Source organism: Aulostomus chinensis, chromosome 18 (assembly GCF_037954235.1).
Source record: "Aulostomus chinensis isolate RoL2024-O1b breed Wild chromosome 18, RoL_Achi_v1.0, whole genome shotgun sequence".
Classification (NCBI taxonomy): Eukaryota; Metazoa; Chordata; class Actinopteri; order Syngnathiformes; family Aulostomidae; genus Aulostomus; species Aulostomus chinensis.
In genome coordinates, this window is record NC_141337.1 from 23,110,301 (window position 1) to 23,227,484 (window position 117,184).

Here is a 117,184-nt window from a genome sequence, read left to right on the forward strand (position 1 = left end):
TCAAATAAAAACACCATTTTGGCTGCAATACTTTTTTTTCCGGGGGGGGGGGGGGGGGGGGTTCTCTAGTGGCAAAGCAAACAAGCTCCTGCCAAGAGCATCATTGAATTATTTTGTTCTGATCTCAAACTTATACAACGCATCACTGCTTTTTTTAATGAGATGATTTCAGGTGATGAAAAATGGACGATTTGAGATTTGATGGAGCAGGGAAGCAAAGTAAAACAACCAGTCTTTGACAGACCTTGATAATGAGTGTATAGCTTCGTAACATACTCATTGTTATGTATGGAAGTATATTTTTCTGAGGGTGGCACAGTCGCCTCACAGCAAGAAGGTTCTGGGTTCGAGTCCTGGCTCAGACATGGGGTCCTTCTGTGTGAGTCTCCATGTTCTCCCTGTTCCTGCCGGGTTCTCTCTGGTACTCCAGCTTCCTCCACAGTCCAAAGACATCAAGAGGGACCAGGTTAATCCAGACTCTAAATTGACCGTAGGCGTGGCTGGGAGAGCCAATGGTTGTCTGTCTCTATGTGTTGGTCCTGCCGTGGACTGGTGACCTGTCCAGGGTGAACCCTGATTCTCTCCTGAAGGCTGCTGGGATAGACTGCGACCCTTAACAGGATAAGTGGTAGACAACGGATGGATGGATGGAAGTAGGTTTTCTGTGACACTCTATGTACTCTGCATTCAGAACTGTACTAAAATAACTGCAGTTAAGCTTGCACAAGCTGGCCAACCCCCAGTTATTTGTCACTCATGCAGCAAATTTCCCTGTGAAGAAGTCCATCCATCCATCCATTTTCTTCCGCTTATTCCTGTTAAGGGGCGCGGGGGAGGGCTGGATTGTATCCCAGCTGCTACGGGTGAGAGGCAGGGTCAGCACATATAGACAGACAACCATTGGCTCTCCCAGCCACGCCTACTGTCAATTTAGAGTCTGGATTAACCTGGTCCCCTCTTGATGTCTTTGGACTGTGGAGGAAGCTGGAGTACCAGAGAGAACCCAGCAGGAACAGGGAGAACATGGAGACTCACACAGAAGGACCCCATGTCTGAGCCAGGACTCGAACCCAGAACCTTCTTGGTGTGAGGCCACAGTGCTGACCACTGCTCCACCGTGCTGCCTCCCTGTGAAGAAGTGATAGATTTAGTTGTTCTGTTCTCTACAGTGGATGTGGCTTATTTAATGTTCTGTCTGCTCATCAGGGTAGGGCCCGGCCCCTGGCATAAACATGCAGTGGTTTAACGCCACAAGCTGTAAAATTGCAACAGGAACTTTTAGCTGTCTGAAGTCTCAAACAAGTCATGCAGGGGAGAACTAACATCGTCGTGAGTTGAAGACACCTATTTGTGGGTACTTTGAAAGGCAAAATACACTTTTTGGGTGAAGTATCCCTTTAAGGACAAAATTGAAATGACCACGGCTGAAGGAAGGAGGTTACCTCTCGCTTGTTTATCATGCTGACTCACTTTCTTGATCCCACACAGTGGACAAAAATATGGAAACCAGGCTTGTTCTCTCATGACTGATAAACTGTGTTTCATGTCATCTACACACTGTCATGCTCCTGTGTTCCAGTAAAGTTTGGGCAAAGCAAACAAATAAATGTTGCAAACAACTGATAGCTGGTAATAAACCTGCCATCAAGCAAACAGGAAAAAAGGAGAAAAAAGTCCAGAGAGAAAAGTTGGAAGCATGACACTAAATGGAACAGACACCAGAGGATGAAACTGACAACTGCAGCACTCCAGTATTGGGGTCCCGTTACTGCCACCTAGTGTATGTATGTATGTATCTTCATGAGGAGAATCAGACGGCCAGGATCCGGTTGTGGAGCTTTATTGTGTAAGAGATATCTATAAGGTGAGGAGTGATACTAGTTGTATTTACAGAAGCTTAATTCACAGCTCTAAATAAACTCTGCCCTTTTGTATATTCTGTGCCCTTGGGTTGGAAATTTACATATTAATCCTCTCAGGATTTCCTAGAATTACACACAGAAATACAACAAATTAAGGATTTTCTGTAATTTGGACAGCCAAGCTGATGCATGTGTTTCCATGTAGATTACGGTGCCAAGATGTGGCCCACTGATGCTTAACGTCCTCAGTATGGCACTACTTGTTCTACTTTGTTGGGCAATGTTACATTTAGGCTTGTCACATATTAACAATTATTTATGTTTGTTAAGGGTGGAGAGCATGCCCTCATTTACAAAGATGTCAGCAGTATATTAAAAAAAAAAGACTACATACACAACAATATTAAAGATCAACAAGAAGTACAGGTTAAAAAAGATAACTTCCAAGAGCAGAGCAATTTGTAATCATGATTTCAAACTTGTCAGTAGGTGCCTGAACTTGTGCCAGGTGTACACAGCACAGAAACCAGGAGGATTTGCCTGAGGGACTCAAGCACAGTTGAAAGAGTTAAATAATAGCAATGGCCCCTGTTTAATAAAGACGACATCTATGATGGCATGTTGCTTTAAGAGCTTTAAAAATAAAACAAACCTAAGCCTCTCACATTCTACTGGTAAAGACGGTCAACCAACTTATCAACATAGTAGTGTAGGATAACCTCACTTTTAATGTTTCCGACAGCCCCCGAATGCAACACAGCTCCGCGCCATGACCCGGATGTTAATGTTTCGGACTTTATATGCCGGAAGTCCTTTCTCCATCTTCCTTTTCCACACCGCAGCCATGTCTAAGAGAGGTATGTGAATCACTTTATAAAATCTGCATTCATCTGCGCTGTAAACGTCGGCCCTCGCCTTGAAATTGTATTTGTTGGCGTAAAGAGAGACAGGCGTTATCTCGACGTTAATAGTTCGGATTAATTTTCAACGGCAGACTCAGTCTGATCGATAGCATTTACGGCGCTACTGAGTGTGAGCGTTAGCGGTCCCCGCCATGTACGGCCGAAGCTAAAACGGTGGGAAAACTTCATGTACAAGTTGCCGGTGACTTCACTGTTATCACGTAAAATGACAACATAATCGGACTGTCCATTGAACAATCAACCTAAAATGTTGTGCGCCGTATCAATCAATGTGACCACGAATGTGTCTGGAGCTAGCAAGGGCTAATGGAAGGAAGACGAGACCGAGGCTTCAGGTGTGACTTGAACTCACTGGTGTAAAGTACCAGATTATGCTCAAACCTGGAAAAACAAGATTGTTGTAATGCATAAAATGTAAGAAGTAATGGCAGCACCCATTTGATCTAGCTAGCTGTTCTACTGTCATAGTCACTGTAGCTTGCAATTGCTTACTGGGTTGAGAATTGTACATAGTTTTTGTCCCTTGCCAATGAAATGTCAAACTGAGTTCCAATTCTAAACATTTAAGTTTTGAGCATTTGGAAAATAGCTGATATAAACGTTAGAACAGGAAGTTCCAGTGACAAAATAAGAACAAAATTTTGCTTCAAGCATTTTTGGTATGGTCCATTTTAAGGTTGAAACCTCCAGTTTCAAAAGTAGTTGACTTGTCAAGACAGAAGGAAGACGGTGTGTTTTGCTACTTAGGGTTTAGGTGGATTTGGGGGGCAGAAACAGAACTGAAGATTCCCAGTTTGACATCAGAAGGACTGCTGTGAATGGCGTGATGGTCAACTCCAGAGTCAACGTACACCAGGCCCCTCTAGTTCTGTGCAGAGAAAAGTTCTTGACACTTATTGCAATGATTGTTTTCTACAGTTTCCACATACTTTTACCCAAAGTAGTGAAGCAGATGTTAAATGCACTGACCGAAGTCTGGGTTGTACTCAGATCTTCATCTTTGTGGTGAAGGGATTCATTGTATTTTAAAGTGAGTGATATAAGTCTGGTTATAAAATTGGTTCTTGAATGTGCGCTGCCGTCTTTTGCAGGACGTGGAGGTTCATCTGGAGCTAAGTTCCGCATCTCCCTGGGTCTCCCAGTGGGTGCAGTCATCAACTGCGCTGACAACACAGGTATATCTGAGCTAATCTGTCTCAAACACACGACCCTCATTCGTGCAGGTGATTGAACATGTGGTCCAGTTCTTTCTCTTCACTGGCCTAAATTTGAGTGTGTTAAGTTTACAGTGAAGTTTGTGCTCGCAACCTTTTTATATGGAAAGTGTTTTCACAAGGGCTGCATACATTTTTACAAATAAAAGTGCATGACTGACTTCAGTTTTGTATTTTCAGCATGATAAAATCTTCCGCTCTCGACATCTTTGGGTTGTATCGTGCTGAATAAAAGCACACCACTTGCACTTGAGTTTTTGGTGTATAAATCTCAGTTCTGTCTCAGATACCAAATCCTATGGCAGCATCATTCAATCACAAGGTTGTTTCCAGATCATTTGGTCCTAAAACACGATAAATTCAGCCATGATCTAACGATGAAACCAAACAAGGGGTGGTAGGAACGTTCCCCTTCCAAAAGCACTTGCTTTGTCTGCTCAGTGGCTGGGTGAGTTGTCGTAGAAGGGAACATTGAGCTTCATCACTGTGGGTGAGACGGCAGCGCCACACTGTGGCTGACTGAGCTCAATCAGTGATGAGACAAGCTGTCAATTCTGAGTAGAACGAATACCACGAAGCTGTCCTCATGTCCAGCCAACTACTGACCTACTCATCTCTTACACACTGGCTTTGTCCTCAGGTGCCAAGAACCTGTACATCATCTCTGTGAAGGGCATCAAGGGTCGCCTGAACCGTCTGCCCTCTGCAGGTGTGGGTGACATGGTGATGGCCACGGTCAAGAAAGGCAAACCCGAGCTCAGGAAGAAGGGTGAGTGGTGACCTTTTCATCATGTTGTTGCTGATGAGTCACATGGGTTCCATCTGTCGAAGTAGTCCTCAGTCGTTGTTCATCTTGAGTGGAGTCAAATTTGAGAGTGTCTTCTTCCTGTATCGTTTACCGCTAAATTACAGGTTCCAGCTGCAACTGAGGCGATCATAGGGACGTCCATTCTGACCAGCAACAAAAAGGCACATCAGCCTCTTACATTAGTAATTGGTTAAGTGACACTATGTGCATAAGACTGGATAAGTGATTGTGACCCAGTTAAAAATGTCATCAATCCCCCCCACTAGAGGGGGCCAATCCTGATGTGCTCATGTCTTTTTTGGAACAAAGAGAAGGGACGGTGTGAAGAGAACACGCCACTGCATGTGTAGTCACATCCTCTCGTCAGACACCTGCTGTGCTGATTGAAGCAGAGGAACCTCAGGACACTGACTGTGCTGTTAAGTTCTGTCTATTCATCCACATCAGGCAGCACTTGTCCCCTGGTCCCAATGTCCCAGGAACGCCACTGCTCGCTAACTTGGCTTTGTGCTTTCCACCAGTGGAACGCTTTAGCATCAGATGACGTGAGTTTGTGTCATACCAGCGCGTCCATCTTCCCCTCTGTTGTCAGCTCTTTGAGGGGCTCCACATCTCTTGCACAGGAGCATTCCTGGCATTGTCCTGTCTTCAGAATAGAAGGTTTATATAATAGAAGGTTTATTTCTCTCAAAGCAGTCTTGGGTCTACGACATACATTCCAATTATTATCATACCCCATATTTTGCTCTGACTCAGTGGCATACTACCAGGTTGCAAAGCGTGTGTGTGTGTGTGTGTATATATCTATATATATCTATATAGATATATATCTATATAGATATATATAGATATATATCTATATAGAGATATATAGATATATATCTATATAGAGATATATAGATATATATCTATATAGAGATATATAGATATATATCTATATAGAGATATATCTCAAACCTGAGTTTATTGATAATTCACATGGTTACTTTGTCAAGAGGAACATCAACATAGTGGATGACAACAAGCTGTGCATTTGCTTTTCAACTTGGTTTTTGTGCATGGAATGAACGCAGGGTAATGCATTTTAGAAGTGCAGACACTTTTTTTTTTAAGGCCCAGAACAAGTTTACTTGAATCAACTCGTTTGTTTCCTAAGAGAGGAAAGACACAAATGGCACTGAACTTCTACTAAAGCACAATTGAGGCAGCACAGCACTGAATCGAGCATTTCCCCTCTGTCAACAGTACATCCTGCGGTGGTGATACGGCAGCGGAAATCGTATCGGCGAAAAGATGGCGTGTTTCTCTACTTTGAAGACAACGCAGGAGTCATAGTGAACAATAAAGGAGAGATGAAAGGTGGGTTTGGTTCGAGGTTGCATTCTCTCACTACCACTGAGAGCAGTCGGATGCTTTTGAGATGGCTTTTGGTTCAAGCTGTATCAGCTTGGCTGAAACGTCATGCAGACCATGACTGAAGTCTCTTGGGTTCTATTGTCAGGCAGGGACCATTCGTGTGGCACTTGGCATCCGATCGGCTAAGCAGGATGATTGAGTGGCTAATAAACAATTAGCAGTTGTCTCGTAAGGAAGGGTGGTAGGAACGTTCCCCTTCCAAAAGCACTTGCTTTGTCTGCTCAGTGGCTGGGTGAGTTGTCGTAGAAGGGAACATTGAGCTTCATCACTGTGGGTGAGACGGCAGCGCCACACTGTGGCTGACTGAGCTCAATCAGTGATGAGACAAGCTCCATACCAGGGTTGAGGTCCGTTCTGTTCCAGCTCCCTGGTTTTCCTCATTCTGATGGGAGTCCAGTGAATAACACTGCTTCTTTCTGTGTGTGTGTGTGTGTGTGTGTGTGTGTGTGTGCGCGCGCGTGCGCAGGTTCAGCCATCACAGGACCAGTGGCCAAAGAATGCGCTGACCTTTGGCCCAGGATCGCCTCCAATGCTGGCAGCATCGCCTGAGCTGGACCCTGCACCATTTTGTTTTCAATAAAAAACTCTTCATCCAGCCGCTGGCTTAGCATCCTCACTTTATCTAGTGGTGTTCAAATAACTGCTTGTTTGTATTGACAGGTTCCCTCTGAACACTTGTGGACCTTAATTCCATTTAGTAGTTTACTGAAAGACAAGTATGTTGCCTGGTGCTCTTTAAAGAGCTGACTAGTGACGGAATCCAGACCTTCACCAAGAGCTCTGCTCTGGTGCTCCTTAGTGAGCACAGGCCTTCTCCGTTGGGCTGGTTGGAACCGCCAGAAAGCACGAGCACAGCTGACTTTTACTAAGAACTAAATTTATCATTTCAAATCCAAACCGACACCACAGCTGACAAAGAACGCTCATGCCGTACATGTCTGGAAATTAGTAGAATGTATGAGATTAAGTACATGGTCGCCCATCCATTAACCTCACCTCCGAAATGTTCAAGTGCAGGATTCAGTCTCTGTAGAGGACTGCACTTTTTGTTGTTGTTGTTGTTGTTTTGTTTTTACAAATCCCAGTTTGTGTTGAAATTGGTGTGAGCTGCCTCCTGTGCACAGGTTTGTAATTGAGGCCCCAGAGTCGAACGGGATGAATTCATGTGCACCTCAGGGGGCTGAGACCCTCGGGGACCTGCTGACTGCTGGTCTGCAGCACCTCCATCTTACTCTGTGCTTCCTGTGTATTTGTGGTTCACATGGATGACGCTCAGGATCAAAGTAACCCAGCTCCCCCTCTCCAAAGAGGACTATAAAATAGCTGCACCAGATGCTTTTCCAAGTCGTAAACATTTTGTCTTAAGTTGAGAAGCATGGTGTCAAGTCCCAGCCCAGTCAGGAAAGCAGTTGATTCCAAAACAACTTGTATTTTGAATTATTTCATAACCACCCTCTGAGATTGGCCACTTGTTCGTCAAAGCTTCATTTTCCTATATCGTGTGATTCCAGTGAAAAGCTCTTGGACGCTGACTGCTGAGACCTTCTCAGTCCAGTCCAGGGCAAATGTGTCCCTTTACACTCAGCCTTGGAGTTCAAGTGTTCACTTCCTCCGTAGAAATATTCCAGACCGATATTTATTTTGTCTTTTGTGAGTTTTAATCGGTGTCTGTGCTCAAATTGACTTCCTGGATCACGTGATGCTGTACACCAATCAGAGCTGTTACAGGAAGTTCCTAGCTTGAGTAAAGAATCCTAGGTAATGTAGTTTGGGCCCTAATTTGGAGGTTTTCACAAGGATGAGTACTAAACCAGGCCCATTCAAGTCATCACCTCAAGTACAAAGCCATGGACATCCAAATGGAACATATGTGCACACACGGGGAAGGGAGAGCACTGGAAGGTGCCTAAAGGTAAACTGCATGATTGTCCACGATGTAAAGACCGACATGCTCTGGGCAGCGGTTGTGAAGCGCTGTTACAGGAAGTATAAAATAGTTAATAGATCGTGTGTGCTCTCATTGGTGGATTATAGCAGAGAAACTTCAAGTAGCAAACCAAAATTTGTTTTTCTGAATTCACAGGAGCTCAATCCTGTCACATCCCTGACAATAAAAGATAATTCAATTCAAACATAAGTTATAATGTATAACTTCCATTGTTAAAACACTAGTTATATTGGTTGGTTACAGTGGACTTCTACTGGAGCCACGCACCACCAGGTGATGGTTTCAAATCATGGCATCAGCACATTGGTTTGTTTGGAGCCATTTTCCATTTTCTACCTCTTCTCCTGTAAAGGGTGGTGGTGGGGGTGGAGCCTATCCCAGCAGGGTTCCCCCTGGACAGGTCACCAGTCCATCACAGGGCCAACACATAGAGACAGACAACCATTGGCTCTCCCAGCCACACCTACGGTCAATTTAGAGTCTGGATTAACCTGGTCCCTCTTGATGTCTTTGGACTGTGGAGGAAGCTGGAGTACCAGGGAGAACCCAGCAGGAACAGGGAGAACATGGAGACTCACCCAGAAAGACCCCGTGCTCCAGCTGAGGCTCCACCCACAACCTTCTTGCTGGGGGGCCACAGTGCTGACCACTGCACCACCGTGCCTCCCTGATGTCACATCATTTTTATTGTAAAAACAATAAACTCGTCAAGTCATGTGATGACACTTGTTTTCGGAGGTGGCCCCTCCTCTCCATAACACACCCAGTTAAGATGGTGCAGCTCATCTCCATGAAGCCTGTGACCCTCCAGTTGATCCAGGAGTCACGAGGCTGGCTCTGAAAGGGTCGGACTCATTCTTCCCTCTGGACATCCAATCGTATCAACCAACCTGTTTAATGACAGCAGAATCCAACCATGTCTCTACTCAAGGACAAAACCCAACACTACAAATCCCAACAATCCCTTCTCCACACAGTTCAAACATGACTTGTAGTGACAGATTATATTGTTGTCACATGATGAGTTTCAGGGTTTTTACAATATAAATAAATATATAGTTTGAATATCAAAAGTTCATTCATCCATCCATCCATCCATCCATCCATTTTCTGTACCACTTATCTGTTTTGGGGGGGGGGGGGGGGGCTGGAGCCTATTCCAGCTGACACTGGGCAAGAGGCGGGGTTCACCCTGGATGAGTCTACCACTGAGCTGTGCAGCCCCAATATTAAAAGTTTTGTGTCATAAAATGATAAATTCATATGAAAGAGAAACGTGATCCTGTCATTGTGGAGGTTCTGTCAAACATTTTTGCGCAAGGAGACCAGGCGAATCAAAAACTCGAAAAAGTGGCCTCGACTCCCGAGGGTGAACACATGCAGCGACTGATTTGGAGGAACGTGTATTTGAGGACTTTTGATAGATAAGCCAACACCTCCCATTCACTGTGCCAAGCTTACGAGCAGGCAGGAAGACTCTGAGGGTCTCGGCTGCCTGCGCTCCCGGCACACTGGCAGTAGTCTTGCTTTCATACCGAAGCAGCTGCGGCTGTCTGCACGTCTGGCTCAGTCCCAGTCCGCCCGCCCTCCATGTTTTATTCCTGCTGATTGATGAGGCTGTCTGAACACACCAAATAGTTTTAGGGTTGACGTACAACGTGAGAGAAGGTAGTATTTATTTTATAAATAAAATTCATATTGCTTGTGAAACCATGGTACAAGTGTCACTTCATGTGAAGAAAGAACTTGTGTTTGTCATCTGATGTTTTCCAGGTTATTCACCCTGAGGTCAGGAGGGAGATGAGGTTTAGGAGACGCAGGGCTTCCCCTGCTAACAAATGCACCTCCATCATCTGGTTCTGAGGTGGCTGCAGGCGGTGAAGGAAGACATGCTTGTGGCTTGTGTTCGCAGGGTCAGCCCTGGCTCCCCCAAACCCCTTCTTCCTCATGTTCTGAGGGGTTTGGGGGTCATCGTCTGATTCTTTCAAAGCAAACATTTGTGTTAAGCACATAAGAAACATTTCCAACGAGAAAAAAAACGATGTGCAACTTCCTTCTTACAGCTCCTATGTTCTTAATCTCTCACCCTCCCCACGTCTCCCCCGACCTCCCATTCATGTAAAGCCAAGTCAATCAGCAAGACACCACAGGGAATCGAACCCCGTCCCAGTAAACCAGGAGTACCGTTACCAGTGTCTTTTACTTTTTGATGGAACATGAAAGGAAAAGCAAAACCTGCATTCCACCAGCATGTGAGTGCCAGGATCTCATCTTCTGGCATCATTATCCTACACTTGGGTCACCAAAGGTGACTGGAGCTCTCCTCACACAGGCCCAGTGGCAGCAGCAGACCTCATGTGCTTTACAAACGCCAGTGTTTATGGCGCATTAACAAGAAAACAACTCCAGTTGACCATCGCAACTGGTTTTCTATGAAAAATTAGAACAATGTTGTAAAAATTGAGAGTTCCTTTTATTTGTCCCAAAATAATTGCAAATAGCTTTCGTCAAAATCGTGCAGCCCCAGTTTAGGGACGTCACTATTTTCCAGATCATACACGACCTCCACAATGATTCCCCAGAGTTAAGGTAATACCACAGGTATTACTGCAAATACCAGCAGTACTGCTGTTGACACTGCCAGTGGTGGTCCTGTGGAGTAGAGCTGGATTCTGCAAAAACTGCAGGTCTGATTATTGGAGCCAATTGATCTTCTACCTCTAAATGCTGTTGGAATGCAGGAAACGAAACCTCTTATAAACCCCCACCCTACTGTGTCCCCACCGTTCCTACTTCCTCCCTCACCCCCTACTGTCTTGTCCCCCATCCCTCTTACTGTCCCTCACCTAGAGCCTGACTGTCTCTCACCCCTCCCACCTCCTGTCTCACTCCTCCACCACTTCACTTACGTGGGAGGACAGTTTTAAAGCGTTTCACTCTAACTGCCTTATTTCTGTTGGAGGCTTGGGCGATGGACTGGAGGCGTTTGTCTTTACGAAACGCCCAATAAATAGTCAGCCTCCATTCCCTCTCCTCCCTTGCAGTGAAAGCCCTGTCTGTCACTTTCAGTCTCTTCTCCCTGCGACCCTCCCAGATATTTTTCTGCCTCCATTCCCTCTCCTCCCTCTGTCTCCTTCTCTCTTCTTCCTGCAGCCTCTCCTTCCTCTTTGTTTCCTCTTGGTTGAGGATCACCTGTCTCAGTCTTGCCTGTTTTATTAAGGCACTTTTCCCCATGTCACCCCTCTGTCTAACCGATTCCTCCCTCATCTTCCTCCCTTTGTCTACGTCTTGGTCTAACCTCTCCCTCTCTAACCAGGCATCCCTCCTTTTTCTGTACCTTTCCTTTTCTCCTAGCCTCTGGTCTTCCTCCTCTGCCTTTCTTACCTTTTCTTCTTGTTCCCTCTCCAGCCTCTCAGTCTCCAACAGCTTAGCTCTGTCCCTTCTGGATCTTTCCAGCTTCCTCTGCCTCTCCTCCTCCTCCTCCACTATTCTCCACCACTCCTTCCCCATCGTCTCTACTTACTATCCTGTCAAATTCAAACAACTTCACATGAATCAAAATACATGATGTGACTCCACCGACACATTAAAACAGACAAACAGCTAATGAATCCACAACCAGGAGTCAATATTAACTGTCACATCAGCAACAATGAATTCACAATCCCTAACAAGTCAGCTGAACTCTCTCCTGTCCGTCTCTCTTCTCTGACCTTACGTTTGCTGCCTCCTTCTGCTGCTCAGTCCTCCTCTACTTGTCAACTCTGGAAAGATGATAATAGAATCCAACATCAAATTGACTCAGCAGTTTATAGTTTTTACCATTGCATTTATATTGAAATTCTCCATTTTATGATCCCTGTCATTTGGAGAAAGCTCTACTCAAACATGTGGTGTGTCAAACTTGGTGTGAATATTAAATGAGGCTCAGTAGAAACTATGCTATTTTCTGGTTTTTGGTGAGTCCAAGAAGCTTAAATTCACACTGTACCATCATTTATCAGCTCTGATAATAGACGGAGCCTTTAATACAGTGCCAGACCCAGGAACAGATCCATTAGAATGACAAATACCAACCTGGAGCTGCACCAGCCTGATAAAACAGTACATGGATGAACTTGACCTCATTCACAAGTGAAATGAGACCAGCAAGTCAGTCCTCTTAATGTTGGAAAAAGACATTTTGGACAAAATAATGCCTTTGTCTGCATCACCAAGCAAAAAAAGCCTTTTTCAAACTAAAGTCACAATACTTATGCTAAGCTAATTAGCTTAGCCTAATAATTTACACGGTTTACAGTGACGAACTGTAAAACTAACAGATTCCTGTAGATTTCTGTCAATTATCAATCTCACTTCATTGTGGACTGCAGTCCGGGGCAGGAAGGCGAACTGAGCCCAGCCTCGCACGGTGGACCATGAGTGGATAAGAAGCGGGTGAATCGGGTCTTACCGCGCTGAAGCTCCCCGAGGGTCGCTGAAGGCCGCCGAAACTCCCAAAAAGCTGGGAGAAGCTCGTTCAAAGATGTCCCTGCAAGTTTTAGTGGCTCCTCAGAAAGTACGAGACTCTCCGAGCAGCTGGAGGTGAAATAACCGTTGATGATCTGCTTCCGTCTCCATATATCAGCTATATCGTGATGGGCGGGGCTACGTGATGACGTCTGCTGAAGCGCCTGGTTGCTAGGTGTCACTGTTGTTTTTTAATTCTCCTCATCCTCTCAGGACTGACTGCGCGCGCGCGCACACATACAAGACATTCAAAAATAAATGTCAGCGTGTATCAATAAATTAATAAACAGTCTGATTAAAAAGGATAATTTTATCACTCTTATATAAGAAAAATATTGAGTTAACATGCGCTGTTGCAATGAGTGTTTCTATGGATGGAAAATTGCGTGTGTGCGTCAGTGTGCGTGTGTTTGCGTCAGTGTGTGTGTGTGTGTGCGTCAGTGTATGTGTGTGTGCGTCAGTGTGTGTGTGCGTGCATGCGCGATATGGCCTCTTCAATTATATCTCAGTATTTCAGGTACATTTTGATCACGATTGTCTTGACAAGATTTAAAAACAAATTGTCTTGGGGGCGGCACGGAGGTGCAGTGGTCAGCACTGTCCCCTCACAGAAAGAAGGTTTCAGGTTCCAGCCCCGGCTGCAGCTCGGGGTCTGTCTGAGTGAGTCTCCATGTTCTCCCTGCACCTGCGTGGGTTCTCTACGGTACTCCAGCTTCCTGCCACAGTCCAAAGATCTTCATCAAGTGGAGACGAGGTTCATCCAGACAAGAGGATTAGAAGTAGAAAATGGATGGATAGATGGATGGATGGATGGATAGATAGATAGATGGATGAATGGATGGATGCATGGATAGATGGATGGATGGATGGATAGATAGATAGATAGATAGATGGATGAATGGATGGATGCATGGATAGATGGATGGATGGATAGATGGATGGATAGATGGATAGATGGATGGATAGATGGATGGATGGATGGATAGATGGATGGATGGATGGATGGATAGATGGATGGATGAATGGATAGATAGATGGATGGTTGGATAGATGGATAGATAGATGGATGGATGGATAGATAGATGGATGGATGGATAGATGGATGGATGGATAGATAGATGGATGGATGGATAGATGGATGGATGGTTGGATAGATGGATGGATAGATGGAAGGATGGATAGATAGATGGATGGATGGATGGATGGATGGATGGATAGATGGATGGATGGTTGGATAGATGGATGGTTGGATAGATGGATGGATGGATGGATAGATAGATAGATGGATGGATAGATAGATGGATGGTTGGATAGATGGATAGATGGATGGATGGATGGATAGATGGATGGTTGGATAGATGGATAGATAGATGGATGATAGATAGATGGATGGTTGGATAGATGGATAGATAGATGGATAAATAGATGGATGGTTGGATAGATGGATAGATAGATGGATGGTTGGATAGATGGATGGATGAATGGATGGTGCTGGTGGATGGAAGCTTTCCCTCTTTGATCAATAACCACCCCAAAACTCATCAGTGCCCTTGTCCAGCTCTTTTCCCATGTTGGCATTCCGGAGGAAATCCTGACTGATCAAGGAACCAACTTTACTTCCCACCTGATGACACAGCTACATAAGGAGTTGGACATAACTCCTATCAGAACCTCTCCTTACCATCCAAAGACAGATGGCCTCGTGGAGAGGAAACCCAGAAGTAGTGGTATGACCAGGAAGCACGTCAACGTGAGTTCAAACCAGGTCAAAAGGTCTTGCTGCTTCTGCCCTCATCAACCAGTAAGCTACTGGCGAAGTGGCAGGGACCTTTTGTGGTTACGAGGAAAATGGGGCCTACAACATATGAGATTCTTCATCCAGAGAAGGGGAAACAGAAGCAAACGTACCATGTGAACCTCTTGAAAGCCTGGGAGGAGAGAGGTAGCCCTCCTTCCATCACTTCACTGCTGGCCCGTCAGGTGGTTGGGGAGGATGACTCTGAAGGTGTAGTGGAAGCCTGGAAGCAGTCTGCCAAGGTGGATCTCTCTCACCTGGATGGTAAGAAGCCAGTTGAACTGCAAGCCATATTTGACACTTATCCCCAGTTGTTTACCCAGAAACCAGGCCGTACAGATGTGTTGCAGCATGGCATCCGACTCAAACCGGGGCAGGTTCCAGTACGACAGGCGTGCTACAGAGTACCTGAACGGTTGGTGGAGGCGTTGAAGGAAGAGATTCGTTTAATGTTGGAGCTGGGGGTCATTGAGCCATCTGGAAGTGAGTGGAGTAGCCCTATTGTCATTGTGCCGAAGAAGGATGGGTCCCTTCGCATTTGCATTGACTTTCGAAAATAGAATGCCATCTCATTCTTCGATGCCTACCCGATGCGATGCAAACTACATCACCACTTTGGACCTCTGCAAGGGGTATTGGCAGGTCCCCCTTGAGAGCCAGTCCCGGCCCCTCACTGCATTCAGGACCCCCCTCGGCCTCTTTCAGTTCACGGTAATGCCCTTTGGCCTACATGGGGCTCCAGCCACCTTCCAGAGGCTTATGGACCGAGGACTGCAGTGCCACCTATCTGAATGATGTGGTGGTTTTCAGCCTGACCTGGGAGGAACGTCTGGAGCACCTCCGCCGAGTCCTGGGTGCCATCAATGCGGCAGGCCTGACACTCAATCTGCAGAAATGTGAGTGGGCCAAACAGGAAACGCGTTACCTGGGTTATCAGTTGGGAAGAGCTGGAGTCCGGCCGCAGGTGGACAAAGTTGAGGCGATTCTGAACAGCCCCAGGCCCCGTACCAAGTCTCAGGTGCGGTCATTCCTTGGCCTAGTTGGTTGGTACCGACGATTCATCCCTCACTTCTCCACCCTGGCAGCCCCATTGACCAATCTCACCTGCAAGTCAGCCCGTAACCCTGTGGAATGGAGTGGGGAGTGTGAAAGTGCTTTCCAGGGCCTGAAGGGGAGATTGTGCTCTTCCCCGGTGCCGCAGAGCCCTGACTTCACGAGCCGCTTCCTGGTGCAGGTGGATGCCTCCAGCTTGGGATTAGGTGCGGTGCTGGCACAGGGTGAGCCAGGTGAAGAACACCCAGTGCTGTACCTCAGCAGGAAACTTCTGCCCCGTGAAACCCGATACTCCACAATCGAGAAGGAGTGTCTAGTGATTAAGTGGGCGTTGGACAGCCTCAGATACTACCTTCTCGGGAGGGAGTTTGACCTCCAGACAGACCACAGAGCTCTGACTTGGATCCAGTCAATGAAAGACCGGAATGCCAGGGTGACAAGGTGGTACCTGGAGCTTCAACCCTTCAAGTTCTGTGTGCGACATGAAGCAGGTAAGGAGAATGTGACAGCAGACTTCCTATCAAGATTGCCAAACGTCGCCGCTGCAGGAGAGGAGGGTGGTAATGTGACGACTGCCATGTGCTGCTGTCTCCTCAGTGACGGGCCCTCAGTTACAAACCAGGTCACTTTCCATTTTCCCCTCTGCCATTGTGGTGAGTGCACGCACCACAATACAATCACAATCGACCATTTCCACCTTCCCTTACAGTCCTAGAGTCAAGAAAACACACCACTACTGTTGAGGCAAAGTCAGGTTATTTATTCACTCACAATCCCTTAATTGTTTGCTGAGATTAACTGCTGTCTCTCTCCTCCACAGTCACTGGGTCTGAACCAGAGCTGCTCAAAGGGGCGGGGTTATATAGGCAACAGGAAGTAGCCGTCTGCACTTCCTCTGCACACGTGTGCAAATGGTGGGGCATACCATGTGAGAGGCCAAGTAATTAGGCAATTAGTTGTTTTTTGTTATGATTTTGGAGTTTATTTCTTTTGTGCGACGGGTAGTGTTTTGTATGAGTTTGTTCTTGTTCATAAGGTCTTTTGTAGATGGCCTTTTATGTGTCGTTTCCCCTTTATTATGTACTTTTGTTATCTGCCAGGTCATTATGGTTTGGTCCAGAGGGAGGGACTTGGCGCTTAAAAGCCACTGGCCACAAAGGCTCAGGTAGTCAGTCTGGGGTAGCTGCAGGCCCGAGAAGGCATATGCCCAGCTATATTTCTTATATCTAGTTTTTTTCCCCTGCTTCTTTATTTTTGGCTATCCTAGTTTTTTTCACACTTTTTGGTAAAATAAAACACCTCAATCTGCTTTAGTGACTCCAGCCATTTTTTTTCTGCATTGAAGAACCCACAATTCTTGTAACAGATGGATGGATGGATGGATGGATAGATGGATGGTTGGATGGCTGGATGCATGGATGGATGCATGGATGATGGATGGATGCATGGATGGATGGATGCATGGATGGATGGATGCATGGATGGATAGATGGATGGATGCATGGATGGATGCATGGATGGATGGACTGTCTTGGTGGTGAGTGCAGGCAGCAGCATTTCTTCGTGCCAACAACATTCAGTAATTAACAGTTTCCATCCTCCTCTGACGAGCCGCTGCCATCCTGACAGCTGCCTGATTCATGTGCTTCTCCAGGACTGCAGGAGGCCATCAATTTGATGTCCATCAGTAGAATTTTACCATTGAATCCTTCCATGAAGTCCTTGCTGCTCAGGGAAACAGGAACACTGGGCTCAGCAGAGCTGCAGCTCTCTGTCAGTCTGGCCACTGTGCTGAAGAGGAACCTGGGCTTGTTCTGATTGTCCTCTCTTCATGCTGAGTCGTAGGCTGCTCCAGGTTTACGTGGGGCTTTCCTGTCATTTTTGAAGCTCTCTTGCCAGATCACGTCACTCTTCCAGTTTTGAGGCCAGCCATATCCTCTCCAGCTTTGTGTTGTTTGTTTCAGCTGTTGAATTGCAGAATTGTTCCATGGTGCTTGTTTCCATTGTTTTGTTCAGAAAACCTGGCAGGAGGAAGTTTAAATTTGAAAACGTAGCCAAAGGAACGAGTCAACTTTTTCAAACATGTCACCTTCACACACTTTAATTCTGGTGCCTCCACATCTGGGCCTAACACTCACCCTGAACTTCAGATTTGAACACTTAAACAGCACTCGGGTCTTTGTACGTACACAAGAGTGACTAAGCTAACAAAGAGGTCTTTTACTGGCCACTTGAACTCGTCCTACCTGATACAGACCAAGGCTGAGAACAGTGGAGGGCAGTTTCCACTGTCACTCATCCATTTACAGCTCAGACTGACACTCAACACAGAGAAGAAGTTTATAGTTCTATGTTCCAATGTTCCATTGTTATTCAAAGGGCACCAAACTTCTGCTTAGAAAGCTTTTGTTTTTGTCCTTGATCTTGATCCTGACTTGCTTTCTTTCAATAGTTTTGCTCAATTTGGAAAAGATGTCTCTGTTGTTGGTCAGGCAGGAGAGCAGCTGCCCCGACCAGCAGCAGCTCACCCTCCTACCTACAGAGATCTCTGATAGTCGTTCACAACCGTGCAGACCAATTCCAGCTCTTGAGATCTCATCAAGCTTTGATACGGTGAGGCAAAAGCCAAGAAGGACTTTGAGATCAACTGACTGTTTCTCAGCTGCATGTGAGATCCTGTTTGTGACGCCAGTTTGGAGAGGAAGTTTCCTGGGTGTGAGCTTGTGAAAGGAGAGCTAAAGAGACAGCAGGTGTGTGATGCAGAAGAGTTTATTTCATATTCAATCTACATACAAGCGTCTGAACCAGCTGATAAAACCTGAAGCTTGGAGCTGCCTGGGGAACTGAGCCTCGGTGAATCAACCTCCACCTGAACAGGCTCTGAAGCTTCCCGGTGCACCTCAACACTCCTTTTCTGGGTTAGAGTCCAGCAAGGACCCACTCCAGTACGTCGTCTTTCAACTGATGACCTCGACCCCCTAAGCCACGTTCCAGCATCTCCTGGTGACGGCTGAACTCTGGAGGGAAGAATTCACAAAGATGTCACTGACATTCATGCTGGCCTGTTGAATTTATATGTTCTTGAAATTAACCTTAAAAAAAGAAGAAAAATAATCAGTATTTTGTGATGTCATCAATATGGCTGTTATTGCTTTTGGGCCATATCACCCCGTGAAGTGTGATCAACTTTGAGAGAGAGAAGGAAATATGACTGAAACAGTTCTGAGCACGTTCTCTCATAACCTGCAGTGCTGTGCTGAAGCTCAGGTTCTATGTTCCTACCTGAGAGTCTTCAGTCTCCAGCCAGGATCCTTCAGTCCAGCAGACAGCAGCTTCACTCCTGGGCCTCCTGGATGATTGAAGCTCAGCTCCAGCTCTCTCAGGGGGGAGGGGCTGAACCTCAGAGCTGAGGCCAAAGAAGTAAAGCCTTCCTCTCTGACCTGAGATCCTTCCAGACTGCAGTTAAGAAAACATAGTTCCCTTTACAAAATCATATCAAAAGAATCACACAGACACCGACAGTCTTCACTAAGATGAAGTGGGATGTTCATTGTTGATGTAAGAGTCTGAAGCTAAAGGGGTGTCGTACAGCTGGGCTGTCCTACTGGCAGTTTCCTCAGTCACAAAGCTGACAGGCCAGAGTAATCGATCACAAGCAGGTATGCTAGGTTGATTACTCCTGTCTGTGCTGCTGACCAAGGTTCTGGCAGGAGGTCTGGGGTTGGTCCCTGAGCACTTCATGCTGCCCCTCACTGCTCCACAGAGGACGGTTTAAATTCAGAGGCAACATTTCACCGTCCAATGTCCATGGAACAATGAAGGACTTCTTCTTCTTCTCCTTCTTCTGATGTTCAAGATGAACTGTTGGACAAACAACTGTATTCTGTCCATCTGGTCTCACTCCCTCAGACACACCAGCAGCTGATTTGTCAAGTTCATACTGTCGAACAGCAACAATGGAGCCTCCCACCCGGCCTCTGTTTAGACTTCCCTCTTGTAAACTGATTTGCTCAGTCAGATTCCTGTCATTTCATTGTCACGTCCGTGTGCAGGCTGGTCTTGCTGAGTCATGCCAGACACAACAGGAGAGCAACTTCTCACGTGCCTCTGATCAAACGCTTCCATCCATCCGTCCATTTTCTACACCGCTTATAAGGGCTGTTCCTTAAGGGTCGGGGGGGGGGGGGCCTGGATCAAACACTTCTTATTCTCTGTTATTCTTGAATCTGCCAGACATTCATACTTGAGGATGAACCAATACAACAGGAAAAAGCCTCTCCTCCACTGCGTGGGTTACCAAGGTGACAGGTCCCCACCCACATCAGAGAGAGGCGGTGATGACACCAGCACCAGAGATATTCAAGTAGAAGTGCTTGGAGCCGCTGCACTAAACAGGAGGACAACTCTGAAGAAGAGGATGGCTACACTGCAGCATTTTTAATGGAGGCGGCAGCAAACGCCTGCTCCTCACTGGAAAAAGAAGCTCGCCCAGAAAAAACCAACTCAGTGGACTCAGGCACTCCTGGAAAAGTTGTCTGTCACTCCTGGCGTTCAACTCATGCTGGTACGTGGTGACCACTGAGGGAGATCTGGTCATCAAGTCCACTTTACTGATGAAGCACACAATCACAACAACAGTTCTCTCATGAGCCTTTGCAAACTTAGCAGGTCCAGAACTTCTCTTCCAATTCATTGTGTTTCAAGAGACCCACAATTCCCCATGAGAGTAGAAAGGTGATTTTGCATGACTTTATGTCACATTGAAGTTGACCTTTGACCTGTCAGAAACAAAATGTCATCTCTTCATGCTATTAGACATTTATGTGAAAAAGACTTTGCCAGAGGAGTATAAATGTTTGAGTTGTGGGAAAAACCTCCCAAACAGATCTGTGCTGCCTCCTGGTGGACATTTCTGATAACTGCTAGTGCACGTGATTAACTTGAGGTTTCTGAATCATTCTTCATTGATCACACCACATGAAGCTGAGCACACGTTGTCTAAAATCACGTTCTTTTATACGTGCTGGGAAAGTTGTAGGTGATACCTCATTTGCACATTCAAACATATTTGAGAACATTTTCAAGAACTTCAGTGAAACATTTCAACATTCATTTTGGTGAAGTGGAAGTCACCGTTGATCCCTCAAAGCCTTCCAGAGATACGATGTTGAGGAGAATGGGACGGACGGACGGGTGGAAGGAAGGCCTGAAAACACATAACAACCATGACTGTCATCGGCGTGGGGGCGTGGTCAGATAAGAGCTGTATTCTGACCTGAGAGCTTCCAGGCGACAGTGTGGATCCTGCAGTCCAGCAGACAGCAGCTTCACCCCTGAATCCTGCATCTGGTTGTTACTGAGGTTCAGTTCTCCCAGACGAGAGGACTGAGAGCTGAAAACTGAAGACAGAACTGAACAGCTTCTCTCTGAGAGGTTGCACTTCACCAGCCTGAAGAAGAAATGGAAACATTTGAAAACACATCTGTCAGCGATGAAAAATGTTCTAATTTTAAGGTCAAGAATCACGGTGACATTATTTATATATGCGTCATTTTCTTAGTGCAGATCATTTAAGACTTTGACAGAACACTTCAATTGTCATTTTGATGAAATGGAAATCACCGTTGATCCCTCAAGGTGGTACTGAGATGGACTTGATGAATGGATAATGATGTCACATGGAAGTTGACCTTTGACCCTGGGCTATAAAATGTGATCATTTCATGCTATGAGACAATTGAGTGAATATTTGCCACCAGTGTGAATCATTGAGTCACACCAAAAACTGTGCTCTCACAGTGACCTTTGACCTCCACACACACACACACACACACACACACACACACACACACACTGTATCCTGAGATCTGAGCACTGAAACCGTACTCAGAGCTGGTCTGTCCACAAATGTGGGGAGAAAAAGGTGTCCTGGGTCACACTGAAGCCTCATCAGCTGATACTCTTTGTTTAAGTGGAAATACCCCCTGCTGAGAGAGAGAGAGGGGCAGCGTCTGATCAAAACATTCTCATGTGGAAGCTCATTGAGAGAGATTATTGTTACTGCAGCTGCAATCAACATCTTGGGGAATTTGATGAGTTAGGAACATGCTGAGAAACACAACTGGTCTGGATCATGATCATTTCTCCCTCTTCTGCTTTTCAATTTCTGAATGACAAACATGATAAAAGTCCACCAACGGCACCGCTGCCTCAGCACAGCCAGCCACTTGTGATGGAACACATCAGGGTGGATGATCAAACCAGGTGCACACAGGGCCTGAGATATGATGTTGAGGAGAACGGGACAGATGGACGACAGGAAGGCTGCTTTGAAAACATTACACCTCCAACGACGACTGTCACCGGCGTGAAGGTGTGACAAAGTGAGAGGTGTTGTCTGACCTGAGAGTTTCCAGGTGACAGTGTGGATCCTCCAGTCTAGAGGACAGCAGCTTCACTCATGAATCCTGCAGCTGGTTGTTCCTCAGGTTCAGTTCTCCCAGACTAGAGGACAGACTACAACTCAGCTGGTGTTCCTCAGGTTCAGTTCTCCCAGAATAGAGGACAGACTACAACTCAGCTGGTTGTTCCTCAGGTTCAGTTCTCCCAGACTAGAGGACAGACTACAACTCAGCTGGTTGTTCCTCAGGTTCAGTTCTCCCAGACTAGAGGACAGACTACAACTCAGCTGGTGTTCCTCAGGTTCAGTTCTCCCAGAATAGAGGACAGACTACAACTCAGCTGGTTGTTCCTCAGGTTCAGTTCTCCCAGACTAGAGGACAGACTACAACTCAGCTGGTTGTTCCTCAGGTTCAGTTCTCCCAGACTAGAGGACAGACTACAACTCAGCTGGTTGTTCCTCAGGTTCAGTTCTCCCAGACTAGAGGACAGACTACAACTCAGCTGGTTGTTCCTCAGGTTCAGTTCTCCCAGACTAGAGGACAGACTACAACTCAGCTGGTTGTTCCTCAAGTTCAGTTCTCCCAGACTAGAGGACAGACTACAACTCAGCTGGTTGTTCCTCAGGTTCAGTTCTCCCAGACTAGAGGACAGACTACAACTCAGCTGGTTGTTCCTCAGGTTCAGTTCTCCCAGACTAGAGGACAGACTACAACTCAGCTGGTGTTCCTCGGCGGGTGATGAAGAGGTGTGGCCAGGATCCAACACCATAGGATGCACTGTCTGTTCCAGGTCTTCAGCATGACGGAGTCTGCCGCCAACACGAATGAGCTCCTCCTCCTTATCCACCTCAGGTGACAAGGTGAGCAATCTGCTGCTGGATGAGACAGGTTTGCCTGCTTTCAGGAGCCACAGTTCTTCTGGGAAGCTCTCGCTGGGATCACTTGAGGATGAGGGTCTCTGCATTGCGGTGACCTTCAGCAGTGCAGTCCCTGTTCTGATCTGCCCCCCCATGCAGCTCCTGCGCTGTAGCTTCTAGCAGCTCCCTCCAGGTGTCACACTGCTTCGTGTTCACATCTGACGCACTGACTGTGGTTGCAGTGACACCACAGGAGATAGACTTCCGTAGCTCAGAGGCGTCGCCCACATCTTCAACACCAGGTTTGACAGGCCACTCTTGGAGGCTGGAGGAGGAACGGAGGCCCTTGGCAGGGGGGCTGGAGCCTATCCCAGCTGCCTTTGGGCGAGTCGCCAGTCCATCGCAGGGCCGACGCATACAGATGGACAACCATTCCCTTCCACAGCCACACCTACGGTCAATTTCAACGTTTTTGGATGTGGGAGGAGGCCAGAGTGCCTGGATAAACCCACCCAAGCACAGGAGGAACATGCCAACTCCACACAGAGAGATCCCACGCTCAGCTCGAACCTGGAACCTTCTTGCTGTGAGGCCCACTGTGCTGCCCATCCCTCTCCCACTCTCAGCCAATCTTCACCCCAATCAGCCTCTACCACTCACACCTGTTCACCCCACAGGTTATGAAGCTTCCCCTGCCCTCCTCATTGTCAGATTGTTTCTCTGCTTTGTGAGAGTCTCCAGCACTTTTCTCCTGCTTGCTTTGCCTGTTGCCGACCCTGCCTGCTCCTGTTTCTGCCTCCTGTCTGCCCCTTTGGTAACATCCATGCTGACTTTTCCTTTGTTGTGTTTTGTAGAAGACCTTTTTTTTTTGGACCTTTTTCCTTTCTTGCTCTGATTTTTGTTTGCTGCCCCTTCCCCTCTCACCCGCTCCCGTTCCCTGGTGGACGTGCTTCTGCATCAGCCAAGCTTTCCCAAGTTGCTCAGAAAGTTCTTTTGCATTTTCCTTCACCAATGTCTCGTGTGTTGCATTTGGGTCCATTTTAGTCCTCGTTTCACATTAATTGTCAATCAAAGGGGATTAGTGTCAGATTCACTCGTGCCTCAATGATGCAACGATGAGATTAATATCCACAATCAATCATCTGTTCATTAAAACCTGATTTTTCTTGTGTCAACACATTTCTTTTAAAATCAACAGGAGTTGTCATGGAATCTGGTTCTGTCTTTCAATGGTATGATAGCAGTTGACAGCGTAGGAGCTCGTAGCTTTGAGTTTGGTGCTCACATAACACAGCAGCTTCAAACAGAAGCTTTTCTTGTTTTGGTCAAGTGAAGGGTTTGTTGTCCCAGAAAAACATTCACTGTAGTTGGTGAAACTCAAATGTTTACCATTTGAGTAAAACTCTGTAATTGTACTGATCAGTACAAGGAGCAACCCAGTCTTTGTAGGGATTAGGGTTGGGATTCATTAGGATTTGAATGATTCCGAATCCTTACCGAATCCTTCAAAATCGTCCGACTCCTTACCGAATCCTTCAAAATGGTCCGAGTCCTTACCGAATCCTTCAAAATGGTCTGAGTCCTTACCCAATCCTTCAAAATGGTCCGAGTCCTTACCGAATCCTCTGACTGAATCCTACATTGTATCCATGATACCTGCTACCAGACTATTAAATATCAAATCTCTGATGCTGAAAACTGAATTGGTTAATGAACTGATATCTGACAATTGTACTGACCTGCTCTGTCTCACTGAAACCTGGCTGCGTGTTGATGAGTATGTTAGTCAAAAAGAATCCACTCCTCCCAGTCACATTAATACTTATATTCCTCCAGGCTCTGGCCCAGGAGGTGGAGTTGCTGCCATTTTTGACAAAAGTTTAGTTATAAATCCCAAACCCAAAATAAGTTTCAATTCATTTGAAAGCCTGATTCTCAGTTTGTCTCATCCAGCCTGGAAAACTCTACAGCCTCTCTTATCTACTATTGTGTACCGCCCTCCTGGTCCTGACTCTGAATTCTGATCTGAATTCTCAGAGTTTCTATCAGTTTAGTTCTGAAATCAGATCAAGTCATGATTGTAGGTGACTTCAATGTTCATGTGGATGTTGATAACCACAGTCTGGTGCTGCATTTCTCTCTCTTCTAGACTCACTTGGTTTCCATCAGTCTGTTCATGAACCGACTCACCATCACAACAACACCCTTGACCTCGTCCTAACATGTGGAACTGAAGCTGAACATCCAGTTGTATTTCCACAGAACGCTTTTATCAGACCATCAATTAATCGCTTTTGAATTTGCACTCATCAACGACACTCCACTCAGGAAAACGGTGTTTCCAGATGTTTGTCTGATCAGGCCACAGCTGGATTTAAGGAAGGGATTCCATTGGCGCTAAATTCAGTGTCTTGTCCCACTGTTACAGAGGACACTGTTGTCAACCTTAGTCCCTCCCAAACTGATCATTTTATCAAGAGTGCAACAGGCAACTTAAGAACAACTTTGGACTCAATTGCCCCATTAAAAAGAAATCTATAAATCCAAGGAAACAAGCACCTTGGTACAATTCAGAAACCAGACAGCTTAAACAAAAAACCCAGAAGTTAGAGAGAATATGGCGCTCCTCCAAACTGGGGGAGTCTCATACAATCCGGCAAGACAGCCTTAAAAGTTACAAGAAAGCCCTTCGTATAGCGAGAGCAGCCTACCACTCGGCACTCATCGAGGAGCAGAAGAACAACCCCAGGTTCCTCTTCAGTCCTGTAGCCAGACTGACAGAGAGCCACAGCTCTACTGAACCAAGCATTCCTGTTTCCCTGGGCAGCAAAGATTCTACGGACTTCTTTAATGACAAAATTGTCCTTATTAGAGAGAAAATTCACCTCCTCCTGCCATCAGCTGACAACATGGCACCTATAGCCTCAGAAGCCTTCGAGGCTGCTGGAGGACCAGACATGCACTTGACAGTTTTTCTACCGTTAGCCTTGATGAGCTCAGTTCAATCATTTCCTCCTCTAAACCATCCACCTGTCTTCTAGACCCCATCCCAACCAAGCTACTTAAGGACTCTCTACCCCTCGTTAGCACCTCTCTCTTGGACATGATCAATGTGTTGCTGGTATCTGGTTACGTCCCACAGTCCTTTAAAGTAGCAGTAATTACACCCCTTCTCAAAAAAGCAGCTCAGCTCGAACCTGGAACCTTCTTGCTGTGAGGCCCACTGTGCTGCCCATCCCTCTCCCACTCTCAGCCAATCTTCACCCCAATCAGCCTCTACCACTCACACCTGTTCACCCCACAGGTTATGAAGCTTCCCCTGCCCTCCTCATTGTCAGATTGTTTCTCTGCTTTGTGAGAGTCTCCAGCACTTTTCTCCTGCTTGCTTTGCCTTTTGCCGACCCTGCCTGCTCCTGTTTCTGCCTCCTGTCTGCCCCTTTGGTAACATCCATGCTGACTTTTCCTTTGTTGTGTTTTGTAGAAGACCTTTTTTTTTTGGACCTTTTTCCTTTCTTGCTCTGATTTTTGTTTGCAGCCCCTTCCCCTCTCACCTGCTCCCGTTCCCTGGTGGACGTGCTTCTGCATCAGCCAAGCTTTCCCAAGTTGCTCAGAAAGTTCTTTTGCATTTTCCTTCACCAATGTCTCGTGTGTTGCATTTGGGTCCATTTTACTCGTTTCACATGAATTGTCAATCAAAGGGGATTAGTGTCAGATTCACTCGTGCCTCAATGATGCAACGATGAGATTAATATCCACAATCAATCATCTGTTCATTAAAACCTGATTTTTCTTGTGTCAACACATTTCTTTTAAAATCAACAGGAGTTGTCATGGAATCTGGTTCTGTCTTTCAATGGTATGATAGCAGTTGACAGCGTAGGAGCTCGTAGCTTTGAGTTTGGTGCTCACATAACACAGCAGCTTCAAACAGAAGCTTTTCTTGTTTTGGTCAAGTGAAGGGTTTGTTGTCCCAGAAAAACATTCACTGTAGTTGGTGAAACTCAAATGTTTACCATTTGAGTAAAACTCTGTAATTGTACTGATCAGTACAAGGAGCAACCCAGTCTTTGTAGGGATTAGGGTGGGATTCATTAGGATTTGAATGATTCCGAATCCTTACCGAATCCTTCAAAATGGTCCGAATCCTTACCGAATCCTTCAAAATGGTCCGAATCCTTACCCAATCCTTCAAAATGGTCCGAGTCCTTACCCAATCCTTCAAAATGGTCCGAGTCCTTACCCAATCCTTCAAAATGGTCCGAGTCCTTACCGAATCCTTCAAAATGGTCCGAGTCCTTACCGAATCCTTCAAAATGGTCCGAGTCCTTACCCAATCCTTCAAAATGGTCCGAGTCCTTACCCAATCCTCTGACTGAATCCTACATTGTATCCATGATACCTGCTACCAGACTATTAAATATCAGATCTCTGATGCTGAAAACTGAATTGGTTAATGAACTGATATCTGACAATTGTACTGACCTGCTCTGTCTCACTGAAACCTGGCTGCTTGTTGATGAGTATGTTAGTCAAAAAGAATCCACTCCTCCCAGTCACATTAATACTCATATTCCTCCAGGCTCTGGCCCAGGAGGTGGAGTGGCAGCCATTTTTGACAAAAGTTTAGTTATAAATCCCAAACCCAAAATAAGTTTCAATTCATTTGAAAGCCTGATTCTCAGTTTGTCTCATCCAGCCTGGAAAACTCTACAGCCACTCTTATCTACTATTGTGTACCGCCCTCCTGGTCTTGACTCTGAATTCTGATCTGAATTCTCAGAGTTTCTATCAGTTTAGTTCTCAAATCAGATCAAGTCATGATTGTAGGTGACTTCAATGTTCATGTGGATGTTGATAACCACAGTCTGGTGCTGCATTTCTCTCTCTTCTAGACTCACTTGGTTTCCATCAGTCTGTTCATGAACCGACTCACCATCACAAAAACACCCTCGACCTCGTCCTAACATGTGGAACTGAAGATGAACATCCAGTTGTATTTCCACAGAACGCTTTTATCAGACCATCAATTAATCGCTTTTGAATTTGCACTCATCAACGACACTCCACTCAGGAAAACGGTGGTTTCCAGATGTTTGTCTGATCAGGCCACAGCTGGATTTAAGGAAGCGATTCCATTGGCGCTAAATTCAGTGTCTTGTCCCATTGTTACAGAGGACACTGTTGTCAACCTTAGTCCCTCCCAAACTGATCATTTTATCAAGAGTGCAACAGGCACCTTAAGAACAACTTTGGACTCAATTGCCCCATTAAAAAGAAATCTATAAATCCAAGGAAACAAGCACCTTGGTACAATTCAGAAACCAGACAGCTTAAACAAAAAACCCAGAAGTTAGAGAGAATATGGCGCTCCTCCAAACTGGAGGAGTCTCATACAATCCGGCAAGACAGCCTTAAAAGTTACAAGAAAGCCCTTCGTATAGCGAGAGCAGCCTACCACTCGGCACTCATCGAGGAGCAGAAGAACAACCCCAGGTTCCTCTTCAGTCCTGTAGCCAGACTGACAGAGAGCCACAGCTCTACTGAACCAAGCATTCCTTTTTCCCTGGGCAGCAAAGATTCTACGGACTTCTTTAATGACAAAATTGTCCTTATTAGAGAGAAAATTCACCTCCTCCTGCCATCAGCTGACAACATGGCACCTATAGCCTCAGAAGCCTTCGAGGCTGCTGGAGGACCAGACATGCACTTGACAGTTTTTCTACCGTTAGCCTTGATGAGCTCAGTTCAATCATTTCCTCCTCTAAACCATCCACCTGTCTTCTCGACCCCATCCCAACCAAGCTACTTAAGGACTCTCTACCCCTCGTTTGCCCCTCTCTCTCTTGGACATGATCAATGTGTTGCTGGTATCTGGTTACGTCCCACAGTCCTTTAAAGTAGCAATAATTACACCACTTCTCAAAAAAGCAACCCTGGATCCAGGAGTTTTGGCCAACTACAGACCAATATCAAGTCTTCCATTTCTCTCCAAACTTCTGGAGAAAGCAGTTGCTCAACAGCTCTGTGACTTTCTCCACAGCAACAGCTCATGAGAGGATTTCCAGTCAGGGTTCAGGATTCATCCTAGCACAGAAACAGCACTTGTCAAAGTTACCAATGACCTCCTACTAGCATCAGATGAGGGACTGGTCTCTGTGCTGGTCTTATTAGATCTTAGTGGACCAATCCTCGTCACCCTTTATCTGCTTCCTCTCGGTCACATTATTAGGAAACACTCCATTAGTTTTCACTGCTAAGCAGACGACACACAGCTGTACGTATCAATGCATCCTCATGAAATAAATCAGCTGACTAAACTGGAGGCCGTCTAAAGGAGATAAAAACTTGGTTGACCCATAATTTCCCTCTATTATACTCAGATAAAACTGAAGTCATTGTCCTGGGCCCAAAACACCTTAGAGACACCCTATCTCATGAGACAGGTACCCTGGATGGCATTACCTTGGCCCCCAGCACGACCGTAAGGAACCTAGGAGTTCTCTTTGATCAGGATCTGTCCTTTAATGCCCACATTAAGCAAATTTCTAGGACTGCTTTCTTTCATTGACAAAACATCGCTAAGATCAGACACATCCTGTCTCAAAAGGATGCAGAAACACTAGTCCATGCCTTTGTGACTTCCAGGCTGGATTACTGCAATTCCCTCCTATCAGGCTGCACCAAAAAGTCCCTAAAGACTCTCCAGCTGGTCCAGAATGCTGCTGCCGCGTGCTGACAAGAACTAGTACAAGAGACCATGTCTCTCCTGGACTGGCTTCTCTGCATGGCTCCCTGTCAAATTTAGAATAGAATTCAAAATTCTCCTTCTAACATACAAAGTTCTCAACAGTCAGTCTGCTTCATCCCTGACAGAGCTCCTAGTCTCCTATTATCCAGCCAGAACCCTCCACTCCCAGGATGCAGGGTTTCTTATGGTTCCGAGAGTTTCTAAAAGTAGAACGGGAGCCAGAGCCTTCAGCTATCAGGCTCCCCTCCTGTGGAACCGTCTCCCAGTTTCGGTCCGGGATGCAGACACCCTCTTGACCTTTAAGAGGAGACTTAAGACCTTCCTTTTTGATCAGGCTTATAGTTGGACTACTTAGGCTGGCCCTTAGATATGCTGCTATAGGCTCAGACTGCCGGGGATCTCCCATGGAGCACTGGGCTTCTCTCTACTCATCTCTGTCCTCCTATATGTGTCATGCATAAATCATACTCATACATATCACTAACTCGTCTTCTTCTCCGAAGCCTTCGGGCTCCCCTCATCCCAGATCCCAGGTGCTGCTGGAGGAGGCTGCAGACCTGAAGAGGCTCAAGCTGCCACCCGTAGCTCCACCTGCTCACGTCCCCATCTGTCCATCAGTCTCTTCCCTTTATCACTCTCTTTATCTCTGTCCCACTCTTTCCTTCTGCATATCTGTCTTCCTCCATTGTCTGTCTTTGTCTCTGCCCTGCTCTCCTGCTCTCTTTCCCCCCAACCAGTCAAAGCAGGAGGCTGTCCCCACTGATCCTGGGTCTGCTCGACGTTCCTGCCTGTTAAAAGGAAGGTTTTCGTCACCGCTGTTCCAGGATGTGCTGCTGATGGAGAATTGTTGGGTGGAGGTTCATTGAAGGAGTGAGGTACTGGACCTGCTCTACTTGGAAAGAGTCAGGAGAGAACTTTTGTTGTGATTTGGTGCTAAATAAATACAATTGACTTGACTTGACTTCCGATACTTAAAAAAGTACTTAATTAACACAAATGTAATCATACCAATACAAAAACTTGATTCTAACTTGCACAGTACAATTAGAAGATTTGTGTAAAGAAATGGATCAGACATTTAGGTTGTTGGGAGCATGAATAAACTTAACAGTTCTTTTGCAACTTTACTTACCATATCTGCTTTTTCTGGACGAATCCTAGACTGTTCTTGGCTACTGAGAACACTCTGATGGTGTTGATGAAAGAGGTAGGACATTCGGTTCTTTTAATGGATTCGAGTCCTTCTGGGTCACTCGCTTAACAGATCCGGGTTAACGGGTCTTTTGAGTCACTTGAGTCAGTATCACCAAGACCACAATCCTAGATGACACACAGCCCAAATGCCCGCTGACGTCATCTGCCCCGAGGAGCAAGGGGACTGGTTGACGAAAGCGCTGCAGGACAGAGACAAAAATTTAGGCAGAACCAAAAGGATTTACTTTGATGTTTTCTTTTTGCACTGAATCAAAGAAGAAGTCTGTCATGTTGAGAAACACGCTCACACACATCCATTTTACAGGCGTGATCGTTTCATTTCATGACATTGCAAACTAACATGAACACACAGTTTTCTTGTGTTAATTTGGAGGTGAAAAAGCTGCTTAATTTGTAGCGATAGTCGGAATTCTAGAATGTCACACCAGGTCTTACCCACTCTCCCATTACCAACGAAACTGAGCGATGTTTTGTGCTACTGAAAGTTCCGGAGCTCAGTTGAATCTGCTGTTTCTTACAATTGAGGAAATTCCACTGATCCATTCAGGTTTGGGTATCTGAGTCTGCTATTTAGGAAGTTCCTCTAACACATTTGGGTTAGTGAGTCAGAGTCTGCCACCGCAGAAGTGCAACGGATCCACTCGGATCAGTGGGTCTGGGTCTATAGAGGAAGAAGCACTGACCCACTTGGGGTTGTTGGTCCAAGTCTGCTATTATGGAACTGCTACAGGCAGGATGAGTCTGGATCTGTGAGTGGACCCCACTGACCTTGGCAACTATCGACCAATCTCCAACCTCCCTTCCATCAGGAAGACACTCGAGAGAGCAGTTGCCACCAAGCTCCACCATCCATCCTCAACCATCCACTCCTGGATGACCACCAACCTGCTCCAACTCAACAGCCAGAAAACGGAAGTCATTGCCATCGCTCCTAACGCTCTGCTTAATAACGTTTTGGATCTTGTCCTCTCAGTGGATGGTGTCTCCACCTCTCTGTCCACGTAGGTCTGCAACCTTGGTGTCATCCAGGACTCAACCCTTTCATTTGACTCACACATTAAATCTGTCACCAAATCTGCCTTCTTCCACCTCAGAAACGTCTCCAAACTCCGGCCATCACTCTGACTCTGTTGCTGAAACCCTCATACACGCCTTCATCACCTCACGTCTGGACGATTGGAATGCCATCCTCCATGGGATCACCAATAAAACTATGGACAGGCTTCAACATGTGCAAAACTTGGCTGCCAGGGTTCTCACCCACAACAAACCCTGGCAGCACATCCCCCACCCCCACTGGCTCCCCACCAAATACCGGATGACCCTCAAACTCCTCATCCTCACCTACAAATCTCTGCATGCACTGGCCCCTCAGTATCTATCCCACCTCCTTCACGTTCACCATCCCTCATGGAACCTGCAGTCTGCCAACCTGGGTCTCCTGACCGTCCCCTGCACAAGCAGACGCACCTTTGGGAGCAGGGCCTTCAGTGTGGATGCTCCCACTCTGTGGAATTTGCTCCCAATACATCTGGGCGAGGCCCAAACCCTGGAATCCTTTAAATCTTTGTTGAAGAGGCACTTGTTCTCCCAGGCCTTCACCTGTTAAATTTGTCGTCTTGTTGTTTTCGGTGTTATTGTTAAGCGTCCTTGGGTGTCGTGAAAGGCGCTATATAAATCAAAATTATTATTATTATTATCATGATTATTATTTCCCCTGGAGAGGAGCACCGGGCCCAGGTGCTCCCAGTCAGCGGTCATGCCAATAATAACGTGGGAGGAGAGGAAGACAGAGAGGCTTACCACACCAGACAATATGCCTCACATTGGCCGGGCTGTCACACAGCTGTGTTTCTGACCTTGCCAATACTGGCAGCTAGGCTACTTGCTCAAAGCTAGATAGATGGTAGATCTACTACACGAGAATATACAGGTTAAGAGGAAAGTTACTGACACAGTTTGTTCACGTAGCCTCGTGGCAGCAGGAAGTGCAGGACCAAAGGGTGAACAGAGACAACAGACTCACCAATCCTGGGTTACTTAAAGGACCTGAGTGAAAGATCTGAGTTGGTCTGAGTTAACCCAATTCTAGTTGACGATGCTTGCCCTGGCTGCGGGCCTTCCTGGAGCAGCTTCATCCTGCACAGCCTGCGGGTGGGACAGTGAGGACAGTGGCGCTGGTTACGAAGGTTTTCTCAGGTAAAATTAGCTCCAAACTAAATCTGACATATTTTGATGACATCATGATGTCAATTGTTCATAAATATGCACTGACCTTGTCAAATAAAGATACAAACCAATGTTACATTCCTGAAGGGGTTTACTCAAAACTAAGTCAGACAATAAGACGGTAGATACATTATAAAAGTCCAAGTACTTTTATTGACATTACACTGCCAAAAGCAGTACAACTAAATTAAAAGTGCTGCTCTTTGTCCAGGTGCCACAGAAAACCCAGCCACACAGCACTACAGTCCCCATACCCATTCAATAATAAATAGCTAAACTCAATAGGAAATAGCAAAAAATCAATAAATGTAGTTCGAGGAAAAAAAACAAAAAAGAAAACGGACTCAATCAATGAATGTGTGTGTGTGTGTGTGTGTGTGTGTGTGTGTGTGTGTAATTTGAGCCCATTCAGTGTGTGTATGGTCATCAGGAAAAGCTGAGACTGATTCTGGAAATCGGGGGTTTAATAGATGGGTATCGCCTCCCAGAGGCAGGAGGTGGAACAGATGGTGACCAGGATGAGCTTCGTCCTTGATGATGGCTGAGGCTCTGCTGAAGTAGCGAGTGTTGGCCATCTATTCCAGGAAGGAAGAGAAGAGCCCATGATTTTGCGGGCTGCTGTTTTTACCGTCTGCAGACGGTTGTTATTCCTCTTCAGCAGCCAAAGAAAGCATCTCTGAACCTTTTTCGCAGCATCCTTTGTGTTGGCAGACCAGGTGAGGTTGTCAGGGATACGAGTCCCGATAAATCCAAAGTTTTGGACTCTTCCCACACACTCACCCTCGATGAAAAGTGGTGGAGGATCAGTGCCTCCTTTTCTGAGGTGATGTGATATTCTTTCATGCTTTTTTTCTATTTTGTGTTCATCCTTGTATGCCACCTCATCCTCTCCAAATATGAACCCCACTACTTTTGTGTCATCTGCAGATTTTATGATGGACTTTTTTGGAAGGAGCTGCTATGCAGTCATAGATGTCTAATGAATGTAGGTTGGACCTCCACATCATCCAGCCTTGGGGTGTTGATTCTAATGGTGGAGGAGAGACGGGGTAGCTTTACAGTCTGCGTGTGGTTTGTTCAGAAGTCTTTCGTCTAGTTGCAGGTGTGGCAGACCGAGGTCAGACAGTTTGCTGATCCATACGTTGGGGTGATTTTATTGAATGCTCAGCTGTTATCAACAAATGGCCCTGATAGCCTGTGCTAATGAACATTGTGGGCACTTGTTTGGTAAAGGCTTGAATCTATGGAACGTTCATTCACATAAAACAATACAATGCACGAGAACTTGAACGCTGTTAAAATCATCTTACTGCTCTGCAGACAGTCAGCCAGCTTCTCCTGATTCATCCTCTTGAGGAAGCACAGTGTGATCTTCAGAAACGCCTCTCTGCTGCTCCTCTGCTCGTCCTCCTCACCAAACACCTCTTCTGGGTCATCAGGACTCAGAACCCTCAGAACCCTCTTCAGCTCTTTCTTCACAAAATGGACAATGTTCTCCTCAAGCAGCTGGAACAGGGTAAAATGTCAGTGCAGAGTGATCGAACCTTTAGGGTCCAATGTCATTGGACCCACCCACTTTTACCATAATTTGGGTACATTTTCTGGTCAGAATTCAAAACATCCATGTATGGACTAGATTGTTGAGATGCTTGATCTTTGAGAACCGATTATCGGCCTGTACCATTTATTCTGTAATATAATTTCATCTGGACAATCCCCCTCTCTCTCCTGAGAGAGACTGAGCAAGGTTTCGTTGCTGAAGGGCAGCAACAGTGTATCGCTGCAGTGGACCAGAGCAGAGACAGTCAGTGGACAGGTGTGCGAGCGCTGGAAAGCCAAAATATTTTCTATGCGCTCACCCCCCCCCCCCCCCCATAAAGGTGACGTTAAGGACTGTCCATACGCATCTTTTGAGCCCGAGTGACCCCAACCAGGGGGACAGAGTGAGGTGCTGCACTCCAGACGATCTTTGAACACGCTAGTAGGCTCCAATCCTGACATGTAGCATACCAACATGATGGAGAGAAACTCAGCTAAAAGCACATCCTAAGAACTGCCAACCAAAGGAAACACAGCTCACAACCCAAGCAAGTATGTGGGCATGGAACAAAAACACCAAAACGGCGTTTCTGCTTCTGCACATTTCACCACCTCATGCTACCAGATGCTAACCAAACACATGACATCATATGAAAGCATGATCCAACTACAGGGGGAGAATCAGGTGGAGACCAGAGAGATAGGAGAGAGAATGGGAAAGAGAAATGGAGAGAGGGAACGAGAGGGAGAGAGAAGGAGTTTGTCACCCAGCCTGCAGATACATTGATTTCTGAGAAATGTCAGTATTATGAGCAATGAAGTCATTTTATATTTGTTCTAGTTTGATCCTCATCTATATTTGTAAATGTTGATTGAATATGTTTATTAAATTCATTTAAGGACCGTAAGCAATTGAGTTGTCATGCCTTGTGTCCCATTCCCATTCGGAGGGGAAAATATCCGGAAAATACCTCAAGACTGACTAAGTTTAAAGTCCAAAGTCTTAGGTTTTCTGGTGGTGTAGTCACACGCATGTGTGTGTGTGTGTGTGTGTGTGTGTGTGTGTGTGTGTGTGTGTGTGTGTGTGTATGCTACAGTTTGTCTTGGCTGATGCAGGTAGCTGATTGTAGCTGATGTGGGGGACCAGAACAATACGCCCCCAGTCTAGGATAGCAGGCAGGTCAGGACCAGGCCACCAGGGCACCCAGAAACCCCCCGAACACAGGGAGCCACAAGGAGCCACAGGGAGCCAAAGGGAGACACAAGGAGCCAAAGGGAGCCAAAGGGAGACACAAGGAGCCACAGGGAGCCAAAGGGAGACACAAGGAGCCAAAGGGAGCCAAAGGGAGACACAAGGAGCCAAAGGGAGCCACAAGGAGCCACAGGGAGCCACAAGGAGCCACAGGGAGCCAAAGGGAGACACAAGAAGCCACAGGGAGAAAAAGGGAGACACAGGGAGCCACAAGGAGCCACAGGGAGCCAAAGGGAGACACAAGGAGCCAAAGGGAGCCAAAGGGAGACACAAGGAGCCACAGGGAGCCAAAGGGAGACACAAGGAGCCAAAGGGAGCCAAAGGGAGACACAAGGAGCCAAAGGGAGCCACAGGGAGCCACAAGGAGCCACAGGGAGCCAAAGGGAGACACAAGAAGCCACAGGGAGAAAAAGGGAGACACAGGGAGCCACAAGGAGCCACAGGGAGCCAAAGGCCACAGCAGTGTTGTTTTTGGCAGGCATTTTAGATTTACTTTTAGTCTTTTGGACCAAATGCTTCTTAGTTTTAGTCACATTTTAGTCATTTCTATCCTTGATAGTTTTAGTCGACGAAAACTCAAAGGTTTTAGTCAAATATCAAAGATACCTATAAAGATATATGTGTATGTACTTCATAGGCCAATACAGGTGTTAGAATGAAGCACTGGAACTGATCCAACTTTCAAAGGTGAGTTTTTTCCCTCTTTTTCTTTCTCTACCTTTTACTTTTAGTGTTTTGTTGCAGAAGTCGACAACACACAGGCACACAATATGAGTATTGTATCACAATAAAACAGGATGAAACAAAAATAAAAGCATACTTGACTTCCGTTCGTCTTAGTCTCATTTTCCTCATGGAAAAAAGGGTCTGACGTCGTCGTTTTCATCCAGCGTGAAGAAAACAACACTGCAGAGGAAAAGGAGAAGAGGGAAAAAACAAACAAAAACCTAATAGGGCCTGAGCCTGAAGGTACTTAAAAAAAACTGATTAACATGGATTATGAGTTCACAACAAAAGACTCTTCTAATCAGTTGTTGTAGAAACACCCTGGACAGGTCACCAGTCCATGGCAGGACAACACATAGAGACAGACAACCATTGGCTCTCCCAGCCACGCCTACGGTCAATTTAGAGTCTGGATTAACACACACACACACACACACACACACACAGAGCGCTGCCCTTGGGAGCGAGCCTTCGTGCAGCAGCCCCTCACCTCCTGCCTCGCTCACACAAACACCGCTGGCTGTATTTTTTTGTCGTGTCGTCGTTCTACGTGTGGAAGCTGCCGTGAGATGGCGTCTGCAGGACCTTCACAACCAGTTTTAAGAAATAAACAAATCAGCAGAAGTGCTGTTCGGAGGTTCTTTGGATTTGAGTCGGATGAACAAGGAAAGGACAGCAGCAAACCGATACGCAAGAGATGCAACAGAACTGAGTCGACAAAAGGAGGGAACACGACGAAGGTAGCAAAGCTCCTCCATGACAGACACCGGACCTGAGTAGATTTAGAGGTCCAGAGGCTGCTAACAGTAGAACTTGAAGTACGTGTTGCCTGGAGTTACCACATCTATCGGGCTTGACCTTGACGTGTTGTCTTGTTAGCGAGCGGTAGCTCAAGCTAATGCTCAGTAGGCTACATATATTAAAACTTGTTTGCATACTGCTAATGTGTACAGAAAAACTTGCAAAACTTCTCGACCTCAAGAATAAAGTTCTTTATTTTTCTTTCAATAAGAAACATTTTTGCACTCAATTCTGAGTGGCTGCTTGGCATCAAAAATCAAATCGAATGTCAACATTTTTCAAAATATCGAATCAAAGTCTGAAATCCAGTGTGGTGACAACACTTCTTCTTGCTGGTGGCCACAGTGATGACCACTGCTCCACGGCACCACCCATTAATGATATTTACATCAATCAAAGTTTTTATTGTACACAAACTTCTAATGACATTATTCTTAAAAATTGTAATCACAAGTTACTTGAGAGCAAAACTGTCCCTTTTGGAATATTTTCCTTTAACTGCAAGTAAATCTATTTTTAGGATTTAAGTGGGTTTATTAATGCATTTAGTTTTGCAAATGAAAAGTTTTGTTTACAAAATAAAAACCTTTGCTTGCAGCTGAAGATTTTGTTTGAGAGTCAAAAAGATTTGCTGCCACATAAATCAGGGTTTTTGTGTGACTTTTTTATGCTATAAAACAAAACAGGTTTGGGAGCAAATCTTTCCACATTTAATTTTTTTTAAAATGCAATTCAAAAGAATTTGAGATCATCTCACAATTTTGTTTGCAGATCAAACATCTTGGTTTCGGGGTCAAAAACCTTTTCTTTGTTCAGGCCAAGTTGAAGGGCGACCTGGATGCATCCTGAAGGAAAGGGACTCCCACCTTCCCACTTCCAAGCCGCTCTCTCCATGACTGCACTGGAGGATTGATTCCAGCTTTTTGACGCAGGAAACACAAAATAATTTAAGCCCATCGAAGTCTCAATATGAAATAAAATACAATATAATAAGATAAGGGAGGGGGACACAGACGTTCAACTAGAGAACACCAAGCAAACCCACACCGAAAAAGGAGAGAATTTCCTTGTTGCTCTAAATTATATTTCTTAACTAAATGACATCTACGCACACACACACACAACTACATGAACCTTTTATGTCTTTTGGCTTTGATACAGAACAAATATTAACACCTCAGAGCATTTCCGTGTTCCGGTGTTATCTAGCAACAGGTCTGCTAGCTTAGCATGCAGCAAACTTCTCTATTTAAAAGATTACGACAAAGTCTTCAACTTCAAACATTAAAGATAGTCACAACTTATTCGCAATACTATCATCCCTTAATCGGGAACACGTATTTATGTATTTCATAGGAATTGTAGCCCACCTGGGTTGACAAATCAAGAGGGGCAGCGTTTAGCGCGGGCGTAGCTCGGCTGGAGGATTTCTTCTCCACTTCACCTCAATTTGGCATGAAGCTCCTCCGAGCTCTGCGCGCCCTCTGCTGGCCGACTTTAGTACTGCTCTAAAGCCGGAACAAAGTACCGCGACATCTGAATTTCAATCACTTGTTAAAACGCAGCGAGCAAAAAGCCTGATTCTCATAAAAGACGCAGTTCAAAATGAAACACCTCAATAACAAGGATGTGCAGCCACAAATCAAAGTCACATCCAAGGTGACTGAACTCGGACCACCGGACGGGTGGAGGCCCCACCAGCCGCAGCACGCAAGAACTTAGAAAACGAGGACTCTCCACGATACCAAATCACTAGAGGCTAAATAATGAAAAGTAGAATAAACAAGTCTCACTGATGCTAAAACAAAAAGAGTCAAATAAATGACAATCGGTGCAAAGAATTGTTCATGAATGACAGAAGGTTCCATTTTTCCTTTAAATTCTTGCTTCATGTCCTCTTCCACCAGGAGGACACTAGGAAGCACTCGGGGACATGTGGCGAGGGGAGCGTGTGGTCCGAAGAGCCGCGGCGGTCAAGAAGGGCCGGGTCTTCAGGGGCGACGTGCTGCTGCTGGACACCGGAGACCAGGTCGAGGACAGGGACCCTGAGGCTGGATTGAGCCAGCTCAGTTCTCCTGGTTGGGGGAGCTCCATGAAAGAATCTGCTTCATCTTCTCAGACATCAGCTGTTGCTCCTCACTTCCTTCGGTCACGCGCACCTTCACCTCTCCAGCACCACCACCATGCTTTTAGAGCTTCCCTCAGACTCAGGGACCAGCGGGGGTTGGTTGGGGGCAGGAGGGTCTGGACCCATTCGGATAGTCACAGAGAATCAGCACCTGGATGGAAGTCTTTTTAATGGGTGAACTCACACTTGTGACTGTGAAACTGAGCCAAAAGAACGACGAGGTTGATAATAAATGGTTCCTTTGTCTTTGTCAATTTGACGCCGAACCCGGAAACGCCGTTGCGCTGCGCTTCCTTTTCCGTAAACAGCACCACTACCTCCCTCTGCTGGAAAACAATGGTAACTGCACACGCGCAAAAGACTGCAAATAAGTTTACCCTTCACTCAAGTCATTTTTTTGTGGGGTACAAAATACAAAACATAAAATTCAATATTTTTGATGTATCTTTGTATGAAATGCTTCTTTTATGTGGGTTCCAAACAAATCCTGAGCTGTTTGAATACGTGGGGTTCTAGAATTCCATGTTTTTATTAAGAGTTAAAAGACAGTAAAGCTAAAAGCAAAAGAAACCAGAGTTCCAGGTTTCAGTTCAGCTGTCAGGGACAGAGTAGCAGCGTTCACATGGAGCCACGACCAAGAGGGGCAACTGAGGCTGGACCAGCAGACGCTGGAATCTCTGTTCCTGAAGGAAACTGAGGAGAAAATCAGGAGGAAGCCCCCTCGGTTTGCTGGGCGCCACCTCGACGGCCTGCGCTTGAACGATGACGTCCGGCTAAACATGTCGTCGCTGGTCGGAGTGGGCAGGGGTCCAGAGACACCACAGAGTCCAACATGGTCTTGACAAATGTACTCACCAACTCAGTGTTTATTTAGTGAACTCAACTTGTGTCAGAACAACTTTGAGCAAAAGAACATTTAATGAATCAAGCATGAAAACAACATGAAATGATGAGTCAGCTGTGAGTCCTCTGAAGGTCTGCCAGGAGAGGAGGATCTGGATCCAGGTAGTAGACCCGCCCTGCCAGGCCCCAGCAGCATCAGCCCCTGACCAGCTTGTTCCACACGTCTGCTGAATTTCATGTTCATAAACAAGCAGCTAGTGGGAACAATTTGAAAGTATCTAGGGGGCGCAGTCGAGCTACTTTTACACACCCCTGAATTCCTTATATTTCAAGATCAGCCGGTGATTGAGCCCTCATCATTTATGCCATCCTTGCTGGGGAGCCTCCTCAGACCCTGGACCCTCAGAACTACTGCTTTATAATACAGGACTCATCAGAGAACCAGAACTCTTGATCCACCAGTACAGCCCCCACCCCGGCTGGGTCATCAGCGCCTGACAATAAGGGCCGCTACGGCCACAGGGATCAGGGTCAGCCCCAGACAGATCCCAGCTGTTTTCCAGAAGGACCTTTTCTTCACTTCTGGCACAACAGCGTCCTCCAGAGGTTCAGGGGCTGTTGGAACCGGTTCTGCCCCCTCTCTGGAGGTCCTCCCGTGGTCCAACGACTGCTGCATTCTCTCAAGGTCCAGGTTTTCCTCCCTGACTTCATCTTGCTGAAACCCCACCTCTGTGTGACGCTCCACCTGGTGGGTCTCTGCCACCTCAAGAGCAGTCTCTCTTCTCTTCCTGACCTCCTCACGGAGGCGGACCTCTTGCAGCTCCTTTTCCAGGAGAGCGTTTTTCCGCCTCTCCGCCTGGAGGTCAGCGGCCAGTTTCCCCACACAGGCCTCGAGTGTCACCTTCAGGTTCTCCGTCTCCCTCCGAAGAGAACGCTCTCTCTGAGCTGCGTCTTCTCGCATTGCCTCGATCTCTTTATTCATCTTGAGATGGAGGATTTGCATGTCTGTCTTCAAGGAGAGGGCCTGGAGCCTGTCCTCCCTGGTTCTGTCCGTGGTGGACCTCAGACCCAGCTTTTTACGGATCCATCGGAGGTTCTTAAGCTTCATCCTCCTGTCTCCGTTTCCCTCATCGTGCTCTCCAACCAGGTTCTCTAGCTGTAGATGCTCAGAGTCTTCATCACTCTCCTCATCGCTGGTGTCCTCGCTGTCTTCATCGCTGGTGTCCCCGCTGTCCTCATCCTCGGTGTCCTCACTGTCCTCATCCTCGTCTTCTTCACTGTCCTCATCCTCGTCTTCTTCACTGTCCTCATCCTCGTCTTCTTCACTGTCCTCATCCTCGTCTTCTTCACTGATCTCATCATCATCTTCATCACTTTCTTCGTCACTGGTCTCATCACTGTCACTCGTCTCATTGCTGTCCTCTGACTCAGGTCTCTCCTCATCTTCATCTTCGTCACCGTCCTCATCCAAGTGATGAACACCGCCAGCAACAAAAGGATGAGTCAGGATCAGAGGCCATGACAGCCTCTCCTCAGGGTCTCTGGTCAACAGACCTCTCAGGAAACTCTGTAAAGGAGACGTCACATGGTCACGGTGAGCAGGACGCTACACTTTTCTTTGTCTTAATAAGCAGCAGTAAGCATCTTTTGGCTGTTAATGTTAGCTTGTGTTTGAGCATGCTAACACAGTGGCTAGCTAGCTAGTTAGCAGCTGAGGACGCAGTATTAGGATGGAGCTGTTGTACCTTGCAGCTGGGGCTCATGTTGTTGGGCCACTCAACCGAGCTTTCCAGGATGAGCTGCATCATTTGGCGTCTGGACTTTGAGTAGAAGGGAAGCTCCCCAGTGTGGAGCTCAAACAGGGTGCAGCCCAGAGCCCAGAGATCAGCAGTGTGGTTGTAGGGCTCCCCCCTTATCCGCTCAGGGGACATGAAGGCTACGGTTCCCATCTGGTACGTCAGCTTGGACGTGGGCTTCCTCAAGGCCCTGGCAAACCTGAGACAGAACGGCATCAAATATAAACACACTTGTAGATGATGACGCTCACAGCCACCTTTTCCTTCAACGTCTAAATCTTCTTACCCAAAGTCGCACAGTTTGACCACGCCGTCGTCCCCCAGCACAGCGTTGGCCGTCTTCACGTCCCGATGAATAATGTGACGTGAGTGCAAGTAGTGGAATGCTGAGAGCAGCTGGCAGGCAAAATTCTGGACCTTGGAAGAGGGAGAGAAGTGCAAATGTTGATGGGGTGAAGTCTCAGTGAGTGTCATGTCCGGCGTGACTGTGTGTAATGAAGGAGTACCTGGTGCTCTGGGAAGGTCCCACCATTGTGAAGGGCCTGGAGCAGGTTGGAGCCTCCAGCGTACTCCATCACAAAAACAAGCTGTTGACACAGTGGAGAGATTTGGTCACACAATGAGACGATGGTGCAGCGGATCAAGGATCCACCTGAGAGCAGGAGGCATTCAGAGGGAAGATTCATCGCTGTCTTACATATTTTTCCATTTGGAAGCTGCTCAGCAGCGCTACAATGTTGGGATGGCGGATTTTGCTCATAACGGCCATTTCCCTCTTGAGGAGTCGGATCTCCTGATATGAGCGACCATCTTTTTCGATGAACTTCAGAGCCACGATCTGAGGGACACATGAGAGCAGATGCTGACACATGGAAACTAAGTCAATGACAACAGTCCGTCTAATCCCGTCCCAGCTCAAGCTACTCACTCTGCCAGTTTCCGTTTCCTTGGCCCTGAAAACTTGGCCGAATGCGCCCTGTCCCAACTTCACCAGTTCCTGATAGGGAACCATTCTGAGTTGTTGGTCGACTGGTAGACTGGTTTGTGTTTGCAGAGAGTAGGAAACGTGTTCCTTTACACTCCGGTGTCCTTGAATCTGTCATCCTAGGATCACTGGCTGCTGTCAGCGATGGTGTCTCTGATGTTGTCATCTTGACTGGACGCTGTGATCTGCGTCTGTCATCTCCACTGACATCAGAACTCTGGCCCTACGCCAGCGTGCGCCCTCCCTCCACGTTCTCCTTCACGTGGATCGAGAAGGGAGTGAGTGTGAGAACATGTAGTCCTCCGTGTTCAGGCCCTCAGAAACATTTCCTCCAGAAACTGCAAGGTGACAGTGAAGCTGCAAAGAGCTGAAAAAAGTGAAAGGTGGAGGAAAAAAGAATGAATCCTTGAACGGGTAGAACAGACAGGAGAGGGCGGAGTGGAACCTGACAGCCAATGAGGCTCTGAGATCAGATCTGAGAACTCCCCTGATTCTGATTTCATGAGTCAATAACAGCAGGACACAAGTGACCTATAAGGCTCATGGAGTTCCTGCAGCTGAGGGGGTTCGACCTGATGATGGTGGTGATGATGGTGGTGATGATGGTGATGATGACGATGCACTCCACCAGCCTTCGTCATCATCATCATCACCTGGTACGCTGTGGCCTCCCACAAAGACAAGGGGAGGGTAGAGGGGGGTCGGCTCCACTCTACCCTCCTGATTCCATTCCTAGATTCTGATGTTCTGGAAATGAACAACTAAATCTTTGTACTTGTACACTGTAAACTCTTTGTAATCTTCTGCAGTCTTGGGGCTTTCTTGTTCGGCGAATGTTTAAGGGCTTCTTGAAGTTCCTCCATTGAAATCGGTGACTCCAGAGCCGTTATTTGGTCTTGATTTAATTTTGGCAAGTCACTTGTGCTCAGAAAGGTTTCAATGCCAGATTTGGAGGGGTTCATCTCAGGTGAGTAAAGTTTTTATACAATTCCCTAAAAATGTCATTGATTTCTTCTGGGTCACAGGTTGTTTCCCCATTGGAGTCCTTAATGGAGGACATTGTTGCTCTTTCTTTGTTCTGTTTTAGTTGGTTTGCTAAAAATCTGCTGGATTTATTGTTCTGTTCAAAGTTCTCCAAGCGTCGTCTCTGCAGCTGAAATTGTGTTTTGATGTCGAGTAAATCGTTTGGTTTTAATTCCCTCAATTCTCTCAGTAGGTGTTCCTCTTGGGAGGCAGCATAAGATGTCTCCAAGGCTTGAATTTTTTCATCCAATTCTGTTTCGAGAGCTTTCTCCTGTTTTTCCTGATGTGAAGAGGAAGATATTATTTTGCCTCACATGACTGCTTTTGCCGCCTGCCCCAGCACCCAAGCTGAGACATCAGGCTGGTCATTTATCTCACAGAATATCGTCCATTCCTCCTGCGTGCGGGACTGGGAGCTGAACACACGATTACCTGTTTTAGGTAGATGGGTTTCCTGTAACAGGACAATGTCTGCTTGTGTCGGTGTGTTAAGATTTTTAGCCGTTCTTCACGTGAGCCGATTCCACGTACATTCCAAGTGACAAACCCTAGTTTGTTAGTGTCTAAACTGATCTACTGAGTGTAAGTTGTAATCAGTCGGTGAGTGAGCAAGAGAACCTGTACCTGTGTCTTTGTGCGCGTGTGTGGTGGCGCCAGAGAGGATGAGAGTGCATGTGTGTGGCAAATGTAACAATATTATATCCCTGCACTACAAACCATGTAAACATCACATTTCAAAATGACATGGAACACAGAACAACGACAGGAAGGACAAAGGGGGGACATGAACACTCACATAAATACACACTCGAGAGTGAACTCGGCATGTAGCAGTCGACCACGTGCGTTTTTATGTTTTTAGGTTCAACACAGTGTTGAAAGAGACAGAAGAAAAAACTACGAATGAGAGAAACTGGTGTTACCTTCATCCATGACCTTCACCATGCTCACACCATCCTCGGCTGAATCCGGTGAGTTCCGGTGGAGAGAGGAGACGCGCTTTAGCAGAGCCAAGGGGTGATCTCCGGATCACGGAACAGCTGGCCGTTAACGTACAGTTTGTCCACGCGATGACAGCGCGGGATCCTCCGTCGATGAACGTCTTCCTGACAGGGAACAGGCGTTTGCGGCGCTCCAGCATCTCCTTAGGGAAGTGATCGTTCACGCTGAAGTCCGTTCCTCTCAGCTCCCTGCCCCGGCTCTTCACCAGCTCCTTCTGCTTGAAGTGCTCCAACTTCGCAACGATGGGTCTGGGCCGCCGGTTCTCTGGCCTCTTCCCTCCAAGGCGATGCACCCGGTGGAAGGTGATGTTCTTCACGGTCTCCATCGGAAGTTTCAGTTGTTTGTGGAGGAAGTCTTTGAGGGACAGCTCGGGGTCTTCCTCCGTCTGCTCAGGTATGCCGGAGAATACCAGGCTGTCCCGCATGCTCCTAGCTTGGATGTCGAGGATGGCCTCTTTCATCCGTTTGTTCTCATCTCCGTCGCCCCTCGGTGAGTGTTTTCATGGAGGCTTTAAGGGCTTGATTTTCAGCGGCCAGTGAAGCCACCTGTTGCTGGCTGAATTCCAGCGACTCTCGGAGAGCCTGGAACTCTCGGTGGAGGATTTCCACCAGAGAGAGTCTTGCGTCGAAACTTGTCAGTTTCTTGTCCATTGATTCCAGGATGTCCCCGAAGTCCTTATCGGGTGATGAGGGTGCGCTGGACTGTCGGCTTCTTTTAGGAAGTGGAGTCGCCGCGTTGTCGGTCTTCCCCATGACGACTTGGTGGGAGCACTCGTCGACGTACCCCTGCAAACTTTCCAGGGTCTCTTCTTCCAGATTTATCGATGAGGCTTGTTTGTGGATGAGAGAGTTGAAAATCTCTGACCGTAGTTTGAGTTTTTGATGAATCAAACTGTGTAAATTGGCGTGAAGGAGTTGGCTTGTTTTAGAATCTTCAGATATGTGCCGCCATGTTGAAGTACGCACCAGTGTGACGTTCACTCTGACCTGCTCAGTTCCTCCACAGTTGGACCCGTTGTTCTGTCTCACAGGTTTTTCTCTCTCTGACCTCCTTTTTGGTCTTTGTCCCCACATCTTCTCAAGCTGTAGGAGTTTCTCTTCCTTGTCTGTCTCCTCTCTCTGCGGATCTGTCCTCTCCCATGTCCTCTCTGGCTCTGGGAATCTGTCCTCTCCCATGTCCTCTCTGGCTCTGGGAATCTGTCCTCTCCCAGGTCTCCTCTGTCTCCAACAAGGATGTATGTTCATGAACTAGTTGCCCACTTCTGACGTCTTTTTAAGCTGGGAATGAGGACATCCACTGAGCTGGGTCACTGCCACGGCAGCTCTCCTCTAAATGAGCTTGGCTCTTTGGTTCAATGCTAGAAAAAGGTTCAATGGCCAGGAGCCCAAGAGGCCCGAGGGACTTGTTTAACTCCACTTGAGTTGTACAAATTACATTGTAATTGTTAGATTTTGTGTAACAAAAGTCAATGTCCAAACCTCTTTAAATGCAAAAAGAAGAAATTCTGAAACAAATCTGCAGGGGCGAGGATCACCAAGACAAAATCTGTAAAAACATGAATCTGATACAGTTGCTAAAACCAGATGCTTGGCTGGAATGGGGACGGGGAGAGAGAGAAACACTGCTAAACTCGTGGGAGCCCTCCTGTGCAGCGTGGTGGAAGAAACTGGCATGAATATAAGACAGGGTTCCTATACAGGCCATAATTGGTGATGATAAATAGAGAAAACCCTTCAGGAGCAGGTTCATCCAGAGCTGGGCGTATCTTTCAAGATCTGGTTCACAACAGTCACAAAGTAGAACTTGGTAGCACAGAGGAGATTCCTAAAACGGATGTGTAGGACACAGAGATCAAACCAAATAGAACATACAGAGATAAAGAAGTTGGAAGTTGGACCAAGATGCATTGAAGGAGGAATGAAGAACTCAAAAGCTCCCAAAAAATAAAGGATCAAGAAAGTTAAACTGACAAAGATTTGTACAGATATTTGCAGTTGAAGCATCACGTGAGGGCCTGACCGATAAGGATATGTTTGGGGCCGATTTCTATATTAGAGAATAAAACATTCCAATAACCAATACATTATAACCAATATATTGACCGATTATTTGTTTATTTTTTTACGTTTCATATAAAAGGGACAAAATACCTGCTTTTGTTGTCTTAAATATCATTCCAAACACTTGTTACCAAGTTTCACCTTGAAGGGCAACCCACTATCATCTCAGTAAACATTTACAAGTCTCTCTGACAGTGTCAGCATTTACAAAGTAACAGATTTATTGAAGCAGAACTCGTGGCAGGGCTGTTATTGCTGTGCATTACATTGCTCAGTGTATAATCAAGATGTCGGTCAGTGTGTCTCTGTAGGTGAGAGGCAGGCGGATGAACAGCGTCGTATGGATTCGCATGCCCTCTCAACGGTGTTCATTTTCTTTCCTCCATGAAGTTCTAACTTCGGTCAGTGTAGGAGACACACAGGCTAAGAAGGAGGGGCGTGGTGTGCTTGAGTGTGTGTGTGTTGCATAGGGGTTGGTTCACGGGGGAGTAGGCGTGTGTGCGTGCAGAGGTGCATGTGCGTAAAGGTGGGCACTCGCCGGGAACACAGAGGAGAGAGAGTCAGGGTCGGGTAGTCGCCGTAGTTTTTGTTGATCGCGACCCACTCATTCATTCATCACCCTTTTCCTGATTAATCACTGGTTTCATTTTTTCATGAATCCATCCTTGATGCGCTGTGATAGCTCTGGGCTGGTTGTTTTATAATAAATGCACCAAAACGCCTTTGGATCTCAGCGTTTCTGTCAGCTTGGCCTCTGGGAGCGCGTCATGAATCCACTAAGATGAGGACCCAACCTCCCATTCTCAGCGGCTAAAAGGATCGTGCAGGAAGCCGCAATAGTCAGAAACGCTTTTTCCTCCTCAGAAGTTAAAAACACACAGTCCGCGCTGCTGAAAATAAAAGCAGCCACAACCTTTGTTTTTTGTTTTGTTTTTTTGATGAAGCGTCATGCTAATTTGCTCTGGTCTTATCTCGTCTGGTAGCATGCAGCTGCCTGAGTGAGCGGAATATTACCTTGAAATACTGGAACGTTACTGTTACATCCTTCAGGACGCCGTGACTCACTCGCTGAAATAGTTTAGCAAGGTAGCTAACATTTAAACTAGGTTATCCTAACTTTCTTTAGCTTGCTAACATATCATGTCACGCTGGACTGATAATCTCAGTGAAACGTGACAGACGCAACAAGGGACGTCATTGGAAACTTTTTTGTATTCCACAAACTAATTATTATAAACTCACCACTGAGGCAAGCTGCTTGATTTCAGTCTGGTATGCGATGCTGTCTTTCCAGCACCGTACACTCCTTCACGCTCACACTGTGGGGTTGCTGTGGAGCGTGACATGTCAGAGTCGGAGCGCCCTCTACTGGATACACAAGGACATCATTTCTAGACCTGACATTAGAAGCTAACGAGCAACTGAGAGCCAACCTGGCTGGCTAGCTAAATAGCCGTCAGAAAAATGAGCGCTGCACTTTGCTATTTTCATATTGTCAAACAAAAAAATGAAGTTCCAGTTCGAAACATTACCTCATCACTACAACAATGTCACAAATGAACTGAAAGACGATGCTTTCTCAAGGCACAAATGTAGAAATGAGCAATAAACATAGGAGCTGGGCAACACATGAACTCTGTGAGAAATGTTAGCTGTTCCCATGACTACCAGGTCGCTCGTGACAATGAAAGCAGTGCTAAACCAAACTCAGCCACTAGAGGGCGAAAATAGCATCAAAATAAAGTGCTTCCTCTGCCTCTTTTAGTGTTAATGGTACGTGTAATAAGTGTAGTTTGTTTGTAGTCCTGGAGGCGAGGCTTAGTAAGTTAGAGACTCGGCTCCGCACCATGGAAGCTAGCGTCCTAGTCCTTTACCTTCAGGAGCTTCTCAGTCCACCTTAGCGGGTGCGGAGCCACCTAGCCTAGCCACCGCTAGCAGCCGGGAACTAGCCAGTCCCGCTGGGTGACATCACGAGGGAAACCTAGACGCAGTAAGCCCGTGTTTGCCCACCAACCCCTTCATGTTTCCAACCGCTTTTCCCCGCTCAGCGACACACCCGCTGAGAGTAAAACTCTACATGTCGGCTCGGTAGCTCGCAGCCCCGCTGTGAAGCCGATATCAGTCATTGGCAGTTCTGTTCTCCGCAACGTGAAGGTGGAGACTCCAGCGAGCATAAAGTGCATCCCAGGGGCCAGAGCGGGCGACGTTGAGGCAAATCTAAAGCTACTGGCAAAACGTAAGGTTAAATACAGTAAGATTGTAATACATGTCGGCGCTAATGAAACCCGGCTTCGCCAGTCGGAATTAATTAAAGTTAACATGGCTTCGGTGTGCAGCTACGCAAAAACAATGTCGAACTCCGTAGTTTTCTCTGGCCCGCTGCCCAATTTAGCGAGTGACGACATGTTTAGCCGCATGCGTTCATTCCATCGCCGGATGTCCAGGTGGTGCTTAGATAACAACGTGGCTTACATAGACAGTTGGAGCTCCTTCTGGGGAAAGCCTGGTCTGATTCGGAGAGATGGCGTCCATCCTACTTTGGATGGTGCATCTCTCTTATCTAGGAACAGAGGCCAATTTATTAGCCATACTAATCCCTGACAAGCACCCAGAGTTCAGACCAGCAGGCAGAGCTGCAGTTTAACACGCCCCTCTGCTGGTTCCTTGGTGTTGTCACCCACCCAGCCTATAGAAACTGTGTCTGCCCCGAGGCTGTTGTAGGGCAGTGTTGCAGTGTACAGCGCCCTCTGGCGACACAGATGTTTACTTACCTCCTTCAGGTAACATGCTTCAGTTCTGTCATGTGCGCAGCCTATGAATACACGTCAATGAGACACAGCTCGACTCTGTCTGTTATTCACCCACTTACACTTGCAACATTGTGTCAGAAGCTGCACTGGAACCCAGAGTGAGTGTGACTTTGACCGTCGCTGGTACAGCGTACGTTTATTTGTTTTGATAGGCTCAGTTATAAGTTTAAGCTAGCCCGCTAGCATTAGCGTCGCGCAGAGAGATGGCTTCCAGCATCCCGCCGCCAGAGCCCATGAGGATGACCGGGGATCTTCACAGCAACTGGATTAACTTCCGCTTGGAGTTTGAGGATTACTTACTTGCCATCGGGATCGACAAGGCAGAGAAACCGATGCAGGCAGCAACGCTCAGGAGGCTGATGGGGAAGGACTGCCATCACGTTTACAAGCACAACCTGGGACTCACAGCGGACGAGCAGAAAGATGCGGAAGAGACACTCAACAAACTGGGACAATACTTCACACCCACCAGAAATGTAATTTTTGAGAGGTATGTTTTTGGCAACCTCAAACAAGAGGAAGGCGAACCAGTAGATGCTTTTGTCACAAGACTGAGGGAGAGAGCTGCCACATGAGAATATGGAGCTATAAGAGACGAGCTCATTAGGGACCGGCTTGTGCTTGGAATAACGGATGAGGACGCTAGACGACGCATGCTAAGAGAGAAGGACCTCAAGCTGGAGGGGGCTATTGATATTGCGCGAGCAGTGGAGGTGCTGGACAATAAGCTCAAATCCATGTCACTCAGCAGCTCCCTGCCTGGGGAGAGCATCAATCTGACATATGGACAGCGAACAGGACGGAAACCTACCAGCAGGCCATTCGGGTCTACCAACACATCTGCACAGCAACAAAGTGACTGCAAGTACTGTGGCACACTGCACAGACGAGGGCGAGACCTGTGCCCCGCGTTTGGAAAGTCATGTCGCCTGTGTGGGACCGCTAATCACTTTGCTAAGGTATGCATGAAAAAAGGCCAGCTGGCCCGTCAGTTGAACGCGGTTGATGACCCACTGCTAGTGGACCCGGGGGACAGCGACCGCGATGAGAAAGACGTTTACACAGCTGAAAGCGTGGGGGCTGTGAACACTGAAAGGAAAAAGTGGTTTGTAAACCTACCACTGCACGGAGGGGTTCAGCGGTGCCAGCTTGACTCTGGAGCCACTTGCAATGTAATGAGCATTAAAGACAAAATTAGACTGGCACCAAATGCACCTCTTCAGAAAAGTCTCACCAGACTGCGCCTCTACAACAGTGAATGGATGAGTTCAATGGGCGTGTACAGCACACAGTGTGTACTCAGAGGCAGAGCACACAAACTAGACTTTAAGATTGTGCACACCAGCCAGAAGCCCTTGCTTTCAGGGGAAACATGCGAAAGACTTGGCCTGATACGTTTCACCATCCCCGATGAGCTGAACAAGGTGGAACACTGCAAGACAGGTGTGCTAACCAAAGACAGTCTCACTAAAACTTATAGTGATGTGTTCACCAACCCAGTTGAGTCGTCGGCTGGCGATGTTCACTTTGAACTGGATAGCACAGTTGCACCTGTCCAGTGCGCCCCAAGGAATGTTCCTGTGGCCCTCAAGGCGGCTGTTAAGGCGCAGCTGGACCAATATGAAAAGGATGGACACTTAACCACAGTCTCTCAGCCTACAGACTGGATTAGCAATTTGGTCATAGTGAAGAAACCGGACAAGTTAAGGCTTTGCATCGACCCTAAGCCCCTTAACCGCGCCCTGAAAAGGTCCCATTACCTTATGCCTACTCTGGATGATCTGCTATATAAACTGCCAAAGGCACGTATCTTCACCCTGGTGGATGCACGTGACGCATTCCTGCAGTGCCGCCTGGATGAGGAGAGCAGCCTGATGACGACATTCTGGACGCCATGGGGAAGAAAGAGATGGCTGAAGCTCCCTTTTGGCGTGTCAGTTGCACCTGAGCTGTATCAGAGAGAACAACATGAGCTGCTGGCTGGCTTGAAAGGTATCGAGCCCATCGCCGATGACATCCTCATAGTCGGCTGTGGGGACGAGGAGGAGGAGGCTGTTCGTGACCATGATGCGAACCTTGTGGCTTTGATGGACAGATGCAGAGAAGTGAAGCTGAGGCTGAGCATAAAAAAGCTACAGTTTCGTGAGGGAGGTCCGCTTCCATGGCCACGTGCTGTCAGCTGACAGCCACAAGGCTGACCCTGAGAAGGTCAGGGCAGTCCTGGACGTGCCAAACCCCACGGATGCAAAAGGTGTTCAGCGGTGTGTCGGCTTTGTCAACTACTTGTCAAGATTCATGCCCCACCTGTCGGAAGTGTGTGAACCGCTGAGGAGGTTGCTGGACAAAGAGGTGCCATGGCACTGGTTGCCCAAACATGATGCTGCTATGAAGGAAATCAAGGCGCTGGTCACGGCAGTACCAGTTCTGCGCTACTATGATGTCAGTAGGCCAGTCACCATACAGAGCGACTCCAGCCAGACGGGGTTGGGCTGCTGTCTGCTACAAGCCAGTTGCATTCGCATCCCGCGCGCTGAACCAGACAGAGCAGAACTACGCGCAGATTGAGAAGGAGTGCGTGAGCATCGTATTCGCTTGTCAACGCTTCTACTACTACTTATACGGGAGGGGTGATGTGACTGCAGAGACCGACCACCGCCCACTCGTGTCAATCTTCACCAAGCCCCTTCTCAGTGCACCGAAGCGCCTTCAGAGCATGCTCCTTACACTACAGAACTACTGCCTCACGGTGGTGTACAAGCCGGGCCCTGAAATGTATATAAGTGACACACTCAGCAGGGCCACCACCCCGCCGCAAAGAACGGACTCTCAGTTCAGACGTGACATGGTCTGCAGCATGCAGCAGGAGCAGGATGACGCAAAAACCATTCGGCAAGCAGACTATCTAAATGTCACCAGCCAGCTCCTCGCACAGATCAGACGACACACAGAAGAGGATGCGTGTCTTCAAATACTCATGTCGGTGGTGCTGGGAGGATGGCCAAGACACAAAGAGGAGAGCCCCAGGGCCATCAGAGAATACTGGGCCATCAGGGATGAGATCAGCGCACAGGACGGTGTGCTTTTTAGAAGCCAGCGCGTCATCATTCCAAAAGCTATGCGTCCTGAGATGCTGAGACGGATCCACTACAACCACGTGGGGGGTGAGGCATGCTACCGACAGGCCTGCGACACTCTCTACGGGCCTAATATGCAAGGGCAAATTAAAGACTATGTGCAGCAGCGCTCGGTGTGCAACGAGTATGCACATCAGCAACAGAAAGAGACTATGATGTCACACAAGCTCCCCACACGTCCCTGGCAGCTGGTGAGCATTGACCTGTTCAGCTATGCAAGGCAGGACTTCCTGCTCATGGTGGATCACTATTCTGACTTCTGGGAGATTGATCTGCTCCCAGACCTGACAGCGGAAACGACGATCCGGCTATGCAAGGCGCAGTTCGCGCGATACGGCATTCCTGACCGGGTCATTTCCGACTGTGGGGGTCAGTTTGACTGCCGAGAGTTTCGGTTGTTTGCGAGGGAGTGGGGCTTCGAACATGTTATGTCCTCCCCAAGGCACCCGAAGGCAAATGGCAAAGCGGAGTCTGCAGTGAAGATTGTGAAGGGCCTATGCAGAAAAGCAGACCGGGGTGACGAGGACCCCTGGAAAGCTTTTCTTCACTGGAGGAACACGCCCACTGAGGGCATGCGCTGCAGTCCAGCACAGCGGCTGATGGCGCGGAGGCTGAGAACTCTTCTCCCTGTGGCCGACCAGCTGCTGCAGCCCCAGGTCGTCACAGGGGTCACCGACAAGCTGAGAACGGAGCATCAGGCCGCAAAGCTGGTGTATGACAGATCTGCGAGGGATCTCCCGGAACCGGACATAGGCCAGCCCATCAGGATGAAACCCCTTCCAGGTGACAGGACGGGCCGATGGAGGAGAGGTGTATTCAGATTCAGATTCAGATGACTTTATTTATCCCCGAGGAGCAATTAAAGTACGGTACAACTGAGCAACATGACATTAAAAAACAATAGAAAAAAAACAGGGACATGACAGTGGAAATAAATAAATAGAATAAAAATAAGATTAAAGATAAAATACAATAAATATACTACATACAGTATGTACACAATATAAAATGAAGAGTAAGGTGACTGGAGTGAGTGAATAAAGTGCAGACAATGTAAACAGGATAAACAGTGTAACAGTGAAGACAGGATATTGAGTAGTCCGGGGAGAGTATGTAGGTGTGTGTGTGTAGGGTGTTGGTGTGGGGAAGGTGTTAGCACTGGAGTTAAAGAAAAGAATGGCTTTGGGGACAAAGGTGGCTTTCCTCCTCTCAGTTCTGCAGGCCACACAGCGGCGGCGTCACCTAGAGGGGAGCCATTCAAATGCAGAGTGGAGTATGTGTGAGGGGTCTTTGGTGATCTTGGCTGCCTGTCTCAGGGCCTGTTGGCTGTAAACGTGTGAAAGAGTTCTGACAGGCAGGCCGATGATTTTGGAGCACACTGATGCAGTGCGCTGCAGTCTGTTCCGGTTCTGGAGGCTGAGGGAGTGGAACCAGCAGGTTATGGAGGATGTGATGATGCTTTCCACAAAGGCGTAGTAGAAAGTCATCATTATGGGCGCGCTGACTCCAAAGGAATTGAGTTTCCTGAGGAGGAACAGTCGTTGGTGACACCTCCTGAGAATCTCCTCTGTGTTGGCAGAAAAGTTCAGGAGGTTGTCAAAGACTGTGCCCAGGTATTTGTACTCCTCGACCACCTCCACTGGCTTCCCGTGGATGGTGGTGATGACAGCAGAAGCCAGATCCCTCTGCTTGCTGGAGAAGGTCACCACCATCTCTTTGGTCTTGCTGACGTTCAGTTCTAGTTTGGAGCTGTCACACCACTCTACAAACTCCTGAAGAGCGGGTCCATGATGTTGTGCTGGGCCTAACAGCAGTGACAGGAGAACTGTGTCGTCAGCATATTTCACCAGGTGGCAGTTGGGCTGTGTGGATCGGCAGTCATCTGTGTAGAGGATGCCTACAGCAGGTGGGGCCACGATCCTATCTCGTCGATGTGGAGGGCACCGCCTATCGCCGCAACAGGGTTGATCTCCGACCAGCAGAGATTGCACCTCCACAGCCGTCAGTCCACACTGAACAGCCACCTAAGCGGCCTGGGGACATAGGTGCAGCTGTGGGGGGCCAGGCAGGTGGGGCTGGCACAGCAGAAGTCGTCAGCAGCCCTGTGATGTCCTCAAGGTTGTCAGCCTTGGGGTCGCCGCCGTGTTCCCCACAGGCTGTGGCCACACCGTGCCGTGAGTTACAGGCCCAGGCCTTCTCCCGGAGTGGGAGGCATATTAAACCTCCAGACAGACTTGACCTCTAGGTCATATGTATGCACACAAACCAACACATGTACATTCAGGACAGTGGACGTTAAAAAAAAAAAAAAAAAAGAGCGAGAGAAAGTAAACTAGAAACTGAATACAGAAGTTGTGATGTTCACTTCAAATGTTCTGATGCAATTATTGTTTTATTATTCTGCAAAAGTTCTGGTTGCTATTGAATTTCTATCTCTTTCTGATAGACTGTTTCCAGTGCACTATTTTGATGTTGTTGTCCAGTGTAACATTCTGCTAAAGGAAGGGAGATGTTGTAGGGCAGTGTTGCAGTGTACAGCGCCCTCTGGCGACACAGATGTTTACTTACCTCCTTCAGGTAACATGCTTCAGTTCTGTCATGTGCGCAGCCTATGAATACACGTCAATGAGACACAGCTCGACTCTGTCTGTTATTCACCCACTTACACTTGCAACAGAGGCTGTATAAGCCTGCACCCAAATCTGGAGGAGTAACTTATAGCAACTTAGTTCAAATTAAAACCACTGCTCCAGCAAATCAACACAATACAACTATTAAATGTGGTTTACTAAATATTCGATCTCTCCCATCCAAGTCTCTCCTAGTGAACGATTTAATTACTAATTATCAGATTGGTGTATTAGCACTCACTGAAACCTGGGTGCAGCAAGATGAGTATGTTAGTTTAAATGAATCTTCCCCTCCTGGCTACATTAACTACCATGTACCTCGCACCACTGGCAGAGGAGGAGGAGCTGCAATCTATCAGTCAAATTTGGTGCTTAACCCTCGACCTAACAGTTCATTAACTCATTTGAGAGCCTGACTGTCAGCTTTTCCCTCCCAGACTGGAAAGCAGAGAAACCACTCTTTCTTGCTGGGGTGTACCGTCCTCCTGCACCTTATTCTGAGTTCTTTGAAGAACTCCCTGACTTTCTGTCTAACTTGGCATTGAACTCAGACAAAGTCATTCTAGTGGGTGACTTTAACATCCATGTGGACGTCAATGATGATTCTCTGGCCACTGCGTTTAAGTCACTTCTTGATTCTGTTTATGTTTATGTTATTCCAGCAGAGCTTGCTGCCACATCTTGTAGTGATATAATGGGCAGTTATGCTGATTCCACCCCCTCGCAGGTAGACTATCTTGTGGACAGCACTGCAGCAGCACTCCTTGGGACACTTGATGCCGTAGCTCCCCTGAAGAAGAAGGTTATCAACCAGAAAAGAATAGTTCCCTGGTACAGCCCAGAGCTGCGTGCCTTAAAACAGAAGACCAGACAACTGGAAAGGAAGACACATTCCAGCCAGCACGAGGAAGTCCGCCAAGCCTGGAAGGAGAGTTTATTAATATATAAAAAAGAACTCCGTAATGCCAGAAGCGCTTACTACTCGTCCCTGATAGAAAAGAATAAGAACAACCCCAGGTTCCTCTTCAGCACTGTGGGCAGGCTCACCAAGAACCATCGTGCTGTTGAGCCATGCATCCCCCCAACTCTCAGCAGTAACGACTTCCTGTCTTTCTTTACTGAAAAGATTGTGAATATTAGAACAAAGATTGCCAGTAATGGAGGACAGACTACAGTCCCCATAGAAGCACCTCCCAGACTTGGTGCTCACTTGGACAGCTTCTCCCCCATCGACCTGTCAGAATTAACTTCTGCAGTCACTTCCTCCAAGTCAGCCACTTGTCTGCTGGATCCCATCCCAACAAGCCTCCTTAAGGATGCCTTCCCTCTAGTCAACACGTCCATATTAAATCAAATTAATCTTTTCTTAGTCACAGGTTATGAGCCACAGGCCTTTAAGGTGGCTGTCATCAACCCTTTACTTCAAAAACCTTCTCTTGACCCAGATGTGTTAGCCAACTATCCAACCTCCCCTGCATCTCCAAGATCCTTGAGAAGGTTGTCCTGGAGCAGCTACATGAACATCTGCACAGCAACGAGCTCTTTGAAGCCTTCCAGTCTGGATTCAGGGAACACCATAGCACTGAAACAGCGCTGGTCAGAGTCTCGAATGATCTTCTTCTAGCTCCAGACAGAGGTCTTGTCTCTGTGCTTGTCCTTTTGGACCTCAGTGCTGCGTTTGACACCATCGACCACAGCATCCTGCTACAGAGACTAGACCATGAAACTGGGATTAAAGGAACTGCCCTAAAATGGTTTAAGTCCTACTTATCTGACAGGTTTCAGTTTGTTAATGTTAACAATGACTATTCAGAGTACAGTAGAGTCACATATGGTGGACCACAGGGTTCAGTTTTAGGACCGATGCTCTTCACTCTTTACATGCTCCCATTAGGTGACATAATCCGGAAGCACTCGATCAACTTCCACTGTTATGAGGACGACACACAACTCTACTGGTCGATGGAGCCAGACGACACAAGCCAGCTTACTCATCTGCAAGACTGCCTAAAAGACATTAAATGCTGGATGTCTTCTAACTTCTTACTGCTAAATTCAGATCAAACTGAGGTCATCGTGTTTGGACCTAAACACCTCAGGGACACCTCTCTAATCAGATCTCTACTCTAGATGGCATCACCTTGACCCCGAGTACAACTGCAAGGAACCTTGGAGTCATTTTTGACCAGGACCTTTCCTTCAGCTCCCACATAAATCATGTGACCAGGACCGCCTTCTTCCATCTGCGAAGTATCACTAAGATTAGGAATATCCTTTCCCAGAGTGATGCTGACAAACTGGTGCATGCATTTATCACTTCTAGGCTGGACCACTGCAACTCTCTCCTGTCAGGATGTCCTAAATTCTCTCTAAAGAGTCTCCAGCTGGTCCAGAACGCTGCAGCGAGGGTTTTGACGGGAGTTAAGAAGAGAGAACACATTTCTCTACTTTAGCTTCTCTCCTTCCTGTAGGATCTAGAATCCACTTCAAAATCCTTCTGCTGACTTATAAGGCTCTCAATGATAAAGCCCCATCCTCTCTGAAAGAACTCATTAGTCCCTGCTGTCCACCAGAGCACTCCACTCCCAGAATGCAGGTCTTTTAGTGACTCCCAGTATCTCTAAAACAGACTGGGAGGTAGAGCCTTTAGTTACTGGGTTCCTCTACTGTGGAACCAGCATCTCTCCATGGGTCAGAGAGGCAGACACTTTAACTACGTTTAAGTCCAGGCTTAAGACCTTCCTCTATGACAGAGCCTTCAGTTAGGACTGGTTCAGGTAGCTCTGAACCATTGATAGCTATGCTGCTACAGGCTGAGACTGCTGGGGGACACATCAGGTTACATGGAGCCCTTCCCTCCTCTCCTCTCTTCTCTCCCCCTCTCTCCTCCTCTCCTCCCTGCACATTTTTGGAACTGTCATTACCATTACTTGTTACAACCGCCGCCTGAATCGCCCCCCCCCCCCCCTTATTCCCCACTTTTACACCGGCCTGCGCTTTTGCACCGGCAGGCTTAGACTGCTGGGGGACACATCAGGTTACATGGAGCCCTTCCCTCCTCTCCTCTCCTCTCCCCCTCTCTCCTCCTCTCCTCTCCTCATTACCATTACTTGTTGCACTTTGTAGTTTGGCCTTGGTGTCTCTCAGTCTCTCTGTGTTTCCACAGATCCACCAGAGCCCCAATCGCCGCCTGCATCGCCCCCCCCCCCCTTATTCCCCACTGTTACACCGGCCTGCGCTCCCCTTCCATGAACCAGTCTACCATCCAGTCCCCCATCAAGCTGGCTTGCTCTCCCTGCCTCCCCTTCCATGAACCAGTCTACCATCCAGTCCCCCATCAAGCTGGCTTGCTCTCCCTGCCTCCCCTTCCATGAACCAGTCTACCATCCAGTCCCCCATCAAGCTGGCTTGCTCTCCCTGCCTCCCCTTCCATGAACCAGTCTACCATCCAGTCCCTCATCAAGCTGGCTTGCTCTCCCTGCCTCCCCTTCCATGAACCAGTCTACCATCCAGTCCTCCATCAAGCTGGCTTGCTCTCCCTGCCTCCCCTCCCATGAACCAGTCTACCATTCAGTCCCCCATCAAGCTGGCTTGCTCTCCCTGCCTCCCCTTCCATGAACCAGTCTACCATCCAGTCCCTCATCAAGCTGGCTTGCTCTCCCTGCCTCCCCTTCCATGAACCAGTCTACCATCCAGTCCCCCATCAAGCTGGCTTGCTCTCCCTGCCTCCCCTTCCAGAAGCTTCCTTCTTCAACTGTTATTAACATTTCCATGTTTCCCACATTCTGCATTGTAAACTGTTTTCTTGTCTGTAACAACATCTACTGCACGTCTGTCCCTCCTGGTGAGGGATCCTCCTCTGTTGCTCACCCTGAGGTTTCTCAGATTTTTCCCTGTTCAAAGGGTTTTCTATGGAGTTTCTCCTCAGTCGATGTGAGGGTCTGAGGACAGAGGATGTTGTTATGATGCCATGAAGCCTGGAGACAAACTGGTGGTGAAAACGGCTCTACAAAGAAAATTACCTTGCCTTGCCTTCTCATATCTCGATCATGTAACATCACACACGTTAATAAGTCGCATGAGCAAAGACTCATTCCTAAAATACTGATTTTTAACCACATCAACCTCCCCTCTTACAGCTCCTACGTTCTTAATCTCTCACCCTCCCCACCGTCTCCCCCGACCTCCCATTCATGTAAAGCCAAGTCAATCAGCAAGACACCACAGGGAATCGAACCCCGTCCCAGTAAACCAGGAGTACCGTTACCAGTGTCTTTTACTTTTTGATGGAACATGAAAGGAAAAGCAAAACCTGCATTCCACCAGCATGTGAGTGCCAGGATCTCATCTTCTGGCATCATTATCCTACACTTGGGTCACCAAAGGTGACTGGAGCTCTCCTCACACAGGCCCAGTGGCAGCAGCAGACCTCATGTGCTTTACAAACGCCAGTGTTTATGGCGCATTAACAAGAAAACAACTCCAGTTGACCATCGCAACTGGTTTTCTATGAAAAATTAGAACAATGTTGTAAAAATTGAGAGTTCCTTTTATTTGTCCCAAAATAATTGCAAATAGCTTTCGTCAAAATCGTGCAGCCCCAGTTTAGGGACGTCACTATTTTCCAGATCATACACGACCTCCACAATGATTCCCCAGAGTTAAGGTAATACCACAGGTATTACTGCAAATACCAGCAGTACTGCTGTTGACACTGCCAGTGGTGGTCCTGTGGAGTAGAGCTGGATTCTGCAAAAACTGCAGGTCTGATTATTGGAGCCAATTGATCTTCTACCTCTAAATGCTGTTGGAATGCAGGAAACGAAACCTCTTATAAACCCCCACCCTACTGTGTCCCCACCGTTCCTACTTCCTCCCTCACCCCCTACTGTCTTGTCCCCCATCCCTCTTACTGTCCCTCACCTAGAGCCTGACTGTCTCTCACCCCTCCCACCTCCTGTCTCACTCCTCCACCACTTCACTTACGTGGGAGGACAGTTTTAAAGCGTTTCACTCTAACTGCCTTATTTCTGTTGGAGGCTTGGGCGATGGACTGGAGGCGTTTGTCTTTACGAAACGCCCAATAAATAGTCAGCCTCCATTCCCTCTCCTCCCTTGCAGTGAAAGCCCTGTCTGTCACTTTCAGTCTCTTCTCCCTGCGACCCTCCCAGATATTTTTCTGCCTCCATTCCCTCTCCTCCCTCTGTCTCCTTCTCTCTTCTTCCTGCAGCCTCTCCTTCCTCTTTGTTTCCTCTTGGTTGAGGATCACCTGTCTCAGTCTTGCCTGTTTTATTAAGGCACTTTTCCCCATGTCACCCCTCTGTCTAACCGATTCCTCCCTCATCTTCCTCCCTTCGTCTACGTCTTGGTCTAACCTCTCCCTCTCTAACCAGGCATCCCTCCTTTTTCTGTACCTTTCCTTTTCTCCTAGCCTCTGGTCTTCCTCCTCTGCCTTTCTTACCTTTTCTTCTTGTTCCCTCTCCAGCCTCTCAGTCTCCAACAGCTTAGCTCTGTCCCTTCTGGATCTTTCCAGCTTCCTCTGCCTCTCCTCCTCCTCCTCCACTATTCTCCACCACTCCTTCCCCATCGTCTCTACTTACTATCCTGTCAAATTCAAACAACTTCACATGAATCAAAATACATGATGTGACTCCACCGACACATTAAAACAGACAAACAGCTAATGAATCCACAACCAGGAGTCAATATTAACTGTCACATCAGCAACAATGAATTCACAATCCCTAACAAGTCAGCTGAACTCTCTCCTGTCCGTCTCTCTTCTCTGACCTTACGTTTGCTGCCTCCTTCTGCTGCTCAGTCCTCCTCTACTTGTCAACTCTGGAAAGATGATAATAGAATCCAACATCAAATTGACTCAGCAGTTTATAGTTTTTACCATTGCATTTATATTGAAATTCTCCATTTTATGATCCCTGTCATTTAGAGAAAGCTCTACTCAAACATGTGGTGTGTAAAACTTGGTGTGAATATTAAATGAGGCTCAGTAGAAACTATGCTATTTTCTGGTTTTTGGTGAGTACAAGAAGCTTAAATTCACACTGTACCATCATTTATCAGCTCTGATAATAGACGGAGCCTTTAATACAGTGCCAGACCCAGGAACAGATCCATTAGAATGACAAATACCAACCTGGAGCTGCACCAGCCTGATAAAACAGTACATGGATGAACTTGACCTCATTCACAAGTGAAATGAGACCAGCAAGTCAGTCCTCTTAATGTTGGAAAAAGACATTTTGGACAAAATAATGCCTTTGTCTGCATCACCAAGCAAAAAAAGCCTTTTTCAAACTAAAGTCACAATACTTATGCTAAGCTAATTAGCTTAGCCTAATAATTTACACAGTTTACAGTGACGAACTGTAAAACTAACAGATTCCTGTAGATTTCTGTCAATTATCAATCTCACTTCATTGTGGACTGCAGTCCGGGGCAGGAAGGCGAACTGAGCCCAGCCTCGCACGGTGGACCATGAGTGGATAAGAAGCGGGTGAATCGGGTCTTACCGCGCTGAAGCTCCCCGAGGGTCGCTGAAGGCCGCCAAAACTCCAAAAAAGCTGGGAGAAGCTCGTTCAAAGATGTCCCTGCAAGTTTTAGTGGCTCCTCAGAAAGTACGAGACTCTCCGAGCAGCTGGAGGTGAAATAACCGTTGATGATCTGCTTCCGTCTCCATATATCAGCTATATCGTGATGGGCGGGGCTACGTGATGACGTCTGCTGAAGCGCCTGGTTGCTAGGTGTCACTGTTGTTTTTCAATTCTCATCCTCTCAGGACTGACTGCGCGCGCGCGCACATACAAGACATTCAAAAATAAATGTCAGCGTGTATCAATAAATTAATAAACAGTGTCTGATTAAAAAGGATAATTTTATCACTCTTATATAAGAAATATATTGAGTTAGCATGCGTTGTTGCAATGAGTGTTTCTATGGATGGAAAATTGCGTGTGTGCGTCAGTGTGCGTGTGTGTGTGTGTGTGCGTCAGTGTGTGTGTGCGTGCATGCGCGATATGACCTCTTAAATTATATCTCAGTATTTCAGGTACATTTTGATCACAATTGTCTTGACAAGATTTAAAAACAAATTGTCTTGGGGGCGGCACGGAGGTGCAGTGGTCAGCACTGTCCCCTCACAGAAAGAAGGTTTCAGGTTCCAGCCCCGGCTGCAGCTCGGGGTCTGTCTGAGTGAGTCTCCATGTTCTCCCTGCACCTGCGTGGGTTCTCTACGGTACTCCAGCTTCCTGCCACAGTCCAAAGATCTTCATCAAGAGGAGACAAGGTTCATCCAGACAAGAGGATTAGAAGTAGAAAATGGATGGATGGATGGATGGATGGATAGATGGATGGATGGATAGATAGATGGATGGATGGTTGGATAGATGGATGGATGAATGGATGGTGCTGGTGGATGGAAGCTTTCCCTCTTTGATCAATAACCACCCCAAAACTCATCAGTGCCCTTGTCCAGCTCTTTTCCCATGTTGGCATTCCGGAGGAAATCCTGACTGATCAAGGAACCAACTTTACTTCCCACCTGATGACACAGCTACATAAGGAGTTGGACATAACTCCTATCAGAACCTCTCCTTACCATCCAAAGACAGATGGCCTCGTGGAGAGGAAACCCAGAAGTAGTGGTATGACCAGGAAGCACGTCAACGTGAGTTCAAACCAGGTCAAAAGGTCTTGCTGCTTCTGCCCTCATCAACCAGTAAGCTACTGGCGAAGTGGCAGGGACCTTTTGTGGTTACGAGGAAAATGGGGCCTACAACATATGAGATTCTTCATCCAGAGAAGGGGAAACAGAAGCAAACGTACCATGTGAACCTCTTGAAAGCCTGGGAGGAGAGAGGTAGCCCTCCTTCCATCACTTCACTGCTGGCCCGTCAGGTGGTTGGGGAGGATGACTCTGAAGGTGTAGTGGAAGCCTGGAAGCAGTCTGCCAAGGTGGATCTCTCTCACCTGGATGGTAAGAAGCCAGTTGAACTGCAAGCCATATTTGACACTTATCCCCAGTTGTTTACCCAGAAACCAGGCCGTACAGATGTGTTGCAGCATGGCATCCGACTCAAACCGGGGCAGGTTCCAGTACGACAGGCGTGCTACAGAGTACCTGAACGGTTGGTGGAGGCGTTGAAGGAAGAGATTCGTTTAATGTTGGAGCTGGGGGTCATTGAGCCATCTGGAAGTGAGTGGAGTAGCCCTATTGTCATTGTGCCGAAGAAGGATGGGTCCCTTCGCATTTGCATTGACTTTCGAAAATAGAATGCCATCTCATTCTTCGATGCCTACCCGATGCCCCGGATAGAGGACCTGCTGGAGAGGATCGGGCGAGCAAACTACATCACCACTTTGGACCTCTGCAAGGGGTATTGGCAGGTCCCCCTTGAGAGCCAGTCCCGGCCCCTCACTGCATTCAGGACCCCCCTCGGCCTCTTTCAGTTCACGGTAATGCCCTTTGGCCTACATGGGGCTCCAGCCACCTTCCAGAGGCTTATGGACCGAGGACTGCAGTGCCACCTATCTGAATGATGTGGTGGTTTTCAGCCTGACCTGGGAGGAACGTCTGGAGCACCTCCGCCGAGTCCTGGGTGCCATCAATGCGGCAGGCCTGACACTCAATCTGCAGAAATGTGAGTGGGCCAAACAGGAAACGCGTTACCTGGGGTATCAGTTGGGAAGAGCTGGAGTCCGGCCGCAGGTGGACAAAGTTGAGGCGATTCTGAACAGCCCCAGGCCCCGTACCAAGTCTCAGGTGCGGTCATTCCTTGGCCTAGTTGGTTGGTACCGACGATTCATCCCTCACTTCTCCACCCTGGCAGCCCCATTGACCAATCTCACCTGCAAGTCAGCCCGTAACCCTGTGGAATGGAGTGGGGAGTGTGAAAGTGCTTTCCAGGGCCTGAAGGGGAGATTGTGCTCTTCCCCGGTGCTGCAGAGCCCTGACTTCACGAGCCGCTTCCTGGTGCAGGTGGATGCCTCCAGCTTGGGATTAGGTGCGGTGCTGGCACAGGGTGAGCCATGTGAAGAACACCCAGTGCTGTACCTCAGCAGGAAACTTCTGCCCCGTGAAACCCGATACTCCACAATCGAGAAGGAGTGTCTAGTGATTAAGTGGGCGTTGGACAGCCTCAGATACTACCTTCTCGGGAGGGAGTTTGACCTCCAGACAGACCACAGAGCTCTGACTTGGATCCAGTCAATGAAAGACCGGAATGCCAGGGTGACAAGGTGGTACCTGGAGCTTCAACCCTTCAAGTTCTGTGTGCGACATGAAGCAGGTAAGGAGAATGTGACAGCAGACTTCCTATCAAGATTGCCAAACGTCGCCGCTGCAGGAGAGGAGGGTGGTAATGTGACGACTGCCATGTGCTGCTGTCTCCTCAGTGACGGGCCCTCAGTTACAAACCAGGTCACTTTCCATATTCCCCTCTGCCATTGTGGTGAGTGCACGCACCACAATACAATCACAATCGACCATTTCCACCTTCCCTTACAGTCCTAGAGTCAAGAAAACACACCACTACTGTTGAGGCAAAGTCAGGTTATTTATTCACTCACAATCCCTGAATTGTTTGCTGAGATTAACTGCTGTCTCTGTCCTCCACAGTCACTGGGTCTGAACCAGAGCTGCTCAAAGGGGCGGGGTTATATAGGCAACAGGAAGTAGCCGTCTGCACTTCCTCTGCACACGTGTGCAAATGGTGGGGCATACCATGTGAGAGGCCAAGTAATTAGGCAATTAGTTGTTTTTTGTTATGATTTTGGAGTTTATTTCTTTTGTGCGACGGGTAGTGTTTTGTATGAGTTTGTTCTTGTTCATAAGGTCTTTTGTAGATGGCCTTTTATGTGTCGTTCCCCCTTTATTATGTACTTTTGTTATCTGCCAGGTCATTATGGTTTGGTCCAGAGGGAGGGACTTGGCGCTTAAAAGCCACTGGCCACAAAGGCTCAGGTAGTCAGTCTGGGGTAGCTGCAGGCCTGAGAAGGCATATGCCCAGCTATATTTCTTATATCTAGTTTTTTTCCCCTGCTTCTTTATTTTTGGCTATCCTAGTTTTTTCACACTTTTTGGTAAAATAAAACACCTCAATCTGCTTTAGTGACTCCAGCCATTTTTTTTCTGCATTGAAGAACCCACAATTCTTGTAACAGATGGATGGATGGATGGATGGATAGATGGATGGTTGGATGGCTGGATGCATGGATGGATGGATGGATGGTTGGATAGATGGATGGATGCATGGATGGATAGATGGGTGGGTGGGTGGATGGATGGATGGATGGATGCATGGATGGATGGACTGTCTTGGTGGTGAGTGCAGGCAGCAGCATTTCTTCGTGCCAACAACATTCAGTAATTAACAGTTTCCATCCTCCTCTGACGAGCCGCTGCCATACTGACAGCTGCCTGATTCATGTGCTTCTCCAGGACTGCAGGAGGCCATCAATTTGATGTCCATCAGTAGAATTTTACCATTGAATCCTTCCATGAAGTCCTTGCTGCTCAGGGAAACAGGAACACTGGGCTCAGCAGAGCTGCAGCTCTCTGTCAGTCTGGCCACTGTGCTGAAGAGGAACCTGGGCTTGTTCTGATTGTCCTCTCTTCATGCTGAGTCGTAGGCTGCTCCAGGTTTACGTGGGGCTTTCCTGTCATTTTTGAAGCTCTCTTGCCAGATCACGTCACTCTTCCAGTTTTGAGGCCAGCCATATCCTCTCCAGCTTTGTGTTGTTTGTTTCAGCTGTTGAATTGCAGAATTGTTCCATGGTGCTTGTTTCCATTGTTTTGTTCAGAAAACCTGGCAAGAGGAAGTTTAAATTTGAAAACGTAGCCAAAGGAACGAGTCAACTTTTTCAAACATGTCACCTTCACACACTCTAATTCTGGTGCCTCCACATCTGGGCCTAACACTCGCCCTGAACTTCAGATTTGAACACTTAAACAGCACTCGGGTCTTTGTACGTACACAAGAGTGACTAAGCTAACAAAGAAGTCTTTTGCTGGCCACTTGAACTCGTCCTACCTGATACAGACCAAGGCTGAGAACAGTGGAGGGCAGTTTCCACTGTCACTCATCCATTTACAGCTCAGACTGACACTCAACACAGAGAAGAAGTTTATAGTTCTATGTTCCAATGTTCCATTGTTATTCAAAGGGCACCAAACTTCTGCTTAGAAAGCTTTTGTTTTTGTCCTTGATCTTGATCCTGACTTGCTTTCTTTCAATAGTTTTGCTCAATTTGGAAAAGATGTCTCTGTTGTTGGTCAGGCAGGAGAGCAGCTGCCCCGACCAGCAGCAGCTCACCCTCCTACCTACAGAGATCTCTGATAGTCGTTCACAACCGTGCAGACCAATTCCAGCTCTTGAGATCTCATCAAGCTTTGATACGGTGAGGCAAAAGCCAAGAAGGACTTTGAGATCAACTGACTGTTTCTCAGCTGCATGTGAGATCCTGTTTGTGACGCCAGTTTGGAGAGGAAGTTTCCTGGGTGTGAGCTTGTGAAAGGAGAGCTAAAGAGACAGCAGGTGTGTGATGCAGAAGAGTTTATTTCATATTCAATCTACATACAAGCGTCTGAACCAGCTGATAAAACCTGAAGCTTGGAGCTGCCTGGGGAACTGAGCCTCGGTGAATCAACCTCCACCTGAACAGGCTCTGAAGCTTCCCGGTGCACCTCAACACTCCTTTTCTGGGTTAGAGTCCAGCAAGGACCCACTCCAGTACGTCGTCTTTCAACTGATGACCTCGACCCCCTAAGCCACGTTCCAGCATCTCCTGGTGACGGCTGAACTCTGGAGGGAAGAATTCACAAAGATGTCACTGACATTCATGCTGGCCTGTTGAATTTATATGTTCTTGAAATTAACCTTAAAAAAAGAAGAAAATAATCAGTATTTTGTGATGTCATCAATATGGCTGTTATTGCTTTTGGGCCATATCACCCCGTGAAGTGTGATCAACTTTGAGAGAGAGAAGGAAATATGACTGAAACAGTTCTGAGCACGTTCTCTCATAACCTGCAGTGCTGTGCTGAAGCTCAGGTTCTATGTTCCTACCTGAGAGTCTTCAGTCTCCAGCCAGGATCCTTCAGTCCAGCAGACAGCAGCTTCACTCCTGGGCCTCCTGGATGATTGAAGCTCAGCTCCAGCTCTCTCAGGGGGGAGGGGCTGAACCTCAGAGCTGAGGCCAAAGAAGTAAAGCCTTCCTCTCTGACCTGAGATCCTTCCAGACTGCAGTTAAGAAAACATAGTTCCCTTTACAAAATCATATCAAAAGAATCACACAGACACCGACAGTCTTCACTAAGATGAAGTGGGATGTTCATTGTTGATGTAAGAGTCTGAAGCTAAAGGGGTGTCGTACAGCTGGGCTGTCCTACTGGCAGTTTCCTCAGTCACAAAGCTGACAGGCCAGAGTAATCGATCACAAGCAGGTATGCTAGGTTGATTACTCCTGTCTGTGCTGCTGACCAAGGTTCTGGCAGGAGGTCTGGGGTTGGTCCCTGAGCACTTCATGCTGCCCCTCACTGCTCCACAGAGGACGGTTTAAATTCAGAGGCAACATTTCACCGTCCAATGTCCATGGAACAATGAAGGACTTCTTCTTCTTCTCCTTCTTCTGATGTTCAAGATGAACTGTTGGACAAACAACTGTATTCTGTCCATCTGGTCTCACTCCCTCAGACACACCAGCAGCTGATTTGTCAAGTTCATACTGTCGAACAGCAACAATGGAGCCTCCCACCCGGCCTCTGTTAAGACTTTCCTCTTGTAAACTGATTTGCTCAGTCAGATTCCTGTCATTTCATTGTCACGTCCGTGTGCAGGCTGGTCTTGCTGAGTCATGCCAGACACAACAGGAGAGCAACTTCTCACGTGCCTCTGATCAAACGCTTCCATCCATCCGTCCATTTTCTACACCGCTTATAAGGGCTGTTCCTTAAGGGTCGTGGGGGGGGGGGGGGGGGGGGGGGGGGCTGAAGCCTGGATCAAACACTTCTTATTCTCTGTTATTCTTGAATCTGCCAGACATTCATACTTGAGGATGAACCAATACAACAGGAAAAAGCCTCTCCTCCACTGCGTGGGTTACCAAGGTGACAGGTCCCCACCCACATCAGAGAGAGGCGGTGATGACACCAGCACCAGAGATATTCAAGTAGAAGTGCTTGGAGCCGCTGCACTAAACAGGAGGACAACTCTGAAGAAGAGGATGGCTACACTGCAGCATTTTTAATGGAGGCGGCAGCAAACGCCTGCTCCTCACTGGAAAAAGAAGCTCGCCCAGAAAAAACCAACTCAGTGGACTCAGGCACTCCTGGAAAAGTTGTCTGTCACTCCTGGCGTTAAACTCATGCTGGTACGTGGTGACCACTGAGGGAGATCTGGTCATCAAGTCCACTTTACTGATGAAGCACACAATCACAACAACAGTTCTCTCATGAGCCTTTGCAAACTTAGCAGGTCCAGAACTTCTCTTCCAATTCATTGTGTTTCAAGAGACCCACAATTCCCCATGAGAGTAGAAAGGTGATTTTGCATGACTTTATGTCACATTGAAGTTGACCTTTGACCTGTCAGAAACAAAATGTCATCTCTTCATGCTATTAGACATTTATGTGAAAAAGACTTTGCCAGAGGAGTGTAAATGTTTGAGTTGTGGGAAAAACCTCCCAAACAGATCTGTGCTGCCTCCTGGTGGACATTTCTGATAACTGCTAGTGCACGTGATTAACTTGAGGTTTCTGAATCATTCTTCATTGATCACACCACATGAAGCTGAGCACACGTTGTCTAAAATCACGTTCTTTTATACGTGCTGGGAAAGTTGGAGGTGATACCTCATTTGCACATTCAAACATATTTGAGAACATTTTCAAGAACTTCAGTGAAACATTTCAACATTCATTTTGGTGAAGTGGAAGTCACCGTTGATCCCTCAAAGCCTTCCAGAGATACGATGTTGAGGAGAATGGGACGGACGGACGGGTGGAAGGAAGGCCTGAAAACACATAACAACCATGACTGTCATCGGCGTGGGGGCGTGGTCAGATAAGAGCTGTATTCTGACCTGAGAGCTTCCAGGCGACAGTGTGGATCCTGCAGTCCAGCAGACAGCAGCTTCACCCCTGAATCCTGCATCTGGTTGTTACTGAGGTTCAGTTCTCCCAGACGAGAGGACTGAGAGCTGAAAACTGAAGACAGAACTGAACAGCTTCTCTCTGAGAGGTTGCACTTCACCAGCCTGAAGAAGAAATGGAAACATTTGAAAACACATCTGTCAACGATGAAAAATGTTCTAATTTTAAGGTCAAGAATCACAGTGACATTATTTATAGGCAAGGCAAGGCAATTTTATTTGTATAGCCCGTTTTCACCACCAGTTTGTCTCCAGGCTTCATGGCATCATAACAACATCCTCTGCCCTCAGACCCTCACATCGACTGAGGAAAAACTCCATAGAAAACCCTTTGAACAGGGAAAAATCTGAGAAACCTCAGGGTGAGCAACAGAGGAGGATCCCTCACCAGGAGGGACAGACGTGCAGTAGATGTTGTTACAGACAAGAAAAAAGTTTACAATACAAAATGTGGGAAACATGGAAATGTTAATAACAGTTGAAGAAGGAAGCTTCTGGTAGGGGAGGCAGGGAGAGCAAGCCAGCTTGATGGGGGACTGGATGGTAGACTGGTTCATGGAAGGGGAGGCAGGGAGAGCAAGCCAGCTTGATGGGGGACTGGATGGCAGACTTGTTCATGGAAGGGGAGCGCAGGCCGGTGTAACAGTAGGGAATAAGGGGGGGGGGGGTGCGATGCAGGCGGCGGTTGGGGCTCTGGTGGATCTGTGGAAACACAGAGAGACTGCGAGACACCAAGGCCAAACTACAAAGTGCAACAAGTAGTGGTAGTGACAGTTCCAAAAATGTGCAGGGAGGAGAGGAGGAGAGAGGGGGAGAGGAGAGGAGAGGAGGGAAGGGCTCCATGTAACCTGATGTGTCCCCCAGCAGTCTCAGCCTGTAGCAGCATAGCTATCAATGGTTCAGAGCTACCTGAACCAGTCCTAACTGAAGGCTCTGTCATAGAGGAAGGTCTTAAGCCTGGACTTAAACGTAGTTAAAGTGTCTGCCTCTCTGACCCATGGAGAGATGCTGGTTCCACAGTAGAGGAACCCAGTAACTAAAGGCTCTACCTCCCAGTCTGTTTTAGAGATACTGGGAGTCACTAAAAGACCTGCATTCTGGGAGCTGAGTGCTCTGGTGGAACAGCAGGGACTAATGAGTTCTTTCAGATAGGATGGGGCTTTATCATTGAGAGCCTTATAAGTCAGCAGAAGGATTTTGAAGTGGATTCTAGATCCTACAGGAAGGAGAGAAGCTAAAGTGGAGAGATGTGTTCTCTCTTCTTAACTCCCGTCAAAACCCTCGCTGCAGCGTTCTGGACCAGCTGGAGACTCTTTAGAGAGAATTTAGGACATCCTGACAGGAGAGAGTTGCAGTAGTCCAGCCTAGAAGTGATAAATGCATGCACCAGTTTGTCAGCATCACTCTGGGAAAGGATATTCCTAATCTTAGCGATACTTCGCAGATGGAAGAAGGCGGTCCTGGTCACATGCTTTATGTGGGAGCTGAAGGAAAGGTCCTGGTCAAAAATGACCCCAAGGTTCCTTGCAGTTGTACTCGAAGTTAGGGTGATGCCATCTAGAGTAGAGATCCGATTCAAGAGTGTGTCCCTGAGGTGTTTAGGTCCAAAAATGATTACCTCAGTTTTATCTGAATTGAGCATTAAGAAGTTAGAAGACATCCAGGATTTAATGTCTTTCAGGCAGTCTTGCAGATGAGTAAGCTGGCTTGTGTCGTCTGGCTCCATCGACAAGTAAAGTTGTGTGTCATCTGCATAACAGTGGAAGTTGATCGAGTGCTTCCGGATTATGTCACCTAATGGGAGCATGTAAAGAGTGAAGAGCATCGGTCCTAAAACTGAACCCTGTGGTCCACCATATGTGACTCTGCTGTACTCTGAATAGTCATTATTAACATTAACAAACTGAAACCTTTCTGATAAGTAGGACTTGAACCATTTTAGGGCAGTTCCTTTAATCCCAGTTTCATGGTCTAGTCTCTGTAGCAGGATGCTGTGGTCGATGGTGTCAAATGCAGCACCGAGGTCCAAAAGGACAAGCACAGAGACAAGACCTCTGTCTGAAGCTATAAGAAGATCATTAGAGACTCTGACCAGTGCTGTTTCAGTGCTATGGTGTTCCCTGAATCCAGACTGGAAGGCTTCAAAGAGCTTGTTGCTGTGCAGATGTTCATGTAGCTGCTCCAGGACAACCTTCTCAAGGATCTTGGAGATGCAGGGAGGTTGGATAGTTGGCTAACACATCTGGGTCAAGAGAAGGTTTTTTAAGTAAAGGGTTGATGACAGCCACCTTAAAGGCCTGTGGCTCATAACCTGTGACTAAGGAATGATTAATTTGATTTAATATAGAAGTGTTGACTAGAGGGAAGGCATCCTTAAGGAGGCTTGTTGGGATGGGATCCAGCAGACAAGTGGCTGACTTGGAGGAACCGACTGCAGAAGTTAATTCTGACAGGTCAATGGGGGCGAAGCTGTCCAAGTGAGCACCAAGTCTGGGAGGTGCTTCTATGGGGACTGTAGTCTGTCCTCCATTACTGGCAATCTTCGTTCTAATATTCACAATCTTTTCAGTAAAGAAAGAAAGGAAGTTGTTACTGCTGAGAGTTGGGGAGATGCATGGCTCAACAGCACTATGGTTCTTGGTGAGCCTGCCCACGGTGCTGAAGAGGAACCTGGGGTTGTTCTTATTCTTTTCTATCAGGGACGAGTAGTAAGCGCTTCTAGCATTACGGAGTTCTTTTTTATATATTAATAAACTCTCCTTCCAGGCTTGGCGGACTTCCTCGTGCTGGCTGGAATGTGTCTTCCTTTCCAGTTGTCTGGTCTTCTGTTTTAAGGCACGCAGCTCTGGGCTGTACCAGGGAACTATTCTTTCTGGTTGATAACCTTCTTCTTCAGGGGAGCTACGGCATCAAGTGTCCCAAGGAGTGCTGCTGCAGTGCTGTCCACAAGATAGTCTCCCTGCGAGGGGGTGGAATCAGCATAACTGCCCATTATATCACTACAAGATGTGGCAGCAAGCTCTGCTGGAATAAGCTCCTTAAATCTAGAAACAGCAGTGTCAGATAGACTTCTACTGAAGCGGGACTTTTTCCCCAGGTAGGATATAATTTGTTAAAGTAAATTCAAATGTAATTAAGGAGTGATCAGACAAGACGGGGTTCTGAGGAAGAACTGTAATGAGGTCAGCTTCTATTCCATCAGTGAGTACTAAATCAAGGATGTGATTAAAAGTGTGAGTGGGTTTGTTTACCCTCTGACAGAAGCCAACAGAATCAAGAAGCGACTTAAACGCAGTGGTCAGACGATCATCATTGATGTCCACATGGATGTTAAAGTCACCCACTAGAATGACTTTGTCTGAGTTCAATGCCAAGTCAGACAGAAAGTCAGGGAGTTCTTCTAAGAACTCAGAATAAGGTGCAGGAGGACGGTACACCCCAGCAAGTAAGAGTGGTTTCTCTGCTTTCCAGTCTGGGTGGGAAAAGCTGACAGTCAGGCTCTCAAATGAGTTAATGAACTGTTAGGTCGAGGGTTAAGCAGCAAATTTGACTGATAGATTGCAGCTCCTCCTCCTCTGCCAGTGGTGCGAGGTACATGGTAGTTAATGTAGCCAGGAGGGGAAGATTCATTTAAACTAACATACTCATCTTGCTGCACCCAGGTTTCAGTGAGTGCTAATACACCAATCTGATAATTAGTAATTAAATCGTTCACTAGGAGAGACTTGGATGGGAGAGATCGAATATTAAGCAAACCACATTTAATAGTTTTACTGGGATGGTTTGCTGGAGCAGTGGTTTTAATTTTAACTAAGTTGCTATAAGTTACTCCTCCAGATTTGGGTGCAGGCTTATACAGCCTCGGGGCAGACACAGTTTCTATAGGCTGGGTGGGTGACAACACCAAGGAACCAGCAGAGGGGCGTGTTAAACTGCAGCTCTGCCTGCTGGTCTGAACTCTGGGTGCTTGTCAGGGATTAGTATGGCTAATAAATTGGCCTCTGTTCCTAGATAAGAGAGATGCACCATCCAAAGTAGGATGGACGCCATCTCTCCGAATCAGACCAGGCTTTCCCCAGAAGGAGCTCCAACTGTCTATGTAAGCCACGTTGTTATCTAAGCACCACCTGGACATCCAGCGATGGAATGAACGCATGCGGCTAAACATGTCGTCACTCGCTAAATTGGGCAGCGGGCCAGAGAAAACGACGGAGTTGGACATTGTTTTTGCGTAGCTGCACACCGAAGCCATGTTAACTTTAGTTAATTCCGACTGGCGAAGCCGGGTGTCATTAGCGCCGACATGTATTACAATCTTACTGTATTTAACCTTACGTTTTGCCAGCAGCTTTAGATTTGCCTCAACGTCGCCCGCTCTGGCCCCTGGGATGCACTTTATGCTCGCTGGAGTCTCCACCTTCACGTTGCGGAGAACAGAACTGCCAATGACTGATGGCGGCTTCACAGCGGGGCTGCGAGCTACCGAGCCGACATGTAGAGTTTCACTCTCAGCGGGTGTGTCGCTGAGCGGGGAAAAGCGGTTGGAAACATGAAGGGGTTGGTGGGCAAACACGGGCTTACTGCGTCTCGGTTTCCCTCGTGATGTCACCCAGCGGGACTGGCGAGTTCCCGGCTGCTAGCGGTGGCTAGGCTAGGTGGCTCCGCACCCACTAAGGTGGACTGAGCAGCTCCTGAAGGAAAAGGACTAGGACGCTAGCTTCCATGGTGCGGAGCCGAGTCTCTAACTTACTAAGCCTCGCCTCCAGGACTACAAACAAACTACACTTTTTACACGTACCATTAACACTAAAGGCGGCAGAGGAGTAGCTAAACATCTGGCACATGGAGCAGGAGAGGGAGGGAGAGGTGGGGGGAGAGGCGGAAAGAGAGAGAGCGGCCATAGCTAGTGTGCTAAGGTGAGCTAGCGGACCTGTGGCAAATATAACAAATAGAACGAGGAATTTCAGAGCAAGGTCCTGCTAAGGAGTTAAGTGACAGAAACCTATGTATTACACCAAAACGTCGTATACAGTGGTGCTTAAAGCGATTAAGTTAGCAGTACACCTGAGGGAGGATTGAGAGAGTCGAACAACACAGCGATAGTATTACAGGCAGGAAATGACGTAACACGCTCACCGGTATCGGGTCAGCAGGCTGGGTCCCTTCTATATGCCTCATTTTCTTAGTGCAGATCATTTAAGACTTTGACAGAACACTTCAATTGTCATTTTGATGAAATGGAAATCACCGTTGATCCCTCAAGGTGGTACTGAGATGGACTTGATGAATGGATAATGATGTCACATGGAAGTTGACCTTTGACCCTGGGATATAAAATGTGATCATTTCATGCTATGAGACAATTGAGTGAATATTTGCGAACTGTGTGAATCATTGAGTCACACCAAAAACTGTGCTCTCACAGTGACCTTTGACCTCCACACACACACACACACTGTATCCTGAGATCTGAGCACTGAAACCGTACTCAGAGCTGGTCTGTCCACAAATGTGGGGAGAAAAAGGTGTCCTGGGTCACACTGAAGCCTCATCAGCTGATACTCTTTGTTTAAGTGGAAATACCCCCTGCTGAGAGAGAGAGAGGGGCAGCGTCTGATCAAAACATTCTCATGTGGAAGCTCATTGAGAGAGATTATTGTTACTGCAGCTGCAATCAACATCTTGGGGAATTTGATGAGTTAGGAACATGCTGAGAAACACAACTGGTCTGGATCATGATCATTTCTCCCTCTTCTGCTTTTTAATTTCTGAATGACAAACATGATAAAAGTCCACCAACGGCACCGCTGCCTCAGCACAGCCAGCCACTTGTGATGGAACACATCAGGGTGGATGATCAAACCAGGTGCACACAGGGCCTGAGATATGATGTTGAGGAGAACGGGACAGATGGACGAGAGGAAGGCTGCTTTGAAAACATTACACCTCCAACGACGATTGTCACCGGCGTGAAGGTGTGACAAAGTGAGAGGTGTTGTCTGACCTGAGAGTTTCCAGGTGACAGTGTGGATCCTCCAGTCTAGAGGACAGCAGCTTCACTCATGAATCCTGCAGCTGGTTGTTCCTCAGGTTCAGTTCTCCCAGACTAGAGGACAGACTACAACTCAGCTGGTTGTTCCTCAGGTTCAGTTCTCCCAGACTAGAGGACAGACTCCAACTCAGCTGGTTGTTCCTCAGGTTCAGTTCTCCCAGACTACAGGGCAGACTACAACTCAGCTGGTTGCTCCTCAGGTTCAGTTCTCCCAGACTAGAGGACAGACAACAACTCAGCTGGTGTTCCTCAGGTTCAGTTCTCCCAGACTACAGGGCAGACTACAACTCAGCTGGTTGCTCCTCAGGTTCAGTTCTCCCAGACTAGAGGACAGACTACAACTCAGCTGGTGTTCCTCGGCGGGCGATGAAGAGGTGTGGCCAGGATCCAACACCATAGGATGCACTGTCTGTTCCAGGTCTTCAGCATGACGGAGTCTGCCGCCAACACGAATGAGCTCCTCCTCCTTATCCACCTCAGGTGACAAGGTGAGCAATCTGCTGCTGGATGAGACAGGTTTGCCTGCTTTCAGGAGCCACAGTTCTTCTGGGAAGCTCTCGCTGGGATCACTTGAGGATGAGGGTCTCTGCATTGCGGTGACCTTCAGCAGTGCAGTCCCTGTTCTGATCTGCCCCCCCATGCAGCTCCTGCGCTGTAGCTTCTAGCAGCTCCCTCCAGGTGTCACACTGCTTCGTGTTCACATCTGACGCACTGACTGTGGTTGCAGTGACACCACAGGAGATAGACTTCCGTAGCTCAGAGGCGTCGCCCACATCTTCAACACCAGGTTTGACAGGCCACTCTTGGAGGCTGGAGGAGGAACGGAGGCCCTTGGCAGGGGGGCTGGAGCCTATCCCAGCTGCCTTTGGGCGAGTCGCCAGTCCATCGCAGGGCCGACACATACAGATGGACAACCATTCCCTTCCACAGCCACACCTACGGTCAATTTCAACGTTTTGGGATGTGGGAGGAGGCCAGAGTGCCTGGATAAACCCACCCAGGTTCAGGAGGAACATGCCAACTCCACACAGAGAGATCCCACGCTCAGCTCGAACCTGGAACCTTCTTGCTGTGAGGCCCACTGTGCTGCCCATCCCTCTCCCACTCTCAGCCAATCTTCACCCCAATCAGCCTCTACCACTCACACCTGTTCACCCCACAGGTTATGAAGCTTCCCCTGCCCTCCTCATTGTCAGATTGTTTCTCTGCTTTGTGAGAGTCTCCAGCACTTTTCTCCTGCTTGCTTTGCCTGTTGCCGACCCTGCCTGCTCCTGTTTCTGCCTCCTGTCTGCCCCTTTGGTAACATCCATGCTGACTTTTCCTTTGTTGTGTTTTGTAGAAGACCTTTTTTTTTTTTTACCTTTTTCCTTTTTTGCTCTGATTTTTGTTTGCTGCCCCTTCCCCTCTCACCTGCTCCCGTTCCCTGGTGGACGTGCTTCTGCATCAGCCAAGCTTTCCCAAGTTGCTCAGAAAGTTCTTTTGCATTTTCCTTCACCAATGTCTCGTGTGTTGCATTTGGGTCCATTTTACTCCTCGTTTCACATGAATTGTCAATCAAAAGGGATTAGTGTCAGATTCACTCGTGCCTCAATGATGCAACAATGAGATTAATATCCACAATCAATCATCTGTTCATTAAAACCTGATTTTTCTTGTGTCAACACATTTCTTTTAAAATCAACAGGAGTTGTCATGGAATCTGGTTCTGTCTTTCAATGGTATGATAGCAGTTGACAGCGTAGGAGCTCGTAGCTTTGAGTTTGGTGCTCACATAACACAGCAGCTTCAAACAGAAGCTTTTCTTGTTTTAGTCAAGTGAAGGGTTTGTTGTCCCAGAAAAACATTCACTGTAGTTGGTGAAACTCAAATGTTTACCATTTGAGTAAAACTCTGTAATTATACTGATCAGTACAAGGAGCAACCCAGTCTTTGTAGGGATTAGGGTTGGGATTCATTAGGATTTGAATGATTCCGAATCCTTACCGAATCCTTCAAAATGGTCCGAATCCTTCAAAATGGTCCGAGTCCTTACCCAATCCTTCAAAATGGTCCGAGTCCTTACCCAATCCTTCAAAATGGTCCGAGTCCTTACCCAATCCTTCAAAATGGTCCGAGTCCTTACCCAATCCTTCAAAATGGTCCGAGTCCTTACCCAATCCTCTGACTGAATCCTACATTGTATCCATGATACCTGCTACCAGACTATTAAATATCAGATCTCTGATGCTGAAAACTGAATTGGTTAATGAACTGATATCTGACAATTGTACTGACCTGCTCTGTCTCACTGAAACCTGGCTGCTTGTTGATGAGTATGTTAGTCTAAAAGAATCCACTCCTCCCAGTCACATTAATACTCATATTCCTCCAGGCTCTGGCCCAGGAGGTGGAGTGGCAGCCATTTTTGACAAAAGTTTAGTTATAAATCCCAAACCCAAAATAAGTTTCAATTCATTTGAAAGCCTGATTCTCAGTTTGTCTCATCCAGCCTGGAAAACTCTACAGCCTCTCTTATCTACTATTGTGTACCGCCCTCCTGGTCCTGACTCTGAATTCTGATCTGAATTCTCAGAGTTTCTATCAGTTTAGTTCTCAAATCAGATCAAGTCATGATTGTAGGTGACTTCAATGTTCATGTGGATGTTGATAACCACAGTCTGGTACTGCATTTCTCTCTCTTCTAGACTCACTTGGTTTCCATCAGTCTGTTCATGAACCGACTCACCATCACAACAACACCCTTGACCTCGTCCTAACGTGGAATTGAAGGTGAACATCCAGTTGTATTTCCACAGAACGCTTTTATCAGACCATCAATTAATCGCTTTTGAATTTGCACTAATCAACGACACTCCACTCAGGAAAACGGTGTTTCCAGATGTTTGCCTGATCAGGCCACAGCTGGATTTAAGGAAGGGATTCCATTGGCGCTAAATTCAGTGTCTTGTCCCACTGTAACAGAGGACACTGTTGTCAACCTTAGTCCCTCCCAAACTGATCATTTTATCAAGAGTGCAACAGGCACCTTAAGATAAACTTTGGACTCAATTGCCCCATTAAAAAGAAATCTATAAATCCAAGGAAACAAGCACCTTGGTACAATTCAGAAACCAGACAGCTTAAACAAAAAACCCAGAAGTTAGAGAGAATATGGCGCTCCTCCAAACTGGAGGAGTCTCATACAATCCGGCAAGACAGCCTTAAAAGTTACAAGAAAGCCCTTCGTATAGCGAGAGCAGCCTACCACTCGGCACTCATCGAGGAGCAGAAGAACAACCCCAGGTTCCTCTTCAGTCCTGTAGCCAGACTGACAGAGAGCCACAGCTCCACTGAACCAAGCATTCCTTTTTCCCTGGGCAGCAAAGATTCTACGGACTTCTTTAAAGACAAAATTGTCCTTATTAGAGAGAAAATTCACCTCCTCCTGCCATCAGCTGACAACATGGCACCTATAGCCTCAGAAGCCTTCGAGGCTGCTGGAGGACCAGACATGCACTTGACAGTTTTTCTACCGTTAGCCTTGATGAGCTCAGTTCAATCATTTCCTCCTCTAAACCATCTACCTGTCTTCTCGACCCCTTCCCAACCAAGCTACTTAAGGACTCTCTACCCCTCGTTAGCCCCTCTCTCTTGGACACGATCAATGTGTTGCTGGTATCTGGTTACATCCCACAGTCCTTTAAAGTAGCAGTAATTACACCCCTTCTCAAAAAAGCAACCCTGGATCCAGGAGTTTTGGCCAACTACAGACCAATATCAAATCTTCCATTTCTCTCCAAACTTCTGGAGAAAGCAGTTGCTCAACAGCTCTGTGACTTCTCCACAGCAACAGCTCATGAGAGGATTTCCAGTCAGGGTTCAGGATTCATCCTAGCACAGAAACAGCACTAGTCAAAGTTACCAATGTCCTCCTACTAGCATCAGATGAGGGACTGGTCTCTGTGCTGGTCTTATTAGATCTTAGTGGACCAATCCTCGTCACCCTTTATCCGCTTCCTCTCGGTCACATTATTAGGAAACACTCCATTAGTTTTCACTGCTAAGCAGACGACACACAGCTGTACGTATCAATGCATCCTCATGAAATAAATCAGCTGACTAAACTGGAGGCCGTCTAAAGGAGATAAAAACTTGGATGACCCATAATTTCCCTCTATTAAACTCAGATAAAACTGAAGTCATTGTCCTGGGCCCAAAACACCTTAGAGACACCCTATCTCATGAGACAGGTACCCTGGAAGGCATTACCTTGGCCCCCAGCACGACCGTAAGGAACCTAGGAGTTCTCTTTGATCAGGATCTGTCCTTTAATGCCCACATTAAGCAAATTTCTAGGACTGCTTTCTTTCATTGACAAAACATCGCTAAGATCAGACACATCCTGTCTCAAAAGGATGCAGAAACACTAGTCCATGCCTTTGTCACTTCCAGGCTGGATTACTGCACCTCCCTCCTATCAGGCTGCACCAATAAGTCCCTAAAGACTCTCCAGCTGGTCCAGAATGCTGCTGCCGCGTGCTGACAAGAACTAGTATAAGAGACCATGTCTCTCCTGGACTGGCTTCTCTGCATGGCTCCCTGTCAAATTTAGAATAGAATTCAAAATTCTCCTTCTAACATACAAAGTCCTCAACAGTCAGTCTGCTTCATCCCTGACAGAGCTCCTAGTCTCCTATTATCCAGCCAGAACCCTCCACTCCCAGGATGCAGGGTTACTGGTGGTTCCGAGAGTTTCTAAAAGTAGAACGGGAGCCAGAGCCTTCAGCTCTCAGGCTCCCCTCCTGTGGAACCGTCTCCCAGTTTCGGTCCGGGATGCAGACACCCTCTTGACCTTTAAGAGCAGACTTAAGACCTTCCTTTTTGATCAGGCTTATAGTTGGACTACTTAGGCTGGCCCTTAGATCTGCTGCTATAGGCTCAGACTGCCGGGGATCTCCCATGGAGCACTGGGCTTCTCTCTACTCATCTCTGTCCTCCTATATGTGTCATGCATAAATCATACTCATACATATCACTAACTCGTCTTCTTCTCCGAAGCCTTCGGGCTCCCCTCATCCCAGATCCCAGGTGCTGCTGGAGGAGGCTGCAGACCTGAAGAGGCTCAAGCTGCCACCCGTAGCTCCACCTGCTCACGTCCCCATCTGTCCATCAGTCTCTTCCCTTTATCACTCTCTTTATCTCTGTCCCACTCTTTCCTTCTGCATATCTGTCTTCCTCCATTGTCTGTCTTTGTCTCTGCCCCGCTCTCCTGCTCTCTTTCCCCCCAACCGGTCAAAGCAGAAGGCTGTCCCCACTGATCCTGGGTCTGCTCCACGTTCCTGCCTGTTAAAAGGAAGGTTTTCGTCGCCGCTGTTCCAGGATGTGCTTGCTGATGGAGAACTGTTGGGTGGAGGTTCATTGAAGGAGTGAGGTACTGGACCTGCTCTACTTGGAAAGAGTCATGAGAGAACTTTTGTTGTGATTTGGTGCTAAATAAATACAATTGACTTGACTTGACTTCCGATACTTAAAAAAGTACTAAATTAACACAAATGCAATCATACCAATACAAAAACTTGATTCTAACTTGCACAGTACAATTAGAAGATTTGTGTAAAGAAATGGATCAGACATTTAGGTTGTTGGGAGCATGAATAAACTTAACAGTTCTTTTGCAACTTTACTTACCATATCTGCTTTTTCTGGACGAATCCTAGACTGTTCTTGGCTACTGAGAACACTCTGATGGTGTTGATGAAAGAGGTAGGACATTCGGTTCTTTTAATGGATTCGAGTCCTTCTGGGTCACTCGCTTCACAGATCCGGGTTAACGGGTCTTTTGAGTCACTTGAGTCAGTATCACCAAGACCACAATCCTAGATGACACACAGCCCAAATGCCCGCTGACGTCATCTGCCCCGAGGAGCAAGGGGACTGGTTGACGAGAGCGCTGCAGGACAGAGACAAAAATTTAGGCAGAACCAAAAGGATTTACTTTGATGTTTTCTTTTTGCACTGAACCAAAGAAGAAGTCTGTCATGTTGAGAAACACGCTCACACACATCCGTTTTACAGGCGTGATCGTTTCATTTCATGACATTGCAAACTAACATGAACACACAGTTTTCTTGTGTTAATTTGGAGGTGAAAAAGCTGCTTAATTTGTAGCGATAGTCGGAATTCTAGAATGTCACACCAGGTCTTACCCACTCTCCCATTACCAACGAAACTGAGCGATGTTTTGTGCTACTGAAAGTTCTGGAGCTCAGTTGAATCTGCTGTTTCCTACAATTGAGGAAATTCCACTGATCCGTTCAGGTTTGGGTATCTGAGTCTGCTATTTAGGAAGTTCCTTTAACACATTTGGGTTAGTGAGTCAGAGTCTGCCACCGCAGAAGTGCAACGGATCCACTCGGATCAGTGGGTCTGGGTCTATAGAGGAAGAAGCACTGACCCACTTGGGGTTGTTGGTCCAAGTCTGCTATTATGGAACTGCAACAGGCAGGATGAGTCTGGATCTGTGAGTGGACCCCACTGACCTTGGCAACTATCGACCAATCTCCAACCTCCCTTCCATCAGGAAGACACTCGAGAGAGCAGTTGCCACCAAGCTCCACCATCCATCCTCAACCATCCACTCCTGGATGACCACCAACCTGCTCCAACTCAACAGCCAGAAAACGGAAGTCATTGCCATCGCTCCTAACGCTCTGCTTAACAACGTTTTGGATCTTGTCCTCTCAGTGGATGGTGTCTCCACCTCTCTGTCCACGTAGGTCTGCAACCTTGGTGTCATCCAGGATTCAACCCTTTCATTTGACTCACACATTAAATCTGTCACCAAATCTGCCTTCTTCCACCTCAGAAACGTCTCCAGACTCCGGCCATCACTCTGACTCTGTTGCTGAAACCCTCATACACGCCTTCATCACCTCACGTCTGGACGATTGGAATGCCATCCTCCATGGGATCACCAATAAAACTATGGACAGGCTTCAACATGTGCAAAACTTGGCTGCCAGGGTTCTCACCCACAACAAACCCTGGCAGCACATCCCCCACCCCCACTGGCTCCCCACCAAATACCAGATGACCCTCAAACTCCTCATCCTCACCTACAAATCTCTGCATGCACTGGCCCCTCAGTATCTATCCCACCTCCTTCACGTTCACCATCCCTCATGGAACCTGCAGTCTGCCAACCTGGGTCTCCTGACCGTCCCCTGCACAAGCAGACGCACCTTTGGGAGCAGGGCCTTCAGTGTGGATGCTCCCACTCTGTGGAATTTGCTCCCAATACATCTGGGCGAGGCCCAAACCCTGGAATCCTTTAAATCTTTGTTGAAGAGGCACTTGTTCTCCCAGGCCTTCACCTGTTAAATTTGTCGTCTTGTTGTTTTCGGTGTTATTGTTAAGCGTCCTTGGGTGTCGTGAAAGGCGCTATATAAATCATAATTATCATTATTATTATCATGATTATTATTTCCCCTGGAGAGGAGCACCGGGCCCAGGTGCTCCCAGTCAGCGGTCATGCCAATAATAACGTGGGAGGAGAGGAAGACAGAGAGGCTTACCACACCAGACAATATGCCTCACATTGGCCGGGCTGTCACACAGCTGTGTTTCTGACCTTGCCAATACTGGCAGCTAGGCTACTTGCTAAAAGCTAGATAGATGGTAGATCTACTACACGAGAATATACAGGTTAAGAGGAAAGTTACTGACACAGTTTGTTCACGTAGCCTCGTGGCAGCAGGAAGTGCAGGACCAAAGGGTGAACAGAGACAACAGACTCACCAATCCTGGGTTACTTAAAGGATCTGAGTGAAAGATCTGAGTTGGTCTGAGTTAACCCAATTCTAGTTGACGATGCTTGCCCTGGCTGCGGGCCTTCCTGGAGCAGCTTCATCCTGCACAGCCTGCGGGTGGGACAGTGAGGACAGTGGCGCTGGTTACGAAGGTTTTCTCAGGTAAAATTAGCTCCAAACTAAATCTGACATATTTTGATGACATCATGATGTCAATTGTTCATAAATATGCACTGACCTTGTCAAATAAAGATACAAACCAATGTTACATTCCTGAAGGGGTTTACTCAAAACTAAGTCAGACAACAAGACGGTAGATACATTATAAAAGTCCGAGTACTTTTATTGACATTACACTGCCAAAAGCAGTACAACTAAATTAAAAGTGCTGCTCTTTGTCCAGGTGCCACAGAAAACCCAGCCACACAGCACTACAGTCCCCATACCCATTCAATAATAAATAGCTAAACTCAATAGGAAATAGCAAAAAATCAATAAATGTAGTTCGAGGAAAAAAAACAAAAAAGAAAACGGACTCAATCAATGAATGTGTGTGTGTGTGTGTGTAATTTGAGCCCATTCAGTGTGTGTATGGTTGTCAGGAAAAGCTGAGACTGATTCTGGAAATCGGGGGTTTAATAGATGGGTATCGCCTCCCAGAGGCAGGAGGTGGAACAGATGGTGACCAGGATGAGCTTCGTCCTTGATGATGGCTGAGGCTCTGCTGAAGTAGCGAGTGTTGGCCATCTATTCCAGGAAGGAAGAGAAGAGCCCATGATTTTGTGGGCTGTTGTTTTTACCGTCTGCAGACGGTTGTTATTCCTCTTCAGCAGCCAAAGAAAGCATCTCTGAACCTTTTTCGCAGCATCCTTTGTGTTGGCAGACCAGGTGAGGTTGTCAGGGATACGAGTCCCTATAAATCTAAAGTTTTGGACTCTTCCCACACACTCACCCTCGATGAAAAGTGGTGGAGGATCAGTGCCTCCTTTTCTGAGGTGATGTGATATTCTTTCATGCTTTTTTTCTATTTTGTGTTCATCCTTGTATGCCACCTCATCCTCTCCAAATATGAACCCCACTACTTTTGTGTCATCTGCAGATTTTATGATGGACTTTTTTGGAAGGAGCTGCTATGCAGTCATAGATGTCTAATGAATGTAGGTTGGACCTCCACATCATCCAGCCTTGGGGTGTTGATTCTAATGGTGGAGGAGAGACGGGGTAGCTTTACAGTCTGCGTGTGGTTTGTTCAGAAGTCTTTCGTCTAGTTGCAGGTGTGGCAGACCGAGGTCAGACAGTTTGCTGATCCATACGTTGGGGTGATTTTATTGAATGCTCAGCTGTTATCAACAAATTGCCCTGATAGCCTGTGCTAATGAACATTGTGGGCACTTGTTTGGTAAAGGCTTGAATCTATGGAACGTTCATTCACATAAAACAATACAATGCACGAGAACTTGAACGCTGTTAAAATCATCTTACTGCTCTGCAGACAGTCAGCCAGCTTCTCCTGATTCATCCTCTTGAGGAAGCACAGTGTGATCTTCAGAAACGCCTCTCTGCTGCTCCTCTGCTCGTCCTCCTCACCAAACACCTCTTCTGGGTCATCAGGACTCAGAACCCTCCGAACCCTCTTCAGCTCTTTCTTCACAAAATGGACAATGTTCTCCTCAAGCAGCTGGAACAGGGTAAAATGTCAGTGCAGAGTGATCGAACCTTTAGGGTCCAATGTCATTGGACCCACCCACTTTTACCATAATTTGGGTACATTTTCTGGTCAAAATTCAAAACATCCATGTATGGACTAGATTGTTGAGATGCTTGATCTTTGAGAACCGATTATCGGCCTGTACCATTTATTCTGTAATATAATTTCATCTGGACAATCCCCCTCTCTCTCCTGAGAGAGACTGAGCAAGGTTTCGTTGCTGAAGGGCAGCAACAGTGTATCGCTGCAGTGGACCAGAGCAGAGACAGTCAGTGGACAGGTGTGCGAGTGCTGGAAAGCCAAAATATTTTCTATGCGCTCACCCCCCCCCCCCCCCACACCCATAAAGGTGACGTTAAGGACTGTCCATACGCATCTTTTGAGCCCGAGTGACCCCAACCAGAGGGACAGAGTGAGGTGCTGCACTCCAGACGATCTTTGAACACGCTAGTAGGCTCCAATCCTGACATGTAGCATACCAACATGATGGAGAGAAACTCAGCTAAAAGCACATCCTAAGAACTGCCAACCAAAGGAAACACAGCTCACAACCCAAGCAAGTATGTGGGCATGGAACAAAAACACCAAAACGGCGTTTCTGCTTCTGCACATTTCACCACCTCATGCTACCAGATGCTAACCAAACACATGACATCATATGAAAGCATGATCCAACTACAGGGGGAGAATCAGGTGGAGACCAGAGAGATAGGAGAGAGAATGGGAAAGAGAAATGGAGAGAGGGAACGAGAGGGAGAGAGAAGGAGTTTGTCACCCAGCCTGCAGATACATTGATTTCTGAGAAATGTCAGTATTATGAGCAGTGAAGTCATTTTATATTTGTTCTAGTTTGATCCTCATCTATATTTGTAAATGTTGATTGAATATGTTTATTAAATTCATTTAAGGACCATAAGCAATTGAGTTGTCATGCCTTGTGTCCCATTCCCATTCGGAGGGGAAAATATCCGGAAAATACCTCAAGACTGACTAAGTTTAAAGTCCAAAGTCTGAGGTTTTTTTCTTTGTTCCATTTTGATTTGTGGGTGCCAAACGCAGGAAAAATATAGCCTTAGTGAAAGACAGCCATTGAAGGGGAAGAGAATCATGTCTGGGACATGTAGTAGTTTACCAAACCCACCATTTAACTTGATATTTGCTCTCTTGTCACAGCGCTATTAAACCAGCTTTAAAATGCACTAGAATGCAGGAGGTTGCATCGTGGTCGTAGCAACTCTATACAGAAGAGTACAAGGACCTCCAACCCACTCAAAGACACACAACCACTTCTTTAAAGAAAATGTAGAGCAAAGTTATTCAGACGTCCTATTCTTTTTTAATTTCCTGTCCTGTTCAGCAGCTGGGGCGAGCAGCATCAATGTTCCTGGTGCCTTGTTGGACTGAAGCAGTTTTACTCTGCATACACAAAAACAACAACAATAGCAGAAAGAAAAACAAACTAACAAACAAAAACAGTAACAACAATAACAACAGAAGAAAAACAAGAAAAACATTGGTTGCAGAATTTCCAGTGCAAATTTACCATTTGGTTTAATATAATTTTAAAATAAATGTCTGAGTGTGTGATTATGGATCAGTGTGCTCCGCATGTGTGTATGTGTGTGTGTGTGTGTGTGTGTGTGTGTGTGCTACAGTTTGTCTTGGCTGATGCAGGGAGCTGATTGTAGCTGATGTGGGGGACCAGAACAATACGCCCCCAGTCTAGGATAGCAGGCAGGTCAGGACCAGGCCACCAGGGCACCCAGAAACCCCCCGAACACAGGGAGCCACAAGGAGCCACAGGGAGCCAAAGGGAGACACAAGGAGCCAAAGGGAGCCAAAGGGAGACACAAGGAGCCACAGGGAGCCAAAGGGAGACACAAGGAGCCACAGGGAGCCAAAGGGAGACACAAGGAGCGGCAGGGAGCCAAAGGGAGACACAAGGAGCCACAGGGAGCCAAAGGGAGACACAAGGAGCCAAAGGGAGCCAAAGGGAGACACAAGGAGCCAAAGGGAGCCAAAGGGAGACACAAGGAGCCAAAGGGAGCCACAAGGAGCCACAGGGAGCCACAAGGAGCCACAGGGAGCCAAAGAGAGACACAAGGAGCCACAGGGCGAAAAAGGGAGACACAGGGAGCCACAAGGAGCCAAAGGGAGACACAAGGAGCCACAGGGAGCCAAAGGGAGTCAAAGGGAGCCAAAGGCCACAGCAGTGTTGTTTTTGGCAGGCATTTTAGATTTACTTTTAGTCTTTTGGACCAAATGCTTCTTAGTTTTAGTCACATTTTAGTCATTTCTATCCTTGATAGTTTTAGTCGACGAAAACTCAAAGGTTTTAGTCAAATATCAAAGATACCTATAAAGATATATGTGTATGTACTTCATAGGCCAATACAGGTGTTAGAATGAAGCACTGGAACTGATCCAACTTTCAAAGGTCAGTTTTTCCCCTCTTTTTCTTTCTCTACCTTTTACTTTTAGTGTTTTGTTGCAGAAGCAGACAACACACAGGCACACAATATGAGTATTGTATCACAATAAAACAGGATGAAACAAAAATAAAAGAACACTTGACTTCCGTTCGTCTTAGTCTCATTTTCCTCATGGAAAAAAGGGTCTGACGTCGTCGTTTTCATCCAGCGTGAAGAAAACAACACTGCAGAGGAAAAGGAGAAGAGGGAAAAAACAAACAAAAACCTAATAGGGCCTGAGCCTGAAGGTACTTAAAAAAACAGATTAACATGGATTATGAGTTCACAACAAAAGACTCTTCTAATCAGTTGTTGTAGAAACACCCTGGACAGGTCACCAGTCCATGGCAGGACAACACATAGAGACAGACAACCATTGGCTCTCCCAGCCACACCTACGGTCAATTTAGAGTCTGGATTAACACACACACACACACACACACACACACACACACAGAGCGCTGCCCTTGGGAGCGAGCCTTCGTGCAGCAGCCCCTCACCTCCTGCCTCGCTCACACAAACACCGCTGGCTGTATTTTTTTGTTGTGTCATCGCTCTACGTGTGGAAGCTGCCGTGAGATGGCGTCTGCAGGACCTTCACAACCAGTTTTAAGAAATAAACAAATCAGCAGAAGTGCTGTTCGGAGGTTCTTTGGATTTGAGTCGGATGAACAAGGAAAGGACAGCAGCAAGCCGATATGCAAGAGATGCAACAGAACTGAGCCGACAAAAGGAGGGAACACGACGAAGGTAGCAAAGCTCCTCCATGACAGACACCGGACCTGAGTAGATTTAGAGGTCCAGAGGCTGCTAACAGCAGAACTTGAAGTACGTGTTGCCTGGAGTTACCACATCTATCGGGCTTGACTTTGACGTGTTGTCTTGTCAGCGAGCGGTAGCTCAAGCTAATGCTCAGTAGGCTACATATATTAAAACTTGTTTGCGTACTGTTAATGTGTACAGAAAAACTTGCAAAACTTCTCGACCTCAAGAATAAAGTTCTTTATTTTTCTTTCAATAAGAAACATTTTTGCACTCAATTCTGAGTGGCTGCTTGGCATCAAAAATCAAATCGAATGTCAACATTTTTCAAAATATCGAATCAAAGTCTGAAATCCAGTGTGGTGACAACACTTCTTCTTGCTGGGGGCCACAGTGATGACCACTGCTCCACGGCACCACCCATTAATGATATTTACATCAATAAAAGTTTTTATTGTACACAAACTTCTAATGACATTATTCTTAAAAATTGTAATCACAAGTTACTTGAGAGCAAAACTGTCCCTTTTGGAATATTTTCCTTTAACTGCAAGTAAATCTATTTTTAGGATTTAAGTGGGTTTATTAATGCATTTAGTTTTGCAAATGAAAAGTTTTGTTTACAAAATAAAAACCTTTGCTTGCAGCTGAAGATTTTGTTTGAGAGTCAAAAAGACTTGCTGCCACATAAATCAGGGTTTTTGTGTGACTTTTTTATGCTATAAAACAAAACAGGTTTGGGAGCAAATCTTTCCACATTTAATTTTTTTTAAAATGCAATTCAAAAGAATTTGAGATCATCTCACAATTTTGTTTGCAGATCAAACATCTTGGTTTCGGGGTCAAAAACCTTTTCTTTGTTCAGGCCAAGTTGAAGGGCGACCTGGATGCATCCTGAAGGAAAGGGACTCCCACCTTCCCACTTCCAAGCCGCTCTCTCCATGACTGCACTGGAGGATTGATTCCAGCTTTTTGACGCAGGAAACACAAAATAATTTAAGCCCATCGAAGTCTCAATATGAAATAAAATACAATATAATAAGATAAGGGAGGGGGACACAGACGTTCAACTAGAGAACACCAAGCAAACCCACACCGAAAAAGGAGAGAGTTTCCTTGTTGCTCTCAATTATATTTCTTAACTAAATGACATCTACGCACACACACAACTACATCAACCTTTTGTGTCTTTTGGCTTTGATACAGAACAATATTAACACCTCAGACCATTTCCGTGTTCCGGTGTTACCTAGCAACAGGTTTGCTAGCTTAGCATGCAGCAAACTTCTCTATTTAAAAGATTACGACAAAGTCTTCAACTTCAAACATTAAAGATAGTATTGCGAATAAGTTGTGACTATCATCCCTTAATCGGGAACACGTATTTATGTATTTCATAGGAATTGTAGCCCACCTGGGTTGACAAATCAAGAGGGGCAGCGTTTAGCGTCGGCGTAGCTCGGCTGGAGGATTTCTTCTCCACTTCCCTCAATTTGGCATGAAGCTCCTCCCGAGCTCTGCGCGCCCTCTGCTGGCCGACTTTAGTACTGCTCTAAAGCCGGAACAAAGTACCCCGACATTTGAATTTCAATCACTTGTTAAAACGCAGCGAGCAAAAAGCCTGATTCTCATAAAAGACGCAGTTCAACATGAAACACCTCAATCACAAGGATGTGCAGCCACAAATCAAAGTCACATCCAAGGTGACTGAACTCGGACCACCGGACGGGTGGAGGCCCCACCAGCCGCAGCACGCAAGAACTTAGAAAACGAGGACTCTCCACGATACCAAATCACTAGAGGCTAAATAATGAAAAGTAGAATAAACAAGTCTCACTGATGCTAAAACAAAAAGAGTCAAATAAATGACAATCGGTGCAAAGAATTGTTCATGAATGACAGAAGGTTCCATTTTTCCTTTAAATTCTTGCTTCATGTCCTCTTCCACCAGGAGGACACTAGGAAGCACTCGGGGACATGTGGCGAGGGGAGCGTGTGGTCCGAAGAGCCGCGGCGGTCAAGAAGGGCCGGGTCTTCAGGGGCGACGTGCTGCTGCTGGACACCGGAGACCAGGTCGAGGACAGGGACCCCGAGGCTGGATTGAGCCAGCTCAGTTCTCCTGGTTGGGGGAGCTCCATGAGAGAATCTGCTTCATCTTCTCAGACATCAGCTGTTGCTCCTCACTTCCTTCGGTCACGCGCACCTTCACCTCTCCAGCACCACCACCATGCTTTTAGAGCTTCCCTCAGACTCAGGGACCAGCGGGGGTTGGTTGGGGGCAGGAGGGTCTGGACCCATTCTGATAGTCACAGAGAATCAGCACCTGGATGGAAGTCTTTTTAATGGGTGAACTCACACTTGTGACTGTGAAACTGAGCCAAAAGAACGATGAGGTTGATAATAAATGGTTCCTTTGTCTTTGTCAATTTGACGCCGAACCCGGAAACGCCGTTGCGCTGCGCTTCCTTTCCCGTAAACAGCACCACTACCTCCCTCTGCTGGAAAACAATGGTAACTGCACACGCGCAAAAGACTGCAAATAAGTTTACCCCTCACTCAAGTCATTTTTTTGTGGGGTACAAAATACAAAACATAAAATTCAATATTTTTGATGTATCTTTGTATGAAATGCTTCTTTTATGTGGGTTCCAAAGAAATCCTGAGCTGTTTGAATACGTGGGGTTCTAGAATTCCATGTTTTTATTAAGAGTTAAAAGACAGTAAAGCTAAAAGCAAAAGAAACCAGAGTTCCAGGTTTCAGTTCAGCTGTCAGGGACAGAGTAGCAGCGTTCACATGGAGCCACGACCAAGAGGGGCAACTGAGGCTGGACCAGCAGACGCTGGAATCTCTGTTCATGAAGGAAACTGAGGAGAAAATCAGGAGGAAGCCCCCTTGGTTTGCTGGGCGCCACCTCGACGGCCTGCGCTTGAACGATGACGTCCGGCTAAACATGTCGTCGCTGGTCGGAGTGGGCAGGGGTCCAGAGACACCACAGAGTCCAACGTGGTCTTGACAAATGTACTCACCAACTCAGTGTTTATTTAGTGAACTCAACTTGTGTCAGAACAACTTTGAGCAAAAGAACATTTAATGAATCAAGCATGAAAACAACATGACATGATGAGTCAGCTGTGAGTCCTCTGAAGGTCTGCCAGGAGAGGAGGATCTGGATCCAGGTAGTAGACCCGCCCTGCCAGGCCCCAGCAGCATCAGCCCCTGACCAGCTTGTTCCACACGTCTGCTGAATTTCATGTTCATAAACAAGCAGCTAGTGGGAACAATTTGAAAGTATCTAGGGGGCGCAGTCGAGCTACTTTTACACACCCCTGAATTCCTTATATTTCAAGATCAGCCGGTGATTGAGCCCTCATCATTTATGCCATCCTTGCTGGGGAGCCTCCTCAGACCCTGGACCCTCAGAACCACTGCTTTATAATACAGGACTCATCAGAGAACCAGAACTCTTGATCCACCAGTACAGCCCCCACCCCGGCTGGGTCATCAGCGCCTGACAATAAGGGCCGCTACGGCCACAGGGATCAGGGTCAGCCCCAGACAGATCCCAGCTGTTTTCCAGAAGGACCTTTTCTTCACTTCTGGCACAGCAGCGTCCTCCAGAGGTTCAGGGGCTGTTGGAACCGGTTCTGCCCCCTCTCTGGAGGTCCTCCCGTGGTCCAACGACTGCTGCATTCTCTCAAGGTCCAGGTTTTCCTCCCTGACTTCATCTTGCTGAAGCCCCACCTCTGTGTGAAGCTCCACCTGGTGGGTCACTGCCACCTCAAGAGCAGTCTCTCTTCTCTTCCTGACCTCCTCACGGAGGCGGACCTCTTGCAGCTCCTTTTCCAGGAGAGCGTTTTTCCGCCTCTCCGCCTGGAGGTCAGCGGCCAGTTTCCCCACACAGGCCTCGAGTGTCACCTTCAGGTTCTCCCTCTCCCTCCGAAGAGAACGCTCCCTCTGAGCTGCGTCTTCTCGCATTGCCTCGATCTCTTTATTCATCTTGAGATGGAGGATTTGCATGTCTGTCTTCAAGGAGAGGGCCTGGAGCCTGTCCTCCCTGGTTCTGTCCGTGGTGGACCTCAGACCCAGCTTTTTACGGATCCATCGGAGGTTCTTAAGCTTCATCCTCCTGTCTCCGTTTCCCTCATCGTGCTCTCCAACCAGGTTCTCTAGCTGTAGATGCTCAGAGTCTTCATCACTCTCCTCATCGCTGGTGTCCTCGCTGTCTTCATCGCTGGTGTCCCCGCTGTCCTCATCCTCGGTGTCCTCACTGTCCTCATCCTCGTCTTCTTCACTGTCCTCATCCTCGTCTTCTTCACTGTCCTCATCCTCGTCTTCTTCACTGTCATCATCATCTTCATCACTTTCTTCGTCACTGGTCTCATCACTGTCACTCGTCTCATTGCTGTCCTCTGACTCAGGTCTCTCCTCATCTTCATCTTCGTCACCGTCCTCATCCAAGTGATGAACACCGCCAGCAACAAAAGGATGAGTCAGGATCAGAGGCCATGACAGCCTCTCCTCAGGGTCTCTGGTCAACAGACCTCTCAGGAAACTCTGTAAAGGAGACGTCACATGGTCACGGTGAGCAGGACGCTACACTTTTCTTTGTCTTAATAAGCAGCAGTAAGCATCTTTTGGCTGTTAACGTTAGCTTGTGTTTGAGCATGCTAACACAGTGGCTAGCTAGCTAGTTAGCAGCTGAGGATGCAGTATAAGGATGGAGCTGTTGTACCTTGCAGCTGGGGCTCATGTTGTTGGGCCACTCAACCGAGCTTTCCAGGATGAGCTGCATCATTTGGCGTCTGGACTTTGAGTAGAAGGGAAGCTCCCCAGTGTGGAGCTCAAACAGGGTGCAGCCCAGAGCCCAGAGATCAGCAGTGTGGTTGTAGGGCTCCCCCCTTATCCGCTCAGGGGACATGAAGGCTACGGTTCCCATCTGGTACGTCAGCTTGGACGTGGGCTTCCTCAAGGCCCTGGCAAACCTGAGACAGAACGGCATCAAATATAAACACACCTGTAGATGATGACGCTCACAGCCACCTTTTCCTTCAACGTCTAAATCTTCCTACCCAAAGTCGCACAGTTTGACCACGCCGTCGTCCCCCAGCACAGTGTTGGCCGTCTTCACGTCCCGATGAATAATGTGACGTGAGTGCAAGTAGTGGAATGCTGAGAGCAGCTGGCAGGCAAAATTCTGGACCTTGGAAGAGGGAGAGAAGTGCAAATGTTGATGGGGTGAAGTGTCAGTGAGTGTCATGTCCGGCGTGACTGTGTGTAATGAAGGAGTACCTGGTGCTCTGGGAAGGTCCCACCATTGTGAAGGGCCTGGAGCAGGTTGGAGCCTCCAGCGTACTCCATCACAAAAACAAGCTGTTGACACAGTGGAGAGATTTGGTCACACAATGAGACGATGGTGCAGCGGATCAAGGATCCACCTGAGAGCAGGAGGCATTCAGAGGGAAGATTCATCGCTGTCTTACATATTTTTCCATTTGGAAGCTGCTCAGCAGCGCTACAATGTTGGGATGGCGGATTTTGCTCATAACGGCCATTTCCCTCTTGAGGAGTCGGATCTCCTGATATGAGCGACCATCTTTTTCGATGAACTTCAGAGCCACGATCTGAGGGACACATGAGAGCAGATGCTGACACATGGAAACTAAGTCAATGACAACAGTCCGTCTAATCCCGTCCCAGCTCAAGCTACTCACTCTGCCAGTTTCCGTTTCCTTGGCCCTGAAAACTTGGCCGAATGCGCCCTGTCCCAACTTCACCAGTTCCTGATAGGGAACCATTCTGAGTTGTTGGTCGACTGGTAGACTGGTTTGTGTTTGCAGAGAGTAGGAAACGTGTTCCTTTACACTCCGGTGTCCTTGAATCTGTCATCCTAGGATCACTGGCTGCTGTCAGCGATGGTGTCTCTGATGTTGTCATCTTGACTGGACGCTGTGATCTGCGTCTGTCATCTCCACTGACATCAGAACTCTGGTCCTACGCCAGCGTGCGCCCTCCCTCCACGTTCTCCTTCACGTGGATCGAGAAGGGAGTGAGTGTGAGAACATGTAGTCCTCCGTGTTCAGGCCCTCAGAAACATTTCCTCCAGAAACTGCAAGGTGACAGTGAAGCTGCAAAGAGCTGAAAAAAGTGAAAGGTGGAGGAAAAAAGAATGAATCCTTGAACGGGTAGAACAGACAGGAGAGGGCGGAGTGGAACCTGACAGCCAATGAGGCTCTGAGATCAGATCTGAGAACTCCCCTGATTCTGATTTCATGAGTCAATAACAGCAGGACACAAGCGACCTATAAGGCTCATGGAGTTCCTGCAGCTGAGGGGGTTCGACCTGATGATGGTGGTGATGATGGTGATGATGGTGGTAACAATGGTGATGATGACGATGCACTCCACCAGCCTTCGTCATCGTCATCATCACCTGGTACGCTGTGGCCTCCCACAAAGACAAGGGGAGGGTAGAGGGGGGTCGGCTCCACTCTACCCTCCTGATTCCATTCCTAGATTCTGATGTTCTGGAAATGAACAACTAAATCTTTGTACTTGTACACTGTAAACTCTTTGTAATCTTCTGCAGTCTTGGGGCTTTCTTGTTCGGCGAATGTTTAAGGGCTTCTTGAAGTTCCTCCATTGAAATCGGTGACTCCAGAGCCGTTATTTGGTCTTGATTTAATTTTGGCAAGTCACTTGTGCTCAGAAAGGTTTCAATGCCAGATTTGGAGGGGTTCATCTCAGGTGAGTAAAGTTTTTATACAATTCCCTAAAAATGTCATTGATTTCTTCTGGGTCACAGGTTGTTTCCCCATTGGAGTCCTTAATGGAGGACATTGTTGCTCTTTCTTTGTTCTGTTTTAGTTGGTTTGCTAAAAATCTGCTGGATTTATTGTTCTGTTCAAAGTTCTCCAAGCGTCGTCTCTGCAGCTGAAATTGTGTTTTGATGTCGAGTAAATCGTTTGGTTTTAATTCCCTCAATTCTCTCAGTAGGTGTTCCTCTTGGGAGGCAGCATAAGATGTCTCCAAGGCTTGAATTTTTTCATCCAATTCTGTTTCGAGAGCTTTCTCCTGTTTTTCCTGATGTGAAGAGGAAGATATTATTTTGCCTCACATGACTGCTTTTGCCGCCTGCCCCAGCACCCAAGCTGAGACATCAGGCTGGTCATTTATCTCACAGAATATCGTCCATTCCTCCTGCGTGCGGGACTGGGAGCTGAACACACGATTACCTGTTTTAGGTAGATGGGTTTCCTGTAACAGGACAATGTCTGCTTGTGTCGGTGTGTTAAGATTTTTAGCCGTTCTTCACGTGAGCCGATTCCACGTACATTCCAAGTGACAAACCCTAGTTTGTTAGTGTCTAAACTGATCTACTGAGTGTAAGTTGTAATCAGTCGGTGAGTGAGCAAGAGAACCTGTACCTGTGTCTTTGTGCGCGTGTGTGGTGGCGCCAGAGAGGATGAGAGTGCATGTGTGTGGCAAATGTAACAATATTATATCCCTGCACTACAAACCATGTAAACATCACATTTCAAAATGACATGGAACACAGAACAACGACAGGAAGGACAAAAGGGGGACATGAACACTCACATAAATACACACTCGAGAGTGAACTCGGCATGTAGCAGTCGACCACGTGCGTTTTTATGTTTTTAGGTTCAACACAGTGTTGAAAGAGACAGAAGAGAAAACTACGAATGAGAGAAACTGGTGTTACCTTCATCCATGACCTTCACCATGCTCACACCATCCTCGGCTGAATCCGGTGAGTTCCGGTGGAGAGAGGAGACGCGCTTTAGCAGAGCCAAGGGGTGATCTCCGGATCACGGAACAGCTGGCCGTTAACGTACAGTTTGTCCACGCGATGACAGCGCGGGATCCTCCGTCGATGAACGTCTTCCTGACAGGGAACAGGCGTTTGCGGCGCTCCAGCATCTCCTTAGGGAAGTGATCGTTCACGCTGAAGTCCGTTCCTCTCAGCTCCCTGCCCCGGCTCTTCACCAGCTCCTTCTGCTTGAAGTGCTCCAACTTCGCAACGATGGGTCTGGGCCGCCGGTTCTCTGGCCTCTTCCCTCCAAGGCGATGCACCTGGTGGAAGGTGATGTTCTTCACGGTCTCCATCGGAAGTTTCAGTTGTTTGTGGAGGAAGTCTTTGAGGGACAGCTCGGGGTCTTCCTCCGTCTGCTCAGGTATGCCGGAGAATACCAGGCTGTCCCGCATGCTCCTAGCTTGGATGTCGAGGATGGCCTCTTTCATCCGTTTGTTCTCATCTCCGTCGCCCCTCGGTGAGTGTTTTCATGGAGGCTTTCAGGGCTTGATTTTCAGCGGCCAGTGAAGCCACCTGTTGCTGGCTGAATTCCAGCGACTCTCGGAGAGCCTGGAACTCTCGGTGGAGGATTTCCACCAGAGAGAGTCTTGCGTCGAAACTTGTCAGTTTCTTGTCCATTGATTCCAGGATGTCCCCGAAGTCCTTATCGGGTGATGAGGGTGCGCTGGACTGTCGGCTTCTTTTAGGAAGTGGAGTCGCCGCGTTGTCGGTCTTCCCCATGACGACTTGGTGGGAGCACTCGTCGACGTACCCCTGCAAACTTTCCAGGGTCTCTTCTTCCAGATTTATCGATGAGGCTTGTTTGTGGGTGAGAGAGTTGAAAATCTCTGACCGCAGTTTGAGTTTTTGATGAATCAAACTGTGTAAATTGGCGTGAAGGAGTTGGCTTGTTTTAGAATCTTCAGATATGTGCCGCCATGTTGAAGTACGCACCAGTGTGACGTTCACTCTGACCTGCTCAGTTCCTCCACAGTTGGACCCGTTGTTCTGTCTCACAGGTTTTTCTCTCTCTGACCTCCTTTTTGGTCTTTGTCCCCACATCTTCTCAAGCTGTAGGAGTTTCTCTTCCTTGTCTGTCTCCTCTCTCTGCGGATCTGTCCTCTCCCATGTCCTCTCTGGCTCTGGGAATCTGTCCTCTCCCATGTCCTCTCTGGCTCTGGGAATCTGTCCTCTCCCAGGTCTCCTCTGTCTCCAACAAGGATGTATGTCTAGGAACTAGTTGCCCACTTCTGACGTCTTTTTAAGCTGGGAATGAGGACATCCACTGAGCTGGGTCACTGCCACGGCAGCTCTCCTCTAAATGAGCTTGGCTCTTTGGTTCAATGCTAGAAAAAGGTTCAATGGCCAGGAGCCCAAGAGGCCCGAGGGACTTGTTTAACTCCACTTGAGTTGTACAAATTACATTGTAATTGTCAGATTTTGTGTAACAAAAGTCAATGTCCAAACCTCTTTAAATGCAAAAAGAAGAAATTCTGAAACAAATCTGCAGGGGCGAGGATCACCAAGACAAAATCTGTAAAAACATGAATCTGATACAGTTGCTAAAACCAGATGCTTGGCTGGAATGGGGACGGGGAGAGAGAGAAACACTGCTAAACTTGTGGGAGCCCTCCTGTGCAGCGTGGTGGAAGAAACTGGCATGAATATAACAGACAGGGTTCCTATACAGGCCATAATTGGTGATGATAAATAGAGAAAACCCTTCAGGAGCAGGTTCATCCAGAGCTGGGCGTATCTTTCAAGATCTGGTTCACAACAGTCACAAAGTAGAACTTGGTAGCACAGAGGAGATTCCTAAAACGGATGTGTAGGACACAGAGATCAAACCAAATAGAACATACAGAGATAAAGAAGTTGGAAGTTGGACCGAAGATGCATTGAAGGAGGAATGAAGAACTCAAAAGCTCCCAAAAAATAAAGGATCAAGAAAGTTAAACTGACAAAGATTTGTACAGATATTTGCAGTTGAAGCATCACGTGAGGGCCTGACCGATAAGGATATGTTTGGGGCCGATTTCTATATCAGAGAATAAAACATTCCAATAACCAATACATTATAACCAATATATTGACCGATTATTTGTTTATTTTTTTACGTTTCATATAAAAAGGACAAAATACCTGCTTTTGTTGTCTTAAATATCATTCCAAACACTTGTTACCAAGTTTCACCTTGAAGGGCAACCCACTATCATCTCAGTAAACATTTACAAGTCTCTCTGACAGTGTCAACATTTACAAAGTAACAGATTTATTGAAGCAGAACTCATGGCAGGGCTGTTATTGCTGTGCATTACATTGCTCAGTGTCTAATTAAGATGTCGGTCAGTGTGTCTCTGTAGGTGAGAGGCAGGCGGATGAACAGCGTCGTATGGATTCGCATGCCCTCTCAACGGTGTTCATTTTCTTTCCTCCATGAAGTTCTAACTTCGGTCAGTGTAGGAGACACACAGGCTAAGATGGAGGGGCGTGGTGTGCTTGAGTGTGTGTGTGTTGCATAGGGGTTGGTTCACGGGGGAGTAGGCGTGTGTGCGTGCAGAGGTGCATGTGCGTAAAGGTGGGCACTCGCCGGGAATACAGAGGAGAGAGAGTCAGGGTCGGGTAGTCGCCGAAGGTTTTGTTGATCGCGACCCACTCATTCATTCATCACCCTTTTCCTGATTAATCACTGGTTTCATTTTTTCATGAATCCATCCTTGATGCGCTGTGATAGCTCTGGGCTGGTTGTTTTATAATAAATGCACCAAAACGCCTTTGGATCTCAGCGTTTCTGTCAGCTTGGCCTCTGGGAGCGCGTCATGAATCCACTAAGATGAGGACCCAACCTCCCATTCTCAGCGGCTAAAAGGATCGTGCAGGAAGCCGCAATAGTCAGAAACGCTTTTTCCTCCTCAGAAGTTAAAAACACACAGTCCGCGCTGCTGAAAATAAAAGCAGCCACAACCTTTGTTTTTGTGTTTTGTTTTTTTGATGAAGCGTCATGCTAATTTGCTCCGGTCTTATCTCGTCTGGTAGCATGCAGCTGCCTGACTGAGCGGAATATTACCTTGAAGTACTGGAACGTTACTGTTACATCCTTCATGACGCCGTGACTCACTCGCTGAAATAGTTTAGCAAGGTAGCTAACATTTAAGCTAGGTTATCCTAACTTTCTTTAGCTTGCTAACATATCATGTCACGCTGGACTGATAATCTCAGTGAAACGTGACAGACGCAACAAGGGACGTCATTGGAAACTTTTTTGTATTCCACAAACTAATTATTATAAACTCACCACTGAGGCAAGCTGCTTGATTTCAGTCTGGTATGCGATGCTGTCTTTCCAGCACCGTACATTCCTTCACGCTCATACTGTGGGGTTGCTGTGGAGCGTGACATGTCAGAGTCGGAGCGCCCTCTACTGGATACACGAGGACATCATTTCTAGACCTGACATTAGAAGCTAACGAGCAACTGAGAGCCAACCTGGCTGGCTAGCTAAATAGCCGTCAGAAAAATGAGCGCTGCACTTTGCTATTTTCATATTGTCAAACAAAAAAATGAAGTTCCAGTTCGAAACATTACCTCATCACTACAACAATGTCACAAATGAACTGAAAGACGATGCTTTCTCAAGGCACAAATGTAGAAATGAGCAATAAACATAGGAGCTGGGCAACACATGAACTCTGTGAGAAATGTTAGCTGTTCCCATGACTACCAGGTCGCTCGTGACAATGAAAGCAGTGCTAAACCAAACTCAGCCACTAGAGGGCGAAAATAGCATCAAAATAAAGTGCTTCCTCTGCCTCTTTTAGTGTTAATGGTACGTGTAATAAGTGTAGTTTGTTTGTAGTCCTGGAGGCGAGGCTTAGTGAGTTAGAGACTCGGCTCCGCACCATGGAAGCTAGCGCTAGTCCTTTACCTTCAGGAGCTTCTCAGTCCACCTTAGCGGGTGCGGAGCCACCTAGCCTAGCCACCGCTAGCAGCCGGGAACTCGCCAGTCCCGCTGGGTGACATCACGAGGGAAACCTAGACGCAGTAAGCCCGTGTTTGCCCACCAACCCCTTCATGTTTCCAACCGCTTTTCCCCGCTTAGCGACACACCCGCTGAGAGTAAAACTCTACATGTCGGCTCGGTAGCTCGCAGCCCAGCTGTGAAGCCGCCATCAGTCATTGGCAGTTCTGTTCTCCGCAACGTGAAGGTGGAGACTCCAGCGAGCATAAAGTGCATCCCAGGGGCCAGAGCGGGCGACGTTGAGGCAAATCTAAAGCTGCTGGCAAAACGTAAGGTTAAATACAGTAAGATTGTAATACATGTCGGCGCTAATGACACCCGGCTTCGCCAGTCGGAATTAACTAAAGTTAACATGGCTTCGGTGTGCAGCTACGCAAAAACAATGTCGAACTCCGTAGTTTTCTCTGGCCCGCTGCCCAATTTAGCGAGTGACGACATGTTTAGCCGCATGCGTTCATTCCATCGCTGGATGTCCAGGTGGTGCTTAGATAACAACGTGGCTTACATAGACAATTGGAGCTCCTTCTGGGGAAAGCCTGGTCTGATTCGGAGAGATGGCGTCCATCCTACTTTGGATGGTGCATCTCTCTTATCTAGGAACAGAGGCCAATTTATTAGCCATACTAATCCCTGACAAGCACCCAGAGTTCAGACCAGCAGGCAGAGCTGCAGTTTAACACGCCCCTCTGCTGGTTCCTTGGTGTTGTCATCCACCCAGCCTATAGAAACTGTGTCTGCCCCGAGGCTGTTGTAGGGCAGTGTTGCAGTGTACAGCGCCCTCTGGCGACACAGATGTTTACTTACCTCCTTCAGGTAACATGCTTCAGTTCTGTCATGTGCGCAGCCTATGAATACACGTCAATGAGACACAGCTCGACTCTGTCTGTTATTCACCCACTTACACTTGCAACATTGTGTCAGAAGCTGCACTGGAACCCAGAGTGAGTGTGACTTTGACCGTCGCTGGTACAGCGTACGTTTATTTGTTTTGATAGGCTCAGTTATAAGTTTAAGCTAGCCCGCTAGCATTAGCGTCGCGCAGAGAGATGGCTTCCAGCATCCCGCCTCCAGAGCCCATGAGGATGACCGGGGATCTTCACAGCAACTGGATTAACTTCCGCTTGGAGTTTGAGGATTACTTACTTGCCATCGGGATCGACAAGGCAGAGAAACCGGTGCAGGCAGCAACGCTCAGGAGGCTGATGGGGAAGGACTGCCATCACGTTTACAAGCACAACCTGGGACTCAGCGGACGAGCAGAAAGATGCGGAAGAGACACTCAACAAACTGGGACAATACTTCACACCCACCAGAAATGTAATTTTTGAGAGGTATGTTTTTGGCAACCTCAAACAAGAGGAAGGCGAACCAGTAGATGCTTTTGTCACAAGACTGAGGGAGAGAGCTGCCACATGAGAATATGGAGCTATAAGAGACGAGCTCATTAGGGACCGGCTTGTGCTTGGAATAACGGATGAGGACGCTAGACGACGCATGCTAAGAGAGAAGGACCTCAAGCTGGAGGGGGCTATTGATATTGCGCGAGCAGTGGAGGTGCTGGACAATAAGCTCAAATCCATGTCACTCAGCAGCTCCCTGCCTGGGGAGAGCATCAATCTGACATATGGACAGCGAACAGGACGGAAACCTACCAGCAGGCCATCCGGGTCTACCAACACATCTGCACAGCAACAAAGTGACTGCAAGTACTGTGGCACACCGCACAGACGAGGGCGAGACCTGTGCCCCGCGTTTGGAAAGTCATGTCGCCTGTGTGGGACCGCTAATCACTTTGCTAAGGTATGCATGAAAAAAGGCCAGCTGGCCCGTCAGTTGAACGCGGTGGATGACCCACTGCTAGTGGACCCGGGGGACAGCGACCGCGATGAGAAAGACGTTTACACAGCTGAAAGCGTGGGGGCTGTGAACACTGAAAGGAAAAAGTGGTTTGTAAAGCTACCACTGCACGGAGGGGTTCAGCGGTGCCAGCTTGACTCTGGAGCCACTTGCAATGCAATGAGCATTAAAGACAAAATTAGACTGGCACCAAATGCACCTCTTCAGAAAAGTCTCACCAGACTGCGCCTCTACAACAGTGAATGGATGAGTTCAATGGGCGTGTACAGCACACAGTGTGTACTCAGAGGCAGAGCACACAAACTAGACTTTAAGATTGTGCACACCAGCCAGAAGCCCTTGCTTTCAGGGGAAACATGCGAAAGACTTGGCCTGATACATTTCACCATCCCCGATGAGCTGAACAAGGTGGAACACTGCAAGACAGGTGTGCTAACCAAAGACAGTCTCACTAAAACTTATAGTGATGTGTTCACCAACCCAGTTGAGTCGTTGGCTGGCGATGTTCACTTTGAACTGGATAGCACAGTTGCACCTGTCCAGTGCGCCCCAAGGAATGTTCCTGTGGCCCTCAAGGCGGCTGTTAAGGCGCAGCTGGACCAATATGAAAAGGATGGACACTTAACCACAGTCTCTCAGCCTACAGACTGGATTAGCAATTTGGTCATAGTGAAGAAACCGGACAAGTTAAGGCTTTGCATCGACCCTAAGCCCCTTAACCGCGCCCTGAAAAGGTCCCATTACCTTATGCCTACTCTGGATGATGTGCTATATAAACTGCCAAAGGCACGTATCTTCACCCTGGTGGATGCACGTGACGCATTCCTGCAGTGCCGCCTGGATGAGGAGAGCAGCCTGATGACGACATTCTGGACGCCATGGGGAAGAAAGAGATGGCTGAAGCTCCCTTTTGGCGTGTCAGTTGCACCGGAGCTGTATCAGAGAAAACAACATGAGCTGCTGGCTGGCTTGAAAGGTATCGAGCCCATCGCCGATGACATCCTCATAGTCGGCTGTGGGGACGAGGAGGAGGAGGCTGTTCGTGACCATGATGCGAACCTTGTGGCTTTGATGGACAGATGCAGAGAAGTGAAGCTGAGGCTGAGCATAAAAAAGCTACAGTTTCGTGAGGGAGGTCCGCTTCCATGGCCACGTGCTGTCAGCTGACAGCCTCAAGGCTGACCCTGAGAAGGTCAGGGCAGTCCTGGACATGCCAAACCCCACGGATGCAAAAGGTGTTCAGCGGTGTGTCGGCTTTGTCAACTACTTGTCAAGATTCATGCCCCACCTGTCGGAAGTGTGTGAACCGCTGAGGAGGTTGCTGGACAAAGAGGTGCCATGGCACTGGTTGCCCAAACATGATGCTGCTATGAAGGAAATCAAGGCGCTGGTCACGGCAGTACCAGTTCTGCGCTACTATGATGTCAGTAGGCCAGTCACCATACAGAGCGACTCCAGCCAGACGGGGTTGGGCTGCTGTCTGCTACAAGCCAGTTGCATTCGCATCCCGCGCGCTGAACCAGACAGAGCAGAACTACGCGCAGATTGAGCAGGAGTGCGTGAGCATCGTATTCGCTTGTCAACGCTTCTACTACTACTTATACGGGAGGGGTGATGTGACTGCAGAGACCGACCACCGCCCACTCGTGTCAATCTTCACCAAGCCCCTTCTCAGTGCACCGAAGCGCCTTCAGAGCATGCTCCTTACACTACAGAACTACTGCCTCACGGTGGTGTACAAGCCGGGCCCTGAAATGTATATAAGTGACACACTCAGCAGGGCCACCACCCCGCCGCAAAGAACGGACTCTCAGTTCAGACGTGACATGGTCTGCAGCATGCAGCAGGAGCAGGATGACGCAAAAACCATTCGGCAAGCAGACTATCTAAATGTCACCAGCCAGCGCCTCGCACAGATCAGACGACACACAGAAGAGGATGCGTGTCTTCAAATACTCATGTCGGTGGTGCTGGGAGGATGGCCAAGACACAAAGAGGAGAGCCCCAGGGCCATCAGAGAATACTGGGCCATCAGGATGAGATCAGCGCACAGGACGGTGTGCTTTTTAGAAGCCAGCGCGTCATCATTCCAAAAGCTATGCGTCCTGAGATGCTGAGACGGATCCACTACAACCACGTGGGGGGTGAGGCATGCTACCGACAGGCCCGCGACACTCTCTACTGGCCTAATATGCAAGGGCAAATTAAAGACTATGTGCAGCAGCGCTCGGTGTGCAACGAGTATGCACATCAGCAACAGAAAGAGACTATGATGTCACACACGCTCCCCACACGTCCCTGGCAGCTGGTGAGCATTGACCTGTTCAGCTATGCAAGGCAGGACTTCCTGCTCATGGTGGATCACTATTCTGACTTCTGGGAGATTGATCTGCTCCCAGACCTGACAGCGGAAACGACGATCCGGCTATGCAAGGCGCAGTTCGCGCGGTACGGCATTCCTGACCGGGTCATTTCCGACTGTGGGGGTCAGTTTGACTGCCGAGAGTTTCGGTTGTTTGCGAGGGAGTGGGGCTTCGAACATGTTATGTCCTCCCCAAGGCACCCGAAGGCAAATGGCAAAGCGGAGTCTGCAGTGAAGATTGTGAAGGGCCTATGCAGAAAAGCAGACCGGGGTGACAAGGACCCCTGGAAAGCTTTTCTTCACTGGAGGAACACGCCCACTGAGGGCATGCGCTGCAGTCCAGCACAGCGGCTGATGGCGCGGAGGCTGAGAACTCTTCTCCCTGTGGCCGACCAGCTGCTGCAGCCCCAGGTCGTCACAGGGGTCACCGACAAGCTGAGAACGGAGCATCAGGCCGCAAAGCTGGTGTATGACAGATCTGCAAGGGATCTCCCGGAACCGGACATAGGCCAGCCCATCAGGATGAAACCCCTTCCAGGTGACAGGACGGGCCGATGGAGGAGAGGTGTATTCAGATTCAGATTCAGATGACTTTATTTATCCCCGAGGAGCAATTAAAGTACGGTACAACTGAGCAGCATGACATTAAAAAACAATAGAAAAAAAACAGGGACATGACAGTGGAAATAAATAAATAGAATAAAAATAAGATTAAAGATAAAATACAATAAATATACTACATACAGTATGTACACAATATAAAATGAAGAGTAAGGTGACTGGAGTGAGTGAATAAAGTGCAGACAATGTAAACAGTATAAACAGTGTAACAGTGAAGACAGGATATTGAGTAGTCCGGGGAGAGTATGTAGGTGTGTGTGTGTAGGGAGTTGGTGTGGGGAAGGTGTTAGCACTGGAGTTAAAGAAAAGAATGGCTTTGGGGACAAAGGTGGCTTTCCTCCTCTCAGTTCTGCAGGCCACACAGCAGAGGCGTCACCTAGAGGGGAGCCATTCAAATGCAGAGTGGAGTATGTGTGAGGGGTCTTTGGTGATCTTGGCTGCCTGTCTCAGGGCCTGTTGGCTGTAAACGTGTGAAAGAGTTCTGACAGGCAGGCCGATGATTTTGGAGCACACTGATGCAGTGCGCTGCAGTCTGTTCCGGTTCTGGAGGCTGAGGGAGTGGAACCAGCAGGTTATGGAGGATGTGATGATGCTTTCCACAAAGGCGTAGTAGAAAGTCATCATTATGGGCGCGCTGACTCCAAAGGAATTGAGTTTCCTGAGGAGGAACAGTCGTTGGTGACACCTCCTGAGAATCTCCTCTGTGTTGGCAGAAAAGTTCAGGAGGTTGTCAAAGACTGTGCCCAGGTATTTGTACTCCTCGACCACCTCCACTGGCTTCCCGTGGATGGTGGTGATGACAGCAGAAGCCAGATCCCTCTGCTTGCTGGAGAAGGTCACCACCATCTCTTTGGTCTTGCTGACGTTCAGTTCTAGTTTGGAGCTGTCACACCACTCTACAAACTCCTGAAGAGCGGGTCCATGATGTTGTGCTGGGCCTAACAGCAGTGACAGGAGAACTGTGTCGTCAGCATATTTCACCAGGTGGCAGTTGGGCTGTGTGGATCGGCAGTCATCTGTGTAGAGGATGCCTACAGCAGGTGGGGCCACGATCCTATCTCGTCGATGTGGAGGGCACCGCCTATCGCCGCAACAGGGTTGATCTCCGACCAGCAGAGATTGCACCTCCACAGCCGTCAGTCCACACTGAACAGCCACCTAAGCGGCCTGGGGACATAGGTGCAGCTGTGGGGGGCCAGGCAGGTGGGGCTGGCACAGCAGAAGTCGTCAGCAGCCCTGTGATGTCCTCAAGGTTGTCAGCCTTGGGGTCGCCGCCGTGTTCCCCACAGGCTGTGGCCACACCGTGCCGTGAGTTACAGGCCCAGGCCTTCTCCCGGAGTGGGAGGCATATTAAACCTCCAGACAGACTTGACCTCTAGGTCATATGTATGCACACAAACCAACACATGTACATTCAGGACAGTGGACGTTAAAAAAAAAAAAAAAAAGAGCGAGAGAAAGTAAACTAGAAACTGAATACAGAAGTTGTGATGTTCACTTCAAATGTTCTGATGCAATTATTGTTTTATTATTCTGCAAAAGTTCTGGTTGCTATTGAATTTCTATCTCTTTCTGATAGACTGTTTCCAGTGCACTATTTTGATGTTGTTGTCCAGTGTAACATTCTGCTAAAGGAAGGGAGATGTTGTAGGGCAGTGTTGCAGTGTACAGCGCCCTCTGGCGACACAGATGTTTACTTACCTCCTTCAGGTAACATGCTTCAGTTCTGTCATGTGCGCAGCCTATGAATACACGTCAATGAGACACAGCTCGACTCTGTCTGTTATTCACCCACTTACACTTGCAACAGAGGCTGTATAAGCCTGCACCCAAATCTGGAGGAGTAACTTATAGCAACTTAGTTCAAATTAAAACCACTGCTCCAGCAAATCAACACAATACAACTATTAAATGTGGTTTACTAAATATTCGATCTCTCCCATCCAAGTCTCTCCTAGTGAACGATTTAATTACTAATTATCAGATTGGTGTATTAGCACTCACTGAAACCTGGGTGCAGCAAGATGAGTATGTTAGTTTAAATGAATCTTCCCCTCCTGGCTACATTAACTACCATGTACCTCGCACCACTGGCAGAGGAGGAGGAGCTGCAATCTATCAGTCAAATTTGCTGCTTAACCCTCGACCTAACAGTTCATTAACTCATTTGAGAGCCTGACTGTCAGCTTTTCCCTCCCAGACTGGAAAGCAGAGAAACCACTCTTCCTTGCTGGGGTGTACCGTCCTCCTGCACCTTATTCTGAGTTCTTAGAAGAACTCCCTGACTTTCTGTCTAACTTGGCATTGAACTCAGACAAAGTCATTCTAGTGGGTGACTTTAACATCCATGTGGACGTCAATGATGATCGTCTGACCACTGCGTTTAAGTCGCTTCTTGATTCTGTTTATGTTTATGTTATTCCAGCAGAGCTTGCTGCCACATCTTGTAGTGATATAATGGGCAGTTATGCTGATTCCACCCCCTCGCAGGTAGACTATCTTGTGGACAGCACTGCAGCAGCACTCCTTGGGACACTTGATGCCGTAGCTCCCCTGAAGAAGAAGGTTATCAACCAGAAAAGAATAGTTCCCTGGTACAGCCCAGGGCTGCGTGCCTTAAAACAGAAGACCAGACAACTGGAAAGGAAGACACATTCCAGCCAGCACGAGGAAGTCCGCCAAGCCTGGAAGGAGAGTTTATTAATATATAAAAAAGAACTCCATAATGCCAGAAGCGCTTACTACTCGTCCCTGATAGAAAAGAATAAGAACAACCCCAGGTTCCTCTTCAGCACTGTGGGCAGGCTCACCAAGAACCATCGTGCTGTTGAGCCATGCATCCCCCCAACTCTCAGCAGTAACGACTTCCTGTCTTTCTTTACTGAAAAGATTGTGAATATTAGAACAGAGATTGCCAGTAATGGAGGACAGACTACAGTCCCCATAGAAGCACCTCCCAGACTTGGTGCTCACTTGGACAGCTTCTCCCCCATCGACCTGTCAGAATTAACTTCTGCAGTCACTTCCTCCAAGTCAGCCACTTGTCTGCTGGATCCCATCCCAACAAGCCTCCTTAAGGATGCCTTCCCTCTAGTCAACACGTCCATATTAAATCAAATTAATCTTTTCTTAGTCACAGGTTATGAGCCACAGGCCTTTAAGGTGGCTGTCATCAACCCTTCACTTCAAAAACCTTCTCTTGACCCAGATGTGTTAGCCAACTATCCAACCTCCCCTGCATCTCCAAGATCCTTGAGAAGGTTGTCCTGGAGCAGCTACATGAACATCTGCACAGCAACGAGCTCTTTGAAGCCTTCCAGTCTGGATTCAGGGAACACCATAGCACTGAAACAGCGCTGGTCAGAGTCTCGAATGATCTTCTCATAGCTTCAGACAGAGGTCTTGTCTCTGTGCTTGTCCTTTTGGACCTCAGTGCTGCGTTTGACACCATCGACCACAGCATCCTGCTACAGAGACTAGACCATGAAACTGGGATTAAAGGAACTGCCCTAAAATGGTTCAAGTCCCACTTATCTGACAGGTTTCAGTTTGTTAATGTTAATAATGACTATTCAGAGGACAGCAGAGTCACATATGGTGGACCACAGGGTTCAGTTTTAGGACCGATGCTCTTCACTCTTTACATGCTCCCATTAGGTGACATAATCCGGAAGCACTCGATCAACTTCCACTGTTATGAGGACGACACACAACTCTACTGGTCGATGGAGCCAGACGACACAAGCCAGCTTACTCATCTGCAAGACTGCCTAAAAGACATTAAATGCTGGATGTCTTCTAACTTCTTACTGCTAAATTCAGATCAAACTGAGGTCATCGTGTTTGGACCTAAACACCTCAGGGACACCTCTCTAATCAGATCTCTACTCTAGATGGCATCACCTTGACCCCGAGTACAACTGCAAGGAACCTTGGAGTCATTTTTGACCAGGACCTTTCCTTCAGCTCCCACATAAATCATGTGACTAGGACCGCCTTCTTCCATCTGCGAAGTATCACTAAGATTAGGAATATCCTTTCCCAGAGTGATGCTGACAAACTGGTGCATGCATTTATCACTTCTAGGCTGGACCACTGAAACTCTCTCCTGTCAGGATGTCCTAAATTCTCTCTAAAGAGTCTCCAGCTGGTCCAGAACGCTGCAGCGAGGGTTTTGACGGGAGTTAAGAAGAGAGAACACATTTCTCTACTTTATCTTCTCTCCTTCCTGTAGGATCTAGAATCCACTTCAAAATCCTTCTGCTGACTTATAAGGCTCTCAATGATAAAGCCCCATCCTCTCTGAAAGAACTCATTAGTCCCTGCTGTCCCACCAGAGCACTCCACTCCCAGAATGCAGGTCTTTTAGTGACTCCCAGTATCTCTAAAACAGACTGGGAGGTAGAGCCTTTAGTTTCTGGGTTCCTCTACTGTGGAACCAGCATCTCTCCATGGGTCAGAGAGGCAGACACTTTAACTACGTTTAAGTCCAGGCTTAAGACCTTCCTCTATGACAGAGCCTTCAGTTAGGACTGGTTCAGGTAGCTCTGAACCATTGATAGCTATGCTGCTACAGGCTGAGACTGCTGGGGGACACATCAGGTTACATGGAGCCCTTCCCTCCTCTCCTCTCTTCTCTCCCCCTCTCTCCTCCTCTCCTCCCTGCACATTTTTGGAATTTTTGGAACTGTCATTACCATTACTTGTTACAACCGCCGCCTGAATCGCCCCCCCCCCCCTATTCCCCACTTTTACACCGGCCTGCGCTTTTGCACCGGCAGGCTTAGACTGCTGGGGGACACATCAGGTTACATGGAGCCCTTCCCTCCTCTCCTCTCCTCTCCCCCTCTCTCCTCCTCTCCTCTCCTCATTACCATTACTTGTTGCACTTTGTAGTTTGGCCTTGGTGTCTCTCTGTCTCTCTGTGTTTCCACAGATCCACCAGAGCCCCAATCGCTGCCTGCATCGCCCCCCCCCTTATTCCCCACTGTTACACCGGCCTGCGCTCCCCTTCCATGAACCAGTCTACCATCCAGTCCCCCATCAAGCTGGCTTGCTCTCCCTGCCTCCCCTTCCATGAACCAGTCTACCATCCAGTCCCCCATCAAGCTGGCTTGCTCTCCCTGCCTCCCCTTCCATGAACCAGTCTACCATCCAGTCCCCCATCAAGCTGGCTTGCTCTCCCTGCCTCCCCTTCCATGAACCAGTCTACCATCCAGTCCCCCATCAAGCTGGCTTGCTCTCCCTGCCTCCCCTTCCATGAACCAGTCTACCATCCAGTCCCCCATCAAGCTGGCTTGCTCTCCCTGCCTCCCCTTCCATGAACCAGTCTACCATCCAGTCCCTCATCAAGCTGGCTTGCTCTCCCTGCCTCCCCTTCCATGAACCAGTCTACCATCCAGTCCCCCATCAAGCTGGCTTGCTCTCCTTGCCTCCCCTTCCAGAAGCTTCCTTCTTCAACTGTTATTAACATTTCCATGTTTCCTCCATTCTGCATTGTAAACTGTTTTCTTGTCTGTAACAACATCTACTGCACGTCTGTCCGTCCTGGTGAGGGATCCTCCTCTGTTGCTCACCCTGAGGTTTCTCTGATTTTTCCCTGTTCAAAGGGTTTTCTATGGAGTTTCTCCTCAGTCGATGTGAGGGTCTGAGGACAGAGGATGTTGTTATGATGCCATGAAGCCTGGAGACAAACTGGTGGTGAAAACGGCTCTACAAAGAAAATTACCTTGCCTTGCCTTCTCATATCTCGATCATGTAACATCACACACGTTAATAAGTCGCATGAGCAAAGACTCATTCCTAAAATACTGATTTTTAACCACATCAACCTCCCCTCTTACAGCTCCTACGTTCTTAATCTCTCACCCTCCCCACCGTCTCCCCCGACCTCCCATTCATGTAAAGCCAAGTCAATCAGCAAGACACCACAGGGAATCGAACCCCGTCCCAGTAAACCAGGAGTACCGTTACCAGTGTCTTTTACTTTTTGATGGAACATGAAAGGAAAAGCAAAACCTGCATTCCACCAGCATGTGAGTGCCAGGATCTCATCTTCTGGCATCATTATCCTACACTTGGGTCACCAAAGGTGACTGGAGCTCTCCTCACACAGGCCCAGTGGCAGCAGCAGACCTCATGTGCTTTACAAACGCCAGTGTTTATGGCGCATTAACAAGAAAACAACTCCAGTTGACCATCGCAACTGGTTTTCTATGAAAAATTAGAACAATGTTGTAAAAATTGAGAGTTCCTTTTATTTGTCCCAAAATAATTGCAAATAGCTTTCGTCAAAATCGTGCAGCCCCAGTTTAGGGACGTCGCTATTTTCCAGATCATACACGACCTCCACAATGATTCCCCAGAGTTAAGGTAATACCACAGGTATTACTGCAAATACCAGCAGTACTGCTGTTGACACTGCCAGTGGTGGTCCTGTGGAGTAGAGCTGGATTCTGCAAAAACTGCAGGTCTGATTATTGGAGCCAATTGATCTTCTACCTCTAAATGCTGTTGGAATGCAGGAAACGAAACCTCTTATAAACCCCCACCCTACTGTGTCCCCACCGTTCCTACTTCCTCCCTCACCCCCTACTGTCTTGTCCCCCATCCCTCTTACTGTCCCTCACCTAGAGCCTGACTGTCTCTCACCCCTCCCACCTCCTGTCTCACTCCTCCACCACTTCACTTACGTGGGAGGACAGTTTTAAAGCGTTTCACTCTAACTGCCTTATTTCTGTTGGAGGCTTGGGCGATGGACTGGAGGCGTTTGTCTTTACGAAACGCCCAATAAATAGTCAGCCTCCATTCCCTCTCCTCCCTTGCAGTGAAAGCCCTGTCTGTCACTTTCAGTCTCTTCTCCCTGCGACCCTCCCAGATATTTTTCTGCCTCCATTCCCTCTCCTCCCTCTGTCTCCTTCTCTCTTCTTCCTGCAGCCTCTCCTTCCTCTTTGTTTCCTCTTGGTTGAGGATCACCTGTCTCAGTCTTGCCTGTTTTATTAAGGCACTTTTCCCCATGTCACCCCTCTGTCTAACCGATTCCTCCCTCATCTTCCTCCCTTCGTCTACGTCTTGGTCTAACCTCTCCCTCTCTAACCAGGCATCCCTCCTTTTTCTGTACCTTTCCTTTTCTCCTAGCCTCTGGTCTTCCTCCTCTGCCTTTCTTACCTTTTCTTCTTGTTCCCTCTCCAGCCTCTCAGTCTCCAACAGCTTAGCTCTGTCCCTTCTGGATCTTTCCAGCTTCCTCTGCCTCTCCTCCTCCTCCTCCACTATTCTCCACCACTCCTTCCCCATCGTCTCTACTTACTATCCTGTCAAATTCAAACAACTTCACATGAATCAAAATACATGATGTGACTCCACCGACACATTAAAACAGACAAACAGCTAATGAATCCACAACCAGGAGTCAATATTAACTGTCACATCAGCAACAATGAATTCACAATCCCTAACAAGTCAGCTGAACTCTCTCCTGTCCGTCTCTCTTCTCTGACCTTACGTTTGCTGCCTCCTTCTGCTGCTCAGTCCTCCTCTACTTGTCAACTCTGGAAAGATGATAATAGAATCCAACATCAAATTGACTCAGCAGTTTATAGTTTTTACCACTGCATTTATATTGAAATTCTCCATTTTATGATCCCTGTCATTTAGAGAAAGCTCTACTCAAACATGTGGTGTGTAAAACTTGGTGTGAATATTAAATGAGGCTCAGTAGAAACTATGCTATTTTCTGGTTTTTGGTGAGTACAAGAAGCTTAAATTCACACTGTACCATCATTTATCAGCTCTGATAATAGACGGAGCCTTTAATACAGTGCCAGACCCAGGAACAGATCCATTAGAGTGACAAATACCAACCTGGAGCTGCACCAGCCTGATAAAACAGTACATGGATGAACTTGACCTCATTCACAAGTGAAATGAGACCAGCAAGTCAGTCCTCTTAATGTTGGAAAAAGACATTTTGGACAAAATAATGCCTTTGTCTGCATCACCAAGCAAAAAAAGCCTTTTTCAAACTAAAGTCACAATACTTATGCTAAGCTAATTAGCTTAGCCTAATAATTTACACGGTTTACAGTGACGAACTGTAAAACTAACAGATTCCTGTAGATTTCTGTCAATTATCAATCTCACTTCATTGTGGACTGCAGTCCGGGGCAGGAAGGCGAACTGAGCCCAGCCTCGCACGGTGGACCATGAGTGGATAAGAAGCGGGTGAATCGGGTCTTACCGCGCTGAAGCTCCCCGAGGGTCGCTGAAGGCCGCCGAAACTCCAAAAAAGCTGGGAGAAGCTCGTTCAAAGATGTCCCTGCAAGTTTTAGTGGCTCCTCAGAAAGTACGAGACTCTCCGAGCAGCTGGAGGTGAAATAACCGTTGATGATCTGCTTCCGTCTCCATATATCAGCTATATCGTGATGGGCGGGGCTACGTGATGACGTCTGCTGAAGCGCCTGGTTGCTAGGTGTCACTGTTGTTTTTCAATTCTCATCCTCTCAGGACTGACTGCGCGCGCGCGCACATACAAGACATTCAAAAATAAATGTCAGCGTGTATCAATAAATTAATAAACAGTGTCTGATTAAAAAGGATAATTTTATCACTCTTATATAAGAAATATATTGAGTTAGCATGCGCTGTTGCAATGAGTGTTTCTATGGATGGAAAATTGCGTGTGTGCGTCAGTGTGCGTGTGTGTGCGTCAGTGTGTGTGTGTGTGTGCGTCAGTGTGTGTGTGCGTGCATGCGCGATATGGCCTCTTAAATTATATCTCAGTATTTCAGGTACATTTTGATCACAATTGTCTTGACAAGATTTAAAAACAAATTGTCTTGGGGGCGGCACGGAGGTGCAGTGGTCAGCACTGTCCCCTCACAGAAAGAAGGTTTCAGGTTCCAGCCCCGGCTGCAGCTCGGGGTCTGTCTGAGTGAGTCTCCATGTTCTCCCTGCACCTGCGTGGGTTCTCTACGGTACTCCAGCTTCCTGCCACAGTCCAAAGATCTTCATCAAGAGGAGACGAGGTTCATCCAGACAAGAGGATTAGAAGTAGAAAATGGATAGATGGATGGATGGATGTTAGATGGATAGATGGATGGATAGATAGATGGATGGATGATAGATAGATAGATGGATGGATGGATGGATGATAGATAGATGGATAGATAGATGGGTGGGTGGATGGATGCATGGATCGATGCATGGATCGATGGATAGATGGATGATGGATGGATGCATGGGTGGTTGGATGGATGATGGATGGATGGATGCATGGATGGATGGAAGCATGGATGATGGATGGATGGATGGATGATGGATGCATGGATGATGGATGCATGGATGGATGCATGGATGATGGATGATGGATGGATAGATGGATGATGGATGGATGGATGGATGGATGATGGATGCATGGATGGATGCATGGATGGATGGATGGATGATGGATGGATGGATGATGGATGGATGATAGATAGATAGATGGATGGATGCATGGATGGATGATGGATGGATGATAGATAGATAGATGGATGGATGCATGGATGGATGGATGCATGGATGATGGATGGATGCATGGATGATGGATGGATGCATGGGTGGATGGATGCATGGATGGATGGATAGATGGATGCATGGGTGGGTGGATGGATGGATGGATGCATGGATGGATGCATGGATGGATGGACTGTCTTGGTGGTGAGTGCAGGCAGCAGCATTTCTTCGTGCCAACAACATTCAGTAATTAACAGTTTCCATCCTCCTCTGACGAGCCGCTGCCATCCTGACAGCTGCCTGATTCATGTGCTTCTCCAGGACTGCAGGAGGCCATCAATTTGATGTCCATCAGTAGAATTTTACCATTGAATCCTTCCATGAAGTCCTTGCTGCTCAGGGAAACAGGAACACTGGGCTCAGCAGAGCTGCAGCTCTCTGTCAGTCTGGCCACTGTGCTGAAGAGGAACCTGGGCTTGTTCTGATTGTCCTCTCTTCATGCTGAGTCGTAGGCTGCTCCAGGTTTACGTGGGGCTTTCCTGTCATTTTTGAAGCTCTCTTGCCAGATCACGTCACTCTTCCAGTTTTGAGGCCAGCCATATCCTCTCCAGCTTTGTGTTGTTTGTTTCAGCTGTTGAATTGCAGAATTGTTCCATGGTGCTTGTTTCCATTGTTTTGTTCAGAAAACCTGGCAGGAGGAAGTTTAAATTTGAAAACGTAGCCAAAGGAACGAGTCAACTTTTTCAAACATGTCACCTTCACACACTTTAATCCTGGTGCCTCCACATCTGGGCCTAACACTCGCCCTGAACTTCAGATTTGAACACTTAAACAGCACTCGGGTCTTTGTACGTTCTCTCATGAGCCTTTGCAAACTTAGCAGGTCCAGAACTTCTCTTCCAATTCATTGTGTTTCAAGAGACCCACAATTCCCCATGAGAGTAGAAAGGTGATTTTGCATGACTTTATGTCACATTGAAGTTGACCTTTGACCTGTCAGAAACAAAATGTCATCTCTTCATGCTATTAGACATTTATGTGAAAAAGACTTTGCCAGAGGAGTATAAATGTTTGAGTTGTGGGAAAAACCTCCCAAACAGATCTGTGCTGCCTCCTGGTGGACATTTCTGATAACTGCTAGTGCACGTGATTAACTTGAGGTTTCTGAATCATTCTTCATTGATCACACCACATGAAGCTGAGCACACGTTGTCTAAAATCACGTTCTTTTATACGTGCTGGGAAAGTTGTAGGTGATACCTCATTTGCACATTCAAACATATTTGAGAACATTTTCAAGAACTTCAGTGAAACATTTCAACATTCATTTTGGTGAAGTGGAAGTCACCGTTGATCCCTCAAAGCCTTCCAGAGATACGATGTTGAGGAGAATGGGACGGACGGACGGGTGGAAGGAAGGCCTGAAAACACATAACAACCATGACTGTCATCGGCGTGGGGGCGTGGTCAGATAAGAGCTGTATTCTGACCTGCGAGCTTCCAGGCGACAGTGTGGATCCTGCAGTCCAGCAGACAGCAGCTTCACCCCTGAATCCTGCATCTGGTTGTTACTGAGGTTCAGTTCTCCCAGACGAGAGGACTGAGAGCTGAAAACTGAAGACAGAACTGAACAGCTTCTCTCTGAGAGGTTGCACTTCACCAGCCTGAAGAAGAAATGGAAACATTTGAAAACACATCTGTCAACGATGAAAAATGTTCTAATTTTAAGGTCAAGAATCACGGTGACATTATTTATATATGCCTCATTTTCTTAGTGCAGATCATTTAAGACTTTGACAGAACACTTCAATTGTCATTTTGATGAAATGGAAATCACCGTTGATCCCTCAAGGTGGTACTGAGATGGACTTGATGAATGGATAATGATGTCACATGGAAGTTGACCTTTGACCCTGGGCTATAAAATGTGATCATTTCATGCTATGAGACAATTGAGTGAATATTTGCGAACTGTGTGAATCATTGAGTCACACCAAAAACTGTGCTCTCACAGTGACCTTTGACCTCCACACACACACACACACACACACACACACACACACACACACACACACACACTGTATCCTGAGATCTGAGCACTGAAACCGTACTCAGAGCTGGTCTGTCCACAAATGTGGGGAGAAAAAGGTGTCCTGGGTCACACTGAAGCCTCATCAGCTGATACTCTTTGTTTAAGTGGAAATACCCCCTGCTGAGAGAGAGAGAGGGGCAGCGTCTGATCAAAACATTCTCATGTGGAAGCTCATTGAGAGAGATTATTGTTACTGCAGCTGCAATCAACATCTTGGGGAATTTGATGAGTTAGGAACATGCTGAGAAACACAACTGGTCTGGATCATGATCATT

General features: G+C 47.4%; 6 protein-coding genes across 13 annotated transcripts in view; 2 read left to right on the forward strand and 4 right to left on the reverse strand.

The window, feature by feature from the left end:
• The window catches only part of LOC147245791 (carbonic anhydrase-related protein 10-like), a 40,366-nt gene extending 40,348 nt beyond the window's left edge, over positions 1 to 18 (forward strand). The window contains exon 9 of the mRNA XM_086184856.1: positions 1 to 18. This exon is cut by the window's left edge and continues 3,067 nt beyond it. The gene's annotated coding sequence lies outside the window, so the exon portion shown is untranslated.
• A 2,632-nt stretch (positions 19 to 2,650) lies between these two features.
• On the forward strand, positions 2,651 to 6,818 carry rpl23 (ribosomal protein L23). The gene is made up of 5 exons (XM_086184158.1): positions 2,651 to 2,719; positions 3,877 to 3,960; positions 4,640 to 4,768; positions 6,053 to 6,166; positions 6,690 to 6,818. Exons 1-5 carry the CDS (start codon positions 2,707 to 2,709, stop codon positions 6,770 to 6,772), a joined length of 423 nt encoding a protein of 140 aa, XP_086040284.1. The 5' UTR covers positions 2,651 to 2,706; the 3' UTR covers positions 6,773 to 6,818.
• Positions 6,819 to 18,308: 11,490 nt separating this feature from the next.
• LOC147245793 (uncharacterized) lies at positions 18,309 to 90,115 on the reverse strand. Of its 6 annotated transcripts, none has more exons than XR_015110226.1 (8): positions 90,068 to 90,115; positions 85,195 to 85,390; positions 34,289 to 34,484; positions 32,776 to 32,897; positions 30,667 to 30,854; positions 20,804 to 20,977; positions 18,811 to 18,984; positions 18,309 to 18,545 (listed from the first exon to the last, which is right to left on the reverse strand). XR_015110226.1 is itself a non-coding variant. In XM_086186187.1 (5 exons), exons 1-5 carry the CDS (start codon positions 21,605 to 21,607, stop codon positions 18,314 to 18,316), a joined length of 849 nt encoding a protein of 282 aa, XP_086042313.1. In that variant the 5' UTR covers positions 21,608 to 22,056; the 3' UTR covers positions 18,309 to 18,313. The 6 variants fall into 6 exon arrangements, 2 of the variants coding, with proteins under 2 accessions (XP_086042313.1, XP_086042315.1); XR_015110225.1 differs by having other exon boundaries at positions 30,667 to 30,928; XR_015110227.1 differs by lacking the exon at positions 30,667 to 30,854.
• Positions 39,188 to 45,007, reverse strand: LOC147245794 (uncharacterized). Of its 3 annotated transcripts, XM_086186174.1 has the most exons (6): positions 42,992 to 43,199; positions 42,761 to 42,901; positions 42,570 to 42,650; positions 42,350 to 42,480; positions 42,013 to 42,262; positions 39,197 to 41,834 (listed from the first exon to the last, which is right to left on the reverse strand). In XM_086186174.1, the coding sequence occupies exons 1-6, from the start codon at positions 43,073 to 43,075 to the stop codon at positions 40,755 to 40,757; spliced, it is 1,767 nt and encodes a 588-aa protein (XP_086042300.1). In that variant the 5' UTR covers positions 43,076 to 43,199; the 3' UTR covers positions 39,197 to 40,754. The 3 variants fall into 3 exon arrangements, with proteins under 3 accessions (XP_086042299.1, XP_086042298.1, XP_086042300.1); XM_086186173.1 differs by having other exon boundaries at positions 39,188 to 41,834; positions 42,761 to 45,007; XM_086186172.1 differs by having other exon boundaries at positions 39,194 to 41,834; positions 42,350 to 42,650; positions 42,992 to 45,007.
• Positions 43,286 to 46,735, reverse strand: LOC147245795 (uncharacterized). Its single transcript, XM_086186190.1, has 2 exons — positions 44,995 to 46,735; positions 43,286 to 43,415 (listed from the first exon to the last, which is right to left on the reverse strand). The coding sequence occupies exon 1, from the start codon at positions 45,531 to 45,533 to the stop codon at positions 44,997 to 44,999; it is 537 nt and encodes a 178-aa protein (XP_086042316.1). The 5' UTR covers positions 45,534 to 46,735; the 3' UTR covers positions 43,286 to 43,415; positions 44,995 to 44,996.
• Positions 90,116 to 90,531: 416 nt separating the features above from the next.
• LOC147245796 (uncharacterized) lies at positions 90,532 to 94,653 on the reverse strand. Its single transcript, XM_086186179.1, has 6 exons — positions 94,366 to 94,653; positions 94,135 to 94,275; positions 93,944 to 94,024; positions 93,724 to 93,854; positions 93,387 to 93,636; positions 90,532 to 93,208 (listed from the first exon to the last, which is right to left on the reverse strand). Exons 1-6 carry the CDS (start codon positions 94,447 to 94,449, stop codon positions 92,156 to 92,158), a joined length of 1,740 nt encoding a protein of 579 aa, XP_086042305.1. The 5' UTR covers positions 94,450 to 94,653; the 3' UTR covers positions 90,532 to 92,155.
• Between the last annotated feature and the right edge of the window lie 22,531 nt (positions 94,654 to 117,184).

Excerpts from the sequence above, each read along its gene's own strand:
- rpl23 (XM_086184158.1), top strand. Across the intron at positions 3,961-4,639 it reads CAACTGCGCTGACAACACAG|GTGCCAAGAACCTGTACATC; the intron begins GTATATCTGAGC and ends CTTTGTCCTCAG. Across the intron at positions 4,769-6,052 it reads ACCCGAGCTCAGGAAGAAGG|TACATCCTGCGGTGGTGATA; the intron begins GTGAGTGGTGAC and ends CTCTGTCAACAG.
- LOC147245793 (XM_086186187.1), bottom strand. The coding sequence starts at position 21,607 with ATGTTGATTGCAGCTGCAGTAACAATAATCTCTCTCAATGAGCTTCCA. Across the intron at positions 21,227-21,414 it reads TGTGGACAGACCAGCTCTGA|GGTCAAAGGTCAACTTCCAT; the intron begins GTACGGTTTCAG and ends TTTATAGCCCAG. Across the intron at positions 20,978-21,150 it reads ACCACCTTGAGGGATCAACG|GCTGGTGAAGTGCAACCTCT; the intron begins GTGATTTCCATT and ends TTTCTTCTTCAG.
- LOC147245794 (XM_086186172.1), bottom strand. The coding sequence starts at position 43,214 with ATGACAACATCAGAGACACCATCGCTGACAGCAGCCAGTGATCCTAGG. Across the intron at positions 42,902-42,991 it reads AGGAAACGGAAACTGGCAGA|ATCGTGGCTCTGAAGTTCAT; the intron begins GTGAGTAGCTTG and ends TGTGTCCCTCAG. Across the intron at positions 42,651-42,760 it reads GCTTCCAAATGGAAAAATAT|CTTGTTTTTGTGATGGAGTA; the intron begins GTAAGACAGCGA and ends CTGTGTCAACAG.
- LOC147245795 (XM_086186190.1), bottom strand. The coding sequence starts at position 45,533 with ATGAAAGAGGCCATCCTCGACATCCAAGCTAGGAGCATGCGGGACAGC.
- LOC147245796 (XM_086186179.1), bottom strand. The coding sequence starts at position 94,449 with ATGGTTCCCTATCAGGAACTGGTGAAGTTGGGACAGGGCGCATTCGGC. Across the intron at positions 94,025-94,134 it reads GCTTCCAAATGGAAAAATAT|CTTGTTTTTGTGATGGAGTA; the intron begins GTAAGACAGCGA and ends CTGTGTCAACAG. Across the intron at positions 93,637-93,723 it reads GTCAAACTGTGCGACTTTGG|GTTTGCCAGGGCCTTGAGGA; the intron begins GTAGGAAGATTT and ends GTTCTGTCTCAG.